Source organism: Garra rufa, chromosome 12, assembly GCF_049309525.1.
Source record: "Garra rufa chromosome 12, GarRuf1.0, whole genome shotgun sequence".
In the NCBI taxonomy this organism is placed as follows: Eukaryota; Metazoa; Chordata; class Actinopteri; order Cypriniformes; family Cyprinidae; genus Garra; species Garra rufa.
In genome coordinates this window covers 15,394,719-15,503,187 of record NC_133372.1, presented here as the reverse complement: position 1 = coordinate 15,503,187, position 108,469 = coordinate 15,394,719, and the positions used below count along the sequence as shown (strand labels likewise).

Sequence of the window (108,469 nt, the reverse complement as noted above, 5' to 3'; positions counted from 1 at the left end):
AGGCCAAGAGTTGTGCAGTGTGCAAGCAGGCTGTGACGAAGGAGGGCCTGGTCTGCAAAGGTCAGTACTGCCATTAGAACAGATTCTATTAGGTTACTAATATGTTTGTGATATACAGTACTAGGCTTCAGCACCTCTCCTTGGATATCTTGTCAAATGGTCTGTGTTCATTATCTCTGGTTATCCAAGTCTGGTTAGTGAATTTATTTGAAATACAATTTTTATATAAAAAAAAAGAAAGAATAAAACACCCATATTGTGTATAAAAAAATTATATCTGTGCACAAACTATTAGCCAATACAAATATAATCTTAAATTAAAGCTGCAAGCAGCGATGAGCGGGCCCTCGCACACGGGCTCACCGCCGACCGGTGGCTTTAGGAACACAGCAAATGGTGGGTAGTATGCTTTTAATACAGTAAAAATAGGAGAAATATGTCAAAGTCACTTAAATGTGCCAAATTTCCTGCTGCCAGCTGGTGGCGCTATGCCTATAACTGATTATTGGCATGTAGATGTGTTCAGGCCACCACTTTCATCAAACATATGAAGTTTGGTGCAGATTGACCTTGGTATGTTTGAGTTAGTGAAAGATATGATATATCTTGCTGCCAACAGGTGGCGCTATGATAATATCTGAATATTGGCCTTTAGGTGTCTTCAGGCCAGGACTCTTACCAAACCTGTGAAGTTTGAGGCAGATCGGACATTTTATGGCTGAGTTATAACAACTTCTATGTCCATGGCGAAACATCAAACTTTGTCACGCCACCACAGACACGCCCTTTAACGAAAACTCAAGATCTTCGCAATTTAACATCTCTAAGGCCTCTAGATCAGACTGACCAAATATAATGTTGATATCATTAAATCTCTAGGAGGAGTTTGATACAAGTCATTTCCTGTTGCCAACAGGTGGCGCTGTGATTATAATAGAATATTGGCCTTCAGATTTGTTCAGGCCACGACTCTTATCTAATATGTGAAGTTTGAGGCAAATCGGATATTTTATGGCTGAGTTATAACAAGTTTTATATCCATGGCGAGACCTCGAAATTTGTCAGGCCGCCACGGACACGCCCTTTACCGAAAACTCAAGATCTTCACAATTTAACATCGCTACGGCCTTTATATTAGACTGACCGATTTTGGTGTTGATCTGAATAAATCTCTAGGAGGAGTTGGTTGTAGAGTACAGTATGACACTTCCTGTTGCCTGCAGGTGGCGCTATGACTATAACTGAATATGGGCATGTAGATGTCTTCAGGTCAGGAGTGTTATCACACATGTGAAGTTTGGGACAGATAGGACATTGTATGCCTGAGTTATAGCAACTTCCTTTTTCATGGCGAAACATCGAAATTTGCGAGGCCGCCACGGACACGCCCTCCGATGAAAACTCTAGATCTTCACAATTTAACGTCACAAAGGGCTTTAGATTAGACTCAGCGAATTTGGCGTTGATCCGAATAAATCTCTATTAGGAGTTCGTTCAAGTACGAGGCCTGAAAATGGCAAAAATGACACAAAATTTGCTGAGAAAATTAAAAATAACCGACTTCCTGTTGGGTGTCAAATTTTGCTCCAAGAGGCTTTTTTGTAGGTATTGGTGTGTTACATGTGTGTACCGATTTCCGTGCATGTACGTGAATCACAGCTGAAAGCGCACACCGCTGAACGTCTAAAGGTGGCGCTGTCGAGCCATTTTGCCACACCCACTTCTGCATCCCATATCAGACGTAAATTTTCGCCAGGTCTGATGTGTGTGCGAAGTTTCATGAGTTTTCGGGTATGTCTAAGCCCTCAAAAATGCGATTCATTTTGGAGAATAATAATAATAATTAAAGCTGCAAGCAGCGATGAACGGGCCCTCGCACACGGGCTCACTGCCGACCGGTGGCTTTAGGAACACAGCAAATGGTGGGTAGTATGCTTTTAATACAGTAAAAATAGGAGAAATATGTCAAAGTCACTTAAATGTGCCAAATTTCCTGCTGCCAGCTGGTGGCGCTATGCCTATAACTGATTATTGGCATGTAGATGTGTTCAGGCCACCACTTTCATCAAACATATGAAGTTTGGTGCAGATTGACCTTGGTATGTTTGAGTTAGTGAAAGACATGATATATCTTGCTGCCAACAGGTGGCGCTATGATAATATCTGAATATTGGCCTTTAGGTGTCTTCAGGCCAGGACTCTTACCAAACCTGTGAAGTTTGAGGCAGATCGGACATTTTATGGCTGAGTTATAACAACTTCTATGTCCATGGCGAAACATCAAACTTTGTCACGCCGCCACAGACACGCCCTTTAACGAAAACTCAAGATCTTCGCAATTTAACATCTCTAAGGCCTCTAGATCAGACTGACCAAATATAATGTTGATATCATTAAATCTCTAGGAGGAGTTTGATACAAGTCATTTCCTGTTGCCAACAGGTGGCGCTGTGATTATAATAGAATATTGGCCTTCAGATGTGTTCAGGCCAGGACTCTTATCTAATATGTGAAGTTTGAGGCAAATCGGACATTTTATGGCTGAGTTATAACAAGTTTTATATCCATGGCGAGACCTCGAAATTTGTCAGGCCGCCACGGACACGCCCTTTACCGAAAACTCAAGATCTTCACAATTTTACATCGCTACGGCCTTTATATTAGACTGACCGATTTTGGTGTTGATCTGAATAAATCTCTAGGAGGAGTTGGTTGTAGAGTACAGCATGACACTTCCTGTTGCCTGCAGGTGGCGCTATGACTATAACTGAATATGGGCATGTAGATGTCTTCAGGTCAGGAGTGTTATCACACATGTGAAGTTTGGGACAGATAGGACATTGTATGCCTGAGTTATAGCAACTTCCTTTTTCATGGCGAAACATCGAAATTTGCGAGGCCGCCACGGACACACCCTCCGATGAAAACTCTAGATCTTCACAATTTAACGTCACAAAGGGCTTTAGACTAGACTCTGCAAATTTGGTGTTGATCCGAATAAATCTGTAGGAGGAGTTCGTTCAAGTACGACACCTGAAAAAGGCAAAAATGACACAAATTTTGTTGAGAATATTAATATTAACCGACTTCCTGTTGGGTTCCGGATTTTGCTCCTAGAGGCTTTTTTGTAGGTATTGGTGTGTTACATGTGTGTACCGATTTCCGTGCATGTACGTGAATCACAGCTGAAAGCGCACACCGCGGAACGTGTAAAGGTGGCGCTGTCGAGCCATTTTGCCACACCCACTTCTGAAACCCATATCAGACGTAAATTTTCGCCAGGTCTGATGTGTGTGCAAAGTTTCATGAGTTTTCGGGTATGTCTAAGCCCTCAAAAATGCGATTCATTTTGGAGAAGAATAATAATAATAATAATAATAATAATAATAATAATAATAATAATAAACGAAGCAGATCCAATAGGGTCCTCACACCATCGGTGCTCGGGCCCTAATAATAATAAACGGAGCAGATTCAATAGGGTCCTCACACCATCGGTGCTCGGGCCCTAATAATAATAATAATAATAAACGAAGCAGATCCAATAGGGTCCTCACACCATCGGTGCTCGGGCCCTAATAATAATAAACGAAGCAGATCCAATAGGGTCCTCACACCATCGGTGCTCGGGCCCTAAATAAGAATCCTTAGAAGAACAATAGGGCCTTCGCCCTTTTGGGCTCGGGCCCTAATAATAAACGGAGCAATTCCAATAGGGTCCTCGCACTGTAGTGCTCGGGCCCTAATAATAATAAACGGAGCAATTCCAATAGGGTCCTCGCACTGTAGTGCTCGGGCCCTAATAATAATCCTTAGAAAAACAATAGGGCCTTCGCCCTTTTGGGCTCGGGCCCTAATAATCCTTAGAAAAACAATAGGGCCTTCGCCCTTTTGGGCTCGGGCCCTAATAAGAACCCTTAGAAGAACAATAGGGCCTTCGCCCTTTTGGGCTCGGGCCCTAATAAGAACCCTTAGAAGAACAATAGGGCCTTCGCCCTTTTGGGCTCGGGCCCTAATAATAATCCTTAGAAGAACAATAGGGCCTTCGCCCTTTTGGGCTCGGGCCCTAATAAAAATAAGAATCCTTAGAAGAACAATAGGGCCTTCGCCCTTTTGGGCTCGGGCCCTAATTAGCCTGCTGTTTTACCCTACCTAGGAACTAGTGTCAAAAAAGAAGCCTTTTTGAATGGCAGACATGCAAGATTGAAGTGGGGTAGCTACTGTAGCTTCACTAAAACACCATAGAGCTGGACTAACTCACTAGCCATCTATTACTCTTTTGTTACTTCCATCATCACACTGTCCTTGCCTGATTCCTTTTTTTTTCTACTAATTGATAACATTTGTGATACAGTGAAGTTTATTAAAATTGATACAGAACAGAGCTTCAAGCACAGCAGAACACCTAGAAACATCTGGGGCCAGATTTACTGAACAGTGTAAATTAGTGTTAAAGTGCAATCCTATAAAAATGGCAATGGAAGTGGAAAATTCTACTAACAACGTGAAAATTAAAGAACACAGATGCAGCCAGCACAGAATCTACAAAAAAACAGCACAAATTAGAGTACGGTTCCAAACGAGCAGAGCCGATGATAATGGTGCATGTAATGTAACAACACAGGTGCAAAATGGGTTAAGACATACTTTTTTTGGCCATCAGATAATTGTGCAAATACCAGTAAGCTGACTACCCCAAACCTTCTCTCCTTCCATACATTTTTGTTTAAAAGGGAAACTCCTACAAATGCATATGCAAGAGGGTTAAGTTTAATGAGGAAAGCATTTAGTAAATCTGGTCCCTGGAGCATTAATGGTAATGTACAGCAATTTTGAAGAAATTATTCTCAAACCAACAAAACAACAAATCTTTCAGGGATTCAATCTGATGTTTCTGATTTGTTTTCATACGAATTTATAAGCAGAGATAAGCAAGATACCAAAGTCTATGGCTTTAACATTGGAGAGAGCAAGTTTAAAACAGTCAATCACTATTTATGGATACTTTAGAAACAAATAAGTAGTGCCATAAACTGATTTGTTTGTCACTTCTCTTGTAAAACAACATTTTACCTCCAAAATAAATATTTACGAAAGATTAGCAGACAGGCTGTCAGTTCATTAAACAATAAGCTGTTTCCTCACAAAAGTAGTTTGTTCAGCATACTGATTCTCTCCTCAACATTAGGGATAGAGAAACTGAGTACTCAAGTACTCGGAAGCAGGGCCGTAGCAACCAACTTTTAGAAACAGGTGATTCTGTCCCCCGCATTTTTTTGACCTAGTGCCAATATTTCTGCCCATGTTCTCTGATTTGTTACTTAGATTTGAGTGAACTAACATTTAGCCAATCACAGCGCAAATCTCTTGGGCGTCTGCCATGAGCTTCAAATCTTGTTGCTCTTGTGAATTTTCGTTTGTTCATCCACTTTACTGTTTGGCTGTCTGGGGTAAAATACACCCTAGAAAAAAGCAGAGGACGATTACATCCTTTTTTCCCATTGTTCTTCTATTTAGAATTTATTATATTGTATGAACATCACCTTTGGGTCACATCACCATACTGCCCCCCCCCCCCCCCCACACACACACACACTTTTAAATTGGCTGCTACGCCCCTGCTCGGAAGTGATAGCAATAATCAATCATGAAAACTAAAACAATCTTAAATAGACTTTGATACTGAAGATAGTTAAGTTTGCCATGTCAATTTATCTTATACATAACATTATAATAAACACTATTGTGATATAATTTTGCAAACTTTTTGCGCTTTAATTGCCTGTGTTTTAGCACATTGAGTGCATCCCTCAACTGTTTGCTCTATTCAATTCTCCTCAAAATGGCAAAAGTATTTTCGGGGGATCTGACGAAAGAGCACAGAGAATGCATTGCCTACGGCAGCTCTACACTCTCATGCTCTTCCAGTGTTGTTCAACGAAGAACCGTGTCAACAATGCTAGTTGACACCTGCTAGTTCAGTTGAAAAACTTTTGCTGCAATGAACCTCTAGTGGGGTAGTCGTGGCCTAATGGTTAGAGAGTCAGACTCAGTTCAAGTCTCAAGTCCGGCAGGAATTGTCAATGGGGGCAGTGAATAACCAGTGCTTCCACCTTCAATACCACGACCCTTGTGTGTGTTCACCATGTGTGTGTTCACTACTGTGTGTGTGCACTTGGATGGGTTAAATGCAGAGCACAAATTTAAAGTATGGGTCACCATACTTGGCCACATGTCATCCATTCCCTTAGGAAAGTGCTTTACCTGTTAGTCAGGTCTCCTAGGGAATGGGCTAAACTACCTTCAGTGTAAACCGGAGGGACTACTAAGAGAGTAGGGAGCCATAGTGTCTCTCTCAGTTACTCTCATAGATACATAGATACTGCCTACCTTGTTGTATTAGAGGAGGGTAAAAGATATCCCAGTGGATCACTAACAGTGGCCAAACTCAGTTTTCCTATTATGTAACTACCCCTTCCCTTGAATATCACAAGTGAAGTGCTTCCATCCTTACAAATGTAAATACATAGGATGCACATCTCCCTTTGTTTTCCATATAACAGAGAAGGCGACAGCTGAGGATTTTGGGACACAGTTGGCAGGATTGCCCAATCTCCTTCTCTGCATACACCTGCCTATTTACTATAAAATAGGGAGGGTACTTCATACCTTGAAAACACCTCCATAACTTGTGTACTGGAGGGGGCCACAGATAAAGGAGCTGGATGCGGGTCGGTGGTCTACCCAATCTCTTCATCTGTATCTGTCTCTACAAGGGAGGCACATCTCCTAAAAACTCTAGTAATAGAGGGGTGACAGAAGAGGGAATGAAGCCCCCTCTTCTTTTCTGTAACAGCCCATCACAGAGGGAGTTACTACTATGACTTGCTACTCCCTCTGTGCATGCACCATTATTAAGATTAAGTAGGGTAGGTAATGAAAAACTGCCTCTTTACACCAGAATACTACAAAGGGGACAAATAAAAAGTGAGAAGCTGGTAGTGGTATTGCTACAAAGAAAGCACATCAGTGCTACCTCCACTAAGAGAACTGCAAAACAGAGGACGAATCGCAAGCGGCGTGATTGGCCTTTCTCCCTTTCTGCACTTATTATCTACAAGTAGAGAATGGACAATATCAAGATACTTCCAACCCTATGTACTGGAGGGGGCAACAGACAAAAGAGAGGAATGCTAGAAGCAGTTCCTCCATCTGGGATATTCTCATATACCAGTGCTCAGCTAACCCCTCCACATTCAAATAATTTGATCCACAGGAATGTATATACAGGCAGAAAACACACACTTCTTTGTGGAGATCAGGAAGAACTGGAAGACTTGAGGAAGGGAGTGTTTATGACCCATACTATATTGCTCATCAAGTCTGCCAAGAACAGTCATGCTATATTGCTCATCAGGTCTGCCAAGAACAGATTTCTCTTTTTCTATCAAGCAGTCTAAGTTGATGAAAAACGATGGCGCCAGCGTGTTCGGCTAGCCGTCTGCCTCGTCTCCTACTTTTATTGCTAGTTGCAGTTTTAATTTGTGATTTCCACCAAGCCATTTCTGCTTTACTGGTGTATGATCGCCACACACTGCTTAACATTAAAGCAGCCTGTTTGTCGCTGCCCAAATATAAATTCGAAGATCAAAACTCCAGTCTTCCTCCTCACCTGGCGTCAGTACCTCCATACCTGTGGTGCTCACAGGTCACTTGGCGGAGAAAGCGGCCGAGAAGGCGCGGTAAACGTGGAGGATTACTGGTAAAAATCCGAGCACAGTGGAGGTCTGCAAACAGGAAAATTCCTCTTCCATACGTAGATGGATGCCATACGCCTGACAGACCGCTGGGCCTACGGTGGATCGTGCCGCTACACCCCAGCCGCCCGCATGCAGCGTCGCGACACCTGCCGCTGGTAGCGCCGCTGTCCATGCACCGCAGGAGCAGCCGCGGTGTGGACCATGGATGCCTCCGGAAGCTGGAGCGCTGTATTGCACTGGACCGTGAGGAGCAGACTCTCCACTTTGGCCTCCTCAATGCTAGATCGCTAGTTAACAAAACCTTCATCCTAAATGACTTTTTTACTTCACGCCAGTTGGATTTTATGCTCCTGTCAGAAACCTGGCTTCACGTCGGTGAGTGTACCCCATTCTCCGAGCTTTTACCCCCGGATTGTGTGTACATAAACTCACCACGAACCACCGGCAGGGGTGGGGGGCTAGCGTCAGTTTTTAAATCTAGTTTTAAATGCTGCCAAGTAGTAACAAACTCATTGTCCAGCTTTGAACTACAGACATTTGTATTAACTGCCGATGTGCCAGTGCTGTGCGCTTTAGTTTATCGCCCTCCAAAATTTAATAAGACCTTCATTCAGGACTTTACGGACTTTGTTGCGGAAATAACGCTCAAATACGACCGCTTTCTAATAGCTGGTGATTTTAATGTTCACGTATGCTGTGATGCCAATAACTTGGCCAAAGATTTTCTTAATTTGGTTGACACTTTTAACTTAACTCAATCGGTTGTTGGAGCAACGCACGAGAAGGGGCATACACTTGATCTCGTGCTGTCATTTGGACTAAATATAGCCATACAGGAAATCTGCGATACTGGCATCTCGGATCACTTTGCGGTGCTGTTCTCTGTCACACTGCCCAAAGCTCTGGATAAACCGTGCGCTTTAGCGCGCCAGACACGCACATTAAACAACCTGACTGCCTCTCGTTTCATAGATGCATTAAATGACTCACCCCTACACATAAATCACCTAGGTGATTTAAATGTGAACCAGTGGATCGTTGTTTTTAACGCGACGTGCTCTGATTTACTGGATAAAATAGCACCATTCAGGAGTAAAAGCCCTAAACCAGCATGTGACCCATGGTTAAATGAAACCACACGGACACTCAGACGTGCGTGCAGACGCGCAGAGAGGAGATGGAAAAAAGATCGTCTGCAAGTGTCCCTTCAAATGCTAAGAAATACTCTGGCCGAATATCAGAAAGCCGTTAAAGCTGCTAAATCACAGTTTCTTTGTAATCTTGTGTCAAGTAACAGTCATAAACCACAGTTTTTGTTTAATGTTTTAAACTCTCTTTTAAATCCTCGTGATTGTGCTGACATTGAACCATCACCTGAACTGTGTGAAAAATTCCTTCTGTTTTTTCATGAGAAGGTGTTTACTGTTAGGTCCTCCTTCACCCCCTGTGTTTTAGAGTCTCAGCTATTTCCTACCTGTAATGTTGTTTTGGAACATTTCGAGACTGTATCTCTTTCATTTTTAACCAGAGTGGTACAACAGCTGAGACCTTCAAATTGCTCACTGGACTCTATTCCACCTCACCTGTTTAAAGAAGTGTTCCCGACTCTCGGACCTCTAATTTTAGACTTTATTAATTCTTCTTTGAGGTCAGGCTGCTTCCCAGATGCCTTCAAACATGCTATAGTCCAGCCACTCAAGAAAAAACCTAACCTTGATCCCACAGTGTTGTCAAATTTTAGACCTATTTCTAAACTCCCTTTCTTGTCTAAGGTTGTGGAGAAAGCTGTACACGACCAATTACAGTCTCATCTTGACGTAAATGGTATTACAGAAATATTCCAATCTGGTTTTAAAGCACAGCACAGTACAGAAACGGCCCTTTTAAAAGTTGTAAATGACTTGTTCTTAGCTGCTGACTCAGGCAAATCTACAGTTTTGTTGCTTTTAGATTTAACAGCCGCGTTTGACACTGTGGACCACAACATACTTCTAACGCGCTTAGAACATTACGTTGGTATAAAGGGTACTGTTCTCGAGTGGTTTAGGTCGTTTTTATCTAACAGAAGTTTTTCTGTACATCTTGGTCAGCACTTTTCATCAAAAATGCCGCTGAAATTTGGCCTGCCACAGGGTGCAATTTTGAGCCCTAGTCTATTTTTAATATACATGCTCCCACTAGGGGAAATTTTTAAAAAGCACAATGTGGCATTTCATTGCTTTGCAGATGACATTCAAGTCTACTTCCCATTGAGCACTCATGACCATTCTACAATTAAAACTCTCCAGGACTGTCTTAAAGAGGTCGTGTCCTGGATGAACTTAAATTTTTTAAATTTAAACAAAACAAAAACAGAGGTTGTTGTCTTTGGGCAAGAAAAAAACTGTCTGGAGGGCTGGGACAGCGCTATAGGCCCCTTAGCTTCCCTTTCGCGCCCACATGCTAAAAACCTAGGAGTGCTTCTTGATTCCGGTTTTAATTTTGGAAAACAGATTAGTGCAGTTGTGAAAAGCGGCTTTTATCACTTACGACTTTTAGCCAAAATAAAGCCTTATCTCCCTAAGAGGGAACTGGAGAGAGCAATCCATGCCTTTGTAACTGCACGGCTGGACTATTGCAATTCACTGTACTATGGACTAGACCAGTCCTCCCTTCGCCGCCTGCAGGGGGTGCAAAATGCGGCAGCTCGCCTCCTAACAGGAACAAGGAAAAGGGAGCACATCACCCCAGTGCTGGTCTCGCTACATTGGCTCCCCATTTCCTTTAGAGTTCAATTTAAAATTTTATTATTTGTTTTTAAATGTCTGCATTGCACTGCGCCACGTTATCTGTCAGATATGCTGCACCTTTATGCTCCTGCCAGAGCATTAAGATCAGCAGACCAGCTCTTGCTGACAGTCCCTAAAACAAGGCTCATCACCCGTGGCGATAGAGCCTTTGCAGTGGCTGGCCCACGGCTGTGGAACAGTCTGCCTCTTCAAGTCAGATCTGCTCAGTCTGTAGAAGAGTTTAAAAGTAGACTTAAAACTCATTTGTTTTCCTTGGCTTTTAATACTAAATAGGAAGCTTTATCTTGGCCTGTTTTACTATATTATGTATGTTTTATTTTATGTACTACCCTATCATCTTACTTGATTTGATGAGTACATGATTGACTCCTGTTGTACAGCACTTTGGTCAACGAAGGTTGTTTTAAAGGTGCTTTATAAATAAACTTGAACTTGAACTTGAACTAAGTTAAGTCTAACTGTGCCATGGGTCATAACGTCCAATGAATTCTCTTAAGCAGATGCAAGGGAGGAGGTGGGCTTACTGGATACATCTGCCTCGAATCCCATCACAACTAATTCCTCAGACTACAGCAGGCCAAAATCATGCTCTCTGCTGGATTAGTAGGGGCTGCCAATTGAGCTTCTGTATCCATCATAAGAGCATCTGATCTAGTGATTGAAGAGCCCATCTCAAACTCCTCCACTAGATCCATATGTGAGCCCCAGAATTGAAGTAGCCATCCTGCCTCAGCAGCAGCAGTACCTGAACTGTAGGGTGTAGTTGCCTGGCTCCCATCCTCCTTAAAGAGAGCCAAGTGGGAGTGGAGCTTCCTAACTGTGAAATTGTCACAGTGCGTACAGCCCACTGTCCAAACGTGCTCCAATCCTAAAGGAATGACACACAATTTGTGTGTATCATTTGCTGTAATACATCTTTTGCATGGCATGACACACTTCCTTAACTCTGCAGACATGTCTGATACTTTGTTTTTAAACACACAAACACACACACTGAGTTCCTTACACACAACAAACATAGTTCCTGAAGACAAAATAGCTGGGGATTCCATGACATAGTTGCCCTTTTACGGCACTGCTTGCACGTCATGCTCTGTCATCACTGCCGTCAGCCAGTTGAATTGGCATATTTGCACACATGCTTCAGACACCGGCAACACTTTCCCAGCATTCCCATGGCGTCAGCACTGATGCAGTGTTGAAGTTCCACTTTGAAAGGGAACAAACATATTCAATTCAATGGTGTTCCAGTCACACCAGAAGCCTAATGAAAGTGGTTTTACTTTATGTGGAGTAGGTCACCTCTAGGGGCTGACATAACCAGCTGAATACTGTCCACCTTTTTTTTTTCTTTTGGTAATTCCCATTACTGGATTCTTTCTCTCCTGGGATAACCATGAAGAACCATGGCTGAATAACTCAACATCAAAAATTAGAATATAAAATAATTATTATATATCTATTATATGTAAGTTACATATTTACTAAGTCTAACTCTACGTGGCACAAGCTGATTGGTCCTTGACTTCTGATCAGCTTGCTTGCCCCCTCTACTTCTAATATTTAAGAAGTCATGCATCCTTTTGGTCATTTTCCAGTAAGCTAGTAATCAGCTACTTATCGTATTAACTAGGGATGCACCGATACGAATCGGCCGATAATGCTTGCGCGTTTTGTCAGTAAAGCCGGTTCTGTAATCAGCGGTAAATGCCATCAGGTGCGTGATTTCACGTTGAGCCGTATATACTACACACAGCCGTTGTTCACTGACGAGCTGCGCAAATCAATGTTCATTATCAGTGTGAATGTGCGCAGCTCTTCAGTGAACAACGGCTGTGTGTAGTATATACGGCTCAACGTGAAATCACGCACCTGATGGCATTTACCGCTGATTACAGAACCGGCTTTACTGACAAAACGCGCAAGTGATCGGCCGATAAGGATCGGTGCATCCCTAGTATTAACCTAATCTATTATAAAACCAAATATTCGTTTAACTAATCTCAAATAAACAACAACAACAAATACTATAATTCTGTTTGATCAAATGACTGCTAGAAGTCTTTGTTCAGACACTAGATACAGTAGATGCATGTAGATTGATAACATAGCTATCTAGAGAGGGGATGATGAGGGTTGTTTTATGTTCAAGTGTGTATTTTTGCAACCACAGCAGCATGTTGACATGCTAACTGGTGCATGTTTGTGCATGTGTTAGCAGTTCTGTAATAGCTTTGTACTTGCTATGTATCAGCAGCATAAGCAGATCTAGTTCACTGCGACCAGCTACTAACTTGTCATATCCATAATAACATGCACATTTTTTATCTTGAGAGTTGCAATGACTTTTTTTTTTTTTGGATTGTTTAATTGTTAGAAAATTTGACATGGTGCATGCTGATAGGTCTTTCACTTGTAACCTGCTAGCTAGTCACAATAAATACTCCACTGTGTGAGCTGACAGGTCTTTAATCTGTCAGCCAATCAGTTTTTCTCTTGCCTTGAATATTCCTTTGCTGATAAGCTTATCTCATTGTAGATTGTTATGGGAGTTCTCTCTCTCTCTGACACTTTTTTCCTTCCCAGCACCACCTGTCTAGATTTGCTTTGGGAAATTTGGGTACTGTATGTTTGTTTGTTCAACAGCAAAAATGTGTTACGTGCTCACTGCAGCATATCTGTGTATGATGTTGTGACGTAGCTTGAGCTGTGAGGATATAGGCCATAGCGGCTAGGCACTCAGTCTCAGTGGGCCTCATTCTGTTTGAATTCTCACAGACAACCAGAATTCACACAACCACAGTTGCATACATATATGGGCACATGCCCACTCAAACAAGGAGAATACTTCAGTCTCATCTAACCCAGCTAATGATTGTATGAATGCAACACTTTTTGTTATTACAGCCAATATCTTTTTCCTATCCTTTAAATTCGGAAATAAAGTTCCCAGGATCCAGGCAATGAAAGCAAGCCCATCTGTCTCTTGGATATGCAGCAGATTTGCCATTTGATTTGAAGCAAGTGCAACTTTTCCATGGACAGGAAATAACATACAAAGGCAATCCTTCTCTCACTGAATTTTCAGTTGTGAAAAAAGAGTTTGAAGCATATGCAAATAAACATTTCAGTAAGCAAAAACATGTTGTAGTGGCCATTACAGCTGCTTCCAAAAGTGTTGTTACTGTCTGCTCATTGAACCCTTAAATCCATGAATATTTAATCAATCATTATTATACATTCGGGTCTTTAGTGACCCAGACCTATATATCTAACACAGGTGGATCTCTAACTGCTGCAATAGCATAAAACAAGTCAAAAGAATGAAATAAAGCATATTTCAATTTGAGCAGAGGTCTATTTCATAAAATAAATGAATAAATAAATAAGCCAGGCTTATTTCAGTTAGTCTGACTGATTGTCAAATGATTTGGTTCCATAAAATGAATTATAGCTCAAGCTCAGTCTCTCAAGAAACTTATGCTGGAGCCCTTTTTTTATAATGTGTGCAAGCAAAAGCAGTGATTTAAGTCCAAATCCTAAATTGGTTCCATAAATGACAATTTAAGTTTACACAACCTCACTAATTTGACCCAGATTCAATGAGTCAAGATAATTTGATGTGCACTCTATTCTTAAGCAGTCTTTAATCTTGATCATGGATCAAATTGTTACACCATGGTGTAACCGAGACATTCCCTTTCAGTCAGTCACATTTGACATTAAGTAGACATTGACGTTTGGGGTCCCTATGGAAAGTGCCACAACCACCAAACCAAGTAGCTGGCATCCTACATCATAACCTACCCAGTGCCAGTGGAGAAGGGCGCTATGCAGGCCACATCCTGCCCGAAGGGAGGAAGCATTTGGAGAGTACACATATGGACTGACCAAGAGGGCAGTGCTAAATATGGAGAGTATACTAACGCAAAAGCTGGACAGAAGCAACTCTGTCAAGGGGAAGACACGAGTTTACCAAGAGGCATAAAAAAAGTTACCAAGGAATTTTGTAAGGCACTAGAGAAAGCTCAATTCAGGGTTCATCGAGTGACAGGGAAACACGTGACAGACAACACACCTGAAAAGACTGGCTCAACGCAGCGATTGTAGAACCTCATGAAGGTTTTAGGTGTCGCCTAGCCTGCAGCTTTGTAGATGTTTGTTATAGAGGCACCATGTGCCAACGCCCAAGAGGATACAATGTTTAGAGTAGACTGAGTGCGAACAGAGCACAGCAATGCAATAGCTGGGTCTGCCTCCTCCAAGGGCAGCACTTGCAAGTTTACCACCTGGACCCAGAAAAGAGTGGTGGGAACTCTGGGCAGTATCCAGGCACGGGGTCTCAGGACAACATGAGAGGCAGTCGGCTCGAATTCAAGCCACGTTTCACTGACTGAAAATCCCCGCAGGTGCCCCATCCTCTTGACTGAAGTGAGCGCAGTCAGGAGCGCTGTTTTTAAAGACAGGACCACGGCAAGATCCCAAGAGAGGACAGGTTGTGTTTCAATGCGGACCTGACATCCAGTTCATCATAATGCGCTGTATAGGAACATAACACTTTCAAGGTGGAGGGGGATAGCCTCCACTCCAACCTTTCTTGCAGAAAGGAAAGCACCACACTGATGAGCATCTCCAGGTCTCTTCTCTGTGAGAAGCGCACCACTCAGCAAACAGACTCCACTTTGGGGCATAAGCCTACCTAGTAGAGGAGCCTATGTGATAGTGGCCTGTGATAGACCACTTAAACCAGACCCTTTGCAAGATCAGGGAGAATGAGGAGGAGGTCTTGATGGTTGCCCCTTACTGGTCCACACGGACCTGGAGTGAGTTTTCCTGAGGAAGGATCTTCTTTCTCAGGGGCAGGGCACAATTTGGCACCCGCATATCTTTGGAACCTCCACATGTGGCTCCTGGACGAGATGTGGAAGACTTAAGTCTGGGGTGTCCAATCCTGCTCATGGAGGGCCACTGTCCTGCAGCTCCTACCCTAATTAAACACACCTGCCTGGAAGTTTCTAATATGCCTGGTAAGACGTTGATTAGCTGGTTCAGGTCTGTTTATTTGGGTTTCAGCTAAACGCTGCAGGACAGTGGCCCTCCAGGAGCAGGATAAACAGTTTATCAACTTGCTCTTTTCCCAGTTGACCTGAAGCTCCAAAGGTTTCTGTGTTCGCACAACAGATCCCAAGAGTGAGGTAGAATAAGCCAGTCATCGAGATGAGGATATGGATTCCCATATCCCTTAGTAGGGCAAGGGACTTTGCGCAACTTTGGTGAAGCAGCCCGAAGGTTAGGACTGCTGGCTCAAGCCCCTGGTGCGATGAAGTACTATCTGTAAAATCCCAACCTGATCTCCGCTGGAGGGACAGGCTCTGTTGCTTCCTTCTCCAGGAGGACAGCAATTTCCGTCCACAGGACAGAAGGATCTTTGGCTGCCACTGATGTGAATAGGACACTGCTGAACCTGGGGGAACGCTTGGGAAACTGTATCAAATAGATAAGTCTGATTGTCCGAATAAGTCAACGGGACAGGTAAAATTTACCCAGCTCCCACAATCCCACGAAGCGCCAGTGGCAGAACAGGGAACAATGACACTTTAGCGGGTTGTGACAGCAAATCACGCCCTGCACCCAGGAACCAATCTTCCAGGGAAAGCATAGCAGACTGTTCATAGTCAGACTCTGGTTATGAGAGGGATGGTGTCAAGAGGACAACAAACCCTGGCGATGATGGTCGATGCCCATTGAAGCCAAAGCCTTGCAGTGACAACAGCCCACAGCAGAGTCAAGGGTGGGAGGAGCCAAGGTGTTGACAAAACTGTCAGCCTCCGGGGGATGACCAAAAGAGAATGAGCCGATCCCAAGGCAGAGACGGAGAGCAGATGTTACTGAGCGATACCACTAGCACTGGAGACCAAGATGGAGTCTCTTTGTTATATATTATTGTGTGTTGTGCAGCACTTTGGTCAGCCTTTATCTGTGTTTAAAGGTCTAGAAATAAAACTGAACCTGAACTCGAACTTGAGTGGCAGCGACAAGTGTCTGAGGCAGAGCTGGAGTGCTAGAGAACTGAGGTGGAGCCAGTGTGACAGAGGACTGAGGTAGAGCCAGAGGGAAGATGGAACCCGCTGAAGCTGTAGGGGTGGAGAGGCTGAGCGCAATGGAAGATTTGTAAGTCTGTGGTGTAAGTACAATGACAACTGACCAAGGTGGACCAGTGTGACAGAGGACTGAGGTAAAGCCAGAGGGAAGGAGGAACCCGCTGAAGCTGTAGGGGTGGAGAGACTGAGTAAGTACAATGACAACTGACCAAGGTGGAGCCGGTGGGATGAGGGAACCTGATGGAGCCGCAAAGGCTGAAGGTCTGACTGGCTGAGCTCTGTAGTGAAGGTGTGAAGTGAAGGTGTTGCTTGTTGTGATAATTCAAATGCCCAACAGGTCGATGACACAGTCTCAATGCTGTTTTGTAACAGCAATAGTGAAGAACAAATAGAAAATTCTGGGTGGAATAGGGTGGGAGGTAGTACTTCCATGTACAGATCTATCAGCCAGTCCTTGGAGTCCAAAACCACCAGAATACCCTCTGCTGCTGCTGTCGCTGGCGCACACCCCTGGTCAAACACACTCTAGTGGAGTCTCCAAGGTCAAAGGGTGGGGGTAGGCTGGGCTCTGGGTCTGGCTGCAGTGTGGATCCCTCCAGTTTAGTCTCTGGGTGTCTGGAAGGTGTGTGGGGTAATGGTAGTTAGCTTTGATCCAGAAGAGCAACTTTAGGGTTGTATTGTCAAAAAGAGCACAGCTAAACACAAAGTAACTGTAAATAACAAAAGATAAGTGGGCACATCAAACAAAGATGACCAATTACATTTGAGCACCCCTATATACTATATACTAAGCTACATATAGCTTTAGTATTGTTCTGAGAAAGTTGTTTCCCATAGCATCAGCTACTGACGCAATGTTAAGTGTATTAACATTGAAATTAAAAGGGAACTACATGATCAATCAATTTCTCTGGTCAGTTTATTTACGGTACATATTTTTTCAGATGTTTTTTTTTTTTTTTTTACTTTCTTTCCTCATCAGTTTTTTGCAGTCTCAGATACTGTTTCTTCAGAAAATGTGTCTTTGTCAGTAGGCCCAGAATATTCAGAGTGAATTTCTGCAAATATTTTCTCATGTCTTCTCATTACTGTTTCATCACCCAGCATTACTTTGTGTGACAACCAAACAGTCACAGTCTTTATGATTAAATTATGATCATAGCTGAAATTTCTGACAACTGGATCTCCATTATTGAAACTGCTTACCTTGGCCTTTTGTCATGCTTGATGTTTTTATTTCTGTGTGTATGCAGTTGTGGTGGTTGATGTAACCAAACTAAACTCAGTAAAACACAAATAGTTTACAAGCAATCTTTAATATGGTTTATCAGATCAGTTTCAAGAATAAAGCAGGGCTACTGCAGCAACATTTATCTGCTTCTAACAGGATTTTACTAAATTTTACTACACATTCTGCTCTAACTTTGGTCATCACACACAAGGCCTACATTTGTGACACCTGGATGTCATTGGTTATTTCTGCTTTGACCTGGACTGGGAAGTACCTCTTGTGCAACCCAAAGCACACACTGTATTGTTTCTTGTTGCAAACGATGCCCTATCTAGTTCTTGTGGCCATAGTTAATAGTTAGTTAATATTAATAATTGGTCACCAAACTAAAGTGTGACCATTTTGAGAAATCAAACTAAGCTTTACACATCTTTACTGCTACTTACTGACACTTTTGATATTGACCACTTATTACAGTATCACTAATTACTATATTTTGACAAAAAAAATAAGTTACATAGTGCAGCTTTAAGAATACGGTATACTCTAAACATAACCGCCCTTTCTTATCTAGCTGTGTGCAGTTTCTTGACAGTGTATATTACGTAAAACCGTCTTGTGTGAAAGAACCAATCCCATGTGAGGTCTCATACAGTCCCCTCTTTGTGGGGGTCATAGTGGACTAAGGCTTCTGCTGATTAATTAATTTCTTTTGACTGCTTAAATGGATCCTCTTATTCAACACTCCATTTCCACTTAGCCTGTTTGCCTAACAGCTTGTGAACAGGACTGTGGACAAACTTTGGCAGAACCTTCAGCTCTATGAGACACAGGAAGGTATGGGTGCATTGGGTGTTTTACTCTTGCCCTGGATGCATACTGTACCTGCAGTGTCCACCTTGTGTCCTATGAACACTGCTCCCATTTCCCTTGAATGTGCTTCTGGCTTTAGTCATAGTCCTGCTCTTTGCAGTATTTGCTGTGGCAAGAGTCTGGAGGTGCTCATGGTCACATCAACCAGGTCAACATGTACTATGTGTACTGTGGGTTCTACCTATTCTGAGTTAAGCCTGGGATACACTGTGCGATATTATCAATCGTTGCTCTTGGCTCTAGCTCAAACTGCACGACAGAATCGCAGGGTGTAAAAGTTCGCAGCTCACGATTTATGTTCTCACACTGTATGACCCGATGCTCTTATGCGATCTTACCGCTCACACTGTGCGTCCAATATCGCACGTCGGACTTGAAACAGAAGAAGAAGAACAACAAAAACACGGTAGTAGGATGCTGACAAGGAATGATGAGGGTCACCAGAGCAAAAAGCGCTCGATCTCGTGCCTTTCCGTGAGTTCGTGTAAGCGCATGGACTTTTTTTATCTTTTTTTTTTATGATGTTATTTGTATCTGAAGAATGTTCTTTTTTATTATTATTTTTTTTATTGAACTTTTGAAATAACAGAACATGTTGCTTCCTTCTAGTGATGGGTCGTTCTTGAACGATTCGCTCATTTTGAACGAATCTTTAATGTGACTCGGGACAAACGAGTCGTCTCGGGGAGTGATTCGTTCAGTCGCGCATGCGCAACATCCTATTACTGGAATTAGTTCACCTGTTTTTAGAGTCGTTAGGCGAGGTGAGCGAACCATAGACTAAAGTAGACATAGACTTAAATCTAAGCCCTAGCCCGGCCCTGGTCCGAGACGCACAGGCTGTAGCCCTGCCCGTGTCCGACAGCTTATCAAAAATTTTGGCCCGAGTCCGACCCGAAGCCCGTCTTTTTTTCCGCCAAACAGCTTATACTGTTACAGCCATTAAAATAGACCAGATTTCGTATTTAATAGAAAGTTTATGTTTTTTCGTTTCGGTTTTTTTATCAGAACAATTTAGAGAAAAGTTTGGAGTTTTTTGTTTGTTTGTTTGTTTGTTTTTTAAATGTAAGTTAGTTTTTTAAGTGACATCGATATCCAAGCGGTATGTGGTCCACAGTGTGTTTACTCAATTTAACCATATATCAAATCAACACTTGACTAGTCTACAATGCAATTCACAGATATAAAACAAACATCAATATAGCAAAATGTTAGATTTAAAGTTTATTATCACCATCTCAGAACAAAGGCATTTCAAACAGGGCAGGCAGTTCTGCTGCGCAAAACCGGAACATACAAAGTCGCAGTGGTAAAGTAAACGAATATTGAACAAATATATAAAGAATAAATAATAATATAGAAAACTTAAAAAACACAACTTTACCACGTGGCTGAAAATCTCTCTGCGGTATGTGAGCACAGTGGAGCGGCAACAATTTCCCCCGCACTCCTTGCATTTAATAATCCAGCTCCACTCCTCTCTCACTGATGTCAGAAACACCGCTCCGCGTCAAAAAAAAAAAAAAAAAAAAACAAATTAAGTATGTTTGAAATGTAACAGTCCTGTTCATAAAATATAATAAAATAAAATAACAGGAGAGTTTCAAACATAGTGTGCAATATTTGTTCCGACCACAGCTAATAATTGTCAGCATTAAAAGAGTATTGCTGCTTTATCCAGTGCAAAGTTTGTAATGAAAATAATACGTTTTCGTCAGTTATTTTACCTACAGATCACATTATTTCTGATTTGAGTGATCCATCTCTATCAAGCTAAACAGCGGTGGTGGAGCGCTCTTGAAGAGAGTGAAAACCATGACGCTCCGACTTTTAAAAAAATCCGCTCCTTCCTCCATTCAAAATCACACCGCTCCACTCCGCGCTCCGCTCATACTCTGCTATGTGCGAGAAATCACTGGCGCTTCCGGGGACGCACGCATGAAATCATGAAATCACGCCCGATATATGTGCAAGTTATGACGTGAAAATTGGCCCGAAGCCCGGCCCTAGGGGCAAAAAAAAAAAAAAAAAAAAAAATTCGGGCCCCGACGGGCTCGGACTCAAATGCAGGGCTCTAGACTAAAGACCCAGGCAAACAATGATTTAATATTTTCTGTTTCTTATAGCATTATAGTTTTGTTTTGTTTTGTTTTGTTTTGTTTGAAGTGTGATTAACGTTTGTGTCAGCAGTAGATGTGTTAGGGAGGTTAAAGGCTAACATTTGAATTATATTTATTGTTAAAATGAACGAAATTACTCGAAAAAAGATTCGTTCATTTTGCTGAACGAGACTCAAAGGTCCGAGTCGGTAAAATGATCCGAACTTCCCATCACTACTTCCTTCACTTTCACTTTCGTGTTTGCACAGGCGCAGTGCCAGAGTTTTGGGGTAATCAGGTCGTAGACGCTCGTAGCATTGCTTCAACGGTGCGATACACTCACGAGGGCCGACCAGAATTTCAAACCAGTTTGATTTTCATCCGACCATACGATTGTCGATCGTGAGAGGGTAATCGCTTCTCGTTACCCTGTGTATACTACACGATGTGAGACGCACGAGTCAGCTGAAAATCGGCCCGATCCAAGAAATTCTCGCACGAGTGAAAAATCGTGGCAAAAAGGGTCAAAAATCGTACAGTGTATGCCCGGCTTTATTCGTTGGCTGTATTATTACAGTTTGTTCTGGATTATGTTGTGTGGGCAATTTATGCTCCTCACTTTATCCGTGAGTCTCTTTGCTGTTTCCTTTGTATGCGATTGTGGTCTTTGCACTTTCCTTGTTTGTCTGTCTTGTGCACTGAACCCCCTTTTGCAGACTCCACTTTTGATATGCATATATTCAGCATGTGTCCTTTTTTCACACATGCTATTCTTTTTTCCTTAATGAATGACACCCTTACTTCTGCTGCTCACCCCCACATCTGTAGAATGCCTGGTTGAAGCACCATTTCTGCACCTTCATGGCACATCTGCATGTTGAACCTGCAAATCCTTCATATTTTTGTTTGGTGTCTCCATTGTTCTGTTTCTTATAATAAACGTGTGCTCAATGTGGACATCACTTATTCCACAGACCAGCCTCTATCTGTGAATTTCTATTGATTTGTCTACATATTTTAAGCCCTGTTTTGATTTCCTTATTTCTTTTTTTTTTTCTGGACAACATATTTACTCAGTGTCTTAATTCTAACTAAACCAAATGGATTTCCATCTTACTGCAGCACTCATATTTATTTGACTGACTTTTGAATGTCATCATACTGCCTACGATGCTAGCCACCTGCTTTCCTTTGCTTAACAGCTTGACTTCACTGTTTTCACACATTAAACTTAATCTTTCTTCTCTAGAGACTTCAGTCTCTTTCTCTCTTTCTTTCTCTCTCTCTCTCTCTCTCTCTCTCTCTCTCAGTCAGGATGTGAAGCTATCCCTGTGAAGCTGAGAAGCTATCCCTTGCAAAAATATAGTGTCTGGCAAACTCCTGTGGCAAACTTATAGTGAATTTTGCCTCAGATTTATATTTTCACATGTGAATGAGCTTTGTGGCTAAAGGTTTGCAGCAAATTTGCGGCAGACAGTTGTGGCAAGCCTGTGGTGAACATGAGTACAGTAAAGGTGCTACTAATTTTTGGTGCAAAATCAAGTTGATTTTTTTTTTTGTGCCATTGTTTTATATATACAAACCTTCAGGTATCTCTTGACAAAATACATATTCTATTATAATAAAAAAAAATCTCAACACAAAATCAAACACTGTGTGCAGTATTTAAAAATATTTATCTTCAACATACAAAAACATATTAGCTCTAACAAATTCAACTCATCAGTGTAAAATATTTTAAATATTTAAATCAATTTATAATATATATATAAATAATTAAAAAATATATATTATTTAACCCTTAACCATTAAATATTATAAATTCATCCATTTACTTGTTTTCTATTCACATATCCTATTAAGCATGACTACTCCCCTACAGGTATAAGTTCACTTCTTTGTTGAAGTCCACATCTTTCATTTTCAGATGGTCTGAAAATGAACTGAAAAAGAGAGTGAAACTAAACTGTATCATGGGATGACACAGGACATTAAGCATGTGTTATTCATTTCATTGCTCAGACTTTATTAATTTTAACTTAAATGCTGTTGATGTCTTGCCATACAGATCACATGATTCTTAAAGTCCCTCCATGAGTTTGTGAATGGTGAAGCCTGGGCCTTCATGCTGGAACCACTCAAGAGTTGTTACAAGCCATGTTTTTAAGACTGCCAATGACTTCAGTATCAGGGGCAGGCTTCATTCTCTTTCAGGATCAACTGGTAAATAAATGAGTTTCTAAACAATCTACTGTATATATACAGCTGATACAGAATATGAGCATGAATATTCATCTAATCACATCTAACATCATCAGCAGGCAACATATTTACAGACATTGAAATGATAACCTCACTACTTCTATAAAGTAAATTTGAAGTATAAGAAAGAAAAGATGGACACAGATTAAATATGATTCAATGATTCAAAAGTGTTCAATGATAGATTCAGTTATGGTCAGTATTATTGGTGCTTTTGGTAAATATGATCAAAGAAGGCTGTGACGATAAATCTGTTTATTTTGTTTATCCTTTTGGTCTTTCATTTTAAAAAATCTAACCTTTCAACAAGTAAAACAAATGAAAGTGATAATGGGGGTGGGGTAAATAACATTATGAAATAGATGTTTTCTTTAATAAACATTGGCCACAATTATTGGTAACCCTAGACATTATAATGAGTGAAATATCTCAAAGTATATTCCCATTTATATTTACTATTTTCATTACACCACGGTGACTACATCAGAACAATGATCCAAAAAACATCATAATCAACAAAATCAATCAAAATGTGTCACTGAGCACAAAATTAAGGTTCTGCCATGGCCATCCCAGTTCCCTGACCTGAACTTATGAGCAGAATGTATAAACATGGACTAGGGAAACTAAAGGATCTGGAGTGGTCTCTGATATTTTGTCAGGTGTTTCATCAGGCATTATGGTAAAAGACTCTGTTGTTATTCTGGGAAAAGTAGAGTGCAAAACTATTAAATAAATTGTTTAATTGTGGCCAGTGTGTACAGTGTAAAACTTAAATAAAATGTTAGGTTTTTGTAAATTCTCTGAATAAAAGATCAACAGGATTACAATGCAGATTTATTTTCACAGGCTTCTTTGTTTTTATTTACCAAGGGTGCCAATGATAGATAGATAGATAGGTAGGTAGATAGATAGATAGATAGATAGATAGATAGATAGATAGATAGATAGATAGATAGATAGATAGATAGATAGATAGATAGATAGATAGATAGATAGATAGATAGATAGATAGATAGATAGATAGATAGATTTGCTCTTTAAAAAAATCACTTACATGATTCATGTAGATCTGAAGAACTGTCACATTAGCAGAACTTCAGCCATATCTATTGACATTATGACATAAATTTCATGCTATTTTCATATTTTTTGTCATTTATATATTTTGTTATGAAGTAAAAGTGCCTCACTTCAGAAAAACTCACTGCTTTTAGGTTGCTGCAAATTTGCCGCAAATTACCAATAAGTTAGCCGCAAAGAAATGTTTTTGCAAGGGACATGCTATTTACACTGTAAATAGTGTTACAGTCTAAATAGTGGTAGATACTGTTTGCACCAAACCTAAAAACAAATAGAACCTTCTTTGCATTAAGTACAAAAGTGTAAATAGAAGCAATAGGATATTTGTAACAGTGGGCAAAGATAAATTGGCCATGGGTACTTACACCTGGCTTCTACAACACACAAATCAGATTATCTTTATAAAGACCTTTTATAGAATGGATTGGTACAGTAAAAGTAATTGACTGTTGAAATTGAACCTTGAATTTAATAGTTCTTTGATTACATTTAATGCATTTTTTCTTTCCCTTTTCTGCAGCGTGCAAGTTGTCCTGCCATAAGAAATGTGAGGTAAAGGTAAATGTGGATTTTTTTCCTCTTTTCTCTTTCTTTCTTTCTTTCTTTCTTTCTTTCTTTCTTTCTTTCTTTCTTTCTTTCTTTGTAAGAGGAAGATCACAGAAGGATATCTTAGTATTCTCTATCTAGCTGTGTATCATACTAGATTTTGACATGATGGATTTTCTTTATGCTTTTTATTCCAATGACCTTTACTGACCTCTGTGTATTAGAATCACACTGAATCACACTGCTTTTTTCCCAGGGTTAGGAAACCCTGCTCCACTTTTGCAGGGTTAACCACACATTGTGATGCCAAATGTGAAACAATGCAGTGTTAGAATGTTACACCTAGATGCTCACAGACATCCCATCAGAATCTAAACAGCATGTCTTATATCACAAGCTTTGTAGAGTCACAGAAGCTGTATATTGTGAAACGGCCAAGGTGGATTTACGTGTCGACATTTTTACTCACCGACACGAAAGTGTGAGACAAGATGGTAATTTAAACCATTCGCACACTATATTTATTCAATCATGGTTGCTGATGCTGCAGATATGCAAATGAGAACTTTAGGGATGAGCAGTGTGAAACCTGTGGTTTAAAATGACCAAATTTTGTGTGTGCTTTTTTTTGGTTTTTGATTGCTTCCTGTCCCCCCTTGCACTATGAACATACAGTACCTGTTGTTAAATTATTATGCATTGAGCAGGGTGATCGCTCCCTTGAGGCACATGTAGATGAATTCCTCGACATAGCCCATTAGTCAGCCTTCCCGGACAACTGCCTCTGCTCATTTTTGATTGGTGGACTTAACAACGCCACAAGGCCAAGGTATCTGGAAAGGGCCCTTGAGGGAGCTTCCCCAAATTTGTGGAGTGAGTGCTGGTATCATGTGGATCACTCAGACGCGACGACATCAACACCAGCCCTACTCCCGAACCAGTGCCCAGCCAGAATTGATTAGACTGTGAGGAGCAGCAGCGTGAGCCCACCCTTAAACAGAGAACCCGACTTTGTTGCAATGTATGAGTCAGTGCCAACAGGAGCAATGGAGAAGAACATCGCAGCAGAGCCAAAGTTATGCATGTCTGACCAGGTCTACCCAAACCATGTCGTTTTGTTCCAGTCCTTCTGTTTCTTCTCAGTCCCTTCTCCAGCCCTCAGCCACTCCTGAAACCTAGTCCTCACTGTCTCCATTAGCTCCTCAGTTCTTCTTCAGCCTCCTCTCAGTGGCACAGCAACACCTTGGGCCTTCATGCGAGCCAGCACCTCCTGAGTGTAGGGATTCCTTGGCTCTTCGTCCGACCTCAGATCCCGTCATTCTAACTAGGTCAGTTGCTCTGACTCCTCCTCCTCTGCTTCTTCCTCCCTCAACTCCAGCAGCAACTATCGCACTTTCAGCTCTGCCAGGCTTCCTCAGACCATCAGCTCCACCTGGGTCAGATATTGCCTCAACATCGCCATGGCTCCATCGCTACATTTGGCTCTGTCCTCCCTCAAGCTCCATCTCTGCCCTTGGTTGCTTCAGCTCCACTTCAGCCCTCCGGTACCCCACTTCGATCACAGGGGGTCGTCTCTGTCTCCACTAAGGGTTCCTCCTCTATTGGTTCAGCCACCTTCGCTCTTCCTCACTCCTCCACCTGAGTCTGGACATTGTTTTGCATTTGCACCATTTCCCTGCCTGTGTTTCTCATCATGGTTACCTATATGATAGGTCATTTCATTCAGCTGTGTTGCCAGTAGTCACCACATTTGAACTGTGTACTTGACATCACGTGACATTCTACTCAAAGCTGAATGATGTGTTTCTATGGCAACACTATCAATGCCAAAGCCTTCACCTGCTCCAGAACTCGTAATTACAGCTTGTTAGCTTGGGATGTTCTGAGAGTTATGACTTGGACCAGTGACTGCTGTACCACCTGACCTGCTCTACTTAGCGCTAAGTCTAAGGACATGGAAATCTATGAGTAAAATGTAATGTGTTGTCATCTTGGAATTACGGTAATTATGACATGGCGCGAACATTAAGTTCTCTGTTGGCCCAGTCTTGTGAGTGCTTCTTTGTGTTTGTACTACCTGTGTGACCTATTAAAAACTTTTAGAATCTAAAAGTGCTGTTGATTGAGATTAAATTGTATTAAACTCTAAGGCCCGGTTTCACAGACAGGGCTTAGACTAAGCCAGGATTAGGCCATAGTTCAATTAGGACATTTAAGTAATTTTTATAAACATGCTTAGAAAAAAACATTACTGGTGTGCATCTTGAGACAAAACAAAGGCATTGATATATTTTAAGATCAATCAGTGCAGTTTTGTTTCAGTTGAAACAGCTCAGACTTACATTTTAGTCTAGGACTAGGTTTAAGCCTTGTCTGTGAAACCGGGGGGAAATCATATGTGTATCAGTGAGTGCATGCCATGTTTTTTTTTTCTTTGCTGCAATAATTGAGATTTTTGCAAGTTTTATCAACATGTTTATTTAAAATTTGCTCACTAGCAAACTAGCAGGCATCAGTGTTGATAAGTTGGTGGGCAGTGCATCTGCATTTTAACTGAGGCCTTTAAGACATGTTAGTAAAATATACTTAGATATTTTGTTCTTGGTTGTTTTCAGGCATTGTTAATAAATGCATCACTATCAGTGATCGGACCTATCCCCTGCTGACCACATTAGATGTTTGCCTGATTCTATTAGTGACATAACATGCTAGCAAAAATATTATAAAAAACAATAATTAAGCTAATCTGAAGAATTATCATTCCTGTATTTTAAAAGGTATGGGGGAATGGCACTAGCAATGACAAGATCATTGATTCAACATCCAGCAAATGCATGAATTTAAAAAAACAAAATGCACCTTGAATGCACTTATGTTGCTTTGCATAAAAGTATCTACAAAAACTTCAATAAAAGTTCCTTAAATGTCTTTAAAGGAATGTAAGCTATGCGTGGGTAATGTGGGTTAGGATTTAAGGGATGTATCAACAGTGTAACTATAAATGTAATTAAAGAAAATAATTACAGATGTAATTACATGAAATATATTTTTGTAAATGTAAGTACAATGTAAAAATATGTACACAATAAGTGCATTGTATAAAATTATTCATTTTAATGTAAGTACATAATAATTAAGGTTATCTAAAATAAAGTGGGACCGTTCAACCTAGTATTTCTCTTCAACTACAAGATAAAAATGTAGAGATCTGTATGGAATCAAACTATATGAGGCCCCACTAACGTTCATCGTCACATGCACCACTGGGTATGACAAGGTCGTAAACATTGGTCAGCAGGTGTTGTGTACAGAGGAAGAGAGAGAAAGAGGGGTGCATGTATACTCTTTACCAGACAGATTGCTCCACATGGAAAATGGAGCAGCGCCAGCAGGAATATGGATCTGTTTCAGAAATCCTTGAAAAAGAACATTTGGGAGATCAATACGATTTACATTTGGGTAGATGTGAAATGTTTGTATTATGAACTTGTGACACTCAACACACATTTTGGTTTAAATAACAAAATATTTTAATGTATACATTTGTAATGGATTTTATTTTTGTCTTTGTTTTTAATAAATTGCTAATATAATGTGTTATTTACTGTGTTAATTTGTATGTATTGCCTTTTCTTTTTACAGTTAATTGATTAAAGTAAAGCAGACTTGTATCTGGTAGTTTGAAAGAATATTTTAGTTTTGTTTTGTTTTATTTGTAGGGCACCCTAAAGATCCAAATGATGTTCAATGATGGGGATGAGTTTTTTTCTAGTATTTCCAGGCATAGCCATCATGACTGGACCAGGGTGTCCAGGATTTCCAAGCTACCAAAATCTAGACTTGTTATAACCCAATGTCCATTCAGATGATTTTCTCACCCAGATCTATATGTTGGTGTCATGCTTGGGCCTCATGGGCATTCGAGACTGTAGAAATCAACTCTTTGCTCAGCCCCTCAGCAGTCAGCATTCTGTCTGCACAAGAAGTGCCCTCCAGGAGAGCTTTTTCTAATGGCCCTCTCTGGGAAAATGTTTACTTCAGTCCCCATGATCCCAAGCCTGTGCTGCCTCTGCCATTTCTACTGCTTGACTAGTTCATTCAAGGATGCTGGGTTCCCATAGCCTACCTCTGTGACCATGGGAATGAGCACATGAGCTTTCCTACTATCACTGAGGCAGAAAAGATTCCAGGTGCATTCCCTAGTCGCTACCTGCCGAAAGAGAAGTTGTTACTCATCTTTCTAGTGGTTCACCATGGGTTATATCTCCCTCCAGTGATAATGCAGATTGTTCACAGGTGCTTTCAGTAATGCAGCTCCACCCTCAGACAAGTGCTGAAATGTGCAAGAACCAATTTCTTTGGTAAAGGCAACTACTATGTGCCGTCCACATGTGCAATGACTTCTCGCAACGAAGGGACCTCTAAGGACATCTAATTTATTTTGAATGAAGTGGCAACTTCTAGTGACATGCGAGAATGACGTGTGCAGTGACATCAGACAGTTAATAAAAGTTTAATTTCATGCAACTGAAGAGCAGTTTTCGGGAGCGACAACCAAGGAGTGAGCTCACATGTCACCCATCTTAAATGTAGGCAAGACAGAACTGAGATGGAGAAGCAATTTAGGTGTTCTATAAGATTTTTCTGTAACCACATCCATAAATCCATGGATAAAATGGTGAGGTGGTCTTAGTGAGTTTGATTCATGCATTGATAGTTCATACTGATGATTTAATAAGGAAATGAGAAGTTTAGCACATTTGCAGTTGATATTTGTCTGTCATAGTTCAACAAGCGAGGTTAAACACAAAAGAAGATACAATGTTGGTAACCAAACAATTGACAGTAGCCTTTATACTGTGGAAGTCAATATCTCTGTAGATCTCTTGACTGTATATGTGTACATGTTATGTCTCTGTATATTGTATTCTATCAAACAAGGTATAGAGCAAGGAAAGTTGTTAAATATATAACTGCTGCATTAAGTCTGAATTTTTCTCCTTCTATCTCCTCCTCTTTATGTCTGCAGGTAGCCACAGCCTGTGAATCTACAGCTACTACAACGAATACAACAAATACAAATACAACTACTACAACTAACTACAATCAGGTAAGATCAATCAGGTAAGAATCAAATAAACTGCCCAGAAGTCTAAAAATGTCTAAAAAAGTGTTGTTGTTGTTGTTGTTGTTGTTGTTGTTGTTGTTGTTGTTGTTGTTGTTGTTGTTGTAGTTTTTCAGCACACAGTTCCAAAGTTTTTAGCAAAAACATAACTTTGATTATTACAGTGTTTTTTTGCAGTTGTATTATACATTTGTATTGGTGGTAACATTTTATAACAGTTTTAAGGTTTTCTTTAATTTATGGTATTGTGCCCCTTGAGTTATAGCAAGGAATTTGAGTTATATCAAGGAAAATTGCTGAAGTTTGGTCTCCAGATGTCTAAAAGAATAGGTCATGTCTGCATTTTATATTTATTAGACTTTGAAAATATGTATGCAAGGAACAAATAAAGATGTTAAATGAGACTATGTGTGTGTGTGTGTGTGTGTGTGTGTGTGTGTGTGTGTGCGTGCGTGCGTGCGTGCGTGCGTGCGTGCGTGCGTGCGTGTGTGTGTGTGTGTGTGTGATGTGTGTACCTGGTATTCATCACATTGTGGGGACCAAATGTCCCCACAAGGATAGGAATACCAGTAGATTTTGACCTTGTGGGGACATTTCTCAGGTCCCCATGAGGAAACAGGCTTATAAATCATGCACAATGAGTTTTTTTAAGGAAGTAAAAGTGTGCACAATCTCCTGTGAGGGCTAGGTTTAGGTGTAGGGTAGGTTTAGGGTGATAGAAAGTACGGTTTGTACAGTATAAAAACCATTACACCTATGGAATGTCCCCATAAAACATGTAAACCCAACATGTGTGTGTGTGTGTGTGTGTGTGTGTGTGTGTGTGTGTGTGTGTGTGTGTGTGTGTGTGTGTGTGTGTGTGTGTGTGTGTGTGTGTGTGTGTGTGTGTGTGTGTGTGTGTGTGTGTTTTCTACCATCCTCTAGAACCAGGGAATCACAAAGTCTCCCAATTTGGATACAAAACGAAGACCATCCAGGTATGCATGCTAATATGCACTGACATCACATCCTGGAGATCTTTAGAGTAATAACTACTATAAATCATTTTATCTGTGCATTAAATGTTATGGAATGCTGGCTAGTAGACTTTATTTGTGCCTGTATAATCTGGATATTTGTCTTTTGGTATAATTGGATCACATTATAGCAGATATTTCAAAAGATTAATTAGAATAAAGTAATGTTTAATTGTGATTAAACTCGAGATGATTCCACACGTGTTTGGCGTGTGTGTTTGTGAAGTAATAAGCTATGTCTGGTACTGTATCAACTCTTATATGACCTGTATAACTTTAGTTACACCTAGAATTAACATGCCATTGTGCAAATTATCAAATTAAACAGGCAGAATAAGATTCACAATCAGGCTAGCATCTTCTTTAATTCAATGTGTAGTATTTGTTATTTCTCTTCCATCTAAGGACCCTAAGTTTGATGCAAAAAATGGAGGAAAATAATGAAGTGGACTTGGTCTACATCACAGAACGCATGATTGCACTGTCATTTCCTGGTGGAACAGAGGAGAAGAAATACAGTGTACACCTGAGGGATGTGACCAGCATGCTCCGTTCTAAACACCAGCAGCACTATCTAGTAAGGATTCTCCAAAATTCAGAGCAACTAACAGTCCCAAAAAAAATCCTTTAAAAGTGTTTTAGCAGATTGGATTGGATGAAAATTAACTGGTCATTATGTAATGTGATGTGATGTAATGTAATATGTTAAAGGGTTAGTTCACCCAAAAATTAAAATTAGCCCATTGGCACTCATCTTCCAGGCATCCTAGGTGAATAAAGACCTCCTGTAGCAAATCAATTTTTGTAAGAAAATATCCATATTTTAAAACTTAATAATCACTTTAATCTAGCTTGTGCCAACTGCTTGTACACAGAAGCCCTTCTAGGTGGATGATGTAGGAAATCAGAGTTGCGCATGCACCGGGTCTCGCACCAACCAAAGTTTGTTTACAGGAGCAAAGCAAGCAAAATGTTCTTATTTTAGCAAAGGAAAACCAGTCTCTTGGCTTATATCGAAATCCTCTGACATTTTTCTTCACAAATCCTCGTTTTATACATCTAATTCGTGACCGGTGCTGTGTTTACCTATCTCCATGGCTTCTGTTACTTCTGAGCGGCACATGCGCACATCAAGCGTCATCTGGCCGGAGCTGCTTCCATGAACAAGCTGTTGGCGCAAGCTAGATTAAAGTGATTATTACGTTTTAAATATGCATATTTTTCTTACAAAAATGCATAGATTCACTACAGGAGGCCTTTATTTACCCCGTGTGAGGCACTTTTTATTATAGATGGATGCACATTATTGGACTTGTTTTGGACTGATGAAGAGAAACACCTGCCCATGCAATTCTACAGTTTGTTAATGCCAGGATAATTTTTAATATAACTTTGATTGGATTCATCTGAAGTCATATACACCTAGGATGCCTGGAGGGTGAGTAAATAATGGGCTAATTTTAATTTTTGGGTGAACTAACCATTTAAATTCTAGGGCACCTCCATCTGTGAAGTTATACTATATGGGTAACTTAGACTTAGTTGCTTAGTCTTAAACTTAAAAGAAAAAACCTAAGCAAGAGACTCACTAGAAGAAAGTTACAATGAATAAAGCCAGACAATAGCTAAAAAACATTTAGACTTAAATACAAGGGAAATATCATTCACTTAATCAACCAAAAGACATGAGCTTTGTCCAAAATCACCTTTATTCCCTTATAGTGTACCATTTTAAGTGTCTTGTTTAGTGGTATCTAAAACCAGAGTAAAGATTATCTAGAGCACACTATGAATCACATAGTTCACACCACAGTAAGCAGTTTATAACCCATGTATACTCAATGGCTAGGGAATATAGCACTGTTAAGGTCACATAATATTTCAAATGATTTAGTTTAACCGCAATAAACTGTGATACATTATTTTCTTGCTCCATCCATTCTGTAAATGCAAGTCCTTGATTGAGCAGGGTTTTCTTGCATATTTACTTCACAGATAATGTTATTGCTTTGACTCTTTTGGCAAAGGTGAAGGTGCAACTGATGTTTAAAGTTTTTTATTTTCAATTTCAGCTGCTTAATCTTAGTGAACGGAGGCATGACATCACCAAGCAGAACCCAAGGGTAAGTTAGTTAGCTAGTTAGTTAGTTAGGTTTTTTTTTTCCATTTATTCCTATTTATTTTCTGATTTATTTACCAGTTCCTTTCAGCTTGTAATCTTAAAGCTGATTTATGCATGTGTGCATTTATGACAGGTGCTGGACTTTGGTTGGCCCGAACATCATGCTCCTGCACTAGATAAAATTTGCAGTATCTGTAAAGCCATGGACACCTGGCTTAATGCAGACCCTCACAATGTGGTGGTACTGCACAACAAGGTAATAATCATATTGCTTCTGGCCTTGGGCACCCAAATCTCCACCTCCTTCACGTTGCATGACTGACCAGACTGTTAAATTGGTTAAATTGTTTTGAATAAGTAACAGAAAACATATGTTGCTATGACCAGGGCCATCTTTAGGGCAAACGCGATTGCGAAAGGACCGAGGGGGGCCATGGGATGGCCCTGGCCATGACTTATTGATTTTATAATTTTTTACATGTTGTACAACTGGAACTGAATTTAAAGCTGCAGTCCATAACTTTTTTGGTTAAAAATTATACGAAATAAATTTTTGAGCAAGTACATAACCATCTCTTTACTTTTACAGATTAATGTTTTCTAGTTTGAGTGGTACTGGTAAAAATTAGCAGAAAAATTCAAGTATGCCGCCATAAAATTACGTCACGTCTGTAAACATAAAAAAGGCTATCGTTTATAGCCTTATAATTATAGTTCATAATTAATTATAGCTTATAGTTTATATATCCACAGCAGCTGGAATAATTACATTTATCATTTTGATGGTGGAATGATGTGCATCTGGTATATAACCAGAGCAGTATAACAGTAATAATAATTTGCACAATTTGATGTGATATGAACCAAGTGATCGTTATATTTAATCACCAATGGTAACGTAATTTATTGTAATGCTTTTTTCCTCAGTTGGTCAAAACAAAAGTGGCAGACCTGTTACTTACTTGTTCAGATGATAATATCTGGTGAAAATATTTATTTGGGTAATTTATTCCAAGACATATGCTAGAATCTGTGATTCTGAAGTACATCCGTGCTGGACCCGTTCCGGTGCGCAGATCACGTAATAAAGTTAATTCTGCAAATAACTGCAATTGCAGGCTTCATCACAGAGATGGCGACAAAGAGGCAAAACTTATGGACTGCAGCTTTAAAATGTAGACACAGCTACTTATCTTATCATCTCAGTAATCAGAGAACTGTTTTCTACACACCTGTTTTCAAGTTAAGGTATAGAAGACAATGATGACCAGTTCATTTGTATCTTATCCTGCATGTATGGCACATGTAATTGGAGCAAAATATTCTGGTTCAAGTGATCCAAACCAACATATTTCAAATGTTGTAATTTGTGCCATACAAGCAACAGCCACTGAGATGAATAGGAAATATCAGGTTGGAAAATGAATGGTGTCCATTCAGAGCACTTTTAATAAAAGAAATAGTTCACCAAAATGTAAATGGCATCATCATTTATTCACCCTCAACCTGTATGCATTTCTGTCTTCTACAGAACACAAAAGAAGATATTTTGACAAACAGTGGACCCAATTCACCCAGCTTTGCATTGGGGGCATTGCCTTTGTAAACAAAGAGTCTGACTAAAATGCCAAAATGAAAGTGCCTGCTTTGTTTTTCTTAATAATTTGGCAACATTTCTTGCAGGGAAACTGGGGGAGAACCGGTGTTGTAGTGGGTGCATATATGCACTACAGTAACTTATCTTCCAGGTAGGATATGTCTATTGTACATAGTGGTGTATTTAAGATACATTAGAGAAGATCATGTATTTGTGCAGAGTGTTTACATTTACATTTCAAATTTGCACATAACATACCTGTACATACTAAATTGTCTATTTGTATATTGTATTTTTGCTATTTAATACATTGTCTATATTTTATATTTGTATTATTCTTTTTATTATCTGTGTCTTGTCTTGTAACTGTTATTCTGTTGCCCTGTGAAGCTTCTGGAACTCAAAAAAAAATTCATTGTATGTGTAAATAAATAAAACTCATTCTTATTCTGATTCTGATTATGTTTTGTATTCACATTTTCAGTGCTGACCAGGCATTGGACCGGTTTGCCATGAAGCGTTTTTATGAAGATAAAGCCATGCCCATGGGCCAGCCTTCCCAGAAGAGGTCAGCAATGCACCAAAATATCAATTTTTACACTGAAAAAGATTATTTTGATTTTAAATGGTTTTTATTTATTTATTTATTTATTGTGAGAAATGGTTCAGTTTGCTTCAGATATCTGTGAATCACATCTTTTCTTATTGCAAAGTCAATGAGTCAATGTGTTTGCAGTTTGGGAAATGAACCAGCAGGTGCTACCAAAGTACATGTGCTAAAACTGGAATTGCAGTGGAACATAAAAAGATGTTCCTGATAATTAGAGTTAAAACTAGTCATTTGTCAACCAGTATGAATAACAATTGATAATACTCACATTTTCTAAAATATAAGTGACATTTGAGTAAATTATGGACCAATTTGGAGTTTAAGTAAGGGGAAGATATATATCACGGGTGGCGATTGTCGGTCATAGAGAGCTACAGCCCTCCAGAGTTTTGCTTCAACACTAATCAAACACACCTGAACAATCTAATCAAGGTCTAAAGGGGTACTAGGGCTGTATCCGAAATCGTCCCCTATACCCTATTCACTGTTCCCTACATTGGTCCACTCATACAGTTCACTTGAATGAGTGAATGAAAACAAGTGAGTGAATTCGGACACTAAGTGCACCAGAAGGACTGTCGCTTTTGCATAGTTTGCTTGCTGTTTAATAATCATTTGAAACAGGCAGTTCCAGTAGTAAGATTAAAGAATTTATCAATTTACAACAAATTTGTACCTGTGTTGTATGCTGTATTATGCCAAGGACGAGCACGTTGTAAAATGAACGTATGGATGATTCAGCTGCGGGTGCCATCTTCAAGTGAGACGCGGGAATTCAATCGGCGCGCAACTCTCATTATGGGTTATCTCTGGCCATTGAGGTTTGAATTGGATTGAATGAGTGCACTCGAGAATGTCCACTAGGGTTTAGAACACCACTTAAAATGGCTGTCCCCTCAAATGGTGCCCTATTTGAGGGTATAGGGGGCGATTTCGGATACAGCTCGGGAAGTTTTTTATTAGAGTTGGAGTTGAACTCTGCTGGACTGTGGCTCTCCAGGACCAGAGTTCACCACTCCTGATATATATCATATACAAATATTTTCTCTTAATGGCTCCAAAATGCACTTAAGCATTAAAATGTTCATCACTGATGTTAAAATCACTGATCTCACATTATCACAGTTTATTTAAAAAGTAATAATAAAATACTTTGCTGAACAATTACCAAGCAATGCTTAATTTTATTCAGTCTGTGGTGTAAAAAGGTTCATATTAGCATTTAAAGAAAAAACACTTGAGCAAAACATGGTCAGGTCGAAGTGTTTGAATAATTTTTGGTCCCAGATTTTTATACATTTTACTGGTAGTCCACTGTATGAAGAATTTTTGGGTATAATAGGTCACATTTTATTTTATTTTGCTGTTCTCACTTGCATAAATGAATGTCTAGGTTACGAAGGTAACCCTCGTTCCCTGAAGGAGGGAACGGAGACGTTACATTGGGAATCGCTTGCGAGTCCAATCGTCTCTGAGCCTTATTCAAAAGGCCAATGAAAATTGGCGAGTGGCATTTGCATGCCAAGCCACGCCCCGTATATACGGGTATATAAGATGGCGGCATGCAGCCAGTCAGTCAGGTTTTTGAAGAAGAGCCGGATCGAGCCGGCGTCAGCGCGACGTCAGGTCGTGGCAGGGGAATGTAACGTCTCCATTCCCTCCTTCAGGGAACGAGGGTTACCTTCGTAACCTAGACATTCCCCTTCAGTCGAATCACTTCGACGTTACATTGGGAACTTAGACCCATGGAAACGGCCACGACCCTGACGCCGCGTTACGCACAACCCACGTGCTGGCAAGCGGACGTGTCAGCAGATGGAAATTGTAACGTAACCTTACCAACGCCCTGAGGCCCAATAAGGGGGCCTTACAGGGATGCCAGAGTACTGAAGCATGGGTTGGGGGGGCGGAGCACATGAGGTATTCACATGTGGAATAAGAATAATTCAATATATCCATAAGGCTTTAGGGATACACGAGAGAAACAGCGGTCTCCTCCGCTGGATAAAAATAAAGATAAGCCACAACCTGCGGGGCGAAGGAGACCCAGGCAGGATCACAGTCAGGGGATACCCCGCATCAGGGTTCACCGGAGGGAACATTCTGGGAATTAGCGCACGGATACGCGTGGGAATGGCGCAGCAAGCCGACACCAGCCATCCTCCCGCTCACCTGAAGTCTTAAGTTAAGACACGGGAGGATACGGCCTCTACGCGAAGGTTGTAGAACCTAGCTATTTTCCAAGGAGGGGCTGCCGCGAGGGAAATGAGTTCTGGAAACCAGGTCCGGGTGGGCCAATATGGCACAACCAGCAAGACCTTCTCCTCGTCCTCCCTGATCTTGCACAGGGTCTGTGCAAGGAGGCTCACTGGGGGAAAGGCGTACTTGAGCCCCGGAGGCCAGCTGTGTGCCAGGGCGTCTCTGCCGAGGGGAGCCTGGGTCAGAGAGAAAAAGAGCTGGCAGTGGGAGGTTTCGGGAGAGGCGAACAGATCTATCTGAGCCTGGCCGAAACGACTCCAAATCAGCTGGACTGACTCGCCATTCTCCAGGGTGGGTGGACTGCCATGAAAGCTGATCTGCTGCACGGTTGAGTTCCCCTGGAATGTGAACGGCACGTAGCGATTTCAGCCACGTTTGACTCCAGAGGAGCAGACGGCGGGCGAGTTGTGACATGCGAGGTGAGCGATGGCCGCCCTGGCGATTGATATACGCCACAGTCGCGGTGCTGTCGGTGTGAACAAGCACGTGCTTTTGACGCAGCGTCGATTGGAAGCGACGAAGGGCCAGAAGCACAGTCAACAACTCGAGGCAATTGATGTGCCACTGCAGCTGAGGTCCTGTCCAGGAGCCCGAGGCTGCTTGCCCGTTGCATACAGCACCCCAACCCGTGGTGGAGGCATCCGTGTACACCACGACATGCCTGGAAACCTGCCCCAAGGGAACTCCGGCCCGAAGGAAGACAGGGTCTGACCACAGGCTGAAAAGGCGGCGACACTGCGGGGAAATGCCAATCCGAAGTGTGCCACGGTGCCATGCCCGTCTTGGAACTCGATCGTGTAACCAGCGCTAAAGCGGTCTCATATGAAGCAAGCCCAGCGGCGTGACCGCGGCCGCGGCTGCCATATGCCCCAGGAGCCTCTGAAAAATCTTGAGAGGGACCGCCGTCTTGTGTCTGAATAAGTCCAGACATCTCAGCACTGACTGCGCACGCTCGTTTGTGAGGCGGGCTGTCATGTTGATCGTGTCCAGCTCCACACCGAGAAAAGAGATCCTCTGCACTGGGGAGAGTTTGCTCTTCTCTCGGTTGACCTGAAGGCCCAGATGGCTGAGGTGCCGAAGCACCAGGTCCCTCTGCTCGCACAACAGGTCTCGCGAGTGAGCTACAAGGAGCCAGTCGTCGAGATAGTTGAGGATGCGAAACCCCGACTGCCAAAGAGGGGTCAGGGCCGCTTCCGCGACCTTGGTAAAGACGCGGGGAGAGAGGGACAGGCCAAATGGGAGAACCTTGTACTGATACGCTCGACCTTCGAAGGCAAACCGGAGAAAGGGTCTGTGATGAGGAAGGATTGAGACGTGAAAGTACGCGTCCTTCAGGTCGATGGCCGCAAACCAATCCTGGGGGCGAATGCAAGTTAGCATGCGCTTCGTAGTGAGCATCTTGAACGGCAGCCTGAGAAGGGACCGATTCAGAGCTCTGAGATACAGGATGGGTCTTAACCCACCGCTCTTTTTGGGCACGATGAAGTAGGGACTGTAGAACCCTGACTTCATCTCGGCTGGAGGGACTGGCTCGATTGCGTCCTTCGCCAGTAGGACTGCAACCTCCGCACGCAGGACAGCGGCATGCGTGTCCGAACGGACAATAGTGAAATGGACACCTCTGTACCTGGGCGGACGCCTGGCGAATTGAATCGCATAGCCGAGACGTACCGTCCGTATCAACCACCGCGAGGGGTTGGGAAGCTGAAGCCAAGCCTTCAACCGGCTCGCTAGCGGTATCAAGGGAACGTTGACCGACGTGACCGCGGTGGGGCAGCCTGGAGGGGCGGGGGGAAGGGGACTGACCCCAGAGAACAGAAGGTTCTGGGGGAGAGTCTGGGTACGAGAAGCATCGCTTACCTTCTTCCCTGGTTCCCGCGCTGGCGATATCAGGCTCCGAGTCCGATGCCGAGGAGTGTAAGTTCTGCTTGAGAAGGGAACTCGGGGCCGAGGCCCCAGAGGTGAGGAAATTTGCTCTTTCTGTGAAAATGTGGGTACCGCAGACCCATGGGCCGGCGGCGATGTTAGTGTGCACAGAAGCTCCCGGCCCTCCACCGGGAGTGGGGAAGTCGATGTCACTGTTTCCCGAAGAGCAATCTCCACCACCTCTGGGTTACCCGCATCAGGGACGTTTCGCAGGTTTCTTGCGAGAAGTTTTGGCTGGTCCCTGAGAGGCGGGCGGCGCCGCTCTCCTGCGGCCTGCTCTGCGCCGGGTAGCCAACCTGGCTTCGTGAACCTCGGCGGGGGAAGGAGCTGGAGCTGTCTTACTTGCCGCAGGGGGGCGCCCTCGGCGACGGGCAGGCGGAGGCGGGGCCACCGGCGGCGGGATGGTAGCTTCGCGGCGGGGCAGGATATGCTTGATGGCCTCCGTCTGCTTCTGGACTGCCGAGAATTGCTGGGCGAAATCCTCGACAGTGTCGCCGAACAGGCCGCTCTGGGAGATGGGAGCGTCGAGAAACCGAGCTTTGCCATCTGCCATCTGAGCCAGATTAAGCCATAGGTGTCGCTCCTGGACCATGGCCGTGGACATCACCTGACCAAGAGACCGCGCCGTGACCTTCGTCGCTCAAAGGGCGAAGTTGGTGGTGGCGCGGAGTTCCTGCATCATGTCTTGATCAGGACCACCCTCGTGCAGTTGTTTCAGTGCCTGTGCCTGGTAGACCTGTAAGGTGGCCATGGCGTGCAGGGCGGAGGCAGCCTGTCCAGCAGCGCGATATACGCGGCCCGCGAGAGCGGACGAACGCTCACACGCCCTGGAGGGTAGATGCGGCCGGTCCCGCCAGGCGGCAGCGCCACGCGGACATGGAAATGGACCGCGACAGCGCGCTCAACCTGGGGAACCGACTCGTATCCCCGGGCTGCCCCGCCATCGAGGATGGCGAGGGAGGAGGAGCTGGGGCGAAGGCGAGATGAAAAAGGCGCCCGCCAGGTTTTAATAAGCTCCTCATGCACCTCCGGAAAGTCGCCAAGCCTAGAGGGATCAGCCGGAGGCGCATGAGAGACCTCCAGACCGATCCCCCTGGCGGCTCGGAGGAACATAGCCGATAGTTCAGCGTCCATGTCAGATGGGGCAGCAACCACAGAGGGGCGCTGGCCCGCCGAGATGTCCGCTTCCCCATCAGACTCACCCTCTGACGCAGCGACAGACATCTCTTCTTCCGGTGGAGCGCCAAAGGAGGTGCTCGGCCCGGAATCCGGGGAAGCATACTGCTCTGGCCACTCGACAGGACCACACCGAGGTGCAGACGGCCACTGGGCTTTGGGGGCCGGCGGCACGTTCTGCACAGTAACCCGTAAGTCCCCCTGATGCCTCGCCACGGCGGCCGAAAAGCATTGACGGCTTAACGACGAGCCGCAGGGCACCGAGGGGAGCCGTCTCGCAAAAGAACGGCAGTTCTTGAGCGTGATCATGGTCATGCGTTCGCAGTGAACGCACGAACCATCCGTGAACGCTGCCTCAGCATGCTCTAAGCCCAGGCATGTGAGGCAGTGTTCATGTCCATCCTCAGAAGTGAGGAAACTGCCGCATCCAGCAGCGCACGGCCGGAAAACCATTCTGAAAAGAACGTTTTACACAGCCGTGAGAAATTGCTCTTAGTCCCGGTCTGCCCAGGGAGGAACCGCAGCGCTTCTGTGCGCTCTGAGGGGCTCGCTCACTGGAGCGCAGGAGGCTTCTTGATGGCCGTAAAAACGGCCGCCCGCAGGATACCGCTGACGGCTGCCAAAACACTCTTTTAGATGGAATATATCTCTTTTAGATGGCAGCACGTCAGCGGAGAAGAGCTCAGGAACGTGAAGATCTTTTTTGAAGAATCAGGCTCGAGCAGAATGGCTCTGAAAGCAAAAGTCTGACTGACTGGCTGCATGCCGCCATCTTATATACCCGTATGTACGGGGCGTGGCTTGGCATGCAAATGCCACTCGCCAATTTTCATTGGCCTTTTGAATAAGGCTCAGAGACGATTGGACTCGCAAGCGATTCCCAATGTAACGTCGAAGTGATTCGACTGAAGGGGAACTATAGTGTCCTGCACAAAAATATTAAAAATTATATCTGGAGTCTGAATAATTTTTCTTTGACTGTATATTGTGTTGTTTCCCACATCTTTCCCTTCCATAATGCTGTGTGTATGTATAGATATGTGCATTACTTCGCTGGGCTCCTTTCTGGCCACATAAAAATCAACAACAAGCCCCTGTTCCTTCACCATGTCATCATGCATGGCATCCCTAATTTTGAGTCTAAAGGAGGTAAGTGTACACAATGCCACACATTCAATTCATCAGTACATTTTTATGTTTATGCATTTTTTACTTTGCCGAGTACAAGCAACTGTAAAATCAGTGATGTGCTGTACTATGTCAGGTTGCCGACCCTTCCTCAAAATCTATCAAGCGATGCAGCCAGTGTACACATCTGGAATTTAGTAAGTGAATTGCTTCCTTGTGTGCATGTTGAATAGTTTCAATACGTAAAGAATTGTGACCTACTGTACGATTGTCATCACTGTACATTCTGCCAGTTACGTGTTTTTATTATTGAAAGTAGTTACGTTTAGGGTATCTATGGGGTTAGGTTCTCAAAAATAAAAATGTATAAATGTTAAATATAAGTAATTCTTATTGATATCAAGCTGAAAGTCTGCATGCTGTTTGTTGTATTAGTATCTGTGTGTGAGAGTCTGGTATAACATCTGTTGCCCTCTTGTTAAGGGATTAACCCATCTTAATCTGCACCTGTGTATGTGCGCATTTGTGTGTGTGTGTGTGTGTGTGTGTGTGTGTGTGTGTGTGTGTGTGTGTGTGTGTGTGTGTGTGTGTGTGTGTGTGTACCTGGTATTCATCACGTTGTGGGGACCAAATGTCCCCACAAGGATAGGAATACCAGTAGATTTTGACCTTGGGGGGACATTTCTCAGGTCCCCATGAGGAAACAGGCTTATAAATCATGCACAATGAGTTTTTTTGATGAAGTAAAAGTGTGCACAATCTCCTGTGAGGGCTAGGTTTAGGTGTAGGGTAGGTGTAGGGCGATAGAAAGTACGGTTTGTACAGTATAAAAACCATTACGCCTATGGAATGTCCCCATAAAACATGTAAACCCAACGTGTGTGTGTGTGTGTGTGTGTGTGTGTGTGTGTGTGTGTGTGTGTGTGTGTGTGTGTGTGTGTGTGTGTGTGTGTGTGCGTGTGTGTGTGTGTGTGTGTGTGTGTGTGTGTGTGTGTGTGTGTGTGTGTGTGTGTGTGTGTGTGTGTGCGGAGGAGGAGGTTGGCAGATACAGTGACAATGCCAAGGCTGCAGTTCTATTTTATTTATTTTTTTACAGGGTCTTTTACACTTTCTACCCTGGCCAAAATGGATTCTCAAATAATTTTCTCATCTCACCCTTACGTCAAACAATTCTCTGTCCATCTCTTTTTCTATCTGTGCTTTTGTGGCATTAATATAACACCAGACATTCCACTGCTGCTAGTTAAATAGTTAAATTTTCATGTTCTTGTTCAGTAGATGATAATATTTTAATAAGCTAGTCATCCATTTAGGCATAGTCTGTATAATTCAGCATCGCGACAGCTTGAAGTATGCCTGTAATAACCCCATCCATCATTTTTCTTTTCCCCTCCCCACTGTGTTTTACAGTAACGTTCAAGGCGACAGCCATACAAGCATCTGTATCACCATTGAGCCTGGCCTGCTGCTAAAAGGAGATATACTGGTAGGAAGTACAATATTGACACAGCAGGATGGTAAAAATATTGACACTGAAATTAAAATAGATGAGCAAGAATCCTTTAATTCTTTTTCAAATTGTCTTCCATTGTGTTCTGCCTGTTTGCATATAATTCATCCTGAAGCTGAAATGTTATCACAAGCGTTATCAAAACCCCAGTAGGGATGTGATCTTCAGAGTGCAGTTCCACACATGTGCATTACACAATTTAGCTCTGGTCTTCACTAAAAATGACCTTGATGAGACATTTAAAGGTTAGTGTGTATTTGTCTTTTGCTGATTTATGTTTATTTTTAATTATGGATGAGACAGCATGCAGACTAATCACAAATATGTGATTTAGCAGATGAGAGATTTCCTGAATATGGGAAGGTGGAGTTTATCTTTTCATTTGGTCCAGAGAAAATCAAAGGTAAGCGTATACCGTTGAGTTCAAAAGTTTACATCCCCCTTTCAGAATCTGCAAAATGTTAACTATTTTAACAAAATAAGAGGAATCATACAAAATGCATGTTATTGTTTATTTAGTAATGACCTAAATAATATATTTCACATTAAAGATGTTTACATAGTCCACTAGAGAAAATAATAGTTACATTTATAAAAATGACCCTATTTAAAAGTTTACATGCCCTTGAATCTTAATACTGTGTTTTTACCCAAATGGTCCACATATTGTTTAGTGATAGTTGTTCATGAGTCCCTTGCCTGCTGTTCTTCAGAAAAATCTTTCAGGTCCCACAAATTCTTTGGTTTTCCAGCATTTTTGTGTATTTGAACCCTAAGTCATTCTAACAATGACTGTATGATTTTGAGAACCATCTTTTCTCACTGGGGCAACTGAGCGACTTATATGCAACTATTACAGAAGGTTCAAATGCTCACTGATGCCCCAGAAGGAAAAACCATGCATTAAGGGGGAAAAACTTTTTAAAGATCAGGGTAAATGTAACTTATTTTGTTTCATGGGAAACATGTAACTATATTCTGTAGCTTTTGAAGTGTAGTACTAAATACATTTTTTAAAAAAATGATATTTAGGCAAAATAAGAAAAATATGCACATCTCCATTCTGTTCAAAAGTTTTAGGCTTTTAGTGCGTAAATTTTCCTTCTGAAGCATCAGTGAGTGTTTGAACCTTCTGTAATAGTTGCATATGAGTTCATCAGTTATCCTCAGTGAAAAGATGGATCTCAAAATCATACAGTCATTGTTAGAAAGAGCTCAACACTGAAAAATCAAAAAAATTGTGAGACCTGAAGGATTTATCTGAAGAACAGCAGGCGGTTTAACTGTTCAGGACAAACAAGGGACTCATGAACAACTATCACTAAGTGATGTTTTGTTAACAAATTTTGGGAGGAGTTCGCGCAGATAATTAACACGGCCAATTCACCATCAGCAATCACACTCCCTATCCAATCACTATAGTCCCTTTAAATAGCCAAGCAGTCCTACCTTCACTTATCTCTGATTTTCAGCATTGGCACTCCCAATCGCCGCAACATGTCCGAGATTCACTCGTCCTCCGAGGATTATTCCTCAGATACAGACAATCCTGCAGCTCCTCCAGACTCCATCCAGGTCGCCGCTCAGGCCACCAGCGCTCCGCAGGATCCACCAATCGAGCCCGCGGCTGCATCACGGGGCCGCAGGCCCTCACGCACCGCCGCTGCTCGCACTCCGAGACGCCAGCTTACGCCGTCTCCACCACCTTCCAGACGTCGGGCATCTTCCCCTGCGTCCTCTTACGCTTCAGCCTTCTCCTGCGCCCCAGCCAAGGAAAAATGGACCGTAGCCGAGATCCGCAAGGTGCTCACCAGCGCCGTTTTTCCACGCCGTTCCTCCAAATCGGATCTCCTCGCCCTCTATTCATCTCTCCAACCGCAGGAAAAGCCTAAATCTACCCCTCCCTCCAGGGCCCCCTACTCCACGTCAGGACGCAGCAGCACGAGCTTGCCCACTCCAGCGGCCGATTCCCATCCGCAACCCTTGCCTCTCCTTTCTCTCCCCTTCTCATGGCCCGCAGCACCGCCTTCCGCTCATAGCACGAGCATTCCCCCGCTCATGCCACAAGCACCGGTGCCCCCTATTCCCCCTCTCTTCCCCCCTCCCTTTTCCGTCCCAGGAGACGGCCGCAGCTCAGGCTTACCGCCACTATCAGTCCCTGCAGCCACTTTCCCTCCTCCCCAGGCCCGTCCTCCCTTCTCATTGGCCTCAGCCACACCCCTTCCAGCCCCGCCAAACGCTTTAGCGCAGGAACCTCCCCCAGTTCCCAACTCCATCAGGACCCAGATACTAGCAGAAATTCAGATCACTGGCTCCAGAGGCGGACCCGCTCCCAACCCCAGTCCCTCCTTATTCAGAACTGATATTCCCGTAAACCACCTCCTAAGGCCTCTTCTCGAAGCATCCATCAACTCCATTCTCCAAGCAGTCTCCCCTAGGACTCTCCAATCCTATCTTACAGCATGGAAATGCTTTAAAACTTTCCACTCCGCCTACAGTTTACCTTTCCCCGATTTTTCCCTGCTCACTGTCACCTCATTTATCTCCCATCTCAACTCCAATAAAAACCTCCAAGCCAGTTCCATTAAAGGATACCTAAGCGGAGTCCAGTTTTTCCACAAACTGTTATACGGCTCGCCTTCACCCCATATTTCCAATTCTCAGACATCCCTCCTCATCAAAGGTATACAAAAAACCCAGCCCAGCCGCCCAGACCCCAGACAACCCATCACCCTAAAGATCCTGACCAAATGCATCTCCACCCTCCTTAAAGGTTACCATTCCATTCATACCGCCCGCACATTAGATGCAATGTTTATCCTGGCTTTTTTCGGTTTCCTCAGATGTTCTGAGCTCACCATTACATCTAGCTTCAACCCAGCTATCCACCCTACCATCTCCGATCTAGCAGTTCTAGACGGCGAAACCATCTCTTACTTCATAAAGCAAAGTAAGACAGACCAAACTAAGAAAGGCCATTATATATATAAATATATCTTTAACCTTCAATCATCCCTCAAACCTTTCCAAACCCTCCTAGCTTTCCTTCAGTTCAGAAAATCCCAATCCAGACTCCCCTCCGACGCTCTCTTTATAGGTGATTCCAACCGCCCTGCCACACGCTTCTGGTTCCAAAAGCACCTCAAATCCATTTTGCTTCTCTCTGGCACCCCAGCGGACAATTTCTCCAGCCATTTATTCCGCATAGGTGCAGCAACCACAGCCGCCCAAAATGGCCTCTCCCAACAGCAGATCCAAGCGCTCGGCCGGTGGTCATCAGAAGCTTTCAAGAGCTACATCCGATCAGACCGCGCCTTCATCAAAGAAACCCATCAAACCCTAATCAGCCAACCCGTTTTAGCCCCCGTCCACGCCATCTCTAGCCCGCTTCATCCATCCCCTCCGCGTCCTACTCCCATGGGACCTCCCGCTGCCACGGCAGCGCCCGCTCCGCCTATTTTTTCCTTTACGCGCAGCAATGCACGCCCCCGCTTTTTCCCTCACACGCAGCAATGCTGGCTCCTGTTGAAGCCCCCGCTTATTTCCCTACGCGCAGCAATGCGCGCCCCCGCTGGAGCCCCCCGCTTATTCCCCCTATGCACAGCAGTGCTCGCCCCCGCTTTTCCTCTCACGCTCAGCAACGCATGGCTCCTGTTGAAGCCCCCGCTTATTTCCCTACACGCAGCAACGCGCGCCCCCACTGGAGCCCCCCGCTTATTCCCCTTACGCACAGCAGTGCTCGCCCCCGCTTTTCCTTTCACGCTCAGCAACGCATGGCTCCTGTTGAAGCCCCCGCTTATTCCCTATACGCGCAGCAATGCAAAGCCCCGCTGCAGCCACCGCCTTTTTTCCCCACGCAACAGCAATGCTCGCTCCCTCGAGAGCACCATTCATAATTCCCACCTGCCTCAAGTTTCACTCCCGCAAAATGCTTTCTTCTTTATCTACCCCAACAATGCCCGCAGAAGCTCCTCCCATACTCTGTCTACTTCTAAACGTCCAGCATCCCTTCAGCCAAGTTAAGCTATTTTTGGGGGGTTATCTGGCTGCTGTCCTGCAGTTATTTGCACTTTGGGGGAGCGCTATTGGGTTCGGGCCAAATGCCGAGCTCGGACCCCTCTCCCTGGGCAGGGGGAGTGCCCCGGGCTCGGGAATGACTACCGAGCCCGGAGCCCTCTCCCGGACAGCACGCCAAACACGCTTAACTTTTACGCCGTTTATTATATGTAAGAGCGAACTTGTGAAACAAAAAAAAAAAAGCACAGCAGTGGATCATTCAGGTAAGAACACAGTATTAAAAGTATAGTTCACCCAAAAATGAGAAATTGTTTGTTTGTTTGTTTTGTTTGTTTAAAAAAAAAAAAAAGTTTTGAAAATTTGATGTTTATCTGCTTACCTTCAGGGCATCCAAGATGTAGGTGACTTTGTTTCTTCAGTAGAACACAAATGAAGATGTAACTCAAACCGTTGCAGTCTGTCAGTCATTTAATGGCAGTCAATGGTTACCAAATCTTTAAGAGTAAAAAAAAAAAACATACACAGACCAAACCAAATTAAACCCTGCAGCTTGTGATGATATTTTGCAGTCTTAAGACACAAAATGATCGGTCTGTGCAAAAAACTAGGGATGCACCGATACGAATCGGCCGATCATGCTTGCGCGTTTTGTCAGTAAAGCCGGTTCTGTAATTAGCGGTAAATGCCATCAGGTGCGTGATTTCACGTTGAGTATATACGGCTCAACGTGAAATCACGCACCTGATGGCATTTACCGCTGATTACAGAACTGGCTTTACTGACAAAACGCGCAAGTGATCGGCCGATACGTATCGGTGCATCCCTACAAAAAAACTGAACAGTATTTATATCATTATTTACGTCTGATCTATCGGAACATTCTGCTCTCCAAATCACGCTCACCCAGCTGGCACGTGATGTGCGTATATGTCACTTATTGTTACATAGTGCATATTGGCCTCTCAAAATTGTAATTACTTGTGCTTTTCCGATTCTGGCAAACGATTAAAAACAAAAAGATTATGTTTTCGCAGGTATTGTCTGTGTATGTTTTTTTCTACTCTTAAAAATTTGGTAACCATTGACTGCTATTATATGACTGACTGCAACGGTTTGAGTTTAAAATCTTTGTTTGTGTTCTACTGAAGAAACAAAGTCACCTACATCTTGGATGCCCTGGGGGTAAGCAGATAAACATCACATTTTCATTTTTGGGTGAACTATCCCTTTAAAAATCACAGGGATGTAAACTTTTGAACAGGGTCATTTTTATAAATGTAACTTTTTTTTGTGAACTATATGTAAACATCTTTTATTATGAAATATCTTAATCCGGTCAGTACTAAATAAAAAAAATAACATGCATTTGTAAAATAATAAAAATTTTGCCGATTCTGAAAGGGGGGTGTAAACTTTTGACCTCAACTGTATTACCAAAACTGTAAAATCTTCTATCATCTAAAAGAGATATGATTTTGATGAGATGAGCATGTTTCAAGGCCTCAACCCTAAAGTTCTCTTTTTTTTTTTTTTTTGTCCCTTTAAGGGTTGGATCATCTACAGAATGGACCTAGTGTCTCTGTGGACTACAACACCCAGGATCCCCTGATCCGCTGGGACTCTTACGAAAACTTCAACAGAAGATGTGAAGACATTAAAGATGGTGAGAGACACTATTCTTTTTGTTTCCTTGCTGAAAAATGTGCCAGCGAGTGCTTCTTTTGGGAGCTGGAGGGGGTCTGTGACAGTTGTTCTGCTAGCTTGCTGAATGGCATAAACAGCCAAGTGAACAAGGAGGGCTAAATGGGATATATGGATTCTCCTCTCACTGCTGATAATAATCTCCTCAAGACTCTAGGGATGCCACTTGAAACTCTGTCTGCTTTATGGATTATAATTGTTCTTTAGGGTATTTGGCATATTACAGATTTAATAAGGTAATTTGACTGATGGGATAACTTTTTTTTATTAAGTTATTTATTTATTTATTTTTGCTAGTTTTCAGCTTTTCAAGGTGAGAAAATGGTGTCTCAGGTCATGACGACACTTTTCCCTTGGCTTAATTTTTTTTAACCCATGTAGTCTGCCATAAAGAGCCCTTCTCATGCCTCCTGCCAATCAGAGTTTTAAATAGCATCTGGAGAAATAGAAGGCGTCAGTGGCCCTGCTGGCAGCCCCAGGGAGGGGTGGAAAACTGACACTCCTCTCTTCAGTGTCCTCTTCTGGGAGGAAGGGCTGGTGGGTAAGGCTAGGAGACGTGGGTACCCCAAAACACACACACACACACACATACACACACACACACACACACACACACACACACTTGTATACACAATAGATACAGTGGCAATATGAAAGATTGGTGCGGTTTTGACATTGGCAGGACATTGAAAAATGGCACAGAGCCCTGAGGAGTTTCAACATTACAAAATCCAATGAAAATTTATCAGTAATGGAGCTCCTTAATAAATAAATAACTACAGAGAACTATGTAGATAATCTTCAGATCTTTTAAACCCTGCTTGGGTCTGCAATAGATGAAAATGTACAATAACCATGCAGCCACTGTGTCAGTAGTTTTGCTCAGGAATCTAGATACACTTTATGGCCAAAGGTATGTGAACATTACCTAAATTAACTGCTTTGGTTAATGCATTTTTTTTCTCTCTGGACAATTCTTAATGCTATATCATAGGCATCCAAGGTTGTAGTTTGGAATTCTTTGACCAGTAACTGTATATCACTTTGGAATGTAATGAATATTACTCTTACAACACATCATCCAATCAAATACATGATTATGAAAGACAATACAGTTCTGCTGAGAATGTACAGTTAAAGGTACTTTAAATAGTTAGCACACACCACTGTGTGTTTTCACAAGATCCTTATGAAATGTAACATCTAAAAATACTAAAAAAAACAGAATCTGTCCAAAGTCCAAACTGACATATAGCAGCCTCCAGAATTTAAGGAGAAAACGAAACAGATTTCAAGAAAAACAAACCATTTCTTCCGCCACTTGTAATATATATGATACATTACTTACATGTAAATAAAAAAAATAAAAATAAAAATGTGGTTTAAATCTCAAACTCTTTCTACACATTCATTTTGTGTGTTTCCAGTTAAAACATGTATTGTGTGTGTGTGTGTGTGTGTGTGTGTGTGTGTGTGTGTGTGTGTGTGTGTGTGTGTGTGTGTGTGTGTGTGTGCACCTGGTATTCATCACGTTGTGGGGACCAAATGTCCCCACAAGGATAGGAATACCAGTAGATTTTGACCTTGTGGGGACATTTCTCAGGTCCCCATGAGGAAACAGGCTTATAAATGCACAATGAGTTTTTTTGACGAAGTAAAAGTGTGCACAATCTCCTGTGAGGGCTAGGTTTAGGTGTAGGGTAGGTGTAGGGTGATAGAAAGTATGGTTTGTACAGTATAAAAACCATTACGCCTATGGAATGTCCCCATAAAACATGTAAACCCAACATGTGTGTGTGTGTGTGTGTGTGTGTGTGTGTGTGTATTCCTATGACAGAAACAGAGAGGTGCTCTGGGACAGTATAGCCACCAGGGCTTGTTTACAGCTCAGGCTCCCATATTTGGCTGCTACACAGCTTCATGGCATTTTTGGAATGACTGAGAGGGAAGTGTGTGGAACAGAGAGAGAGACAGAGAGGTGACTGTGACACTTGGTCAGAGTGACTCACAAAAGAGAGCAACTCTGATTAATGAACTAGACACAATGATCTCACATCAAAGACACAGAGACTGGCAAAGTCTCCGGTGAGCAGTGCGTTACACTTGTTGGAATCAGAACTGAATTTGAATTTGTTTTTCCATTGGGCTTGAAAGTAGGTAAGTGTTACAGTGGAAGTTGCCTCATTCAAAGTATTCTATTCATTCTCAATGACTGTACTGTATCTGTGTGTGTTCAAACACTAGATTTAATTTTATGTTCTGCTACTGTGTTTCTTTTTTGTGGATTTTGAGAGATAATTTTATCAGATTTTACTGCAAAATGGTCAGTATTTGTAAATCTAGAACAGTACTGGCTGCAGTTACCATTAGGTATTTCTGAATCTCATGTTTTACAATTTGAACATTTAGAAAATTTAGCTCATGTCTTGGATCTGTTCTTGAATCTAAGACAAAATTCTCTATAATCTAAAAACAGCTTCTACATGTGTTCCGTTTATGATCAGTTCCTCTAAGGTTAAATATACAGTGATATATCATTCTAGTATTAAAACCTAAAAAAAGGATTTACAGTACTGTTTTTTAACTGTACTTTTTAAGTAGATGATATTTTATATGTTCTTTGTGCTCCTTAAAAGCACTTTAGCCAGTGTGGCTACAGATTTAAGCTTTTGTATAAAAAGTCTTGTCACAGGTACCTGTGATACTTGTGATACTTTTTAAAGAATGTTTACAATTTGTCTTGTCTGAGATAATTAGTGTTTTTTAGGATTATGTTTTTTTTTTTTTATGTACGCCGCTTCTATTATTTTTAAAGCTATGCAAGTATGTTTTTACGGTGCATTATCACTGCAATGTTAACTTTTATATAATTAAAAAATCTGAGATCACACTAAATAGACAGCAACTAAATGTTATGAGGTAAATAAATATCAATAAAGATAAATATTAATAATAAGGATTTAAGATTTTATTCACTAGATCATTATTTTTCTGTCACTTAACAAATGTAAGCAAATGCCCTTTGCAAAAGACATATTTGCTTCCACTAAAGAACGTAAGATGTTTTTTTGGAGTATTCTCTAATTATGCTAAAATAGCATGGACCATCAGGTTTGGCATTAACGTTTTCATGCAAGGTTGAGTGCATGATGTGAATGCTAATAATTCTGGAGTTCATATACTGTAGTTTCATGTGATTTTCAAGTACTTGTTTGGACCCAACTGAAAACTGTTTGGTGCTAGGACTTTAGCTCTGTATCTCAGCCTTCTCGAAAATCTGAGATTAAGTCAGCTGTCAGCACCCGTAAAATCTGTAATTATAATAAGCGTAGCTAGGGATGGGTCAGAGGAGTGCTGGACCCAGAATAAAATTTGACTGGCACCTTCAGTGCCCCAATCCTCTAAAATGATTGGTGAAAGGAAGCCAAATCAGAGATTCTCTGGCCAAACACTACAAAATTTAAGCAAAATAAAAATAGATTCACTGCCAGTGATAATGTTCTCTCTTGACATTTGATCTGAAGTAATTTCGTCTTGAATCTTCTCATTATCAGATGTTAAAAGCATTAAAGTTTATATTTAAATGTAACATGTTTGCAACAAGTAAATATTTGCAAAGAATATGAATAGTGTCCTGTGTTCGTGTTTGTGTTTGTGTGTGTGCGCTGATAGGATGTTATGCTGAATGTGAATGAGCTAGATCACTATGTGACTTCATGTCGAATATAAACAGCCCACCCCCACCTCAACTGCTCTAACTCTTACAGTAACTTGTCTCTTAGGCTTTCTCATGTCATTGCCATTTCTGTCAGCTTACCATCGGCCTATTTCATTTCTTTAAATTGTCATAATACACTCACCCCCCATGTATGTCTGTCTGTCTATCTGTCTGTCAGTCAGGCTGTCTGTCTGTCACTTAGCCATTCTATATTTCTGCCTAGCTGTCTACATGTCGGCTTCCCACCTCATATTCTTTTTTCAACCTCTCCCTGCTGTCTGACTGCCACATGTCTGTCTCCTCTCATTCTGTGACACATTTTTTTACTCTTTGTCCTTCTGTTATTTATTAAAGTGTTGTTATCTTTCACTCTCTATTTATAAATTTGGCCAGTATAACATTATGGCATGTTGAACCGCAGTCACCTCTCTTGACCAACACTTTGGCATTATTTACCAATGATATCATTCCCTTGGCCCTAACCTAATGCCATGGTTGTTGCTAGACAGACTTAGTACAACTTGGCCATCATCATGACAGGCAGGTTAGTGCATATGTTCTGAATCCCAAATAACAATCATTCATTAGTTACACAATACTACTTAGGTTTAAGTTACATATCTTAACATGTTCTTTTCCAGTTTACCAAGGCAGTGTGCCAATTACCAGGGCTGGGAGATGAGAATACTGTGTATTGCACATTAATGATTGGGTAACTGTGGAATCTTAAGGTGATGATACACTGACTTTTTGAGCAATGTTGCCGGGCAATGTTGCTGTCAAAGGGCACCCAGGTGAGACACATGTCCCATGACCGATCTTAAATATCCAGACAGAAATTTGTTGTCCATTCTCAATGGGAAAGTGCCCAAGCAACATTGCTCAAAAAAGTTGTCCAGTGTATCATCACCTTTATATGATGATCATGTTATACAGTAGTTGCTGTCTCATTTGCCTTGGCTCAAACCTGCAACCTTGGCTCAAGCCTATTAGCCAATAAGACCTCCACTATCAATGATTTCTAATTAATATAAGCAAAATATTACTTTAAATTTATTTATTTATTCATTTATTAATAGTAAATATACAATTTATTATTGTAATGAATAGCTGAAGGAGGAAGTAGTAGTAAAAAGTTGAAGAAAGATGTAACAAGACTGTAGGAGAAACAAAAATATAAACTATTGTACCACAGTATAGAATTCTACAGGAAAACATAGGAACCGTTAAAATCAACAACTAAGTTTAGAACAAAATGATTAGCCAATGAAAACAATAAACAACACAACTGAACAAAAGACGTGTGACAGTTACTTACTACTACGGCTGCTGCTGCTATAACTGCTTATAATAATAATGAAAAAGAAGGGAACAGAAAAGCAATGACAATGATATTACATGATCTGAATGACCTATGTTCACTGTGCAGAGTATGGTTGAAAGTATACAGTAGTGCAAAGTTTTCATTTATGAGTCGAACCTACCTATGAGGTTTATTAGACTACCTAGAAAATAGCTGTGAGTAGGTGTATGAGGTGGAGCTCAGAATCATCGGCATAGCCGATGAGATTTTATTTGTGGAAGATTTAATTCAGAGGGAACAAAGCATGTTAAGGGAGAACAACAGAGGCCCTAAGATGGATCCCTATGGAACACCACATGTAATAGTCACAGATGATGAGAAAAAATTCTCCATACTGATAGATACGGACCAGCCAAAGAGCAAGAGACTGAAAACCTGCCCACATCATTCCAGTCATTAGGATGGATTTCAAAAGACTATAAATCAACATAGAAATGCCAGCTACAGCCTATACTGTAGCTAGACAGCGAAGGACATGAGTGATCACTGCCTGCGTCACTCTAGTCAATTTAAGACAGACTTTAAAACTAGTTTGTACCTACTTATTGTAATTACTGTAATAGGTACATAGTATGTACACATGGAACAGGACTGAAAAATAAAGTGCTACCCACATAACTTGTATAACACATACTATATATATATATATATATATATACATATACATATATATATACACCAGTATTCAGTGTCATATGATTATATATACAGTGTGTATTTATATATATATATATATATATATATATATATATATATATATATATATATAATTATACAATATTTAGCATTACGTACTGTAAATGTCTATCATGACAACTTTGAATAGTTTAATGTGTTAATGGATGTGACGGTATATGTATTTGGTCTCGGCAGAATAGAACTATTACGCATCCTGTTGCTGTTGATTTTTATTATTGATTATTGCAGTTGCAGCAGATCAAGTATGGAGACTTGCTACTGCCAGAACATACACAGACATGCTGCTGGGTGCATGTAATGCAAATAGCATACATGAAATTATCCATAAAAGATCTATAGTGTTGGAGCTGGGGAAGGCTCAGGACTTTGCGCTGCAAGACTTAACCAAACTATTTAAATGTTGAGTTGCATTGCTGCAGATGGAACAAAGACCAATCTGCTTGTGTCATAGTGAATAATGTGAAAGCAGCAGATTGCGTTAATGACCTATTAGCCTGCACAATCTAGAGTTTCATGTCAGAACTAGACACTTATTTTAATGACATGAGAATGAGCTCCCCTATATGAGTCTTGTTTCTCTCAAAGATTTTTCTTTCTACAACCTAAACATCTTTTGGAGTTTTATTCCTTGGACACACTTCACATTTCTGTTGGATTTAAACACTATGCTACATATATAAATGAACAAAATGTAATTTGTGGCTTTTTGCAGAACCTCAGTACATATAGATGCAAATAAAAAATACAAATATGTTCAGCTGCTGCCTTTTTTAAGTATAATCAAATAATTTAATGAGCTAAAATAATTAAAAATAATCAGTTTCTGTTTCATAGACAGATTTTTTTACTTACATGGATAGTTCACTCAAAAATAAAAGGTCTGTCATTAATTACTCACCTTCATGTTGTTCCATACCCATAAGACCTTCATTCATCTTCGGAACACAAATTAAGATATTTTTTATCAAATCCGAGAGCTCTCTGACCCTCCATAGACAGCAAGGGTCCTACCACGGTCAAAGCACAGAATCATAGTAAGGACCCTGTTAAAATAGTTCTTGTGACATCAGTGGCTCAACTGTAATTTTACAAGAATACATTTTGTGAGGGAAAAAAATGACTTTATTCAACAATTCTTCTTCTCTGCGTCACCCTAGCAACATTTTTAAGAGTATCACGACATATGTGCACGCTGTCCTCTGCATGTAAATGCATGGTGGTGTTGACGTAGAACACGCTTGCACCACGCTTTGGTCCACTCTCCAAAATTGAGAAGAATTGTTGAATGAACACAAAAAATGTATTCTCATAGCTTCATAAAATTATGGTTGCTGGTCACATGACTATTTTGTTGATGTTCTTGGTACCTTTCTGAACCTCGACTGTGGTGGAACCCTTGCTGTCTTTTGCTTTTGGATTTCATCAAAAATATCTTCATTTATGTTCCGAAGATGAACAAGGTCTTACGGGTTTGGAACAGCATGAGGGTGAGCAATTAATGACAGCATTTTCATTTTGACCTTCACTGTCAAAGCTATCATATGACTTAAGATACTGAACGTAGAGGATGTGTCAAAAGTACAATTTTAAGAATACTGCAGAATAATAAATGTATAGGTTCAATTATAGCATCAGTTTCATTTTTGAGTAAATTAGAATAGATACGGAACTGTTTCTAATGAAAAAAAAAACTGACAAAGTGATTCTATAATGTTAATGAGACCATTTTTATAACCTCTTTTTCAGATGTTGCTCATTCTCAAGGTCCAGTAGACGGCAACCTTTACGTCCGGGTTCAGAAGAAAGACTCTCTTGAGGGAATTGTGTCTGCCAATGGTGCTTATTCAACTGACCGTGCTCCTCCTGTAGCTGAACACGCACTTCCTCTTCCAGTTGCCAACCATCCACTACCAGCTGCAGACCACGCCCTTTCTGTCAGCAGTGACTCAGGAAACTCTACTGCTTCTGTTAAGACAGACCGCACAGATGATGCTCAACAGTCTTTGTCATCCTCAGGGCCTGTGAGCCAAGCTCCCCCTGAGTCCGCAATTAGCCCTTGTGAGAATCGAGAGTTGGAACAGCTTCTGAGTGGGTCAGAGGGACCACCACTTCTCCCTCATCAGAATTTCCTCTCTTTTGCCAACACAAGCCCAGGGGTTGGAGTGCGGCACCTTGTACCTGCCCAGGTCCACGTTAACGGACAAGCAGGTGCTGAGCGTGAAACTCAGATTATTGACGACGAGTTACCAGAAAGCCAGGTGGGAGATAACAGCGCAGGCAGTCTTGGTACACTCTCCTCATTTGAGGGTCAAGACACACCAGCTGACAGCAAACCAGTCGCTGAGTCCACTGTAGTAGAAGTAGACAGACAACTTGGGAATTTCCTAGAGCGGAGGCCTAAAAAGAAGATGCCTGTGCACCAGCTTCGAGGGTCATCGTCAGCGCATGGACTGATTGAGTACAGTGGGCAGAACGAAGGCATGTATCGCTCACAGTCATACGGTGGCGTAATGCTGGATGGAGGACCTCAGTATATGCCACAAGCTCCTGAACGTAACACCAGCAGCCGAGAGGCAGTGCAGCGAGGGCTCAGTGCTTGGCATCAATATGGTCTAGTGGATGACCCCTTCTTTGGCTCAAATGGTGTCCTGCCACACTTCCCAACTCATGGAAGTGGATCACAGCAGGATGTAGAACAGAGTATAGATGCCCTTAACATGCTCATGCTTGACTTGGAGCCTTCACATACACCATTTCCTAAATCTCAGAGTGCTCCCCCAGGTGAGAACATCTCAGCTTTCCATCCACCCTTTGCCCAGACACTAGCCAGACCTTCTTACCAGGCTGACCAGGCCATCTATAGTGTCACTGGTGGCCCACCTCTCTCTTCCTCTGCCAGTTTTGGCCAGTCCTCACAAAGATCATCACCTGCTTACCCCATGACACCACTGTCTGAGCATAATCAGAGGGGTTACCAGTCTCCTCAGGCCCTTTCACCTATCTATCAGCAAGATCCCTACAGTATCCGTGGAGGTTCAGTTACAACACCATCCCCAACTTTACCTCTCCCATCTCCAATCAAGCCCCAGTATGTCTACCCAGGAAGCAGCGATGTGTCTTACTCTCCAGACCTTCAGGGCCCATTCCCAGGCCCTCAAAAAAGCTATAGCACATCATCATCCCCATTGCCCCCTGTCACCACTGCAAAAGAACCTGAGCCAAAGTCTGAGGAGGAGATGCTTAACCTTGAGGGACTTGTGGCCCACCGTGTGGCAGGTGAGGAAGAAGAAAATTGTGGTCTGAGTACAGAGTTTTGTCCCTAAGTGATCTATTGGTTATGCAATGCATTTTTTGGCTTTGCCTATGTATTTTAGAGAAAACTATAAAAAAAAATTACAGTATTAGCTGAAGCTGGCATGCAATTATTATGGTTCATTATTAAAGTTTGTAAATGACAACTTGATGGATAATCAGGATGTGACTCTACCCAGCCTCATTAGAGCATGCAGTTGAGTTTCGACTGCACCTGGCTTCATTTACCAGCCTCATATAGAGTGCAGGATCTAATATCAAGTCATATTTGACAAAGAAAGACAATTCACCAAGCCCTCGTAACATAATGGAGCCATAGTAATGTCAACAATTTCGCTCATCACTTGATTTAGTCCTGAAGGAGATAGACCAAACATAAACATTGGAAAAAATCCCTGCAAGCATGTCCCACTGCATAGATAAACAGTGAAGACATGTTCTAATATTGAACTATAAAGTTGACCTACACACTAAAGATTGATGAAAGAAGATTATAGAGGTGTCATCATTGCTCTTGTGGTTAAAGAGTATTCTTGGCAGACACTCACACTGTTTGTGTCAACACAACAGTCTTCTGTGTAGGAGTGAATAGTTGCATAGATGTAAGTTACCAGTGGCCAGAATAGACCTTACCACGCTGTGCTTCAGCTACCATGCATTCTCTGGCTTGAACAGCAGACTATTGATATCACAGGAAAATACATAGGAGCACCACCCTCTGGTAGTGAATGGAATTGCTGGGACAGGATTTCTGTCAAACATATTCTAATGAGACTGTTATATCTCTAGTGTTTCTTAGTACCACTAGTAGATCACTATATCATTTTGGTTACTTGATTATTTACTCACATATGGAAAGCCACATATAATTACACAATCATATTCTAGTAAACCGTATACAGTTTGTAATGTAGCACTGTATTTTAAAGAACTATGTTAAGACAAAGAAATTAGGATTCAGATTTACCCTTTTCTTCATTTTTCTTGTTTTTTTTTTCCTCATTTCTGTTTATCTCTGCTGTGGCATATGGATCACCCCTCACACCATTGATTCCCAACCTGCACCTTCATACTCCTCCTCTTCTTATGCTTCAACCCACTCCATCATTCCTCCACCCAGAGTACAACGCCCGCATCCGGGGCATCTCCAACAGCATGTCCTTCCGGCCCGAACATCATCGTTCCTATTCCTTCTCTGGTTTGTCCCCTCTCACATTCCTCCACTTCTCCCTCTGTCCTCCACTCCTTTCTGATCCCTTTTACATCTCTGTTGTCTTATTTTACACTCTGCCTTGTTATTTTGGTTTTCTTTGATCTGGTAATATTAAAGGGACAATCTCCCAATGTATGGAGGAAAATATAGTGAACCTTTAGGGGTAAAGCATTTTGTCAGAATTAATATTATAAGTCAGAGTCTGGTTTTGTCATTATTACTGGGATCCTAGCACAAAGTCATGACGAATATCACATTTTGGGGTAAAACTTCTAACCTGAGAAGGTTTCATTTATCAAAAACATTGCTACTAGAGGCTAATGAATGATGTAGGCCCTAACCTATTTTAGTAAAAAACTATAAGCTATAATTCTTGATATAATGAACATAAAGAACACTTTTCCACATTCTTTAGGATCACATTCACGTACAGTAACCCCAGATGAAGCCATGCCAACTATGCGCCGTCGAACTACCAGTGAAAGCCAGTACCTCAGCAGCCAAAATGACAGTGGAGCCCATAGGGTATGCTCTCCATTGAAACCTGTATCTCCAGACTTTGTCAACACAATTGCAATGAACCCAGGTGGACAACCCAGAGAGGTATATAATAATGGATAAGTTGTGGAGATTGATCTTTCACTTTATCATTTCATTTAACATTTTAATGTTTTAAACAAGTTATTTTAGTTCTCTTGGATGGATTACCATATTATAGCACATTACAATTTTATTGTGATACATTGTACTTTAATATTTTGTCATCTTATATGATTCCCTTTCAGAAAACTGTGCATAGCTACAGGGAGGCCTTTGAGAAGATGGAATCAGCTCCTTTAAGTCCTACCCGCAGTTGTGGTGGTGAGACACATCTAATGACCCCCACCTTTCCTGCATTACCCAAACCCTCTCCACAGACCTGTTATTTTAACCCATGTAAGTTTAGTCTCCCTGCAGAAAGAGTGTTCTTCATTTCCAACATAACAAAACATTTCTACATTTGAGATCAAAAGTTTACATCCCCCTTTCAGAATCTGCAAAATGTTCATTATTTTACCAAAATAAGAGGGATCATGCAAAATGAATGTTTTCCAGCATTTTCCAACAATGACTGTATGCTTTTGAGATCCATCTTTTCACACTGAGGACAACTGAGGGACTCACATGAAACTAAAGTTCAAATGCTCACTGCTCCAGAATGAAAAACTATGCATTGAGAGCAGGGGGGGTAAACACTTTTTAACATAGTGGAGATGTGTAGATTTTTCTTATTTTGCCTAAATGTCTTTTTTTCATTTAGTACTGCCCTTCAGAGGCTACAGAAGACAGTTACATGTTTCCCAGAAGACAAAATAAGTTAAATTTACCCAGATCTTCAAATTCAAAAGTTTTCACCCTCCAGCACTTAATGTTTTTTTTTTTTTCTTCTGGACCATCAGTGAGCGTTTCAACCTTCTGTGATAGTTGCATATGAGTCCTTCAGTCCTCAGTGTGAAAAGACTGGATCTCAGAATCATGGAGTCATTGTTGGAAAGTGTTCAAATACACAAAAATGCAGGAAAATCAAAGAATTTGTGGGACCTGAAGGATTTTTCTGAAGGACAGCTGGCAGATTAACTGTTCAGGACAAGGGACTCATGAACAACTATCCCTAAACAAAAAAAACACAGCTGTGGATCATTCAAGTAAGAACACAGTATTAAGAATCAAGGAGGATGTAAACTTTTGAGCAGAGTCATTTTTATAAATTCAAATATTATTTTCTTTTGTTAAATGTCTTTTTTGTGAAATATCTAATTCAGGTCAGTACTAAATAAACAATAACATGCATTTTGTATGATACGTCTTAATTTGGAAAAAAAAATGGCAGGTTCTAAAAGGGGGGTGTAAACTTTTGACCTCAACTGTTAATAAACAACAAAAAATACATATTATGAACAGTAAGTAAAGTAAAGGTAAATGAATAGAATTTGTATTGAATGCAGAATGTACACAGAATTTTTGCACAGAATCATTAACGCTTCTGTGACAGGGCAGGCTGCATGTGAAAAACTATTCTGTGCGCAAGGCTAAGATTAAATTCTTAGTGCTTAATGCTTTTACCCTGACATTTGATTGACTGACTATCCAGCATGTTAAGAGATGTAAGGAGCAGTCCACAGTCTTTGATAGTACGTAGTACAGTAAGTATAGTGTTGTTGTAACTACCTCTAGTTAAATGCTTGCCATATGTATATTCTAAGTAGTTTAGCTCCTTCACACAAAGCTAGTGCTTTAAGAGAAATCTTTTTTAAATCACTTACATTTTCCATTTTTTGGACTTTTAAAGTTAATTTAAATGTGTTTTTGAATCTAACAATTCAAGTATTTTGTGTTTAAATAGGCCATCCTGGTCAGCCCGCTCTTTCAGCCACAGGCCTGAAGGCACAGAACCCTACAGAAGCTCTGGTACAACCAAGCAGTTCAGGTAAGCACCTGTAAAACCAGTATGGCCCACTGTCCACTTATATTTTTTAAAATATGTCATCATTTAGTATGTAGACTGCTTGGTTTATTAACCATTACATGGCCAATAGTGTTCCGAAATACCCCTCTGTCCCACTCATCCATCTACAGTGCTAATTTCTGTCACTGTCCTCCTGCTGTGCATTCCCACCACATTCACACTGTTATTATTCTCTTCCCCCTTTTTTAAAAAAAAACTGTCATCGCTCCTCTTTCTCTTTTTATGCCTGCTGCTGTCAGATTCTGATTCTAGTGATGATATGGAAGGTAAGAGTATTTTGGAATGACAGTGGAAACTCTTACAATGACATGTTCATTTAATTCTAAGAATGCTACACTCTCCTTCCTGCACACGTTCACACCTGTTAACTCTTTCAAGCCCTCATGTTTATATGGGTTTTATTGAAATTGTATTTCGGTATTACAGTGTCAACAATATTTTGACAAAAGGCTCTGTTCTGTGACTCTAGAAGTTTTCTCCTTGTTTAAATCCAATGTTAAACCAGGGTGGCTAAACCTGCTCCTGAAGATACCTTTCTGCAGAACGCATGGTGCATTTAAGTCATGTCTGGGATAGATGCATCCTATTTATGAGTTGAATGCACATGAATGCCACCACAAAGTGGTAAATACAAGTGGGAAACTCAAAATTTTCTTTAAGCCCAGAGTTTCTTAGCTGGGGTTGTGTTAGTGGGAAACATGTCGGATGCAGCCAAAGACTACAGATATGCAGCATCTGTATTGACTGTAAATTTGTTGGAATTAAAGGGATAGTTTACCCAAAATTGAAAATTAACCCATTATTTACTCACCCTCCAGGCATCCCAGGTTTATATGACTTCCTTCTTTCAGACAAATGCAATCAGAGTTATATTAAAAATTATCCCGGCACTTTAAAGTTTTAGAACGGCGTAGGCGGGTGTTTCTCTTCATCAGTCCAAAACAAATCCATCTATGTGTTTTTGTAAGAAAAATATCCATATTTATAACATAAGAAAATGTAAGAATCACTTTAATCTAGCTTGCACCAACTGCTCGTACATGGAAACTGCTCCAGGCGGATAGTATATGACGTCGGCATTGCGCATGCACCGCTCAGACGTGACGAATGTGGGCGCACCGAGGAGAAAGGTAAACAAAGCACCGGTCATGATTTAGAAGTTCAAAATGAGGATTTGGAAAAAAAAATGTCAGAGGATTTCAATATCATTATTTCGATATAAGGATTTGCTCCTGTAAACAAACGTTGGTTTTCACGAGACTCACTGGCACACGTTCAACGCAAACATCCTACGCCATTCGCCATTCGGAGCTGCTTCCATGTACAACTGTTACCACAAGCTAGATTAAAATTATTATTACGTTTTAGATATAGATATTTTTCTTACAAAAACAAATTGATTCACTAAAGGAGGCCTTTATTAACCCCCCAGAGCCGTGTGAGGCACTTATTATGGATGGATGCACTTTATTGGTCTTGTTTTGCCATGATAGAGCTTGGAAATGCCTGGATAATTTTTTTTTATATATCTCCGATTGCATTCTTATGAAAGAATGAAGTCATATACACCTAGGACGCCTGGATGGTGAGTAAATGATGGGCAAATTTTCATTTTTGGGTAAACTAATGCTTTAATGAAAATATGGGGCTTAACTTTGCAGGATATTAGCTCCCCATCAGTTAGACGTAAAAAAGGTTTGCAACGTCCAGCTTTATGATAAATATTTGCAACCGTTGCACCAACTAAAATTATGACCAGGCACACCTACTCCTGTCGTAGACGATGCGTGTCCATGCCAACACATTCTCCTGCAGTTTAGGCTATTTTATGCAAAGCAAACTAAAACAAGCCACATCGATATTTTCACGATTATTAAATCTTTAATTTTTACTTGTAAAATGCTTTAAATGTAAGAAATATTGTAGAGATGTTTAAACAGAAAAATGGAAACTAACAGCAGTTATTGAACACCTAACTAAATAAAATAATAATTTTCAAAAATAAATAATCGTCTTCATAATCATTACGTTCTCACCCAGTGGTGGAGCCGCCAGAGTTCAGGACTCTGGTTTAAAGTGCACTATAAAAAGGTATCCACCTTTTTCTTCAAGTAAGAGTGAGCCACGGCCATATGTAAATTTTATTGGTCTGGCTTCCGGTCTCATCTGCGTCCAGCTATTTTTAGATGTACCAAACAGCTCGTTTTGCTGATATTGCAAAGTGGTGTGTCTTACCATATTATTTTAATGTATTATCTTAATTATAAGCACACTGGTTTGTAGTGCAAACAGTATTACCATTTACTGTACGTTGTTATTCTTCTCATTATTTCCCTATAGTGGCCAATGAACCAGAAGTCTTGCCTATCAGCTTATATCCGCATTTTTTTAAAGTTGGTAATCGAGAATAAGAGACGATTGATGCATTGGAGATTGAGAGGGAAATTTGCCTACCTAGTGTTTGGAATGAACAGTAAGCTTCAAAAAATATTTCATGCTTGAAATGAAGTGAGCAGTGAACACTGCAGGGACCCTCAATCGCAGAGCAACTTCCGTATATTTATGGAGTAAAAAGGCTTGACTGCCTTATTTTGACCTATATTTGCATTTTTTTAACATCTAATCAATATCAGAATGCTTTAATTTTGTGTCGCTAAAGGTTTGTCTCAATAAGCTTATTATTAAAACTAAAATTAAAACTGAAACTAAGCTATATAAAAACTAAATAGGCTAGAAATCTGTTCACAAAAAACACTAATCTAAAATTAACTAAATTATAATGAAAGTATTAAAAGCGAAACTGTAAATTTTGTAGCAAAAAAGATATTAAAATGAAACAAATTTAACAAAACTGACTAAAGATAGAAAACAACAGGGTGGCTGTGACAGGAGTTGTTTTCTAAGGTTCTTCATGTCTTACTCCATGACCTGATAAAAAAGTAAATCTCCATTAATAGTCTAAATAAATTTAATTTAGAGCATTTGATTTAAGAACCAAACCAATAATGATAAAAATAAAAAATAAAAATTAGCTCATCTTAAAATTAGTACCTTAAACCAGTCATGGAGATGCATCTTCTCCAGATCAATCCTCTACTGTAAATTAGACTGCAGACATGCAGAAATCATCTGGCAGCATTCTGTGCAAAAAGGGACATTCGATTTATTAGCTAATCTTTACACCTTTCAAGCTATAGGTCTTTTTTGTTTGATTTCGAATACATATTGTCCTTTGTTCTTCTTAAATGAAGATCTTACCTTGTGACAGACCAGGTCTGGTCCATCTCCTCTTACTGATCAGATCCAGGTCGTAGTCTGTGGGATAATATCCGCACTCTATCATAAAGAGGAGAATCCCTAGTGACCACACTGTTGTCGGCTTTGTGTGGTATCTGACGTTCACGGTGACCTCTGGTGGACAGTACGCTTTTGTGCCTGGAGGAAAGAGATTTTGTCCGTTTAATACATTTCCACATCAGGTTGACTATACAGGATGCAATTCTGTAAGATAATTTAAGCAGTTCATAACACATAACACTAAAGACATCACACCCGAAGTCAATCAATTTCACCTCCATGGTGTCCTGGTTCACCAGCAGGTTCTCCATTTTGATGTCTCGATGAAAGACACCACACTTGACGCAAACGTTAGTGGCTTCAATGACCTGCCGCATGACCTTTCGTGCCGTCCCCTCATCGAGACTCTCTGCGTGGAGATATACAGAACTTTTCAAATCCATGCAAGCCATGGGATGCTCCATGATCATGATGAAGTGGTCTTTGTTGTCCTCCCAGTCCAGAAGTTTTATTATCTGAGAAGCTCTGGGGCTCTTATTGGCCATTAGTTTCAGGCCTATCTCCATGGGGATGCCTTCAGGATGACCAGGCTAAATAAAAGGAAAAGAAAAATGATGCTCAGATGGAGATATGGACTTGGTCCACAAATCAGAACAGTTTGCCTACTTGTAGTCTGTGATTCATATTAATATAAGATGTCATAAATTGAAAACAGTGACTAAAACGCAGTAAAATAGAGAGTGCAGCCTACTCAACACTCTGATATATGGCATGTTTGGAGACTTCACTGAAAATTTCACAGCCACCTGTTTAACAAAACAGAAAAATAACAATTAGCATGTGCACAGAGGTCATATCAGTCCAGCTGTCACGTTGCCGTGGAGATGGAGCCAGGAAGAAACTTGCAGAAACCGGAGTATAAATGAAGACAATATTTATTAAAGAAACAACAAACATAAACTAGACTGATACTGAAACTGAGTAAACTATAAACCAAAACAAACCAGGAGAAGCAAACGCAATGTAACATTAACGACAGACAGCTGGGAGTGATCAGACACAGACTTAAATACACAGAACACAAGGCGTGGCTACAAACGAGATAACAGGATAACGAGGGGGAAATACAAATATGGGCATGGATAGAACCAAAAACACTAAACCAAAAGGGGGAGCAAATGGGACAAACCAAAAGTACTGGAAACAGAGGGGGAAAAACACTAGGAAAACAGAACAGGACAGGACAAAATACTGACATTACACCCCCCTCCCCAAAAGGCGCGTCTCGCGCCGTCTAACATCCATAGGGGAGGGAGGGTGAGCGCCCTAGAGACCGCTAGACAGGGATACAGGGAACACAGGATACATGTGCGGTCTCCAGGGCAGACAGTCCAAGAGGCCATGGCGGGTCTGGGGGGTCAGGAGGCCATGGCCAGGTAACCAGTCCAGGAGGCCATGGCGGGTCTGGGAGCTCAGGGGGCCATGGCCGAGTAAACAGTCCAGGTGGCCATGGTGGATCTGGGGGCTCAGGAAGCCATGGCCAGGTAACCAGTCCAGGTGGCCATGGCGGATCTGGGGGCTCAGGAAGCCATGGCCAAGTAAACAGTCCAGGTGGCCATGGCCGGGTAAACAGTCCAGGTGGCCATGGCTGATCAGGGGAGTAGCCCCCCCCCCCAAATTTTCTTGGGGGAACCTAGGGTATAGTCCACCCAGGAGAGCATGGAAGGGCACGCAGGAGAGAGCTCCGGCTCTGGAGGGCACATAGGAGAGAGCTCCGGCTCTGGAGGGCACGTAGGAGAGAGCTTCGGCTCTGGAGGGCGCGCAGGAGAGAGCTTCGGCTCTGGAGGGCGCGCAGGAGAGAGCTCCGGCTCTGGAGGGCGCGCTGGCTCTTGAGGAGCGGGCTCTGGACGGTGCTCTTGAGGAGCGGGCTCTGGACGGCGCTCTTGAGGAGCAGGCTCTGGACGGCGCTCTTGAGGAGCGGGCTCTGGACGCCGCTCTTGAGGAGCGGGCTCTGGACGCCGCTCTTGAGGAGTGGGCTCTGGACGCCGCTCTTGAGGAGAGGGCTCTGGACGGCTGGACGACCCCAGCGGAGATTCAGGAGGACTGGGCGTCTCCAGCGGAGACACTGAAGGAGCAAGCTCTGGGCGAGCGGTCACTGGAGGGCGCTCTGGCGGCGCGGTCACTGGAGGGCTGGGCGGAACCAGCGGAGACTCTGGGAGACTGGGTGGAACCAGCGGAGACTCTGGGAGGCTGGGCAGAACCAGCGGAGACTCAGGGAGGCTGGGCGGAACCAGCGGAGACTCTGACTTGACGGTAGCCATCTTGGGTGCAGATTCAGGCTTGGCGGCCATCTTGGCCAGGGACTCAGGCTTGGCGGCCATCTTGGCCGGGAACTCAGGAACGTCGGCCCTCTTGGCCGGGGACTCAGGCTTGGCGGCCATCTTGGCCAGGAACTCATGAACGGCGGCCATCTTGGCCAGGGATTCAGGCTTGGCGGCCATCTTGGCCGGGAACTCAGGAACGGAGGCCATCTTGCGTGCAAACTCTGGCGTGGCAGCCATCTTACATGCAGACTTTGGCGTGGCAGCCATCTTGCTTGCAGACTCTGGCGTGGCAGCCATCTTGCTTGCAGACTCTGGCATGGCAGCCATCTTGCTTACAGAATCTGGTGTGGTAGCCATCTTGCTTGCAGACTCTGGCGTGGTAGCCATCTTGCTTGAAGACTCTGGCGTGGCAGCCATCTTGCTTGCAGACTCTGGTTTGGCGGCCATCTTGCTTACAGACTCTGGCGTGGCAGCCATCTTGCGTGAAGACGCGGCGGCCATCTTGTGAGCTGACGCGGCGGCCATTTTGTGAGCTGACGCTGGCTTGGCGGCTGACGGGCTTGAACGCGGAGAGGAAGCCGGCGGGCTTGAGCGCTGGGCGGCGGCCGGCAGACTAGAGCGAGGGGGGGTGGGCCAGCCGCATCGGGCTGAGGACAGCGGCGGAGCTTTGGAGGATGACGGGGGATAGGAGACTGGGCTGGTGGTTCGATCCGTTGGAACGGTATGTGGAGGTTCTCGGCTTACGGCAGGCTGGCGCAATGTGCTGTGTCTGTGAGGGGACTGGAAGATGAGACCGACCAGAATTTGGAAATTCTTCAACTTCAAAATCAGATCCATTCAAATAGAGAATCAGGTTTATTAGCTCGATCAAGGGGAAATTACAAGAGGGAAGATCGCAGCGAATGGTCTCATCATCCAGCCCCAAAACAAACACAGCACCAAGAGCAGCCTCGTGCCAGCCTACCTGATGGGAGAGCTCGATGAAGTCCTCCACATATCGCTCCAACTCACGGCCACCTTGCCGCAGTCTCCTCAGAGCTGCCTCAGCCCGACTCATATTCTTGTTTGGTCAGTCAATCTGTCACGTTGCCGTGGAGATGGAGCCAGGAAGAAACTTGCAGAAACCAGAGTATAAATAAAGACAATATTTATTAAAGAAACAACAAACATAAACTAGACTGACACTGAAACTGAGTAAACTATAAACCAAAACAAACCAGGAGAAGCAAACGCAATGTAACATTAACGACGGACAGCTGGGAGTGATCAGACACAGACTTAAATACACAGAACACAAGGCGTGGCTACAAAAGAGATAACAGGATAAAGAGGGGGGAATACAAATATGGGCATGGATAGAACCAAAAACACTAAACCAAAAGGGGGAGCAAATGGGACAAACCAAAAGTACTGGAAACAGAGGGGGAATAACACTAGGAAAACAGAACAGGACAGGACAAAATACTGACACCAGCCATTAATTCTGAAGAATTATGCAAAGTTTTGTAAGAGAAAGTGAATAAAACCTCATGTCCATCCTTGCAGAAAGTGCCATCGTAGACAAAGCCAAATCCCCCTTGACCTAGTTTTGGCCTGATTTTATAACGACTGCGGATGTGGCCTATTAAAAGATAAACAATTGCAGTAAGTATACAATTTCTATGTACATTTTAACTTATTTGCTTATTAACTTATTTTTAACTTGTTGCTGCCTTAAAATTTTAAGTACAATCAACTTTTAAGTCACCTTCAAGTCACTTACAGTAAAAATTAAATTACATTAAACTGACTTGAAAAAAATGTGAACACTGTACAACTTATTTTTATGAGGTAATGTAAAACACAAATTGTCATGATTTATTGATCACATAATTTTCAAAAAAGTGTTTATAATTCATAAAACATTTTCTAATTCTAATGGATGTATTATTCTTAACCTTGTCTGGGTAAGAATACCCTGGGTAAGAATTCTTACTATTGTCTGTTTCTCAGCAGCAGGGTGGACTTTAGAAGCTGGAGCTATAATATGAACATAATCAAATAAATCAGTAAAATATCACTTAATCAAATTAGAGTGGTTATTCATTTAGGGGCACATTTGACTTGATATCTTAAAATTAAACTTTTTTTAAGCTCTAACATACTGGCTGGCTTGGTAATGACACCTAATAAAGCTATTCTTAGATCATGCTCTAATAAAAAACCTGTCATTTCATTCATTTCTGAACCACCACTCTAAAATGTTTGGTGTGATAATGACAGCAGTGTTTTGGAATAGTGATTATTAATTTTAAAAGGAAGCAAAACAGAAGTTGCCATAATTGAAGAATCAGCCTTAAATCAAAACATGACATGTCGATGTGATTGTACCATCGGTAACAATGTCCGATATGATCCGGCTTCAGCCTGGTACTTATTCTCAGCCTTAGCTAGATCTGCAGAGAGGAAAGCATAGAGAGGGCTACCCCTAGAAGCTTTTCTTTTTCTCCTCTCTCTCTGCCTCCTTTCCTCCATCAATACCACCAGCAACAACATGGACCTCATCAGGCCGATGAGAAGGATGGTTCTCCGCCATGCGTGTCGCATCGGTCTTTTGGCGATTATTAAATGTTTAATTTTACTTATAAAATGCTTGTTAAATGAGTTTATATGTAATAAACATTGTATACATGTTTAAACAGTAAAATATGTTGTATTATTACGGATCCATATTTAACAAAAATAAAGGCAAATAGGCAAAGAAAGAAAGAAAGAAAGAAAGAAAGAAAGAAAGAAAGAAAGAAAGAAAGAAAGAAAGAAAGAAAGAAAGAAAGAAAGAAAGAAAATGTCAAAAATGTCAAAATAAATGAAAAACTAAAACGAAGGCCTAAGTGAAATAAAATAACTGATTATTGAAAATAAATAGGGCTAATTCGTAATTATTACATTCTCGCATTGGTCTTTTCGCAAACATTAAATGTTTATTTTTACTTCTAAAACTTTAAATGTAAGGAATTTTGTATACATGTTTAAAAGGTAAAATATGTTGTATTAAGAACTGTATTTAACGAAAATAAAGACAATTAGGCAAAGAAAATCTAAAATGAAACAAAACTAAAACTGAAATAAAACAATTCATTACCAAAAATAAATAGGGCTAGGCTTCTCACCCCGTTGGAGCCGCCCGAGTGCAGGACTCTGGTTTAAAGTGCACTGCAAAAGATTTAATCAGAAATAAGGGATTATGCATTGGAGATTGAGAAAGGAATTTACCTACCAAATTTGCATATTTTACCATCTATTTAATCTCAGCATGTTTTCAGTTTGTGTAGCCAGAAGTTTACACTAAACTTAAATTAAAAACGAAACTGAAAACGATCTTAAAATAAATACGAGCTTAAAAATGCTAAACCAGCAACTATGAAAGCAACTATGGTCGTAAGTTCCGTCATTACCAGTAGAGTTCAATGGAACTAACAACCATAGTTTGCTAAGGATGCTTTTGGGAAACGCACCCCTAATCCGGATCCGGTTTATTCTGGCACAAATAAGCCCTGGTTTATGTACAATGAATGCCTTTCCTGAGGTAAATGTGACTTTACTTGACATTGTTCACTGTTTTATTGACGTCTGTGGCTGAAAAACAGATTGAGTGATTACATGAGACATCATACATTTCAGTAGGTTGTTCCATTTCTAATCCCAGATGTAATATTTTACTGCATAATTAAGTACAGAAATATATTTTGTGTTAGGTCAATTACTGTCTGCAGTGTGGTATAGTCTACACCAACCCAGCCAGCAATGACATGTGGGGCCCAGATGAGGGCTTCATGGGCGGCAAATGTGGGCCCCATTATGGGCTTGCACCCGGGATTTACATTGGGGCCAGTTGTGGAAGCCCAGACTTACTAAGTGGGACCTGTAAGGGTACTGCATGGGTCTTAATTGGGCAATTCATGCCAAACCCATTTGGGCCCCACCTGCACAAAGAGTGGGATTGCACCCGGGATCCACATGGGGGCCAGCCGTGGATGCCCAGATGGGTTTTAAGTGGGATCTGTAAGGGTCTTATGTGGGTCTTAACCGGGCAATACATGTCAGACCCCTTTGGGGCCCACCAGTCTGTAGGGGTTTAAAGTGGGCTTGCACCCGGGATCCACATGGGTGCCAGCTGTGGATGCCCAGATGGGTTTTAAGTGGGATCTGTAAGGGTCTTATGTGGGTCTTAACCGGGCAATACATGTCAGACCCCTTTGGGGCCCACCAGTCTGTAGGGGTTTAAAGTGGGCTTGCACCCGGGATCCACATGGGGGCCAGCCGTGGATGCCCAGGTGGGTTTTAAGTGGGATCTGTAAGGGTCTTATGTGGGTCTTAACCGGGCAATACATGTCAGACCCATTTGGGGCCCACCAGTCTGTAGGGGTTTAAAGTGGGCTTGTACCCGGAATCCACATGGGGGCTAGCCGTGGATGCCCAGATGGGTTTTAAGTGGGATCTGTAAGGGTCTTATGTGGGTCTTAACCGGGCAATACATGTCAGACCCATTTGGGGCCCACCAGTCTGTAGGGGTTATAAAGTGGGCTTGCACCTGGGATCCACATGGGGGCACGCCGTGGATGCCCAGGTGGGTTTTAAGTGGGATCTGTAAGGGTCTTATGTGGGTCTTAATCGGGCAATTCATGACAGACCCATTTGGGCCCCACCTGCCCAAAGGGGTTTAAAGTGGGTTTGCACCCGGGATCCACATGGGGGCCAGCCAACGCCCAGGAGGTCCAGGCCGCCCCAGACGCCCCCCCCGGGATGTGCCGGAATCCGCGCCCTAGTCACACACCCGGACGCCCCGGCAGCACCCCCCCCCCCCCCCCCAAATAATTACAATAAAAAAACCTTCAATAAAGTGTCAAAGCATGCTCAAGGTGGACAATTAACATTTTTATTTAAAAGACAAAAAACAGTCTGCAATACAAAGTCTGTGCAAATGCCATATAAAATTTACATTTTACATTTCAGCTATTTAAGAAATACAGCACAATTAAATTAAAAGAACATGGGACAGTTTCATTAAAACGTTTAATTAAATATATGTTTACCTTAAAACTATTAGAAAATATTTCCTGATAATTCACTCACCCCCATGTAATCCAAGATGTTCATATCTTTCTTTCTTTAACCCTCTGGTGCTCTTCGTTTTGCAGTCACACGTGTGCTCTTCGCGGTCAGAAGTGACCGGACACCTGTAACGCATCCTGTAATTTTTTCAGTAAAACCATTCCAATTCATTTTTGTTTAATAATATTTTTTCTTTTTTCTTTTGCATTTTGAGAGGGTTTTGTGGTAATAATGAATATTTATGCTGTAATTAATATCCATTTTTTGCCATTGAGAATAATAAAAAAAATTATTTTAATTTTTTTAAAAAAAATTTTTTCATGAATGCAGTATTTCAGGTTGAAATAGAGACTCAGCCATTCAACACAAATTTTTGAAGGCAGATTAGCGCCATCTGTTGGTAAAAAACGAGAAAAACATCTGTAATGGCAGGTGTAACTTGATGCCTGTATAGTTCTCTACAAAGCAGCTTGTGAATTGCCTAGTTGTTTTTAGACAATTGATTCAGCATTTTTATTAGGTGGAATAGTTGAACATACATTTAAACAATCTCAAAGACTATTTCTTATCCAGTTTGGGATAGTTTTTTGTTATAAATATGATTTGAAGTGTTAATTTTTTTGTATATGCAAGAGTGTGTGTGTCTTTTGCACTCTGGATATGTAATTTTTTTATACATATATATTTTTTTTTATTTTACATCTTCTCAATTTGCTGTGTTTCAGTTCATTTGTGCATGTGTGTGTGGATGTGTGAGAAAGAGACAGAAAAATTCTGTACATTTTTGAATTTTTGTCGATTTCCCATTCATTTCCTGATGTCGGTCATTTTTGACCAAAGAGCACAAGTTTTTTTTTTTTTTTGGAATCGTGCCCTCATTTTTTATGTGTGTCCATAAAAGTCACTGAATTTGGTAGCGTTCTCATGAAGCTGTGAGTTTTAAAAAAAAATTCAAAACCGAAAATGTTTTGGTCAAAAGTGACCGAATAGAGGTGAGTATATTAGTGTGTTTGTGTGTGTGTGTGTGTGTGTGTGTGTGTGTGTGTGTGTGTGTGTGTCTGTCTGTGAATGGGTGTGTTTTAGAGTGTCACCCCTTCACTGCTGTGTACTTTTTTCAGCATTGTGGAGGATTTGTAGATTGTACACACAAAAATTCTCTGAATATTTGTATTTTTGTCAATTTCCCATTCATTTCCAATGGTCGGTCATTTTAGACCGAAGAGCACAAGTTTTTATTTTATTATTAGTTTTTTTTAATCGTGCCCTAATTTTTTATGTGTGTTCACATTCCAAATGCCATAAAAGTCAATGAATTTCGTACTGTTCAGATGAAGCTGTGATTTTTTGAAAAATTCTAAACCGAAAATGTTTTGGTCAAAAGTGACCGAATAGAGGTGTGTATATTAATGTGTGTGTGTGTGTGTGCGTGTGTGTGTGAATGGGTGTGTTTATGAATGGGTGTGTTTTAGAGTGTCACCCCTTCACTGCTGTGTACTTTTTTTCAGCATTGTGGAGGATTTGTAGATTGTACACACAAAAATTCTCTAAATATTTGTATTTTTGTCGATTTCCCATTCATTTCCTATGGTCGGTCATTTTAGACCGAAGAGCACAAGTGTGACTATTTTTTTTACGACCACTTAGCCTGCTTGAATCATGCCCTCAATTTTTTTTTGTGTTGACATTCCAAATGGCATAAAAGTCACCGAGTTTCATATCATTCCGATTAAGCTGTGATTTTTAAAAATTCAAAACAGAAAATTTTTCGGTCAGAAGTGACCGAAGAGCACCAGAGGGTTAAAGGTGCAGTGTGTAGATTTTTTGCGGCATCTAGCAGTAAGGCTATGAATTGCAACCAACGGTTTAGTCCACCGCTCACCCCTCCCTTCACAGAAGCTACGGCAGCCGACACGGGATTAAGCTGTCGTCGTTTTAGACAGCAAAGAATAATGAAGTTTCTTTTATAAATTAGGGAATTAGATTTACTTGATAATTCAATAAAACGATGTTATTGTGAATATTACTGTTACTTGTTCATCATTGTGTCAGTGTTTTTTCGCTTGAACAACAGTGATGAAACGCGATCTGTAGAGCAGTTTGTCCGTTCAGGGCTACTGTAGAAACATAATGTCGGCTTTCATGTGAGGGGACCCGCGGTGTATGTAGATATAAACTGATAATTCTAAGTTAATAAAAACATAATGGCTCATTACGTAAGGTCTTTATACACCCCTGAAAACATAGTTATCTATATTATATTGCATTTCTGTCTAGAGATAATCTTAAATATTACACATTGCACCTTTAAGTCGAAAAGAAAGTCAAGTTTTTGAGGAGTAGATTTCAGGATTTTTCTCCATATAGTGGACTTCAGTGGGATTAAGGTCAAGGATAAAGGTTTCAAAATTTCAATACAGCTTTCAAAGGGCTTTACAAGTTCCCAGTGACCCTTATTCCTTGGGTGGGATGATGTAGAGCCCTTTGAAGCTGCATTGACAATTAAATTTGGACCTTCAACCCCTTGGCTCCCATTTAAATATGGAGAAAAATCCTGGAATGTTTTCCTCAAAAACCTTTTTGACAGAAAAAGAGACAGACACAAGCATCTTAAATGACACATGGGTGAGTAAATTATCAGCAGGAAATATTTGTGCCAGAATTGAACTAGTCCTTTAAAACTGAATAAATACAAAACCAATACATCTACAAAATTGTCAAGATTAACAATTTTATTAGTTTCAGATGTAAAATTAGATTATTGAATTTTTCATTACCAGTTATTCAGAGCTCCGAGGTGAAATTTAACTGAAAATGCATTTCTATTTCATCCACATCATTTTATTTTAATCCACAATATTCTACTGACTCCCATGGGCTCCATACAGCGGTGTCCAAAATTATTAGAACACTAGTATTTTTACCAGCTAAAAATGATTTTAATTCAGTCATGTCTATCTTTTGCTGTAGTGTTTCAATGGGTAATTTATTTTATATTTCTAAACATTAATTTTGCCATTAAATGTAATAATCCAGTAAGATTTTTGTTTGACAACAGCCAGTGCTCCAAACAGAGATCTGATCTTATCATCATCCATTCTGCACAGAATGGCATGAAGAAACAGAACTGAGACAGATTAAATCTAGAAGAACTGTGGCAACGTCTCCAAGATGCTTCAAGAGACCCACCTGCAAACCTGAAAAACTATCCGCAAGTGCACCAAGTGCAAAAGCTGCTTTAAACACAAGATGATGGTCACACCAAATGTTGATTTAATTTAGTTAAAAGAAGTTAATTGATAAAGAAAACATTTGACATTTTTATCAACATTCTCATTTTACAGAATTTGTACACAAGTGCTTAAAACTTTTAACAGTACTGCTTTGCTGGTAGGTTTCTTTAAGCATCTTGGAGATGTTGCCACAGTTCTTCTGGATTTAAATGATGAGATTAGACCTCTGTGTCAAGCGCTGTTTGTTTTCATACTTATTGTGTCACTGATTATTATAATTAATGGCAAAAAGAACGCTTGGAAATGTAAACTGATATTTCATACTGACACACTATAGCAAATGAAATAAATAAGTTTAAACCATTAGTTAAGGTAGTTTAAATACTAGTGTTCTAATAATTTTGGGCACCACTGTAGCTCTGATAATTAATGTAGTGTGAGAATAAGTAAAACCAAAACATACAACAAAAGGTCCATGACTCTGCACCAGAAGTGACAGACACACCAGATAAAGAGCAGTCCTCCTCCAAATGGCCAGGAATCAGCTGAATCAGCTGGGGGTAAAAAACAAAACAAAAACAAATTTAAAACAAAAAACTGAAATACTACGAACTTTCCTTTAAAAATAAATTAATGTTAGTGTGTCTTAATGTAAAATGAATACTTACTTCCTCTGAAGATCATGTAGTAGAAGATTTTCATTCCCAAAACTTCTGGATCATAAGGGGAAACACACACACAAGCAATCAATTAAATTAAAATTAATTTGTTTGATAAGACATTATCTACTTACTGACAGACATGGGCTTGCGAAAATGTACTCACCGGCTCCATACCAAATCTGCACAGCTGATCCAAAATCCTGGTTTACATCTAGTATTCTTCTCCATGGAGTCCAATGATCATGCTTTCAGGTCCTCTCTCTGTTAAATGAGTTCACATAACAGCGTTCTTAGGTTACTCATTTTGAAGTTCTGTCACATTTTGTGAGTTTGATCTTAAAACTAGCATGGGTGCACGATATGACCATATTATTTCACAATAGTAATACATCACAGTATAGTTATTTATAATATTGTATTGCATTCAACATACGATCAAAGTAGTTACAAACAATAGGACTAATACAAAGGCAAGTTAAGTACATTTAATGATTTTCTCTTTAGTATTTTGTTGTTTGATTATAATTAAGACCGACTGGTAACGTTAAGCTTAATTATACTGTAACTTTAAGAAGAAAATGCACAGATCCAGTAACTGACACCTAACCTGGTTTGTTAATCTTGAATCAAAACATTAGTGACTGTATTTAGGTCAATTACATCTTGAGTAAACTGTCTGTATTTGACTATTCAAGTGAGCTGCAGATTTCTTTCACTACATATATATAACGTTACCGCCTAGCCGCAGCTAACAGTATTAGTTAATACTAACAAAACACAGTAACACACACTGGTAGGATACTAAAATATGTAATCGCGATTAGTATATCACTTCAGTACCTTAATGTAACTAGTGTAACAGTCTATAGAACTTTATATAATAATAAAAGGTACCTACCTTTTGCAGTTTGCATGATCTTTAGCTGCTGGTAAAAGTCCATATTCGCGTTTGTTTGTTCTCAATCTTCATCCCACAACCAAAACTCGCTCAAAATATGAATTAAACAGTCAGACGTAAAATAATCCACGTGAAAGTCGTTGCTAGAGGAACGACCGAAACAGACTGCAACAGAAGCCGATCAGCATATTCAAATTTAACCGGGAAACGGCTCCCTACTAGTCATTGGCCAGAATAATCAAAGGCAGCGATAATCAAACGCTCATTGGCTGTCGCCACCATAGATATATATACATAGATACCGCATTGGACCGCTCCAAGCACGTAGATGCGTCCGCCATTTTGGAACGGTCCACTTGACGTCATTCACCATACTGTAGGTTCGCAGACCAACGGCTGTGCAGGACTGTGGCATTTCGAATATTCACTGATTACTATGGTCAGTTACATAGACCTATGGGTGAATGACGTCAAGTAGACCGCAGTGAAATGGAGGACGGCTCACGTATGACGGCGCATAGAAACAGTCGCTAATGAGGCATCTACGTATATATATATCTATGGTCGCCACTACCGTCATAGATTACAATTTGCCGTGTTTCACTTTCAGCCGGTAATGCGTGATTTAAATAAGAAAGCGCGTCAACTGAGCTATATGCTGCGTCCCAATTCGCCTACTTATACTATGCACTAAAAGTATGTACTCTTTTTGTGAAGAAAAAGTACATACTTTTGAGTATGTAGCAGAATAGTAGGCAAGCTTTGGGACATACTACTTCGTCATAACTGCTTCTTTAACGGACGCTCTGTTGCTTAGTTACCTGAATCCTGTCACTGTTTAAACTGCCCTGTCAATCATCACAGTTAATATTTATATACATTTTGTTTCATTTATTTTCCTACCGTATTAGAGAGAAATGAAGAGGCACTTTCTTTCACGAGTCTTTCATGCCGAGAACTCTGCTCTTGTGTTTGCAAAATTATGCATTTAAACGTTAATGACCAACCCTATCATTGTAAAAGTTCATAATGTTGCTGCACATGAAATATAACACGGATAACATTAAATAAATGTATTTTTTTATCAGGTTACACATTGATTATTTATCACTCAAACCCCTTTCTCTACCTGTCCTTTGGTCGCGCATATCCTCCATGTTTGTAGTTTTTTTAACACTTTTTATGCGTGTTTGTAGTTCTAATCGAATCCTCGTTCACCGCGCAATGTGTTGTGGGCAATATTAGCCGTTAGAGTGTGCATTGATCCGCACTTCGAATTCCGAAGTTAAGTAGTAGACCATCCGGGAATCTTTGGAATACTTTTTTAAGCATACTACGATTTGGGACATACTAATTCTATTTTCGAATACTATTTAGGACGGATAGTATGCGAATTGGGACGCAGCTCTTGTGAATTCGCTATAGCTTTTTCAGCATTTAACAACTTGAATTATGCAATTATGCTTCCCACACTAAATTATCATCCTACTGTATATTCCACCAGAGAGGACTGCAAACGTATTGTCATTTGGACTACTGTGGTATTGCTTTTTGACACGACTAATGCAAATAAATTATACACTCATTCTTTATTGGTTAATTTTTTCTTTATAAAAAAAAATAAATAAATAAATGCATTTTTATTGCATGGTTACATGATTTGTGGATTTTAAGACTGATTTTCTATTTTATACATATTCTACTTTTTTAGAATTACAGAGTTTTAATGTAAAATACATCTAAATAAAAACTAATAAGATTTACTTTCAAATTACACCGTGTTCCAAATTATTATGCAAATGATATCTTTCTCCGATTTTCATAATTAGTCAATGCAAATGACAGTCAGTATAATTTTTTAAGTCATCAACCATAGGGCATAATTTGAATTTTATTGAAAAAACCTCCTAATGATAACAGTATTTATTTCAAAAATAAAAAACTGAAAATGCACTGTTCCAAATTATTTTTCACAACAGAGTTAAAACATTTTATAGGTTGTAAAGAACTGAAAATTGGCATTTTCTGAATTTGCAGCATTAGGTGGTCATATTTACTGAAATCAAAAGCTATTTCAATCAAAAACATCCTAACAGGGCAAGTTACATCTTAACATAGGACCCCTTCGATATCACTATCACAATTCTTGCATCCATTGAACTTGTGAGTTTTTGGAGAGTTTCTGATTGAATATGTTTGCAGGATGTCAGAATAGCCTCCCAGAGCTGCTGTTTTGATGTGAACTGCTTCTCAACCTAATAGATCTTTTGCTTGAGGATGCTCCAAAGGTTCTCAATCTGGTTGAGGTCAGGGGAGGATGGGGGCCACACAATGAGTTTCTCATTTTCATACTTTGCCGAGGTCATTTTCCCACCTTCAGGGACCCTAAAGGAACCTACCAGCTCTCTCCCTATGATTCCGGCCCAAAACGCCACCTCTAACGTCGCAGCCTTGTTGGGACATGTTCCATCCACTACTCCATCCATCTGGACCATCCAAAGATGCACGACACTCATCAGTAAACAAGACTGTTTGAAAATGAGTCTTCATGTATGTCTGGGCCCACTGCAACCATTTCTGCTTGTGAGCATTAGTTAGGAGTGGCCGAATAGTAGGTTTATGCTCAACTGCAAGCCTCTGAAGGATCCTACACCTTGATGTTCGCGGGACTCCAGAGGCACCAGCAGCTTCAAATACCTGTTTTCTACTTTGTAATGGCATTTTAGCAGCTGCTCTCTTAATCTGATGAATTTGTCTGGCAGAAACCTTCCTCATTCTGCCTTTTCCTGAACAAACCAGTCTGTGCTCTGAATCAGCCACAAATCTGCACAGCACAATGATCACACTTAAGTTTTTGTGAAATATCTAATGTTTTCATACCTTGTCCAAGGCATTGTACTATTTGACACTTTTCGGCAGCAGAGAGATCTTTTTTCTTTCCCCATGTTGCTTGAAACCTGTGGCCTGCTTAATAATGTGGAACATCCTTCTTAAGTAATTTTCCTTTAATTGGCTCATTTGGCAAACTATTTATCACAGGTGTCTGAGATTCATTTCAGTGACCCAAAGAGCCATGAGACCATCCATGAGTTTAATTGAAAAACAATTTTGTTTTTATGTTTATGACACTTATATCCAATTTGCATAATAATTTGGAACACAGTGTACAAAAAGAACATTAAATTGTTAGTATAGACATAAACCTTAATGAGCTACATTATTTAATTACAGATTGTTTTTGTAATTTTATGTCAATGTGTAAGTAATTTAAGAAAACAGAAAAAATACTGCAAAAAAAAAGAATTCCTGTAATTTGTCATTAATTGAATAATACTTAAAATAATAGTTAAGTTGATAATTTACAGATATTGTTTGTAATTTTACAAAGTTTTTAACAATTTAAAATAACACAAAAAATACTGTAAAAGTAATTTTCCTGTATAAAAAAGAAAAAAATGTAATTTGCCTTTAATGATATAGGACCTAAAATAACAGTCAAGTTGTTCGTTTACAGATATTGTTAGTAATTAGTGGTGGGCATAGATAATTTTTTTTTAATCTAGATTAATCTCACTGTAATTTTGAAATTAATCTAGATTAATCTAGATTAAAATGGCTAATTTGAATTCTGCTGAAGGCTATCCGAATATGTGTGCTACCCAAATAATGACTAAAAGGTAGTCTTTGAGAATGGGTTTCTCAAGCCAGGTGGCACATTAGACCAGGCACTCATCTCCTGTTTCCAAAATGCATCACAAACTGCTTGACAATTGCATTTACAACATAATTAACTATACAAACTTGTGTAACCAAGTACTTCTGCGCAAAAGGCTGCACGACGTGCGCGTTCCCCTTAAATACACAGACGCGTGCGGGCATGGATATCTGTGTGCATAGTCTTCGATTAAACTGCGTTGCTTTTAGAAGCGTCAATTCAGTTGTTGCATATAGTTTAATGTCTTTATTTTGGGATTATCAAAGTAAATTATAACTCAAACTTGAGATTTTACTGGGGCACGTGCAGGGTCTAGCAACGCACCTGCCCTGAAGCAAACCCGGCGGCTTCATAGGTGCATCCATGTTTGCACGTCTCGTTTGATGTGGTCATTTCACACTCATAGTAGGCATACACACAGGTTGAAGACTCGTTCTCACCTCCTACAGTGGCTAGGTATACGTCATCCACACTAAAATATCAAGGTGAAAGTCATCATATCTTGCGTAGTTTAGACCCAGTTCCCAACCCAACTTTGAGAATAGATTAAAGGCGATATTCTTTTTATCGCCTGATAAGAGTCTCACGTTAACGCAGCACGTTAACGCCAATAACGGCCCACCACTATTAGTAATATTACTAAGTTATGAATGTAATTTGAAATCACAGAAAACTACTGTTAAAAAGTTAGTTATTTTCTGTAAAATTAGTAAATTAGTAAAATTGCAGTTCAAACCAAACTTAGCTTATAAACATGCCATTCAAGACCCATATATGTGTTCCCAGATCAAACCTATGCCCACTTGGCCCATAAATATGCCATTCAAGACCCATATATGCGTTCCCAGATCAAACCCATGCCCACTTGGCCCATAAATATGTCATGCAGGACCCATATATGTATTCCCAGTTCAAACCCATGTCCACTTGGCCCATAAATATGTCATGCAAGACCCATATATGTATTCCCATATCAAACCCATGTCCACTTGGCCCATAAATATGTCATGCAGGACCCATATATGTATTCCCAGTTCAAACCCATGTCCACTTGGCCCATAAATATGTCATGCAAGACCCATATATGTATTCCCATATCAAACCCATGTCCACTTGGCCCATAAATATGCCATTCAAGACCCATATATGCGTTCCCAGATCAAACCCATGCCCACTTGGCCCATAAATATGTCATGCAGGACCCATATATGTATTCCCAGTTCAAACCCATGTCCACTTGGCCCATAAATATGTCATGCAAGACCCATATATGTATTCCCAGATCAAACCCATGTCCACTTGGCCCATAAATATGTCATGCAGGACCCATATATGTATTCCCAGATCAAACCCATGCCCACTTGGCCCATAAATATGTCATGCAGGACATAGATATATATATAGATGCCTCATTAGCGACTGTTTCTATGGGCCGTCATACGTGAGCCGTCCTCCATTTCACTGCGGTCTACTTGACGTCATTCACCCATAGGTCTATGTAACTGACCATAGTAATCAGTGAATATTCGAAATGCCACTGTCCTGCACAGTCATTGGTCTGCGAACCTACAGTATGGTGAATGACGTCAAGTGGACCGTTCCAAAATGGCGGACGCATCTACGTGCTTGGAGCGGTCCAATGGGGTATCTACGTATATATATCTATGATGCAGGACCCATATATGTATTCCCAGTTCAAACCCATGTCCACTTGGCCCATAAATATGTCATGCAGGACCCATATATGTATTCCCAGATCAAACCCATGCCCACTTGGCCCATAAATATGTCATGCAGGACCCATATATGTATTCCCAGTTCAAACCCATGCCCACTTGGCCCATAAATATGTCATGCAGGACCCATATATGTATTCCCAGTTCAAACCCATGCCCACTTGGCCCATAAATATGTCATGCAGGACCCATATATGTATTCCCAGTTCAAACCCATGGCCACTTGGCCCATAAATATGTCATGCAGGACCCATATTTGTGTTCCCATTTTAAACCCATGCCCACTTGGCCTATAAAAATTCTATGCAGGACCCATATGTGCATTCCCAGTTCAAACCTATGCCCACTTGGCCCATAAAAATGCCATTCAAGACCCATATATGCGTTCCCAGATCAAACCCATGCCCACTTGGCACATAAATATGCCATTCAAGACCCATATATGCGTTCCCAGATCAAACCCATGCCCACTTGGCACATAAATATGCCATTCAAGACCCATATATGCGTTCCCAGATCAAACCCATGCCCACTTGGCCCATAAATATGTCATGCAGGACCCATATTTGTGTTCCCAGTTCAAACCCATGCCCACTTGGCCTATAAAAATTCTATGCAAGACCCATATATGCATTCCCAGATCAAACCCATGCCCACTTGGCCCATAAATATGCCATGCAGGACCCATATATGCATTCCCAGATCAAACCCATGCCCACTTGGCCCATAAATATGCCATTCAAGACCCATATATGCGTTCCCAGATCAAACCCATGCCCACTTGGCACATAAATATGTCATGCAGGACCCATATATGTATTCCCAGATCAAACCCATGCCCACTTGGCCCATAAATATGTCATGCAGGACCCATATTTGTGTTCCCAGTTCAAACCCATGCCCACTTGGCCTATAAAAATTCTATGCAGGACCCATATGTGCATTCCCAGTTCAAACCCATGCCCACTTGGCCCATAAATATGCCATGCAGGACCCATATATGCATTCCCAGTTCAAACCCATGCCCACTTGGCCCATAAATATGTCATGCAGGACCCATATATGTATTCCCAGATCAAACCCATGCCCACTTGGCCCATAAATATGCCATTCAAGACCCATATATGCGTTCCCAGATCAAACCCATGCCCACTTGGCCCATAAACATGTCATGCAGGACCCATATTTGTGTTCCCAGTTCAAACCCATGCCCACTTGGCCTATAAAAATTCTATGCAGGACCCATATGTGCATTTCCAGTTCAAACCCATGCCCACTTGGCCCATAAATATGCCATGCAGGACCCATATATGCATTCCCAGTTCAAACCCATGCCCACTTGGCCCATAAATATGCCATGCAGGACCCATATATGCATTCCCAGATAAAACCCATGCCCACTTGGCCCATAAATATGTCATGCAAGACCCATATATGTGTTCCCAGATCAAACCCATGCCCACTTGGCCCATAAATATGTCATGCAGGACCCATATTTGTGTTCCCAGTTCAAACCCATGCCCACTTGGCCTATAAAAATTCTATGCAAGACCCATATATGCATTCCCAGATCAAACCCATGCCCACTTGGCCCATAAATATGCCATGCAGGACCCATATATGCATTCCCAGATCAAACCCATGCCCACTTGGCCCATAAATATGCCATTCAAGACCCATATATGCGTTCCCAGATCAAACCCATGCCCACTTGGCACATAAATATGTCATGCAGGACCCATATATGTATTCCCAGATCAAACCCATGCCCACTTGGCCCATAAATATGTCATGCAGGACCCATATTTGTGTTCCCAGTTCAAACCCATGCCCACTTGGCCTATAAAAATTCTATGCAGGACCCATATGTGCATTCCCAGTTCAAACCCATGCCCACTTGGCCCATAAATATGCCATGCAGGACCCATATATGCATTCCCAGTTCAAACCCATGCCCACTTGGCCCATAAATATGTCATGCAGGACCCATATATGTATTCCCAGATCAAACCCATGCCCACTTGGCCCATAAATATGCCATTCAAGACCCATTTATGCGTTCCCAGATCAAACCCATGCCCACTTGGCCCATAAACATGTCATGCAGGACCCATATTTGTGTTCCCAGTTCAAACCCATGCCCACTTGGCCTATAAAAATTCTATGCAGGACCCATATGTGCATTTCCAGTTCAAACCCATGCCCACTTGGCCCATAAATATGCCATGCAGGACCCATATATGCATTCCCAGTTCAAACCCATGCCCACTTGGCCCATAAATATGCCATGCAGGACCCATATATGCATTCCCAGATAAAACCCATGCCCACTTGGCCCATAAATATGTCATGCAAGACCCATATATGTGTTCCCAGATCAAACCCATGCCCACTTGGCCCATGCCTGTCCCTTATGTGACCCATGTAATCAGCTCATATGGGCTTCCTATGTGGGACTCATACTACAAAACCTACATGGGACCCGCTGATTTCACCCAGCCAAAGCCCATGCCCACACAGTTCCCATGGAACCCGTAGTTAACCCAGCTGGGCCCCACAAGTCATTGCTGGCTGGGAAGCTTTGCGATTGATACGGCTAATCCTGCACAAAAAGACCATACACATTACAGTTTACGTCTACAGTAATAATTAATTAACAGACATGAATCCTAAAAACTAATAATGTCCAAGCAAATCGTCCAGCTGGTGCAGCCGGCCCCAGGAGCAGGGTTGGCTACACATTATGTAGACCAGTTTCAGGACAGCACTAGCAAGCCAATGTCAGCTCCTCTTGACATTGGTATTTTTTGGCCTTACTGTATGTCATGACCCTGCTAATTTATATATTTAGTTATATTTAGTATGTCATGTGGAATAAAACAGTACCCATCTTTCCCAGGTCAGCCATATTGCCTACCAACCATTTTAACATTTTTTTGAAAACAGTTTTTAACTCATCCTTGAGCTTTCATCACATCATCTCCAAATTTGTGTCAATATAATGTTGAGGGAGTGGCAGTCCAAAGTCTTTTTTTTTTTTCTTCTAGTAGAGCAACATGGTTTTGTGGGAACAGGAGTCAGAGGAGGAGGAGTGATTTCTCCTTTGCAGCATCAATACTCTCCTGCTTTTGAAAGACCGGCTCCTCCTGCCCACACTTTCAACCCACCTCAACCAGTCAACAATGCTAATTCTGATAGGTAAGTGTTATCTGACCACTGTTAAAAATATATATATGTACAGTACATATGTATGTACATATTTGGCATTCGTTTGGGTGAAATGTATCAGATTAATTTTATATACTCACACTTTTTCTCTTGTGCTCTCTAACAGTTTTGGAAGGCAGCCTGCCTTTGCATCATTTCCATCTGAGCCTGTCCGGGCTCCTCTCTTCCCAGACACCTTTACTTACCTGAACCCTGATGAGGCCACTGTTAACATTGTGGGTGTTCATCACGTCCCAGGAAGCCCCAACACACTCCACCGTACAGTTGCCACCAATACACCTCCGAGCCCTGCCCTTCAGCGTAGGTTTGGTAGTCCAAGTAGCCCTGCTTTTGGTCGACGTCTACCAACATCCAATGGCGGCAGTGAACCAACCACTCCCAACAGCCCTCTTTTGGGTCGCAGTGGCAAGTTCATCCCACCAAGCCCTGTGCTAGACCGCCACCACTCACCTGCTCCAGTTGCCACTAGCCCAGATCACAAAGCTCTACCTAGAGGTCAGGCCACTTCAGATGAAAGACATCGGGCTGGGTCCAGGCAAAGCACCAGTTCTTTGGTTCAACCTGGATCTGCAACCCCTTCATTTCCCCTAGAGCAATCCTGTAGCCCCTCACTGTTCTTGCCCCTGGATGTAACAGCAGGATCCATTGCAGAGAATTCTAAAAGTGTTCCAACAGACAGTACAGACAGTAGGAAAACTCCCACTCCTACACAAGTGCCACCTGCAATTGCCTCAATATATGGTAAGATAAGAACTGCAGCTAGAAATCTTGAAAATAAAATCACTAAATGAAACAGATGTGTGTACCTATTTGATGAACTATTCAGCAAACAATCTTCTTTTTTCAGCTGATGGACCTCCAGATATTAGAATCAATATCAAATTTGTTCAAGATACATCCAAATTTTGGTACAAACCGGAAATCTCCAGGGAACAAGGTGAGAGATTGGATGCAAGTTTTCACATTCGGTTTTCTCTGAATCTGTGTAGAGTGAAGCCAAACCCATCTATTATAGGGCAGGCCATATCAAGACACCATTTTGAACATTAATGTAGTTGCTGTGTTTTGTTTTTGTAGGTATGTATGGATGACTAGTGATGCATTCACTTTTTTATGTGTTTCAGCCATTTGTATTCTTAAAGATCGTGAACCAGGAGCATTTGTCATTCGAGACAGTAACTCGTTCAGAGGAGCATATGGCTTGGCCATGAAAGTAGCCTCTCCCCCACCAACAGTGCAGCAGAACAAGAAAGGTAATATAACCTACCTGATCTCATGACAACAACATACCTGTGGGAACTTTTTCACAAGACGTGAAATACATACCAATAAGTACATATCAATTCAGTTTCCAACAGAAAAGGAAAAAGAGGTGGTAAAACAGCAAACACTTGTAATAATTTCATGAACAGTTACAGTATGATTACAGCTCTATATGTTTCGCTTTCCAAACATATTATATGTACATTCATCTCTTCCGGGGGAAAAAACAAACCCTCTTTTAGTGCTACTCAGTGGACATTTTGCAACAAATATGTCACGAAACGTACATGGCCGTACATATTTTGCATCTTGCGAAAAAGTTCAGGTTGAATATAACTGCATGCATCATCACTGAACAAAACTTCATCCTCATTCATTTTTTGTTCTTACTTTAAAGTTGGAGACATCACAAATGAGTTGGTACGACACTTCTTGATTGAAACCAGTGCCAAGGGCGTGAGACTTAAGGGTTGCCCAAACGAGCCCTACTTTGGTAAGAAAGAATTTCCAGTGATGATGCTTTTTATGATTTTCTGTCTACTGTGTATTGAGTGACTTAAATTGGTACCCTTTGAATAACAGTCTGTAGTCTTCCATCCATCAGCTTACATGTGTGCTATAACTTGACGTGTGTGTGTGTGTGTGTGTGTGTGTGTGTGTGTGTGTGTGTGTGTGTGTGTGTGTGTGTGTGTGTGTGTGTGTGTGTGTGTGTGTGTGTGTGTGTATGTGTGCACCTGGTATTCATCACGTTGTGGGGACCAAATGTCCCCACAAGGATAGGAATACCAGTAGATTTTGACCTTGTGGGGACATTTCTCAGGTCCCCATGAGGAAACAGGCTTATAAATCATGCACAATGAGTTTTTTTGAGGAAGTAAAAGTGTCCACAATCTCCTGTGAGGGCTAGGTTTAGGTGTAGGGTAGGTGTAGGGCGATAGAAAATACGGTTTGTACAGTATAAAAACCATTACGCCTATGGAATGTCCCCATAAAACATGTAAACCCAACATGTGTGTGTGTGTGTGTGTGTGTGTGTGTGTGTGTGTGTGTGTGTGTGTGTGTGTGTGTGTGTGTGTGTGTGTGTGTGTGTTTACAGGATGTCTGTCTGCTCTCGTATATCAACACGCCATCACACCTCTGGCTCTTCCATGTAAACTTATGATCCCTACAAGAGGTGAGATTGCTATTGTCACCCAATTCCTGTAGCCCCTGTAATTGACCTCTTTTCAATTGATGCCATTTTTGTTTGTATTCTTTAACCACTGACTGACATGTCTTCATGTCTAACATTTTTGTGAACAGATCCAAATGAAGAGGCCTTGGAGCTAGCCACACCAACAAATTCAACCATGGATTTACTAAAGCAGGGAGCAGGTAAGTCTCTCTTTTTTATTTCCCTCATTGCTCTTTGTAAATATCATTTGTCTCCTAATTTCTTGTCAATTTTCTACCACTTCAGGACCTCCTAAACCTACTGAAGACTTTTATGGTAATATGGAACATCATCTCTTAGCTGGCATTTGTGTCACTGTTTGCATGCAAATTTTTATAGTAACTACTAGTTATGAAAATACTACTACTCTCACCATGTGCACCTTACCCCAGATGAAAACTTACCTGTGGGAACTTTTACTCAAGAGGCAAAATACGTACCAATAAGTACATACAACTGCAGTTTCCAACAGAAATGAACACAGCGGTAAAACAGCAAGCACTTGTAATTGGTTTCATACACAGTTGTGATTACAGCTCTGTATGTTTCACTTTCCGAGTTGACCCCCACTAGATACTTCCCTTCTAGTATTGGTAGGTTCAGGGTTAGGTGTGGGAGAGAGGTTAGGATTAGGCAGTCATGTAGTGATTTCAACAAGAGGGGGTTATAATTTGCCATGGGGTTGAAAATGAACACAACAATAGACATAACAATCTTGCTTGGTAGCTCAGATGGCACGAAATTAAACTTGCGGAATCCTTGAGTACGATTGACATGACATGAAAGAACTGAAAGATGAGAGATCGCAAAAACAAGCTAAAATGGCATGCTTGCGATTGCGTTTTTTTGTCACATTCACTTTTGTTCATACCTGGTAGGTTTAGGTGTAGTGCAGATGTTCGTTATTTTAAAACGACACAGAACATTAAAGTTATAGCACCACTTAACGGACATTTCAAGTCAGAACTGCGTTAACATGGACAAAACCAATGTCACATAAAACAGCATATGTACTTTCATCTGTTCTGGGGAAAAAAATTAACAAACACTCTTTTAGCACCACTGCAGTGGACTTTTAGCTCAAACAGCAGTGATATATACTTAATGGTCTCGCGAAAAAGTTCCCACACTTACGTTTTCGTCATGAAATCAAGTTGTAAAATAAGGTGAAAGCAGCTGACTTGCCTGTCCCACCATGACAGTGTTTTGATTTGGTTATGCAGCATGTAGAAAGTGTGTATTATGGTTTGCATTATGTTCTAACCATTTTTTTTACATAAGTTTTTATTATGAAATAGCTTCAATTATACAAATCAAAACTAATTTTTGAAAAAAAAGATTTTTGGGGGGGTATTTAGGAAAATGTTGCCATATGGCAACAGTGTACCACAATGGAAAATGGCCAATTTAAATGCACATTTCTTTTAGAAATTGATGCATCCAATCTTAATTTCCATCAAAATCTGTCACACACACATGCAGACACATATACACATGCACAAACACACTCATTGTTACGGTCACTGAAGGCTAACTCATCCTCATTGTCATTACATGGGAGAGACAACTCTGCACAATATTGCTGTATCCATTTTTTGAAAACAATAAATAATTTAAACATAAATACAAATATACTACAATAAACACTTCAAATAAAAAATTTGCATTGCCACATGGCAACATACCTATTTTTCTGTAGTGGTACAGTGTTGCCATATGGCAACATTGATATTTTCCCATTTTACAGTAAAACTATGTTAGATAATGTTGAAATGTGAATAACAATATGTAATTTACTAACCAAAGATGATGCAAAAAAGTCCCCCTTGAGAAGAAATGTTGAGAAATTAGTTTAACACAGCCATTTCTGGAGCACATCAACAGGTGTCCTCCATGTGAGGATGACGGTGGGAAAAAGTGGGACTATCTTAGGGCTGGCCATTTTAACCCTATTCCAATATATTGTATTTTTTTTTTTTTTCATAATAACAAGGAAATCAGTAGAAATTAATTGTTGCCATATGGCAACTCCATACCATAGAGGGTTGTATCTTCGACCTCATATAATAGCTATAACTTCTGTTTCACACCTATTTTATCTCTTTCTCCCAGCATGTAATGTTTGGTACATAAACTCTGTGGATATGGAATCGCTGACTGGTCCTCAGGCTGTGGCCAAAGCCATCACTGAAACACTTGCTGCCAAATCCTCTCCTACAGCAACCATTGTCCAGTTCAAAGTGTCCACACAGGGCATCACACTCACTGACAATCAGAGAAAGTAAGTGGATTTAATATGATTCACTTTTAGATGTTACATAGCTAACTGTTAAGCATTGTTTTGAATCAAGTTTGTGTGAGTTTGGAATAACCAAACTTCATTTTCCTTGTAGGGTTTTTTTCCGTCGTCATTACCCAGTCAACATGATCACTTACTGCAATTTGGACCCACAAGACAGAAAGTGAGTAGTTTGTTTAGGTATTTTAGTTGGCTTTTCAACCTTTTCATTTCAACCTTTTTAGAAATATAATTTTACATTAAATTCTGTAAGTCACATATCCCATTGTTTTCACAGGTGGAACAAAGAGGGTGGTATTGCAAAGTGAGTATACCTCATTAAATCAATGTCAATTATTTTGTTAAACACTATAAAAATAACTAATAAGACTTTACTCTGGTTTATAATGCAGACTGTTTGGGTTTGTGGCTCGAAAGCAAGGGAGCACAACCGATAATGTGACTCATCTGTTTGCTGAGCTGGAACCAGACCAGCCTGCTTCAACCATCGTCCATTTTGTCTCCAAAGTCATGCTGAACACCCAGAAACCTTGAGTGACCACCTAGCAACCTTCTTGGTTTCTCCATGAGTTTGAATTTTCTCACCAAAGAGGATTTGGTTATACTTATCTTATTTTTCCAGAGTGGATTATTCTTTTTACATACATTATTACTTTCTTTTTGTTGAATAACTCTGGTGGTTGGGCTCATACTCTTTCTTCTTTGTGAAGATTTGAAAATGATGCTGTTTTTTTGAGTGAAGATCTTGCTGAAAAAAGCAGATTAGGAATATGTCAGGGTTAAAGTACTGTAGTAAGTGTAAATGACAGGGATGAAGTCTGTCCCTCTGGCCTTCTTTATCAGGAGGCAGGACTTTACAATAAAAAAATACAAATAATATTTAGAGAAAATGCAGATATTGTGATTGAACAACCAAAGGTAGAGTTCAGGAAAAAAAAAATAATGTCTGACAATTATTTTCTTTTTATTTTGTAAAAAAGAAAAGAGATATGATCAGACAAGTCAGAAACTCCAAATTCTTCTTTCTGTGTCCTCCTGTGAAACGTATGAAGAAGCCATTTTGCATGTTTGCTTGCAAGAATCACAAGAGTAAGTCATTTTCTCTGAAATCAGAGGACTTTAGTTTGCTCTGCTGTTACTCTGAAAAGCATTTTGCAGAATTTAGCTTTTCACTTCAAATAACAGACCAAATCTGTTGAAATAAATGAAGAAAAAAAAATGTGGTCCAAAAAATGGCAGAAAATCACCTTGCCAAGTTGATCACCACATAAAGACTTGCTACACTTGCCTGTGGACATGGAACTAGCAACTACACTGCAGTCACTGGAAACTTTACGCTGAGATTCTATATCCATCTGGATAGTAAAGAACACACTGGCTCTACCCACAAATGTCCTGGCTGTGGTAGTAGATGTTTAGCTTTTTCTGAACTGTGCTCAACATCCCATTCACAGCTTTGCCCCAGTCAGTGACAATTATAAGACAACATTTTGTTGCATACTATTTGAGTGCATGGGTAGGTCCATTTTGTACTTGTCTTTAAAATGTATTATGACAAACCATGACATTTAATGAATATTTATTTTTGTTGCAGTATTACTAATGGGTAACTAATATTTAAAAATAGTGTATAGTCTACAGAAGAAGAAAAAAACTTGACTTAAAAGTTAAAAATGAATTATTTTAGCTAAAATATGAAAAATCAGGTTTTGAGAAGCTCTTGATGTAAAATGTATGTTGCAGTTTTTGTCTTTATTTGAATGTGTGTTCACTGTGTCACTGTGTTAGGTGATTTAGAATGAAAAGGCATGAATGTGGAAGAAACTGAAAAAAAATATTTTAGATTTAAAAAACACCAATATATGTATAGAATTTGCCATGAGTGCTGCCATTATGTGTGTGATTAAAATAGCTCCTGGATTGATGATGGATTATGTTATTGGTCAAAGGGAGGTCAGCGATTTGCTGTTTTCTGTGGAAATGTAAAAGAGGCAATGTAACAACATGTTTGCTGAAAATGTACAGAATTTATTGTAATGCACTTTCCATCCTGTCAATGATTAGGTTGTTATAATAGGTTCATTCTCTGTTCACCATCGTTAAGTGCTTTATAATCATAGATGGCGCAAAAGAGATTGAATAGTTAAAAAAAAATCTAAAGTAACTGACAGGATGAAAAGTGTTTTATTATAGATTTCTTTTTAACAAGAGGTAATGGTGGTACACTTAAACTCTGAGTTAGGTAAGCCATTAGTAAGAAAGTCAAAGCAGTTCACCTAAACTGTGTTAGCAGTGCAATATTTACTGTCAGGTTTTACTGTTTTTCAAATGTGAGTTCTGGAGCTGCAACACGTTCCACGTTTTAAGGACAGCAATCATGGATGCAATGAGAGAAACTGTGGGGTTTACAGTCAATTTTGTCTATTTTCAAATGGTCAAAAAGGAGCAATTTGACAGACCATGTGCAGTTGAAAATAAAAAAAAAATCTTAAAGTGACCCATTTGGTAAATGGTGATCATCTTGAAATACTGTATATTGAAAGAGATGTCCAGTATTTTGTGCTTAAACTGCTGTCATTTTGTGTTATTAGTAATAATAATCATCAGTTTGTGGTGCTGTATAATGTAAGTTTCTCAGCAGAGGGCAGTGTTTCACATTAAGGGCCACATTAAGCGGCAAACATCAAAACATGGCATTAGATTCAGCAAAGGAGAAAATATTTTATTTTCACAGTGATCAGTGCAGCCTTTAACAGCACAATCTCTGTAACCACCCTCTAATTTAAGATGAATTAAATTACATCACACCACAAACTGATTTAACAAAACTGACTTAACCAGAGCTTAAACAATGCCTTCTTTCTCTTTCATGATGCAAAGTCAAAAGACAGCTGTAAGAGTCAGATATAAGTGTTTAGAAGTCAGATGAACAGATTTGTAAGTAACTCAAACTGTCAAAAAAATATTGGCTGACAGTGTATATTTAGTTATAGAACTCTAAGCCCCTATTTGTACAGACCGGAAATTTCCATGAAAAACTTTCAATGAAAAACATAAATTATTATCTTAAAATAATTATTATAATTAATTTGTAATTATATTATTGATGAATGCAACCTCACCTACTAGAGAGGCCAGTACATTTCATAATTCATATAATATATAACTGAAAGAGTTGAGAGAGGGTATACTGATGAAAAAGTTCTCTACACTTCTTCATTCTCCAGCTTGGGTCATTTCTATTCCAATTTCATTACAATCCTGTGCACAATGGAAGGCCCAAACAGATATGGTTTTCTGCATCTGGTGTGAGGATCTTCACTGGCCAAGTATAAAACCTGAACCCCACTGCAGTTTCAGAATCAACTGGATCTCACTGATGCTCTTGTGTCTGAATAAAATGTATCCATTTTCCAACATCTACTTTAATGGTAAGCTGATCCACAAGAAAGTCAGCTGTTAAAGCAAAAAAGGGAGGAGTACATGGTTTATTTGCCTTCCTTTTAAAATTAAATGTTCAAAAGAGACGCAAGACAAATACTGTTTGTTGATGGTAATCTTATGTGGTTTAGTATTGATCATCTTGTTAAAATGTGTGTTAGTAACTGTTTGTGTTCCTAATTTACAGCGCATATTGCTGTACTATTGTATAATTTCAATGTCATTCATATTTTGTTTTTTATTTTATTTTACACTGACCAAAATTATAAATGCAACACTTTCGTTTTTGCCCCCATTTTTCATGAGCTAAACTCAAAGATCTAAGACTTTTTCTACAGTATGTACCTTTTTACTTTATTGGGGCGGGGGGGGTTCAAAAACCAGTCAGTATCTGGTGTGACCACCATTTGCCTCACACAGTGCAACACATCTCCTTCGCATAGAGTTGATCAGGTTGTTGATTATAGCCTGTGGAATGTTGGTCCACTCCAGGAAGTGGAACACGTTGTCGTATACGCTGATCCAGAGCATCCCAAACATGCTCAATGGGTGACATTTCTGGTTAGTATGCTGACCATGCATGAGTGTTTTTAGCTTCCAGGAATTGTGTACAGATCCTTGCAACATGGGGCCGTGCATTATCATGTAACATGAGGTGATGGTCATGGATGAATGGCACAACAATGGGCCTCAGGATCTCATCACGGTATCTCTGTGCATTCAAAATGCCATCAATAAAATGCACTTGTGTTTGTTGTCCATAACATACGCCTGCCCATTCAATAACCCCACCGCCACCATGAGCCACTCAATCCACAACGTTGACATCAGCAAACCGCTTACTCACACGACACCATACACGCTGTCTGCCATTTGCCCTGTACAGTGAAAACCGGGATACATCTTTGCAGAGAACACCTCTCCAAAGTGTCAGGCGTCATCGAATGTGAGCATTTGCCCACTCAAGTCAGTTACGATGACAAACTGCAGTCAGGTCGAGACCCCGATGAGGACGACGAGCATGCAGATGAGCTTCCCTGAGACGGTTTCTGACAGTTTGTGCAGAAATTCTTCCGTTATGCAAACCGATTGTTGCAGCAGCAGTCCGGATGGCTGGTCTCAGACGATCTTGGAGGTAAAGATGCTGGATATGGAGGTCCTGGGCTGGTGTGGTTACACGTGGTCTGCGGTTGTGAGGCCGGTTGGATGTACAGTACTGCCAAATTCTCTAAAGCAGCTTTGGAGACGGCTTATGGTAGAGAAATGAACATTCAATTCACGGGCAACAGCTCTGTCATTCACTACATCCTTTATTATATCGAACTGCACCTTCGAGTAAATCTTTTATGAAAACTGACACTCTGGCATTTTCATCTATTTAAAGTTAGTTACTATAGTATCTATAGCTTTACAGATGTCTTGCAGGGAGACATCAGAGAAGAAGGCTTTAGAGGCGGCCACACTCTGGGTAGAGTGAGCCTTGACTCCCAAAGGTAAGGGGAGACCAGAGGACAAATAGGCTACCAAGATGGCATCCATAATCCACCGGCTAAAAGTAGGCTTTGAGTAAATCTTTTATGAAATCTGACACTTTGTATCTTTGTATCACTTAGTATCTTTCTACCACTATTAGATATACATATACTGCCTATAGAAAATCATCTTACCCCTTTAAAATAGTTACTTATTTGTCATACAGCCTGAAATTAAACCCCCTTCCAAATAACCTTTCCAGCTTTATTTACTTTTTTTTGACAACAATAAACCAATGAAAGAAAAAACAACAGTTCTGTAAATTAAAAAAAAAAAAACACTAGAATAACAGGGTTGAAAAAGTCATCAGTCCCTTGATCTAATACTTTGTAGAGCCACCTTTTGCTTTGATTACAGCCATCAGTCTTTTTGGATATGTCTGTAAAAGCTTTGCAAACCTTGATTGGGGATTATTTGCCCAAACTTTCTTGTGAAATTGCTCAAGTTTAGTCAAATTCTGTGATTCTGCAGCAATGGACTGCTGTGATCAAATACATCCACAGATTTTCAATTGGATTTAAGTCAGGGCTCTGACTTGGCCACTTAAGGACTTTCACCTTCTTATTCTTAAGCCATTTCAATGTTGATTTGGTAGTGTGTTTAGGGTCATTGTTGTGTTGGAAGGTGAATGACCTGCCCATCTTCAGCTGTCTAGCAAAGGGACGCAGGTTTTCCGTAAGAATTTGGATGTACTTGGCAGCATCCATCTTTCCTTCAATCCTGACCAGTCGCATAGTCCCAGCTGAGAAGAAACACACCACAGCATAATGCTGCCACTAACACGGTTCACAGTAGGTATGGTGTGTTTTGGGTGGTGTGCTGTCTTTGCTTTTTGCTAAACATAACGCTTGAAAAAGGAAAAAAAGGCTTCTTTCGTGCCACCCTGCCATACAGGCCAGCTGTTTATAAAGCTTGGGAGATAGCGTCTCAGGTTACATATGTAACTATGGTTCCCTGAAGGGAATGAGACGCTGCGTCAAAATGCAAATGGAACGCCTTCAGCGTGAGCACACTCTGAATCATGTGTGTAATCGGTCCAATGGAACGGCGAGACATCACAGGCGTGGTGAGGTAAGCGACCAGGAATTAGGGCGAGAGAACGAAGGAGCCAGGAGAGGCTCGAAGATCTAGGCCATAGAACCTAGCAAAGGTCAGGGGCATGGACCAGCCCGAAGCGTTACAGATGTCTTGCAGGGAGACACCATAGAAGAAGTCTTTAGAGGCGGCCACACTCTGGGTAGAGTGAGCCTTGACTCCCAAAGGTAAGGGGAGACCAAATGACTCATAGGCTACCGAGATGGTATCCATAATCCACCGTCTAAGAGTAGGCTTCGGGTTCCCAAAGGGAGGAGGATAAAAGGCCTGAAGTATGACAGGCGGTGGTACCGAGGTGGGGACTTTGGAAAGGCATCCCGCACAGGGATACAAGAAGGCTTTTGCCATGCCAGTCGCAAAGTCAAGGAAGGAAGGGGCCACTGAGAGGACCCGCAAGTCCCCAACTCTCTTGAGAGACGTGATCGCCAACAGATAGGTGGTCTTAAGAGAGAGTAGACAATCAGATACTCGAACGGAGGTTAACAGAGAGCACCACAGCCAGGTCCCAAGGAGGGACGCAAGACCGTACCGGAGTCCTCAGCCTCAGTGCACCACGGAGGAAACGTGTAACAAGAGGGTGTCTGCCCACTGACTGGCCACCGAGAAGGGCGTGGTAGGCCACAATGGCTGCCACGTAGACCTTCAGGGTAGGGTGGGTCAACCCTGCGGAGAGACGGGCCTGCGGCAACTCCAGCACTGTACTAACTGGGCAGTTAACTTGGTCAAGCTGGCGGTCTCGCACCAAGAAGTGAAGAGTCTCCACTTCAAGGCGTACAGTTTCCTCGTGGAGGGAGCTCTGGATTGGAGGATAGTCTCAACAACCTCAGTTGAGAGACCGGAAGCTATGACACCCACAGCTTCCACAGCTCCGGGCAGGAGTGGAGCCCACCACCTGTGAGAGATCCCTCCTGATGGGAATCTCCAATGGAGAGCTGGTCGAGAAGGTAAATCAGGTCTGAGAGAAGAGAAGATGAACCCCGTCCCGGCGCACTCTCTCCAGAACTCCCGGGAGCAGAGCACCCAGGGGAAAAGCGTACAGATGCAGCCTCGGCCACGTCTCTACCATGGCTTCATGGCAGCCCTAGGGTAGCTGGATGATTCCGAGAGAACCAGAGGGGACATTGCAATTCACCACCTCAGGGTGAAGCATTTAATCCCAAGGCCTCAGCCCCTGTCTGGACAGGAAGTCTGCTCCCACACTGAAATGCCTAGGGATGTGCACTGCCCTCAGTGAGAGGAGTGAGAGGCGATCAGTTAGGTCTGGGAGGAAGTGTTCCAGAGCCTGAAACACGGCCAGCATCTCCAGGCAATCGATGTGCCAAGTGAGATGGTGACCCCTCCACTGACCGCAGGCTGAGCAGCCACTCATGACCGATCCCCAACCAGTGAGGGATACATCCGTCGCTAGCGTCACGCGACAACAAGAAGTTCCCAGCACTGGGCCCTGTGACAAGAACCAAGGTTTCCTCCACATGTCTAAGGCACGAAGGCAACGCCGCGTGACCATGATCATGCAAAGCGGATTTCCCCTTGGGGAAAACCCCTTGGTCTGGTACAGGGTCTCATGTACAGCAGGCCAAAAGGTATCACATTGGACGCAGCTGCCATCAGACCCAGCAGTTTCTGGAACTGCTTCACAGTGAGTGACCGGCCTTCTCTCACTCTCGCGACTGAGGTGAGGATCGACTCGATCCAAGCAGGAGACATACGTGCCTGCATCGTGGTCGAATCCCACACCACACCTAGATAAGTGGTCCTCTGTAATGGAGAAAGCACACTTTTCTTGGCGTTTTCTTAATCCCAGCTCTTTCATGTGAGACAGAACAACATCTCGATGTTGCTCGAAATGAGCTAAAATCAACCAATCGTCAATATAATTGAGTATGCGGATGCCCTAGAGTCGCAGAGGAGCCAGAGCTGCATCCACACACTTCGTGAAAGTGTGGGGTGAGAGTGCAAGTCCGAAAGGAAGTACCCTATATTGGTATGCTTCAACCCTGAAAGCAAACCTCAGAAACTTCCTGTGCTGAGGAAGGATGGAGACATGGAAGTGTGCATCCTTTAAATCTATTGTCACAAACCAGTCCTCAGACCTGATCTGTGACACAACCTGCTTGATGGTCAGCATTCTGAACTTCAGACGCATGACAGAGCGATTCAGCAGGCGCAGATCTAAAATGGGGCGCAAGCCTCCATCCTTCTTCAAAAAAATGAAGCAACGGCTTTGGAACCCGGACTCTCTTTCTTGAGGAGGGACCACCTCGACGGCCTCCTTCCTCAAGAGAGTGTTTACTTCTTTACCAGGGTCTGCTCGGGACCCACCAAGGTGGGGAAGACCCAGCTGAAACGGGGTGGAGGAGGACCGAACTGAATGCGGTAGCCCCTCTCTGCAGTGTGCAGGACCCATTGAGACATGTTTGGCAGAAGTTTGGGGGACTTCCGTGGAGGTAGTGAGCCTCCCAGCACCGCTACGGTCTCGGGCAGTGATTAAGAGAAGCACTCGCAGGGGACCGCTGCGCTATGAATCACAAGAGGTGGCAGGGTTAGCAGAACGGCCCCCTAAGGGCAATGAGGAGAGACGGGCACCGTATAATGAGATGTATGCAGCTCTTCCCTGCCCTCAGAAGCCCTGGACCACACCAGTCACCTTCTTGGCCTGAAGAACCACCCTCAGGTCTGTCTTCGGCTTCGAAGACCCCGGCTTAGAGCATAGAGCGAAGACTCTCGGTCCATACCACCTCGGGGGGGGTTTCGGGGGGGTAGTGCGGGAGGTGATGCTCTGTTTTTGAGCCTCCCAGTACGAGGAGCTGGTATGCGGGGAGGGCTTTTCATGCCCAGCAGCCCCCTGTGCTGGAGAACGGCGAGGGAGATACAACTGAAAATGTGGCGCTTGTTTACATGCCTCCTGGTGCCTGTCGACGACTGTATTAACAGCGTCACTAAACAGACTCGAAGACACAAGTCGGGCGTCCACGAGGAAGACCTTGTCCTTCTCATTAATGTCGGACAAGGTCAACAACAGGTGCCTCTCCTCAGCCAACATAGCTGCCATGGACCTGCCAATAGCACGGGTGGTCTCTTTGGTGGCACGAAGAGACAAATCAGCGGTCCTCCTCAGCTCTGCAATGTCATTAGCCTTAGCCTCCTCGCCTTCGTCCAGCGCTTTCAGCAGGCCAGCCTGGTAAGCCTGCAACACCGCCATGGTGAGCAGACAGACACAAGCCTGACCTGCTGCCGCATACCCCTTGCCCACCAGCGCTGAGGTGGTCCTCAGTGGCATGGAGGGCAACACCGGAGCCTTCAAGGACGATGCTGTGCTGGGGGACAGATAGCCTTCAAGCGTCTGTTCCACCAGAGGAACTCGCCTTGTATGCGTGCTCAGACATCCCTGTCATATGAGCATAATGAAGGGAGGCGGGGCTGTAGAGACACGCAGAGTGTGGTCTTGCCCATGACCTCCACACCTCAGGGGATAAATGGCACACTCCGACGAGGGGGTGGTGGCCTAGACCGCAGAAAGCACTCATCTAATTTACTCTTCTGCGGGTCAGCCTGTTTCTCGGCCCGCCAATTGAGCTTTAATGTGGCTACGGCATAGGAAACCACATCCAGCAGCTGCTCGAACTTGGGGGGGGGGGGGGGTGCAAATCCTCATCGACGCCCTCCTCGGAGGAAGCCAGGCAGCATGTGTATCCTCACCCGTAATGAAGTGGGTACAGGGAGGAACACACAACTTAAAATGTTGCTGCTTATAACTTTCGCCCTTCTTAGACATCACTCTCAAAAAGAAAGGTGTGCAAACTGGCACTAAAAACATCGGGAAACAGACAGACACAGAGTGCTTGCTGAATGACAGAAAGCTGACGCTGTTCTCACCACATATGCTTTTAAGCTTCCTGGTCGCTTACGTCACCATGCCCGACTGATTACACACATGATTTAGAGCATGCTCACGCTGAAGGCATTCCCCTAGCATTTTGATGCAGCTTGAAGTTCCTGGAAGGGAACACATGCACAGACAGACCAGACCCAGCCATAAAACCTTGTAAGTCCTTCAAAGTTGCCTTTGGCCTCCTGATAGCTTCTCATATTGATGTCCTCCTGGCTTTGCCAACCACTTTGGACAGACGGCCTGATCTAGGCAATGTGCTGGTGGTGCCATACACTTTTCACTTCTTAGCGATGCTCTGAACAGTACTCAGAGGGATAGCTAAAGCATTTGAAATGTTTTTGTCTCCTAACTTGTGACTTTCTACAACTTATCCCAGAGGTCTTTTAAAAAAGCACTTTCACAACTATGGTGAATTGTTGCACTACGAACAGTGAATGATTGCTGCTAATAAAGCAGGAAAGGAGCGACCTCAGTCGATTTGTAGAAAGGGCAAAAGTAGCCCGAGTAAAAAGAGCGGCCTCAGCCCTCCCTTGGAAAGGGCGAAAGTAGCCCAGGAGTAGTGACTGCTGGTTAAGCAGGATAGAGAAGGGGCCGCAGCCCACTGGTAAAAAGGGCAAAAGTAGCCCAGGAGTAGTGGCTGCTGCCAGGAGTGGCGTGGATCATTCCCAGCGTTTGAAGTAACCTGCAGAGGTGTCTCTGTCAGGAAAACTTAGAGCCTTGGGTTCCATCAGCGAGGGAATACCAGAGGACTCAAAGAAAGCAAAAATGGCATCCATAATCACCGCTTAGGCTTACCAAGAAGCTGGAAGACTTCTGTAAGGGGACCAAGCTTAAGAAACTGGTCCGTCTTCCTCCACAGGGCAGATCTGTGGTCGTATGCATCCAGTGCTCACACTGGACACATACACATAAACTTCTAGTGTTCCGGTTCCTAGAGAGAGGACAGAAGGCCTGGCGCACTACGGGCTGTGGTGCTGTAAAGGGCACCTAGGGTGTGTACCCTAATTATAGGTGCAAACTGCTTGATCAATCAAGGCAAAGAAAGGAAGGCCACAGAAAGGCCAACTCTCCTTAGAGAGGAACACCACAGCCAGGTAGGTGCACCGAAAGCCCCAGCCTCAGCACACCATAGAGGAAGCATGACACCAGGGGAAGTCTCCCGAGGGAGGTAGCACCGAAGGGAGCATGGAAGGCATCTATGGCCACCACGTAGCCCATCAGCGTAGAGTGTGCGTTACCGGCCTTAAGGCGAGACACTACAGGTGAATAGGGTAAAATTTTTAACTAGCAGATATCACCATGAAACTTTCCCAGTTGATTACCTACATTAAGATGAGAAAAAAATGTATTACAAAGTTTTTGTAATTTTATGTTTAAATATGCAAATTAGGCATTATCTAAGTAAATATGCGCTAATTTGCCTATATTTTAAAAAACGAAATCTCAGAATTGGATAAAGCCAGGTTCAAAATTCTTTTTTCATTGTGTTCACATATTAGATGGGAAAAAATTTACAGAGGGATTTATAAATTAGAATAAACTGTCAATAGCCTTAAAAAATGTATTTTCGCCATGTTTTTTGGAATAAAATGTTATATAAATCAGGCTAGGAATAATATATTTACAAATCCCTCTGTAATAGTCTTCATAATATAACTAGGTACAAGACTGGAAAGTTTGGTGTATATAGGTGCTACTGAAGTGGAGATTTCGGACTTGGAGTATGAGAGAAAAGTCATTTTGAGAAAATGGGCTTTAAAAATTTATATTGTAAAAATTCCACACATTTTTATATGAAAACATTGCTAACAAGCAAAACAACTGGCCAAGTAATTATTTATAACAATGTAAACTGAATAAAACAACATTGCCAAATAAGACCTTCAACTAACCACAGAGAACCACAAATACATGAACAAGCAGCCACTGTTGTGTAGAGTGCACTTTATTATAGATTGGCTTATATCTAAACCACCCTGGGTTCCCATCGACAGCTTACGTTCAGATGCGCTTCCCGAGGGAATTTCACCATGTAATCCATTACTAATTTTCATTTTCCCCCTTGCAAGTGACAACTGCTGTACTCTTTTCGATGATTGACGCGAAGTTATTTTCATTCATTCACTCAAAAGATACCGCGGAAAGCAAAACCAAACAAGGAAGCGTCAAAGCATACCATGTGACGATTCTGAACGAATCACGTTGTCAGAAATTATCTTCAGCCAATGAGATTGCGCATTTAGAGTTAAATCCCCTCTTTTACTTTCACGATTGGTTGCTGATAAAAAGGAAATAACCATATTTGGATCCGACAGCATTGAACAGAAAAGAGAGAGCTTTCCAGCAGTGTACGTGATGACTGGGTACAGACAGAGATCGCGGAGCAGCATGTTGATTTAGAACGCCAACTTTTGTTGAATTTATGAGAAATCTACAGACGCAAACAGACAAAGTGCAGTAAAATGAAGACCTAAATGTGTATTTCGGACTTTTTTTCACCACAAGTCTAAAAGAAGACATGTTATTGAAGACAAATATCCAAAAATCTCAAAATTGACCAATAAAAAAAAAACGATGTTTTTGCCTGCCGTGTCTCGCCTTAAGGCGGGCTTGCAAAAAGTCCAGCACTGAACCTACTGGGCAGTGAACTGGGTGCTGTCTGCACTTAAAGAACAAACTAGTTCCACTACCCGGTGTACACTTTCCTCGCGGAGGGAGCTCTGATTTGGAGGATGGTCTCAGCAACCTCGGTTGAGAGACCGAAAGCTAGGAACTGTGCCCCCTCAGGGGCCACACCCATAACTTTCAAAACTCCAGACGAGGGTGCAGGATGGCACCCCCTACTTGTGAGAGGAGATCCCTCCTGATGGTAATTCCATAGGAGGGCCATCTAGGAGAGGCATCAGATCTAAAAGATCCGGCCAGAACGGGGCCTACTAACAGGAGGCGGATTCCGTCCCGGCACACTCTCTTCAGAACTCCCAGGAGCAGAGCGATCGGGGAAGATTTGTATACAGAGAGGGTCTCGACCGTGTCTGCAGCATGGGGGGCAGAGGAGCTGGATGACCAACAAGACCATAGGTCCAAGAGTTCCACCACACTGGATGGAGGTCTCAATTCCCCGGGCCTCAGCCCCTGTCTCGACAGGATGACTGCTCCTATATGAAATGTCCAGGATATGAACTGCTCTCTTTCCAGAGGAGTGTGACCTGGAACCACACAAGGGTCTGGTGTGCCGCTCGTATGAGGGGCGTGACCGCAGAGCTCCTTGAGGGTAGGAGACCGCTCACTGTGGTGTGGTGCGCAACAACACATGGCAGTCTATGGGGTCTGGGAGAGAGTGTTTCCAAAGCAGAAACACGGCCTAGAACTCCAGGCGATAGAAATACCAGTAAGATGGTATGTGCTCCATAGTCCCAGGGCCGCACAGCCACTCATGACCGGGCCCCAAACAGAAGTTAAGATCTTTCCACATGTCTAGGGGGCGGGAACAGCGACTTGAGACCCTGATCATGTGGAGCGGGTTCGCCCCTCGGGGAGAACCACTTAATCCTGTTACCTTCCTTCGGGGGAAGGATGACACCGGGGGAAGTCTCCTGAGGGAGATAATACCGAAGGGGGCATGGAAAGCAACAACGGCCGCCACATAGCCCTTCAGCGTAGAGTGTGCGTTACCGGCCGTAAGGCGGGCTTGCAAAAAAAGTCCAGCACTGAACCTACTGGGCAGTGAACTGGGTGCAGTTTGCACTAAAGAACAAACATGTTTCGCTTCCCGGTGTACGCTTTTCCTCGTAGAGGACCACTGCAGGGAACTGCTGTACAGCAGGCCAAAAATATTATGTTGGACGCAGCTGACAACAGACCCAATAGTGTTTCACCGTAAGTGGGCTTATCGGGTCTAGGGAAATGTTTCACAAGCAGAAACACGGCCTGGTCTCCAGGCGATAAAAATGCCAATAAAATGGCATGTGTCCCATAGACCCAGGGCCAAACGGTTACTCATGACCGGGCCCAGAACAGGAACCAAGATTTTTCTCCACAAGTCTAGGAGGCGGAGCAGCGCCTTGAGACCCTGACCATGTGGAGTGGGTTTTCCCCTCGGGGAGAACCCCTTGGTCCTGAGCCGACAGTGTTTCACTGCTAGCCTAATTTGACTCTCGACTGAGGTGAGGAATGACTGAACCAAGCAGGAGACAGATGTGCCTGCATTGTAGTCAGATCCCCCCTAGGCTGGCATAAGGTACACTTTTGCCCCAAAAGCAAACACTAGAAAAGGTGTACTCTCTGAAAAAGAAGAGGAGCCACCTCGATGGCCACCTACTTCAAGAGAGTTTCACTTCTTATTGCAAAATCACAACCTGCAGGGTTTTTTTTTTTTTTTACGCAGGACCCACATAGACACATTTGACAGAAGTTTCACGCTGCCAAAATGTTCTACTAAGGACACCTCTGATGGAATAAGAGGAGGGCGAGCCCCTCCGTGCCGCTACGTAAAACGGGCGGGTGTAATGAGAGAGGCTCGCGAGAGACTGCTGCGCCCAGAAGCACCGCGGTGGTGGGGTTAGCAGGTCAGTCTCTCGAGGGCACCGGGGTGACATTGAATTGCCCCGGGGGGCCTGCCCTCAGAGGCCCTAAACCTTGTCATGGCCTCTTCGTCGAGGACTTCTCCGTCTGCGGAACGACCCTCAGGCCGACCTTAGGCTTGGAAGCCCCCGATTTCTTAAAGTTCCTGGATCACAGGCGCCAGGATACTAGTCAAAGTGGCCACTCATGACCACCCCTTATGCTGTGATGGAGGCACTCGTCGTTAGCTTATGCGACGACAAAGAGTCCTCAGCACAGCGTCTTGGACAGGAACCATCGTTTCTTCCACATGTCTAAGGTCCGAGAGGCTCGCCGCGTGACCTTGAACATGTGAAATAGGTTGCCCCTCGGGGAAAACACAATTGGTCCTGAGTCACCACTGGAAGAGTCTCATGTACAGCAGGCCAAAGCGTATACGTTGGACGCAGCTGCCATCAGATCCAACAGTTTACTTAGAAACTGTATAACCGTGAGTGACTGGCCTTTTCTCACTCTCTCGACTGCCATGGGGACCGATTCAAATCGAGCAGGAGACAAATGTGCCTGCATCGTGGTCAAATCCCACACTACACCTAGAGAAGTGGTCCTCAGTATTGGAGGAAGCACACTTTCCTAGGCATTTTTAGTCTTAACCCCAACTTTCCATGTGGACAAAAACAACATCTCGATGCTGAATTGCCAAATGCTCAGAAAGAGCATAATAAAATTATTATAATTAAGTATATGGATGGCCTGGAATCACAAAGGAGCCAGAGAAGCATCCACAAACTTATAGGAAAGTGCAGGGTGAGAGTGCAATAAATGACCAAAAGCAAAGGCTGCTCCGCCCAGCAGCCTAAAATAGTTTTAATTCCTCAGAATTAAAACTATGGGAGCAGAGCTACACATTCAACTTCACACATTTAGGTGAAAATAGTTAGTGACATATGAATGAACACATTTATGAATGAATGTATTTATGAATGAACGTATTTATGAATGAACACATTTGTGAATGAACATATTTATGAATGAACACAGCCGCTCCCTCAAGAACGGCTGTGAGTGCTCAGCTCCCGAGCAAACTACACATCAAACGCGTGAATCCCCGCCCCCTATTTTTAGAGGCAAGAGCAGGGAGAAATAAACTATCAATACATAGTCTGCTCATATGCATACAGCGTCATCTCCTCGGAGAAAGACTGCTGCAGCAGCGCGAATTCTCACTAGAGTGAGAGAGAGCGCGCTCGGGAGCGAAGCTGCGAGCTCTGAATCAAAGGACGAAGTACCGCAGTGCGGGCTTCGGAACCCCGAAAGAGAACTCGCTATATTTGGGGAGAAGGCAGAGAAAGTTCATCTCTAACCACATCCCAAATATACGTGTAACCCCCGCGAACACAGCGCTCGTCCTGCCTCGGCAAAAACGGGACCGAGCCGCGGGGAAAACACTACAGGCAGTCAGCTCCCTCGAGAACTGACTCCTGTGCTTCGCTCCCAGCCAGACAAAACAGAGATCGTGTGAATCCCTGCTCGTAAAGAGATGAGACAACGGGGAACACACGTTTTAAATTGCCTGCTTATTTTGTTTTGGACATATTCCCTCAAAAGAAAGCCGTGCAAACTGGCACGAAAAACAGGGAATACAAGACACACACAGAGCGCGACTGAAAGACAGAAGCTGCCGGCTGCATTCACCGCACGTGCTTTATAGCTTCCTGGTTCCTGACGTCACCTGCCCGTGACGTCACACGCGCTTCTCTTTGGACTGATTTCACATGTATTCAGAGCATAAGAAACACAGAGGGCGTTCCCAAAGCGTTCCGACGCAGCTCGGCGTTCTCGAAGGGGAACCAAGCATTTCACTGAATAATTTATAATAATCCTCTGGAATTTTTTTAAATTATATTTTTTTTCTTTTTAATGATGAGGGTTTTAATGTGTACATGCAGCTAAAAAAAGTTAAACTTTATTTTATTTTCCAGGGTGTAATGTGACAATGATTTTCTATAGGCACTGTATGTATATCAGATCTCACTACTTCAGACCCTACCTAAATTAACCTTAATGGAAATGTATGAAGAGGGAATCAGAAATGGTACAGATGCTCCTAACATGTCAGAACAGACGCCCTAAATATTACAGTCATGTTCTATTAGTTCTGCACCTTATTGTATGGCCATCCTGTTATTGTGAGCACTGGTGGGGAAAAACAGCAATAAAGAACCTTTATGGTAAACGTAAAGCCGAAGACCATCAACCAAGGGAATGAATGAATGAATAAATGAATGAATGAATGAACAATTAAATAAATAAATAATCAGTCAATCAATCTGGATTGCTGTGGACAAAACATAAATTAACCGTTTTGTGTTGAATTAATATAATTGTTGCTTTTATGCTTTTATCTTTAAAAGGAACAGTTTTATTTAGCGCTTTGTAGCTTTACAAAGCAGCTTTACAAAAAAAATAAATTAAAGATAATAAAGGAAAAGAAAAAGAAAAAAGCAAAACACTGAACGCTTTAGGACCCAGGTAAGTTAACCTTTTGAATCAGATTAGAACAGCTCTACTGTACAGTTCGTCTAAACTGAATTAATATCAAAGGCAATTCTGATGATGGAACTCCCCCGAGGACAGTCAAGCCATGCGCTCAAGATTTGCATTCACGCCCCTTATTCTGTCTTACAGAGTTTTCAGTGTTTATTGGGCATGCATGACTTCTCAACTGATGCTGTTTTTTAATTCTTATATACTTGTAGAGGAGTTGTTAAAGAAATAGAATCACGTGATAAAGATGCGATCTCCTTTGTTTATACTGGGATTATCGCTTTACCTGGTACTTACCCCTGCTGAAAAAACCAGCATATGCTGGTTAGGTATGTTTTGGTGCTGGGATGCTGGTTTTAGCTGGTATATGCTGGTCCTTTGCTGGTTTATGCTGGTCCCTTGCTGGTTTTTGCTGGTTTATGCTGGTCATGTTGCTGGTTTATGCTGGTCCTTTGCTGGTTTATGCTGGTCCTTGACCAGCAACATGACCAGCATAAACCAGCAAAGGACCAGCATTAACCAGCTAAGGACCAGCATAAACCAGCAAGGGACCAGCATAAACCAGCAAAGGACCAGCATAAACCAGCTAAAACCAGCATCCCAGCACCAAAACATACCTAACCAGCATATGCTGGTTTTTTCAGCAGGGACGGTGAAGGTATCCGAGGCTCAGCGAGCAGGTAGGCTATTAAAATCACAT

At 41.9% G+C, this 108,469-nt stretch overlaps 2 protein-coding genes, 1 long non-coding RNA gene and 1 pseudogene across 3 annotated transcripts in view; 2 read left to right on the top strand and 2 right to left on the bottom strand.

Annotated features, from left to right (window-relative positions):
* The first annotated feature begins 24,630 nt into the window (after positions 1-24,630).
* tns1a (tensin 1a) lies at positions 24,631-93,195 on the top strand. Its single transcript, XM_073852516.1, has 35 exons — positions 24,631-24,756; positions 29,774-29,854; positions 30,794-30,846; positions 31,291-31,462; positions 32,958-33,008; positions 33,141-33,263; positions 34,691-34,755; positions 35,089-35,172; positions 41,612-41,724; positions 41,840-41,900; positions 43,114-43,189; positions 43,329-43,458; positions 43,551-43,616; positions 44,751-45,397; positions 45,878-46,163; positions 46,311-46,421; positions 48,777-48,893; positions 56,458-57,987; positions 59,144-59,221; positions 59,652-59,839; positions 60,022-60,172; positions 61,620-61,703; positions 61,982-62,008; positions 85,743-85,893; positions 86,030-86,664; positions 86,771-86,860; positions 87,048-87,176; positions 87,584-87,679; positions 88,283-88,360; positions 88,489-88,560; positions 88,646-88,675; positions 90,512-90,680; positions 90,793-90,861; positions 90,976-91,002; positions 91,091-93,195. Exons 1-35 carry the CDS (start codon positions 24,691-24,693, stop codon positions 91,230-91,232), a joined length of 6,048 nt encoding a protein of 2,015 aa, XP_073708617.1. The 5' UTR covers positions 24,631-24,690; the 3' UTR covers positions 91,233-93,195.
* On the bottom strand, positions 64,659-69,938 carry LOC141346723 (serine/threonine-protein kinase pim-3-like; annotated as a pseudogene).
* On the bottom strand, positions 75,952-77,379 carry LOC141346275 (uncharacterized). The gene is made up of 4 exons (XR_012357182.1): positions 77,245-77,379; positions 76,510-76,607; positions 76,353-76,394; positions 75,952-76,238 (listed from the first exon to the last, which is right to left on the bottom strand). It is a non-coding gene; the product is annotated as an uncharacterized lncRNA (long non-coding RNA).
* Positions 93,196-107,929: 14,734 nt separating the features above from the next.
* col18a1b (collagen type XVIII alpha 1 chain b) overlaps positions 107,930-108,469 on the top strand; it is a 62,372-nt gene continuing 61,832 nt past the window's right edge. Inside the window, exons 1-2 of the mRNA XM_073851332.1 lie at positions 107,930-108,066; positions 108,421-108,449. Of these exons, the coding sequence (XP_073707433.1) occupies positions 108,017-108,066; positions 108,421-108,449 (79 nt within the window). The 5' untranslated portion in view covers positions 107,930-108,016. The remainder of the gene's footprint in view (positions 108,067-108,420; positions 108,450-108,469) is intronic.

Bases quoted from the DNA above. Each gene is read 5' to 3' on its own strand.
- tns1a (XM_073852516.1), top strand. From the start codon at position 24,691: ATGCATTTTTTCTTTCCCTTTTCTGCAGCGTGCAAGTTGTCCTGCCAT. The intron at 35,173-41,611 runs GTCAGCAATGCA...GTGTATGTATAG, and splicing joins GGCCAGCCTTCCCAGAAGAG to ATATGTGCATTACTTCGCTG. The intron at 60,173-61,619 runs GTAAGTTTAGTC...GTGTTTAAATAG, and splicing joins GACCTGTTATTTTAACCCAT to GCCATCCTGGTCAGCCCGCT.